This window comes from Oncorhynchus keta, unplaced genomic scaffold (assembly GCF_023373465.1).
Source record: "Oncorhynchus keta strain PuntledgeMale-10-30-2019 unplaced genomic scaffold, Oket_V2 Un_contig_2394_pilon_pilon, whole genome shotgun sequence".
Lineage (NCBI taxonomy): Eukaryota > Metazoa > Chordata > Actinopteri > Salmoniformes > Salmonidae > Oncorhynchus > Oncorhynchus keta.
The window spans coordinates 57,687-201,865 of record NW_026283646.1 but is presented as its reverse complement, the minus strand read 5'-3'; the positions used below and the strand labels follow the sequence as shown (position 1 = coordinate 201,865).

Sequence of the window (144,179 nt, the reverse complement as noted above, 5' to 3'; positions counted from 1 at the left end):
ATATGTATATAATACGTATATAATACGTATATAATATGTATATATTACATATATAATACGAATATAATATGTATATATTACATATATAATACGAATATAATATGTATATAATACGTATATAATATGTATATAATAGGTATATAATACGTATATAACATGTATATAACATGTATATAATATGTATATAATACGTATATAATACGAATATAATATGTATATAATATGTATATATGTATATAATATGTGTATAATATGTATATAATATGTATATAATAAGTATATAATAAGTATATAATACGTATATAATATGTACATAATATGTACATAATATGTATATATAATATGTATATAATAGGTATATAATACGTATATAATATGCATATAATATGTATATAATACGTATATAATACGCATATAATATGTATATAATATGTATATAATATGCATATAATATGTATATAATAGGTATATAATATGTATATAATACGTATATAATATATATATAATATGTATATACTACATATGGAAAGTTTGGTTCTCATCAAAAAGGTTCAGGTCAAAAAGAGATTGATATCAAATGGAACAACCATGTATCTATTTTAATAAGTTATAAGTTTCCTTTTGACATTTCACATGACATTTTTCACGTGCATTAGATTTGTAGATTAACTGAAAATGATGGCTGAACATCTCACCCTAAAAGTACTACAGTATGTAAGAATGAGTGTGCCATGGTAACTACCATGAAAAGACACAGGTATTAAGGGCACTCACTGTCAAGTGGTACCTAGCAGCATATAATTTCCTTCAGAATTGCCCCTTACAAAGGCTCTGCAGCTACGTTACGTAGACCTTCCCTTGCCAGCCATAAAAAGTGACCCATTGCCTGGGCATGAACTCTCTGTCTGTGTCTTTTGGCCTTTGACGAGAGAGTAAGGCTTGTGGATGTTCACCTCATCCATCATTTAAGCAACGTTGGGAGGGGAGAGAGTCAGACCGGGCGGGGGAGGATGGAGAGAGGATGGGGGGGATGCGGGGATGATAGCATGATGAATGAGGAAGTGTTCAGCTTCCTCAGAGCACAGTGCGATCTGTCGACAGGCAGTGTGTCTAAATGATGAGCTGGCCTGACCAAGTCCCTCCCCGACCAGGCCAACTAACATTGTACCTGTAGGCTTAGCTTACACTGAATCCTGCAGGTGGTGGATATCATTATTGTTAGATTTGCACATGTATGTACGGTGCCTTTCAGCAGGTTGGGTGGCTTGAAATACAACAGCAAATGATGAATGCAGTGTAAAATCACTTAGCCAACTGAGAGAGAGGCTGAGATAACGTATATTCTCATGAGTACTGTAAGAATCATGTTGAATGCCTATAGGCTTTAGCTCAGAGGGCTAACAAGGTATTGAACTGCGCTGACAAACCGGTTTAAATTCCCAATCGGTTTAATGCGCTCAATGTCTTTGCCTTTGTTACAGTCCCTTCCCCCTCACCTACCATCTGGTCTGGGGAGACCTGCTCCCTTAGCTTATCAAGTTTTCACTACTGAAGACTCAACGGAGGTCTGTAAGAGATCTGTCTTGTGTACTGTAGACTCATCCATCCATCTGTCTTGTGTACTGTAGACTCAACCAAACTCACTTAAAGTGGCAGCAATAAAGCCTCTCTTGAAAACCCCAAACCTTGACCAGAAAAATGTCAAAAACGATTTCCAGTTCCTCTAACCCTTTTTTGAAAAATCTGTTGCATAGCAACTCACTTTCTTCCTGAAGACAAATAATGTATATGAAATGCTTCAGTCTGGTTTTAGACCCCATCATAGCACTGAGACTGCACTCGTCAAGGTGGTAAATGACATTTAATAGCGTCAGATCAAGGCCTTGTGCTCCTAGACCTTCATGCTGTTTTTGACACCATCGATCACCACATTATTTTGGAGAGACTAGAAACCCTAATTGGTCTACATGGACAAGTTCCTATCTGTTGGAAAGATATCAGTTCGTCTCTGTGGATGGTTTGTCCTCTGACAGATCAATTTCCATTTAGGCGTTCCTCAAGGTTCCGTTTTAGGACCACTATTGCTTTCACTATATATTCTCCCTCTTGGTGATGTCACTCAGAAACATAATATGGATGACAGACAGCTGTACATTTCGATTAAACATGGTAAAGCCCAAAAATGACCTACCATGGAAGCCTGTGTTTCCAAAATAAGGAAGTGGACGGCGGCAATTTTTTTACTTTTAAACTCTGACAAAACAGATATGTGTCACGCCCTGGTCGTAGTATTTTGTGTTTTTCTTCATGTATTTGGTCAGGCCAGGGTGTGACATGGGTTTTTGTATGTGGTGTGTAGATAGTGGGATTGTAGCTTAGTGGGGTGTTCTAGGTTAGTCTATGGCTGTCTGAAGTGGTTCTCAATCAGAGGCAGGTGGTTATCGTTGTCTCTGATTGGGAACCATATTTAGGCAGCCATATTCTTTGGTTGTATTGTGGGTGATTGTCCTGAGTGTCTTGATGTCCTTGTGCTGTGTTAGTTGACACAAGTATAGGCTGTTTTCGGTTTTCGTTTAGTTTATTGTTTTGTAGTGTTTGTGTTTATTCGTGTTTACGTTGTTTGATTAAACATGGATCGCAATATACACGCTGCAGTTTGGTCCGACTCTCCTTCACCATATGAAAACCGTGACAATATGCTAGTTCTATGTCCAAAGAAACAAAGATATTGAATGTTGAATCTGACAATTAATCTTGATGGTTGTACATTTGTTTAAAATAAAACTGTGAAGCACCTCGGCGTTACTCTGGGCCCTGATCTCTCTTTTCACGAACATATCAATAAGACTTCAAGGACAGCTTTTTTTCCATCTTCGTAACATTGCTAAAATCAGAAACATTTTGCTCAAAACCGATGCAGAAAAGCTAATCCATGCTTTTGCCACTTCTAAATTAGACTACTGCAATGCTCTACTCTCTGGCTACCTGGATAATGCACTAAATAACTTCAGTTAGTGCAAAACATGGCTGCTAGAATCCTGACTAGAACCAAAATATTTGATCATATTACTCCAGTGATAGTCTCTCTACACTGGCTTCCTGTTAAGGCTCGGGTTGATTTCAAGGTTTCAAGGCTTGTTCCTACCTATGTCTCCGATTTGGTCCTGTGGTACATACTTACACGTACGCTACGGTCACAAGGCCCAAGCCTCCTGATTGTCCCTAGGATTTCTAAACAAACAGCTGGAGGCAGGGCTTTCTCCTATAGAGCTCCATTTTTATCCACGTGAGAGACGCAGACTCGGTCTCAACCTTTAAGTCATTACTGAATACTCATCTCTTCAGTAGGTCATATGATTGAGTGTAGTCTGGCCCAGGAGTGTGAAGGTGAACGGAAAGGCACTGGAGCTACGAACCGCCCTTGCTGTCTCTGCCTGGCCGGCTGCCCTCTCTCCACTGGGATTCTCTGCCTCTGACCCTATTAAGGGGGTTGAGTCACTGGCTTACTAGTGCTCTTCCATGCCGTCCCTAGGAGGGTTGAGTCACAGATGTGATCTTCCTGTCCGGTTTTGCTCTCCCTCCGGCTTATGCGGTGGGGGAGATCTTTGTGGGCTATATTCAGCCTTGTCTCAGGGTAGTAATTTCGTGGACTGTTGATATCCCTCTAGTGGTGTGGTGGCTGTGCTTTGGCAAAGTGGGCTGGGTTATATCCTGCCTGGTTGGCCCTGTCCGGGGGTATCGTCAGACGGGGCCACAGTGTCCTAAGCCCCACCCCTGTCTCAGCCTCCAGTATCTATGCTGTAATAGTCTATGTGCCAGGGGACTAGGGTCAGTCTGTTATATCTGGTGTCATTCTCCTGTCTTATCTGGTATCCTGTGTGAATTGAAGTATGCTCCCTCTGTACAGTACAGAGCTATGAGGATTGTTCTGTTCCCTGTCAAATCAAATCGTATTTGTCACATGCACCGAATACAACAACTGCAATAGACCTTACTCTGAAATGCTTACTTACAAGCCCTTAACCAACAATGCAGTTGTCACGCCCTGGTCTAAGTTTTTGTGTTTTCTTTATTATTTTGGTCAGGCCAGGGTGTGACATGGGTTATTTATTGTGGTGTGTTTTGTCTTGGGGTTCTTGTAGGTTATGGGATTGTGGTGTAGTATACTTGTCTAGGTAAGTCTATGGTTGCCTAGAGTGGTTCTCAATCAGAGGCAGGTGTTTATCGTTGTCTCTGATTGGGAACCATATTTAGGCAGCCATATTCTTTGAGTGTTTTGGTGGGTGATTGTTCCTGTCTCAGTGTTTGTTTGCACCAGATAAGGCTGTTTAGGTTTTCACGTTTATTGTTTTGTATTGTTCGTGTTTATCTTTTATTAAACATGTATCGAAATAACCACACTGCATTTTGGTCCGCCTCTCCTTCACCGGAAGAAAACCTTAACAGCAGTTCAAGAAATAGAGCTAGAAAAAATATTTACTAAATAAACTGAAGTAAAAAAAAAAATCAAATCAATCAATAGGTAACATTACATTTACATAACAGTAACGAGGCTATATTCAGGGGGTACCGGTACCGAGTCAATGTGCATGGGTACAGGTTAATCGAGGACCATGCTCCAGGACTACCTGGCCTGATGACTCTTTGCTGTGCCCAGTCCACCTGGTCGTGCTGCTGCTCCAGTTTCAACTGTTCTGCCTGCGGATATGGAACCCTGACCTGTTCACCGGATGTGCTACCTTGTCCCAGACCTGCTGTTTTCAACTCTCTCTCTACCGCACCTGTCGTCTCTAACTCTGTATGATCAGCTATGAAAAGCCAACTGACATTTACTCCTGAGGTGCTGACCTGTTGCACCCTCTACAACTATTATTATTTGACCCTGCTGGTCATCTATGAACATTTGAACATCTTGGCCATGTACTGTTATAATCTCCACCCGGCACAGCCAGAAGAGGACTGACTACCCCTCAGAGCCTGGTTCCTCTAGGTTCCTGCATTTCTAGGGAGTTTTTCCTGGCCACCGTGCTTCTACATCTGCATTGCTTGCTGTTTAGGGTTGTAGGCTTGGTTTCTGTATAGCACTTTGTGACATCGGCTGATGTAAAAAGGGCTTTATAAACTTTTTACATTGCACCCCCCTGCTGCTACTCTTTTATTATCTTTGCATAGCCGCTTTAATAACTCTACCTACATGTACATAATTATCTCAATTACCTCAACACCGGTCATCCATCTGTCTTGTGTACTGTAGACTCATCCATATGTCTTGCGTTTTGTAGACTCATCCATCTGTATTGCATTCTGTAGACTCATCCATCTGTCTTGTGTTCTGTAGACTCATCCATATGTCTTGTGTACTGTAGACTCATCCATCTGTCTTGTGTACTGTAGACTCATCCATCTGTCTTGTGTACTGTAGACTCATCCATCTGTCTTGTGTACTGTAGACTCATCCATCTGTCTTGTGTTCTGTAGACTCATCCATCTGTCTTGCGTTTTGTAGACTCATCCATCTGTATTGCATTCTGTAGACTCATCCATATGTCTTGTGTACTGTAGACTCATCCATCTGTCTTGTGTACTGTAGACTCATCCATCTGTCTTGTGTACTGTAGACTCATCCATCTGTCTTGTGTACTGTAGACTCATCCATCTGTTTTGTGTACTGTAGACTAATCCATCTGTCTTGTGTTCTGTAGACTATTCCATCTGTGATTTGTACAGTAAATTCATCCATCTGTGATTTGCACTGTAGACTCATCCATCTGTCTTGTGTTCTGTAGACTCATCCATCTGTCTTGTGTACTGTAGACTAATCCATCTGTCTTGTGTTCTGTAGACTATTCCATCTGTGATTTGTACAGTAAATTCATCCATCTGTGATTTGCACTGTAGACTCATCCATCTGTCTTGTGTTCTGTAGACTCATCCATCTGTCTTGTGTACTGTAGACTCATCCATCTGTCTTGTGTTCTGTAGACTCATCCATCTGTCTTGTGTTCTGTAGACTCATCCATCTGTCTTGTGTTCTGTAGACTCATCCATCTGTCTTGTGTTCTGTAGACTCATCCATCTGTCTTGTGTTCTGTAGACTCATCCATCTGTCTTGTGTTCTGTAGACTCAGCCATCTGTCTTGTGTTCTGTAGACTCATCCATCTGTCTTGTGTTTTGTAGACTCATCCGTCTGTCTTGTGTTCTGTAGACTCATCCAGCCACTCATTCATCCAAGAGAAAATCATTCCTGAACATAGAGTAGGAGCTGCTGTACAGTACAAAGAGATTCACCTGCTGTTAGCTAGTAGTGAGCGCATACTTGGTGTTTCTTTGGCCTACATTAAGGCTGGCTGACTGGCACGCTCGTGAAGCTGTAGGCGAGACACAAGACCCTGCCTAACTAGGGCTGGGAGACATATCAAATTCATTTGCATTTCGGGTTTGGTCCAACAGAATGTGTCATATTGACACCACAACACATGGAGGCATTATTTTACTGTAATAGAGGAGAAGATAACCTTTCTAACCACACCCTTTTCATGTCTCAACGAATCAAATTGTGCGCAGAGAAGACACTACCAAAACAGGAGTATCAATATCAATATCAAAATATTGATTCTGTAAAAGTAATGCTTAGTTTGTGACGTGAGTCATGGGGTTGCCACGTACCGCTAGCAGCATTTCAGCCAAACACTGTTATACTACTAGCTGTCTAGTCTGTGTTTTATAAAGGTGCAATAAGCATAAAACACAATTATATAAGGAATTGGCAACTCGTTCTCATTCTCAGAAATAAGCTAGGCCACTTGACTTCAACCTCTGAACAAAGTGGACAGACTGAAATGCAGTTTAAACAGTTGGAGACAGACAGAAGTGTGTGTCCATAACAATTCAACTGCTCAACCTATTGACTAGCTAATAGATCCAAGTTGACCGAAGTTGAAATCTAAAGATTCCTATAAAAGATTATCTGGTTTCTCACTAGCGTGTGGGCTTGTGCTTGGAGAGATCCTTTATGAGCCCTGTGTTAGTGTTCTATAATGCCTGCTACAACAAGTGAACGTGGTCAGAACGTGACAACGTGCATTATGTGTGGTTCTGCTTGTAACAAAAAGGGTATTTTCATCGCCAGGCTTGAAAGCAAGATCAGTGATTATTGCAACAAAAAAAACTGGTTACACTAATTTGAAAAAAATATTTTATTATTATTAGTTTGTCTTATGATTGTGGAAGGCTTATATTTAGCCTAGGTATAATTTACATTAAATGATTAGTGAGTCTTATGATTGTGGAAGGCTTATATTTAAACTAGGTATAACTTCACAAGCCCTGAATCCATTAGATTATTGCTGATTGTTTGAAATGCTGTGTATTTGACCTTTTAATTGTACAACAAAGCTTATTGAGAGAAAACATTTAAAAAACAACTGATATATATGTGTGTATATATATATATATGTGTGTATATATATATATATATATATATATATATAGTGAATCGCCCATAAGTTAGAAAAAAATGGAGATCAGATTTTTAGGCCATGTCACCCAACCCTATGCCTCATTCTGTGGGCTAGAGTGGAGTGGGTGTTTATGTATGCCAGCTTAGTGCAGGGAAAAGTAGGCCAGCTGCACAGACCAAAATACAACAGTGTGGAGACATCCTGGCACAAGGAAATGGATAATTATACAACGGTAGTTAATTAGTGAACACATAAAGGTTGCAGTCAAACCAGTGCTTCTAGAGAGAGAGACTTACATGTTAGTCATTCAGCAGACACTCTTATCCAGAGAGACTTACATGTTAGTCATTTAGCAGACGCTCTTATCCAGAGAGACTTACATGTTAGTCATTTAGCAGACACTCTTATCCAGAGAGACTTACATGTTAGTCATTCAGCAGACGCTCTTATCCAGAGAGACTTACATGTTAGTCATTCAGCAGATGCTCTTATCCAGAGAGACTTACATGTTCGTCATTCAGCAGACGCTCTTATCCAGAGAGACTTACATGTTAGTCATTCAGCAGACGCTCTTATCCAGAGAGACTTACATGTTAGTCATTTAGCAGACACTCTTATCCAGAGAGACTTACATGTTAGTCATTTAGCAGACGCTCTTATCCAGAGAGACTTACATGTTAGTCATTTAGCAGACACTCTTATCCAGAGAGACTTACATGTTAGTCATTTAGCAGACGCTCTTATCCAGAGAGACTTACATGTTAGTCATTTAGCAGACGCTCTTATCCAGAGAGACTTACATGTTAGTCATTTAGCAGACGCTCTTATCCAGAGAGACTTACATGTTAGTCATTTAGCAGACGCTCTTATCCAGAGAGACTTACATGTTAGTCATTTAGCAGACGCTCTTATCCAGAGAGACTTACATGTTAGTCATTTAAATGTAAATGTTAGTCATTTAGCAGACACTCTTATCCAGAGAGACTTACAGGAACAATTAGGGTTAAGTGCCTTTCTCAACAGCATATCAGAAGATTTGTTCACCTAGTCAGCTCAGGGATTCGAACCAGCGACCTTTCGGTTACTGGCCCAACACTTTTAAATGCTCGGCTACCTGCCACACTGGGGCCCAGCCTTACCCAGAGGTCGGAGCCTGACTGAATATCCCTCATGTACTCATTATATATAAACATCTAAAAGGTCATTTAAATATCTGTCATTACTTAGTCTGTACCTACTTGGTAGTTCAGTGGATTAGTGATTAAGCTTTACCAATTAAAAGTACTTTGCAATCATTGCTTTCAAAAGAATCATAATGTTTTTATGTAAAAAAAAATACAAATATTTTATTTTAATGAGGTGAATTAATATAACATGTACTGGTAGTCTTAATGCACAGGTCTCCCTTCATTCGTCTGTATTCTGAGAGGCATTTACCTCTAAGGCAACCTCCTGATTCAGAGAGGTTGGGATAAATGTGGAAGACACATTTGAACTGATGAGGTATCCCATTTTCCCTTTCCTTGTACTGGAAACAGTCTAAACTCTTGGCAAGTTGTATTTTAATCTACTGGATGAATTTCTTTTGGATTGTAATTACAAGCATTCCTGGAGGTAGGGGCTATCGCCAATCAGGGCACCACTCACCATGACCACCAACATATTAGCACGGGCACCCCCATAAGGAAACACCGACTGTGCAAATAACTATGAATATTCATTTGTAATTATCTGTTATGATCCCACACATAATCCTAGCCATTGGCCATGGACCTGTAGAAACTGCTGGCAAAGCATCTCTGGGTAATAGAACCAACAGCCAATCTTCTTTTTTTTAAACAAAAGGTGGGAATGTTCAGCCACACTGTCACTGGGATTCTGCTACTCTGGCACTTGATCTCTACAGCCTTGAATAACAATGTAGTGACTAAAACCACCAGCAAGGTCAAGGCTTCATTGCATAATAAACACCAAAGTCTCTGAATACGTAACACCACCTCTGCCTTGAGGAAATGGTTACACTTCTGTTGCTACATTGAGTACCCGCATAGCGTGCCAGGGGTAGCTGAGCTTCAGCGCCTCGGTCCGTCCCTGTATCAAGTTCAGGCCTTGTAACAGCTTGTCCAACAGGTGAAGAGAAGGTTAAATGTAATACGATGTTCTCTGCTACACTATGACAGATACTTCTCAGGCTTTCTGCGTGGGAGTAGGAGGAAGCTGCCTTTTGGACCACTTCCAAAGTTAAGGTCAGGAATGGGGGAAGGTACGCTGATCCTGGAGGTTAGAGAGGCGGACCAGTATCAACAAGGTTGCTGATTAAAGCCCCGGGCCGGGTAACATAACAATGGGAATGGAACTGAACTGACAGTTGGAAGGTTGCTGGTTAAAGCTCCGGGCCGGGTAACATAACAATGGGAATGGAACTGAGCTGACAACTGGAAGGCTGCTGGTCTCTGATCTCATCTACTATCTTCTGCCTTTGTGCCCTTGAGCAAGGCACTTAAGACCCCACAACTGCTCCCCAATAGGAGCTCTGCACTGCTGTTGAACCTGTGTTTCTCAACGTGTGTGTGTGTGTGTGTGTGTGTGTGTGTGTGTGTGTGTGTGTGTGTGTGTGTGTGTGTCAGTCTCTAAGTGATCCTTGTTCTGCAGAGGCAGAAAGACAGGGGGACAGAGCGATAAAGGACCTAAGCTTTGCCAGTCAAAGTTGCTAAGACAGGAAACAGGAAGCAAAGTCGGCACCTATCTGTATAATAGAAGTGTCCACCATGACCTTGTCTTGGGGAGGTCAGGCAGTCTAACATAGGGATTTTATAAATAATCATCCATGATACCAGCTTGATATGAGCTGTCATCATTAGTACATCTTTCATAGACTCGTCATCAATACCAGAGAGCTAATGCTGCAGCTGATTGGATCTTAGGTCTCTCATGTACGTTTGTCGAGCTGATGAACATGCTCAGTAGCACAACACTTAGTGGAACGAGGTCCCTGGTGAATCCATTCACTAAGGAGAGGCTGTCATCCCCTCCCATCCATTCATATTTTATTTAGCAAAAAGCGCCTTCGTATGCCAAAGCCATGAGCCGGAGAGGGTGCCAATTGAGGGGGAGTTGATTGAGGCACGTGCTCAGAAACCTAAAGGAACCAGCCAGGGCGAGAGGATTCTTATGAAACATAAAGGAACCAGTCAGATAAACAGGATTATTATGAAACCTAAAGGAACCAGACAGTCCTTCTGTAGCACAGTTGGTAGAGCATGGCGCTTGTAACGCCAGGGTAGTGGGTTCGATTCCCGGGACCACCCATACGTAGAATGTATGCACACATGACTGTAAGTCGCTTTGGATAAAAGCGTCTGCTAAATGGCATATATTATTATTATTATTAAATACAGGATTCTTATGAAACCTAATGGAACCAGACAGGTAGACAGGATTCTTATGAAACCTAATGGAACCAGACAGATAGACAGGATTCTTATGAAACCTAATGGAACCAGACAGGTAGACAGGATTCTTATGAAACCTAATGGAACCAGACAGATAGACAGGATTATTATGAAACCTAAAGGAACCAGACAGATAGACAGGATTATTATGAAACCTAATGGAACCAGACAGATAGACAGGATTATTATGAAACCTAATGGAACCAGACAGATAGACAGGATTATTATGAAACCTAATGGAACCAGACAGATAGACAGGATTATTATGAAACCTAATGGAACCAGACAGATAGACAGGATTATTATGAAACCTAATGGAACCAGACAGATAGACAGGATTATTATGAAACCTAATGGAACCAGACAGATAGACAGGATTATTATGAAACCTAATGGAACCAGACAGATAGACAGGATTATTATGAAACCTAATGGAACCAGACAGATAGACAGGATTATTATGAAACCTAAAGGAACCAGCCAGGAGGAGAGGATTCTTATGAAACATAAAGGAACCAGCCAGATAGACAGGATTCGTATGAAACATAAAGGAACCAGACAAATAGACAGGATTCGTATGAAACATAAAGGAACCAGCCAGATAGACAGGATTCGTATGAAACATAAAGGAACCAGACAGATAGACAGGATTATTATGAAACCTAAAGGAACCAGCCAGGAGGAGAGGATTCTTATGAAACATAAAGGAACCAGCCAGGAGGAGAGGATTCTTATGAAACCTAAAGGAACCAGCCAGGAGGGGAGGATTCTTATGAAACATAAAGGAACCAGACAGATAGACAGGATTCTTATGAAACATAAAGGAACCAGCCAGGAGGAGAGGATTCTTACGAAACATAAAGGAACCAGACAGATAGACAGGATTCGTATGAAACATAAAGGAACCAGCCAGGAGGAGAGGATTCTTATGAAACATAAAGGAACCAGTCAGGAGGAGAGGATTCTTATGAAACATAAAGGAACCAGCCAGGAGGAGAGGATTCTTATGAAACATAAAGGAACCAGCCAGGAGGAGAGGATTCTTATGAAACATAAAGGAACCAGACAGATAGACAGGATTCTTATGAAACATAAAGGAACCAGACAGATAGACAGGATTCTTATGAAACATAAAGGAACCAGCCAGGAGGAGAGGATTCTTATGAAACATAAAGGAACCAGACAGATAGACAGGATTCTTATGAAACATAACGGAACCAGCCAGGAGGAGAGGATTCTTATGAAACATAAAGGAACCAGACAACCAGACAGATAGACAGGATTCGTATGAAACATAAAGGAACCAGCCAGGAGGAGAGGATTCTTATGAAACATAAAGGAACCAGACAGATAGACAGGATTCTTATGAAACATAAAGGAACCAGACAGATAGACAGGATTCTTATGAAACATAAAGGAACCAGCCAGGAGGGGAGGATTCTTATGAAACATAAAGGAACCAGCCAGGAGGAGAGGATTCTTATGAAACATAAAGGAACCAGACAGATAGACAGGATTCTTATGAAACATAAAGGAACCAGCCAGGAGGGGAGGATTCTTATGAAACATAAAGGAACCAGCCAGGAGGGGAGGATTCTTATGAAACATAAAGGAACCAGACAGATAGACAGGATTCTTATGAAACATAAAGGAACCAGCCAGGAGGAGAGGATTCTTATGAAACATAAAGGAACCAGCCAGGAGGGGAGGATTCTTATGAAACATAAAGGAACCAGTCAGGAGGAGAGGATTCTTATGAAACATAAAGGAACCAGCATTTATGAAACATAAAGGAACCAGCAGGAGGAGAGGATTCTTATGAAACATAAAGGAACCAGACAGATAGACAGGATTCTTATGAAACATAAAGGAACCAGCCAGATAGACAGGATTCTTATGAAACATAAAGGAACCAGACAGATAGACAGGATTCTTATGAAACATAAAGGAACCAGCCAGGAGGAGAGGATTCTTATGAAACATAAAGGAACCAGCCAGGAGGAGAGGATTCTTATGAAACATAAAGGAACCAGACAGATAGACAGGATTCTTATGAAACATAAAGGAACCAGCCAGGAGGAGAGGATTCTTATGAAACATAAAGGAACCAGCCAGGAGGAGAGGATTCTTATGATGGTTCAGAAGTGTGTCGTTTTTTTATTAGTTTTCACAAAGCCAAATGAAAGGTAGGCAGGCACTTCAATTATGGCTTCTCTTGTGTTGTGCCAACACACAGCGGCTTCATGGTCGGGTAGCTGAACATTCATTATTTCAAAAAAGAGGTTATCCCAGGCTCTGTGAACGACATCACTCTTTAACCCTGCGACAGGCCCAATCAGGTACCTGTTCCAGAGAGGAACAAACAGGGTGGAGCAGTGGTCGTCCTGTGATACAGGATGAACATAATACTGTGTCTGGAGGCAGCTAATGACCAAAACACAGTACGGTAATAATACCATAAGAGAACATGCTGTCTTTCTATACATGAGAAGGCTTTCTGTAGACTGTATGTAGACTACAGCTAGATACATTATTTTTTACAAAAGCATGTGGACATCCTTTCAAATTAGTGGGTTTGGATATTTCAGCCACACCTGTTGCTGACAGGTGTATAAAACCGAGCACACAGCCATGCAATCTCCAGAGACAAACATTGACAGTAGAATAGCCTTACTGACGAGCTCAGTGACTTTCAACGTGGCACGGTCATAGGATGACCTTTCCAACAAGTCAGTTTATCAAATTTCTGCCGTGCTAGAGCTGCCCCGGTCAACTGTAAGTGCTATTATTGTGAAGTGGAAACATCTAGGAGCAACAACGGCTCAGCCGTGAAGTGGTAGGCTTGAAAACATCAAGGAGCAACAACGGCTTAGCTGCTAAGTGGTAGGCTACACAAGCTCACAGAATGGGACCGCCGAGTGCTGAAGAGCGTAGCACGTAAAACTTGACAGTCCTCTGTTACAACACTCACTACTGAGTTCCAAATTTCAGCCGGCTGGAGTGGAGTAAACCTCGCAGCCATTGAAAATGCATTCTCTGGAGTGATTAATCACGCTTCACCACCTGGCAGTCCGACGGACGAATATGGGTTTGGTGGATGCCAGCAGAACGCTACCTGCCCCAATGCTTAGTGCCTGTAAAGTTTGTAAAGTTTGGGGGAGGAGGAGTAATGTTCTGGGGCTGTTTTTCATTGTTCGAGCTAGACCCCTTAGTTCCAGTGAAGGGATATCTTAACGCTACAGCATACAATGACATTCTAGACAATTCTGTGCTTACAACTTTGTGGAAAGAGTTTGGGGAAGGCCCGATTTCCTGTTTCAGCATGACAATGCCCTGTGCACAAAGCGAGGTCTATATAGAAATGGTTTGTCGAGATTGGTGTGGAAGAACTTGACTGACCTGTACAGAGCCCTGACCTCAACGCCATCGGACACCTTTTGGATGAATTGAAACGCAGACTGCGAGCCAGGCCTAATCGCCCAACATCAGTGCCTGACCTCACTAATGCTCTTGTGGCTGAATTGAAGCAAGTCCCCAACAGCAATGTTCCAACATCCAGTGGAAAGCCTTCCCAGAAGAGTGGAGGTTGTTATAGAAGAAAAGGGGGGACAAACTCCATATTAATGCCCATGATTTTGGAATGAGATGTTTGTCCACATACTTTTGGTCATGTAGTGTTCTCATAACATTGAGTCATTTACTGATAGTATATAATCAGTATGTAGTGTTCTCATAACATTGAGTCATTTACTGATAGTATATAATCAGTATGTAGTGTTCTCATAACATTGAGTCATTTACTGATAGTATATAATCAGTATGAAGTGTTCTCATAACATTGAGTCATTTACTGATAGTATATAATCAGTATGTAGTGTTCTCATAACATTGAGTCATTTACTGATAGTATATAATCAGTATGTAGTGTTCTCATAACATTGAGTCATTTACTGATAGTATATAATCAGTATGTAGTGTTCTCATAACATTGAGTCATTTACTGATAGTATATAATCAGTATGAAGTGTTCTCATAACATTGAGTCATTTACTGATAGTATATAATCAGTATGTAGTGTTCTCATAACATTGAGTCATTTACTGATAGTATATAATCAGTATGTAGTGTTCTCATAACATTGAGTCATTTACTGATAGTATATAATCAGTATGAAGTGTTCTCATAACATTGAGTCATTTACTGATAGTATATAATCAGTATGAAGTGTTCTCATAACATTGAGTCATTTACTGATAGTATATAATCAGTATGTAGTGTTCTCATAACATTGAGTCATTTACTGATAGTATATAATCAGTATGTAGTGTTCTCATAACATTGAGTCATTTACTGATAGTATATAATCAGTATGAAGTGTTCTCATAACATTGAGTCATTTACTGATAGTATATAATCAGTATGTAGTGTTCTCATAACATTGAGTCATTTACTGATAGTATATAATCAGTATGTAGTGTTCTCATAACATTGAGTCATTTACTGATAGTATATAATCAGTATGTAGTGTTCTCATAACATTGAGTCATTTACTGATAGTATATAATCAGTATGAAGTGTTCTCATAACATTGAGTCATTTACTGATAGTATATAATCAGTATGTAGTGTTCTCATAACATTGAGTCATTTACTGATAGTATATAATCAGTATGATAGTGTTCTCATAACATTGAGTCATTTACTGATAGTATATAATCAGTATGAAGTGTTCTCATAACATTGAGTCATTTACTGATAGTATATAATCAGTATGTAGTGTTCTCATAACATTGAGTCATTTACTGATAGTATATAATCAGTATGTAGTGTTCTCATAACATTGAGTCATTTACTGATAGTATATAATCAGTATGTAGTGTTCTCATAACATTGAGTCATTTACTGATAGTATATAATCAGTATGTAGTGTTCTCATAACATTGAGTCATTTACTGATAGTATATAATCAGTATGAAGTGTTCTCATAACATTGAGTCATTTACTGATAGTATATAATCAGTATGTAGTGTTCTCATAACATTGAGTCATTTACTGATAGTATATAATCAGTATGTAGTGTTCTCATAACATTGAGTCATTTACTGATAGTATATAATCAGTATGTAGTGTTCTCATAACATTGAGTCATTTACTGATAGTATATAATCAGTATGAAGTGTTCTCATAACATTGAGTCATTTACTGATAGTATATAATCAGTATGAAGTGTTCTCATAACATTGAGTCATTTACTGATAGTATATAATCAGTATGTAGTGTTCTCATAACATTGAGTCATTTACTTAGTATATAATCAGTAGTCATTTACTGATAGTATATAATCAGTATGTAGTGTTCTCATAACATTGAGTCATTTACTGATAGTATATAATCAGTATGTAGTGTTCTCATAACATTGAGTCATTTACTGATAGTATATAATCAGTATGTAGTGTTCTCTCATAACATTGAGTCATTTACTGATAGTATATAATCAGTATGTAGTGTTCTCATAACATTGAGTCATTTACTGATAGTATATAATCAGTATGTAGTGTTCTCATAACATTGAGTCATTTACTGATAGTATATAATCAGTATGTAGTGTTCTCATAACATTGAGTCATTTACTGATAGTATATAATCAGTAAGTAGTGTTCTCATAACATTGAGTCATTTACTGATAGTATATAATCAGTATGTAGTGTTCTCATAACATTGAGTCATTTACTGATAGTATATAATCAGTATGTAGTGTTCTCATAACATTGAGTCATTTACTGATAGTATATAATCAGTATGTAGTGTTCTCATAACATTGAGTCATTTACTGATAGTATATAATCAGTATGTAGTGTTCTCATAACATTGAGTCATTTACTGATAGTATATAATCAGTATGAAGTGTTCTCATAACATTGAGTCATTTACTGATAGTATATAATCAGTATGTAGTGTTCTCATAACATTGAGTCATTTACTGATAGTATATAATCAGTATGAAGTGTTCTCATAACATTGAGTCATTTACTGATAGTATATAATCAATATGAAGTGCATGGCCTTTTTATCTGGTTCTTTGGGTTCTATTCAACCCATCTCAGATTGCTCAAGTGACGAGAAAACCTGGTTTTAAAAAACCATAAAGCAACACCTGACGAGCTCAACGCCTCTCCCTATTTGACCTTGATATGTTGTTTCATTGTATTCATATGTAGGCTACGTGTGACGTTTAAAATGTATGTAAGTTCTGTCCTTTAGCTGTCTATTCATGTTCTGTATTGTCATGTTTCATGTTCTGTGTGGACCCCAGGAAGAGTATCTGCTGCTATGACAACAGCTAATGGGGATCACAATACAATCCCAGGGTCACGTCTTTCAGACTTACAAACACACCTGATACCTTCCAGACACTTTGACACATGTCTTGAAAGAGTTGTCTGGGAGAATGCTGTAGGAGGTACCTGGATTATAGTATTTATTCAAAGGATATGGAGAGTCACTTCAGGGACACCCAGAGAGTTTGGTTGTCTCCTTGGATGCTGGATTGATACAAACTCAAAAACCACTTCGGTCTCCCAGAAATGTCTGTTTCTCTGATATGTGGTGAGCAAGGATGTCATGGGAACAAGGTTTCAAGACTAGTCAGGTTTCAAGACTAGTCATTCAACTGAGACTGCTCTTCTCTGTATCACGGAGGCGCTGCGCACTGCTAAAGCTAACTCTCTCTCCTCTGCTCTCATCCTTCTAGACCTATCGGCTGCCTTCGATACTGTGAACCATCAGATCCTCCTCTCCACCCTCTCCGAGTTGGGCATCTCCGGCGCGGCCCACGCTTGGATTGCGTCCTACCTGACAGGTCGCTCCTACAGGTGGCGTGGCGAGAATCTGTCTTCTCACCACGCGCTCTCACCACTGGTGTCCCCCAGGGCTCTGTTCTAGGCCCTCTCCTATTCTCGCTATACACCAAGTCACTTGGCTCTGTCATAACCTCACATGGTCTCTCCTATCATTGCTATGCAGACGACACACAATTAATCTTCTCCTTTCCCCTTCTGATGACCAGGTGGTGAATCGCATCTCTGCATGTCTGGCAGACATATCAGTGTGGATGACGGATCACCACCTCAAGCTGAACCTCGGCAAGACGGAGCTGCTCTTCCTCCCGGGAAGGACTGCCCGTTCCATGATCTCGCCATCACGGTTGACAACTCCATTGTGTCCTCCTCCCAGAGCGCTAAGAACCTTGGCGTGATCCTGGACAACACCCTGTCGTTCTCAACTAACATCAAGGCGGTGGCCCGTTCCTGTAGGTTCATGCTCTACAACATCCGCAGAGTACGACCCTGCCTCACACAGGAAGCGGCGCAGGTCCTAATCCAGGCACTTGTCATCTCCCGTCTGGATTACTGCAACTCGCTGTTGGCTGGGCTCCTGCCTGTGCCATTAAACCCCTACAACTCATCCAGAACGCCGCAGCCCGTCTGGTGTTCAACCTTCCCAAGTTCTCTCACGTCACCCCGCTCCTCCGCTCTCTCCACTGGCTTCCAGTTGAAGCTCGCATCCGCTACAAGACCATGGTGCTTGCCTACGGAGCTGTGAGGGGAACGGCACCTCAGTACCTCCAGGCTCTGATCAGGCCCTACACCCAAACAAGGGCACTGCGTTCATCCACCTCTGGCCTGCTCGCCTCCCTACCACTGAGGAAGTACAGTTCCCGCTCAGCCCAGTCAAAACTGTTCGCTGCTCTGGCCCCCCAATGGTGGAACAAACTCCCTCACGACGCCAGGACAGCGGAGTCAATCACCACCTTCCGGAGACACCTGAAACCCCACCTCTTTAAGGAATACCTAGGATAGGATGAGTAATCCTTCTCACCCCCCTAAAAGATTTAGATGCACTATTGTAAAGTGGCTGTTCCACTGGATGTCATAAGGTGAATGCACCAATTTGTAAGTCGCTCTGGATAAGAGCGTCTGCTAAATGACTTAAATGTAAATGTAAATGTAACAAACCACTATGAGACTATAGCAAACCACTACAAGACTATAGCAAACCACTACAAGACTATAGCAAACCACTACAAGACTATAGCAAACCACTACAAGACTATAGCAAACCACTACGAGACTACAGCAAACCACTACGAGACTACAGCAAACCACTACAAGACTATAGCAAACCACTACAAGACTATAGCAAACCACTACAAGACTATAGCAAACCACTACAAGACTACAGCAAACCACTACAAGACTATAGCAAACCACTACAAGACTATAGCAAACCACTACAAGACTATAGCAAACCACTACAAGACTATAGCAAACCACTACAAGACTATAGCAAACCACTACAAGACTATAGCAAACCACTATAGCAAACCACTACAAGACTATAGCAAACCACTACAAGACTACAGCAAACCACTACAAGACTACAGCAAACCACTACAAGACTATAGCAAACCACTACAAGACTATAGCAAACCACTACAAGACCACTACAAGACTATAGCAAACCACTACAAGACTACATACAGAAAACCACTACGAGACTATAGCAAACCACTACAAGACTATAGCAAACCACTACAAGACTATAGCAAACCACTACAAGACTATAGCAAACCACTACAAGACTATAGCAAACCACTACAAGACTATAGCAAACCACTACAAGACTATAGCAGCAAACCACTACAAGACTATAGCAAACCACTACAAGACTATAGCAAACCACTACAAGACTATAGCAAACCACTACAAGACTATAGCAAACCACTACAAGACTATAGCAAACCACTACAAGACTATAGCAAACCACTACAAGACTATAGCAAACCACTACAAGACTATAGCAAACCACTACAAGACTATAGCAAACCACTACAAGACTATAGCAAACCACTACAAGACTATAGCAAACCACTACAAGACTATAGCAAACCACTACAAGACTATAGCAAACCACTACAAGACTATAGCAAACCACTACAAGACTATAGCAAACCACTACAAGACTATAGCAAACCACTACAAGACTATAGCAAACCACTACAAGACTATAGCAAACCACTACAAGACTATAGCAAACCACTACAAGACTATAGCAAACCACTACAAGACTATAGCAAACCACTACAAGACTATAGCAAACCACTATGAGACTACAGCAAACCACTATGAGACTATAGCAAACCACTACAAGACTATAGCAAACCACTACAAGACTATAGCAAACCACTACGAGACTATAGCAAACCACTACAAGACTATAGCAAACCACTACAAGACTATAGCAAACCACTACAAGACTATAGCAAACCACTACAAGACTATAGCAAACCACTACAAGACTATAGCAAACCACTACGAGACTATAGCAAACCACTACAAGACTATAGCAAACCACTACAAGACTATAGCAAACCACTACAAGACTATAGCAAACCACTACGAGACTATAGCAAACCACTACAAGACTATAGCAAACCACTACAAGACTATAGCAAACCACTACAAGACTATAGCAAACCACTACAAGACTATAGCAAACCACTACAAGACTATAGCAAACCACTACAAGACTATAGCAAACCACTACAAGACTATAGCAAACCACTACGAGACTAGCAAACCACTATATAGCAAACCACTACGAGACTATAGCAAACCACTACAAGACTATAGCAAACCACTACGAGACTATAGCAAACCACTACGAGACTATAGCAAACCACTACAAGACTATAGCAAACCACTACGAGACTATAGCAAACCACTACAAGACTATAGCAAACCACTACAAGAAACCACTACGAGACTAGCAAACCACTACGAGACTATAGCAAACCACTACAAGACTATAGCAAACCACTATGAGACTATAGCAAACCACTACAAGACTATAGCAAACCACTACAAGACTATAGCAAACCACTACAAGACTATAGCAAACCACTACGAGACTATAGCAAACCACTACAAGACTATAGCAAACCACTACAAGACTATAGCAAACCACTACAAGACTATAGCAAACCACTACGAGACTATAGCAAACCACTACGAGACTATAGCAAACCACTACGAGACTATAGCAAACCACTACAAGACTATAGCAAACCACTACAAGACTATAGCAAACCACTACAAGACCAAACCACTACAAGACTATAGCAAACCACTACAAGACTATAGCAAACCACTACAAGACTATAGCAAACCACTACAAGACTATAGCAAACCACTACAAGACTATAGCAAACCACTACAAGACTATAGCAAACCACTACAAGACTATAGCAAACCACTACAAGACTATAGCAAACCACTACAAGACTATAGCAAACCACTAAAGACTAAGCAAGAAAAACCACTACAAGACTATAGCAAACCACTACAAGACTATAGCAAACCACCACTACGAGACTATAGCAAACCACTACTATAGCAAACCACTCAGAGCTATAGCAAACCACTACAAGACTATAGCAAACCACTACAAGACTATAGCAAACCACTACAAGACTATAGCAAACCACTACAAGACTATAGCAAACCACTACGAGACTATAGCAAACCACTACAAGACTATAGCAAACCACTACAAGACTATAGCAAACCACTACAAGACTATAGCAAACCACTACATGACTAGAGCTCCACTAGACTATAGCAAACCACTACAAGACTATAGCAAACCACTACAAGACTATAGCAAACCACTACAAGACTATAGCAAACCACTATGCAAGACTATAGCAAACCACTACAAGACTATAGCAAACCACTACAGACTATAGCAAACCACTACAAGACTATAGCAAACCACTACAAGACTATAGCAAACCACTACGAGACTATAGCAAACCACTACAAGACTATAGCAAACCACTACAAGACTATAGCAAACCACTACGAGACTATAGCAAACCACTACAAGACTATAGCAAACCACTACAAGACTATAGCTAAACCACTACAAACCACTATAGCAATGTACAAGACTATAGCAAACCACTACAAGACTATAGCAAACCACTACGAGACTATAGCAAACCACTACAAGACTATAGCAAACCACTACAAGACTATAGCAAACCACTACAAGACTATAGCAAACCACTACAGACTATAGCAAACCACTACAAGACTATAGCAAACCACTACAAGACTATAGCAAACCACTACAAGACTATAGCAAACCACTACAAGACTATAGCAAACCACTACGAGACTATAGCAAACCACTACAAGACTATAGCAAACCACTACAGACTATAGCAAACCACTACAAGACTATAGCAAACCACTACAAGACTATAGCAAACCACTGTCAGACTATAGCAAACCACTATAAGACTATAGCAAACCACTACGAGAAACTATATACTATGCAAACCACTACAGACTATAGACTATAGCAAACCACAATGTCAGACTATAGCAAACCACTATAGACTATAGCAAACCACTACAGAGACTATAGCAAACCACTACAAGACTATAGCAAACCACTACAAGACTATAGCAAACCACTACGAGACTATAGCAAACCACTGTCAGACTATAGCAAACCACTACAAGACTATAGCAAACCACTACGAGACTATAGCAAACCACTGTCAGACTATAGCAAACAATACCACTATGCAAGACTATAGCAAACCACTATATACTATAGCAAACCAGAGCTCACGAGACTATAGCAAACCACTCTATAGCAAACCACTACAAGACTATAGCAAACCACTCAAGACTATAGCAAACTATAGACTATAGCAAACCACTAGACTACAAACCATCTATAGACTATAGCAATGTCAGAGCTCACTACAGACTATAGCATCTATATACTATGCAATGTCAGAGCTCAAACCACTACGAGACTACAGCAAACTATATACTATGCAATGTCAGAGCTATAGAAACCATCTATAAGACTATGCAAACCACAGAGCTCACGAGACTATAACATCTATATACTATGCAATGTCAGAGCTATAGAAACCATCTAATACTATGCAATGTCAGAAACCTCACGAGACTTCTATATACTATGCAATGTCAGAGCAAACATGAGCAAACCATCTATATACTATGCAATGTCAGAGCTCACGAGACGCATCAATACCTATTCAATACAATGTCAGAGCACATAAGTGCTTTTCTATGCAATGTCAGAGCTCACGAGACGCATCTATATACTATGCAATGTCAGAGCTCACGAGACGCATCTATATACTATGCAATGTCAGAGCTCACGAGACGCATCTATATACTATGCAATGTCAGAGCTCACGAGACGCATCTATATACTATGCAATGTCAGAGCTCACGAGACGCATCTATATACTATGCAATGTCAGAGCTCACGAGACGCATCTATATACTATGCAATGTCAGAGCTCCACAACCATTTTGAGAAACGCTGACTCCTTTCAAAGAGTGAAATCCACATCCTGTCATCTCTTTGAATGAAGATCTGCCCAGGCCCTGGAGCCCTCTGGAAACAGACAGTAGTAAACAGAGAGGGTCTGCCCAGGAACTGAGAGACACAGTGGTAATGAACTCCCCATGTTTGAACAAAGACACAGTGGTAATGAACTCCCCGTGTTTGAACTGAGAGACACAGTGGTAATGAACTCCCCATGTTTGAACAGAGACACAATGGTAATGAACTAAACTGAACTGGTAATGAACTCCCCGTGTTTGAACTGAGAGACACAGTGGTAATGAACTCCCCGTGTTTGAACTGAGAGACACAGTGGTAATGAACTCCCCGTGTTTGAACTGAGAGCCACAGTGGTAATGAACTCCCCGTGTTTGAACTGAGAGACACAGCGGTAATGAACTTGCCATGTTTGAACTGAGCTTTCTCTGGAACCTCCTCCAGGGAGTCACAAATTGAAACGGAGCATCTTGTGATGTACCACATTCAGATATATCTAACAAGAGTCACATTGATGGATTTGATATGAGCGCTTTCAGTCATGCCTTTGAATAAAGCTTTCCATAGCCTCACATCAATTGCACAAGGAGAGTATAGCAGGTGCTATAGGCAATCGTAGCAGTACTACTAATACATGACAAAAATGGTTCAAATTGAGTGAGAATAGCTGCTTTTTCAATGACTGACGGACTGGCAGGAGTGTTAGAGGCAGGCCACAGTAATTACAGGTCTGCTGTGCAGTAATGGTCTCCATTTTACCTAGCGTGGTCAAACCACTTTGGTCTCTAGAGGGTCCACCTGACATTGCCCATTGTTACAGACAACTAGCACGACATTTCACCCCGACAAGCTTACAGTGTCTCTGATGCCTTCTGAAACCTTTGAAAAACAACATCTACTATGGTGGTTACAATATTTGTCATATGCAAAATGTAGGAATGTCATTTGGGCCAACGGGATCTTTAATGGCGCTGCCAACCATTGAGGCCACTTTTAGTTTGTTTGTGTCACGACTTCCGCCGAAGTTGGTGCCTCTCCTTGTTCGGGCGGCATTCGGCGGTCGACATCACCGGCTTTCTAGCTGCCACCGATCTACTTTACTTTGTCCATTTGTTTTGTCTTGATGTCCGCGATGTTCGTTTGATCTGTTGTGCCCACACGTCACCCTCCTCTGGTCATCCTGGTATCGGTCGGACAGTGCGCTGTCTTAGTGGGAAGTACTGGTGGCCCACTTTAGCTAAGGACGTGAGGGTTTATGTTTCTCCTGCTCGGTGTGCGCCCAGTGCAAGGCACCTAGACACCTGCCCAGAGGGAAATTACAAACCCTACCCATTCCACAACGGCCGTGGTCACACCTATCGGTGGATTTTGTGACGGATCTTCCTCCGTCACAAGGAAAGGGGGGTACTGTCACAACTTGCACCGAGTTAGTGCCTCTCCTTGTTCGGGCGGCGTTCGGCGGTCTACGTCACGGGCTTTCTAACTGCCACGATCTACTTTTCTTTGTCCATTTGTTTTGTCTTGATTGTACACACCTGGTTTCCACTAGGTTATAATTTATTCCGTTTATTAAACCCTCTGGTTCCCACAAGGTTTTGTGCGTGTTTGTTCTTTGTTGAGTGTTCGGTTGTTTGTGTAGAGCTGGATCGTTATTCCCTTGTATGGAATTAGTTTTTGCCTTATTTCGACTAAAGTACGTTTTTACTCAGTTCTGTGTCCTGCGTCTGACTCCGTCCTACCCGCTGAACACAGACACTTGACAGTTTGACTGTGAGTCCATGACTATGTAGACAAACTATAATAACAGTCTTCCTTACTTGCATACTGAATTTAAAATAAATAATGAATCATGAACATACACTAATCAACTGGAAATTTTATCTGCATTTTAAATGTTTTTTTTTGTTGCATTTAGTCACTGAAATATCCACACCAGTGTAGGATTCACACAATCAACAATCAGTCACTGAAATATCCACACCAGTGCAGGATTCACACAATCAACAATCAGTCACTGAAATATCCACGCCAGTGTAGGATTCACACAATCAGTCACTGAAATATCCACGCCAGTGCAGGATTCACACAATCAACAATCAGTCACTGAAATATCCACGCCAGTGCAGGATTCACACAATCAACAATCAGTCACTGAAATATCCACACCAGTGCAGGATTCACACAATCAACAATTAGTCACTGAAATATCCACGCCAGTGCAGCAGTGCAGGATTCACACAATCAACAATCAGTCACTGAAATATCCACACCAGTGCAGGATTCACACAATCAGTCACTGAAATATCCACGCCAGTGCAGGATTCACACAATCAACAATCAGTCACTGAAATATCCACACCCAGTGTAGGATTCACACAATCAACAATCAGTCACTGAAATAGGATTCACACAATCAACAATTAGTCAGGATTCACACAATCAACAATCAGTCACTGAAATATCCACACCAGTGCAGGATTCACACAATCAACAATCAGTCACTGAAATATCCACGCCAGTGCAGGATTCACACAATCAACAATCAGTCACTGAAATACCCACGCCAGTGTAGGATTCACACAATCAACAATCAGTCACTGAAATACCCACGCCAGTGTAGGATTCACACAATCAACAATCAGTCACTGAAATATCCACGCCAGTGCAGGATTCACACAATCAACAATCAGTCACTGAAATACCCACGCCAGTGCAGGATTCACACAATCAACAATCAGTCACTGAAATATCCACACCAGTGCAGGATTCACACAATCAACAATCAGTCACTGAAATATCCACACCAGTGCAGGATTCACACAATCAACAATCAGTCACTGAAATATCCACACCAGTGCAGGATTCACACAATCAACAATCAGTCACTGAAATATCCACACCAGTGCAGGATTCACACAATCAACAATCAGTCACTGAAATATCCACTGAAATACCAGTGCAGGATTCACACAATCAACAATTAGTCACTGAAATATCCACACCAGTGCAGGATTCACACAATCAACAATCAGTCACTGAAATATCCACGCCAGTGTAGGATTCACACAATCAGTCACTGAAATATCCACGCCAGTGCAGGATTCACACAATCAACAATCAGTCACTGAAATATCCACACCAGTGCAGGATTCACACAATCAACAATCAGTCACTGAAATATCCACACCAGTGCAGGATTCACACAATCAACAATCAGTCACTGAAATATCCACGCCAGTGCAGGATTCACACAATCAACAATCAGTCACTGAAATATCCACGCCAGTGCAGGATTCACACAATCAACAATCAGTCACTGAAATATCCACGCCAGTGCAGGATTCACACAATCAACAATCAGTCACTGAAATATCCACACCAGTGCAGGATTCACACAATCAACAATCAGTCACTGAAATATCCACACCAGTGCAGGATTCACACAATCAACAATCAGTCACTGAAATATCCACACCAGTGTAGGATTCACACAATCAACAATCAGTCACTGAAATATCCACACCAGTGTAGGATTCACACAATCAACAATCAGTCACTGAAATATCCACACCAGTGTAGGATTCACACAATCAACAATCAGTCACTGAAATATCCACACCAGTGTAGGATTCACACAATCAACAATTAGTCACTGAAATATCCACACCAGTGCAGGATTCACACAATCAACAATTAGTCACTGAAATATCCACAACAGTGCAGGATTCACACAATCAGTCACTGAAATACCCACGCCAGTGCAGGATTCACACAATCAGTCACTGAAATACCCACGCCAGTGCAGGATTCACACAATCAACAATTAGTCACTGAAATATCCACACCAGTGTAGGATTCACACAATCAACAATTAGTCACTGAAATATCTACGCCAGTGTAGGATTCACACAATCAACAATTAGTCACTGAAATATCCACACCAGTGCAGGATTCACACAATCAACAATTAGTCACTGAAATACCCACACCAGTGTAGGATTCACACAATCAACAATTTGTCACTGAAATATCTACGCCAGTGCAGGATTCACACAATCAACAATTAGTCACTGAAATATCCACACCAGTGTAGGATTCACACAATCAACAATTAGCCACTGAAATATCCACGCCAGTGCAGGATTCACACAATCAACAATTAGTCACTGAAATACCCACACCAGTGCAGGATTCACACACAATAAACAATTAGTCACTGAAATACCCACGCCAGTGCAGGATTCACACAATCAACAATCAGTCACTGAAATATCTACACCAGTGCAGGATTCACACAATCAACAATTAGTCACTGAAATATCCACACCAGTGCAGGATTCACACAATCAGTCACTGAAATATCCACACCAGTGCAGGATTCACACAATCAACAATTAGTCACTGAAATATACCCAGTGCAGCCCAGTGTATTCACACAATCAACAATCAGTCACTGAAATACCCACGCCAGTGCAGGATCTACCTCCACTCATTCATAATTGAAAACTCTGGGCATCGAAAAGCCTCAACTAAACATTTCACATGTTCACCAATGGCAACAGGCGTTGTAGCTGGAAGTTGCAATGTGCTTTATTTGAGTGAGTGAGACAACTCTGTCACTGAGTAGACGTGCCTGCAAAAAGCAAGTCATGTGGGTAGTATAGAGAACTCAGTGGCACACAATCAACAATCACTGTCATGATTTATTGTATGTTTAACTGGTCTTGTCTGAATGAAGGACTTGTATTTTGAACTGGTCTTGTATTTTGAACTGGTCTTAGATTAAAGATCTTGTATTTTGAACTGGTCTTAGATTGAAGATCTTGTATTTTCACTGAAATATCCTGGTCTTGAAGATATTTTGAACTGGTCTTAGATTGAAGATCTTGTATTTTGAAATATCCACACCAGTGGTCTCAACAATTAGTCAGAAATTGTGTAAGACACAATCTTGTCACTCTCAACAATTAGTCACTGTATCTTAGATTGAAGATCTTGTATTTTGGGATTCTGGTCTTAGATTGAAGATCTTGTATTTTGAAAACTGGTCTTAGATTGAAGATCTTGTATTTTGAACTGGTCTTAGATTGAAGATCAGTTGTATTTTGGGTCTTAGATTGAAGATTGTATTTTGGACTGGTCTTAGTTTTGTTACTTCCTGGGAAGGAGAGGAGGACCAAAATGCAGCGTGGTTATGGTTGAACATCTTTAATAAAGATGATAACGTGAACAGTTTACATATACAAAACAAGAAAACTTAGAAAAACCGAAACAGTCCTAACTGGTGCAAAACACAGAGACAGGAACAATCACCCACAAAATACTCAAAGAATATGGCTGCCTAAATATGGTTCACAATCAGAGACAACGATAAACACCTTCCTCTGATTGAGAACCACTCTAGGCAACCATAGACTTACCTAGAATACTACACTGAACACAACCCCATCAATCTACAAAACCCCTAGACAAGAAAAACACATAATCACCCATGTCACACCCTGGCCTAACCACAATAATAAAGAAAACACAAAATACTAAGGCCAGGGTGTGACAAAGATCTTGTATTTTGAACTGGTCTTAGATTGAAGATCTTGTATTTTGAACTGGTCTAAGATCTGTCAAATGAAGAATAAGTACAACTACACACCACACACCACACGGCTTGATTTAAACAGGTACCACACTACAGTATTTGGTCTATCACACCTCTCTAAACAGTGACTTATGAAGAAATAACATAACTTACTAATACATCAGTCAGCCTGAAGAGTGTGTGTGTGTGTGTGTGTGTGGTCTATCACACTTCTAAACAGTGTGTAACATAACTTACTAATACATCAGTGTGTGTGTGTGTGTGAGAAAGGGAGCCTGTGTGTGTGTGTGTGTGTGTGTGAGAAAGGGAGCCTGTGTGTGTGTGTGTCTGATCGTCGTAAACATGAATTTATATCACCATTTGGCCTGTCAGGATGCTTTTACTGAACCTAAAAATCATAAACACATTTACCTCATAATCAATACTTCCGAAAAATATGACACAGCAATGAGTGCTCCTTCTCCCCTGAGGTCTGGATGACAAACCCTTCCACACGACTTACCCATAATTCACTGGCTGAGCGGCACCACTGAGGCTCTGTGGTTTCCACGCGTCTCACGCTAGATTTATTAAGCACAGCCAATTAACCTTTCCTGCATTTCTAATCAACTGATCTAATGCATAATTAGTAATGAAGCCAGTCATCAAGGGACTGGTAATGGTTTGAGATTGGGAAATCATCATGTGGTATTTTGAAAAATAAAAGGTCATAAAAGTCTTGGCTTGATTTCTTGTTGCTGGACAACATATGTGACATTTGATTAACAAATTGTTAGTTGATGAGGAACTTGTCAATTTATGTAACTGAATATATATATTTTTTAAACCATAGGGAGGGACGGCATTCAGCAAGAGGGGAAAATTGGTTTTGGTCCTTATGTAGAGGCTAATTGGTTTTGGTCCTAATGTAGAGGCTAATTGGTTTTGGTCCTAATGTAGAGGCTAATTGGTTTTGGTCCCAATGTAGAAGCTAATTGGTTTTGGTCCTAATGTAGAGACCAATTGGTTTTGGTCCTAATGTAGAGGCTAATTGGTTTTGGTCCTAATGTAGAGGGTAATTGGTTTTGGTCCTAATGTAGAGGCTAATTGGTTTTGGTCCTAATGTAGAGGCTAATTGGTTTTGGTCCTAATGTAGAGGCTAATTGGTTTTGGTCCTAATGTAGAGGCTAATTGGTTTTGGTCCTAATGTAGAGGCTAATTGGTTTTGGTCCTAATGTAGAGGCTAATTGGTTTTGGTCCTAATGTAGAGGCTAATTGGTTTTGGTCCTAATGTAGAGGCTAATTGGTTTTGGTCCTAATGTAGAGGCTAATTGGTTTTGGTCCTAATGTAGAGGCTAATTGGTTTTGGTCCTAATGTAGAGGCTAATTGGTTTTGGTCCTAATGTAGAGGCTAATTGGTTTTGGTCCTAATGTAGAGGCTAATTGGTTTGGTCTTAATGTAGAGGCTAATTGGTTTTGGTCCTAATGTAGAGGCTAATTGGTTTGGTCTAATGTAGAGGCTAATTGGTTTTGGTCCTAATGTAGAGGCTAATTGGTTTTGGTCCTAATGTAGAGGCTAATTGGTTTTGGTCCTAATGTAGAGGCTAATTGGTTTTGGTCCTACCTAGACTGGAGGTTACAACTCCAACAAATTCACACCGCAGTACTTATGTAGTAACACGTGTTTCTTCTTGTAAAACCGAATCATTGAGGCGTACTTTGAAACTGTCCTGTTTTTAGAACAAGATACGTGTTTTGGCACAGTTATTGTCATACAGCACAGTGAGAAGTGAATTTGTCCTCCAACAGTGTCATCCATCGGGCCAAGCCTTGGCAGTAGACCAGGAAAACGATGCTGCTCCAAGTCTCCAGTTCACTCTCCATGCAATACCACCTGGGTGTTCCTACAGCACTTTGTAGAGGTTAGGGCCTCTGAGTCTTCTACTTCTCCCTCATGAAAAAGCAATGAGGTGGGGTGTTGTAAAAAGAGTCTCACTAGAGGTGCTGCACAGCACACAGAATCTCAGAAGGACTGAATCTGGTTGGATTCAGATTCACTTTCAACCATAAAGGGGAAATCTTTGATTGCTGCATACAATGTTTTGACTTTTAAATTGATGATATTATACCTCATTGATGCCTCATGAGCTTAGTTCAATTGTCGTACCGCATCAGAACCAAGAATATGAGCTTGTTTAACGCCATTGTTTGTGAATAAAGTCATTTTAAACTAACATTGTACTCAAAACATGGCTAAAATGAAGATGTTGGTATCATGGATGGTCGGTCCTTGCATCCATCGCTCTGTCTATGAATTTTGAAAGTGGTTATATTTCTCCAGCCACATCCCTCATCGTTTTGTTATTGTTTCAACTGCAGAGTGCCCCTTTAACGTTTAACATGCTCACACTGTTCACAGGATAATGCAGTCTGACGCGACACCAGAAAACACCAGGCGCATGACATCACAATTGAGTGTCAAGATGAATATTGTTTCTAACTAAATCCCAGACGACAGTCAGAAGGGCCTATCTGAGGAATGAGAAAATAGTGAAAAGACTGAAGAAAACAGTTTACCCTTCTATACAGTAGATACACCATACCCTACTATACAGTAGATATACCATACCCTACTATACAGTAGATATACCATACCCTACTATACAGTAGATACACCATACCCTACTATACAGTAGATATACCATACCCTACTATACAGTAGATATACCATACCCTACTATACAGTAGATATACCATACCCTACTATACAGTAGATATACCATACCCTACTATACAGTAGATACACCATACCCTACTATACAGTAGATATACCATACCCTACTATACAGTAGATATACCATACCCTACTATACAGTAGATACACCATACCCTACTATACAGTAGATATACCATACCCTACTATACAGTAGATACACCATACCCACTATACAGTAGATATACCATACCCTACTATACAGTAGATATACTAAATGACCCTAAATATAAAGTAAATATACCATACCCTACTATACAGTAGATACACCATACCCTACTATACAGTAGATACACCATACCCTACTATACAGTAGATATACCATACCCTACTATACAGTAGATATACAGTAGATATACCATACCCTACTATACAGTAGATATACCATACCCTACTATACAGTAGATATACCATACCCTACTATACAGTAGATATACCATACCCTACTATACAGTAGATACACCATACCCTACTATACAGTAGATATACCATACCCTACTATACAGTAGATATACCATACCCTACTATACAGTAGATATACCATACCCTACTATACAGTAGATATACCATACCCTACTATACAGTAGATATACCATACCCTACTATACAGTAGATATACCATACCCTACTATACAGTAGATACGCCATACCCTACTATACAGTAGATAAATCATACCCTACTATACAGTAGATAAACCATACCCTACTATACAGTAGATACACCATACCCTAGTACACAGTAGATATACCATACCCTACTATACAGTAGATAAACCATACCCTACTATACAGTAGATACACCATACCCTACTATACAGTAGATATACCATACCCTACTATACAGTAGATATACCATACCCTACTATACAGTAGATACACCATACCCTACTATACAGTAGATATACCATACCCTACTATACAGTAGATATACCATACCCTACTATACAGTAGATACACCATACCCTACTATACAGTAGATACACCATACCCTACTATACAGTAGATATACCATACCCTACTATACAGTAGATATACCATACCCTACTATACAGTAGATACACCATACCCTACTATACAGTAGATACACCATAACCTACTATACAGTAGATAAACCATACCCTACTATACAGTAGATATACCATACCCTACTATACAGTAGATATACCATACCCTTCTATACAGTAGACACACCATACCCTTCTATACAGTAGATACAGTTGTGGCCAAATGTTTTGAGAATGACACAAATATTAATTTCCACAAAGTTTGCTGCTTCAGTGTCTTTAGATATTTTTGTCAGATGTTACTATGGAATACTGAAGTGTAATTACAAGCATTTCATAAGTGTCAATTATATGAAGTTGATGCAAAGAGTCAATATTTGCAGTGTTGACCCTTCTTTTTCAAGACCTCTGCAATCCGCACTGGCATGCTGTCAATTAACTTCTGGGCCACATCCTGACTGATAGCAGCCCATTCTTGCATAATCAATGCTTGGAGTTTGTCAGGATTTGTGGGTTTTTGTTTGTCCACCCGCCTCTTGAGGATTGACCACAAGTTCTCAATGGTATTAGGTCTGGGGAGTTTCCTGGCCATGGACCCAAAATATCGATGTTTTGTTCCCCGAGCCACTTAGTTATCACTTTTGCCTTATGGCAAGGTGATCCATCATGCTGGAAGAGGCATTGTTCGTCACCAAACTGTTCCTGGATGGTTGGGAGAAATTTCTCTCGGAGGATGTGATGGTACCATTCCTTATTCATGGCTGTGTTCATAGACAAAATTGTGAGTGAGCTCACTCCCTTGGCTGAGAAGCAGCCCCACACATGAATGGTCTCAGGATGCTTTACTGTTGGCATGACACAGGACTGATGGTAGCGCTCACCTTGTCTTCTCCGGACAAGCTTTTTTCCGGATGCCCCAAACAATCGTAAAGGGGATTTGTCAGATAAAATGACTTTACCCCAGTCCTCAGTAGTCCAATCCCTGTACCTTTTGCAGAAAATCAGTCTGTCCCTGATGTTTTTCCTGGAGAGAAGTGGCTTCTTTGCTGCCCTTCTTGACACCAGGCCATCCTCCAAAAGTCTTCGCATCACTGTGCATGCAGATTCACTCACACCTGCCTGCTGCCATTACTGAGCAAGCTCTGTGCTGGTGGTGCCCCGATCCTGCAGCTGAATCAACTTTAGGAGACGGTCCTGGCGCTTGCTGGACTTTATTGGGCGCCCTGAAGCCTTCTTCACAACAATTGAACTGCTCTCCTTGAAGTTCGTGATGATCCGATAAATGGTTGATTTAGGTGCAATCTTACTGGCAGCAATATCCTTGCCTGTGAAGCCCTTTTTGTGCAAAGCAATGATGAGGGCACGTGTTTCCTTGCAGGTAACCATGGTTGACAGAGGAAGAACAATGATTCCAAGCACCACCCTCCTTTTGAAGCTTCCAGTCTGTTATTCAAACTCAATCAGCAAGAAAGAGTGATCTCCAGCCTTGTCCTCGTCAACACTCACATCTGTGTTAATGAGAGAATCATTGACATGATGTTAGTTTGTCATTTTCTGGCAGCGCTAAAATGCAGTGGAAATGTTTTGGGGGGGATTCGGTTCATTTGCATGGCAAAGAGGGACTTTGCAATTATTATCATCTGATTACTCTTCATAACATTCTGGAGTATATGCAAATTGACATCTTACAAACTGAGGCAGCAGACTTTGTGAAAATTAATATTTGTGTCATTCTCAAAACTTTTGGCCAAGACGGTACACCATACCCTACTATACAGTAGATAAACCATACCATTATATGACAAGACAATGAAAGACTATGACGAGACTATATAAGACTATGACAAGACTATGCCAGACTATGCCAAGACTATGCCAATACTATACCAGACTACACCAAGAATATACCAGACTATGACAAGACTATGCCAGACTATGCCAAGACTATGCCAATACTATACCAGACTACACCAAGAATATACCAGACTATGACAAGAATATACCAGACTATGACAAGACTATGCCAGACTATGACAAGACTATGCCAATACTATACCAGACTACACCAAGAATATACCAGACTATGACAAGAATATACCAGACTATGACAAGAATATACCAGACTATGACAAGACTATGCCAGACTATGACAAGGCTATAAAAGACTATGCCAATACTATACCAGACTACACCAAGAATATACCAGACTATGACAAGACTATACCAGACTATGACAAGACTATGCCAGACTATGACAAGGCTATAAAAGACTATGCCAATACTATACCAGACTACACCAAGAATATACCAGACTATGACAAGACTATGCCAGACTATGACAAGACTATGAAAGACTATTACAAGACTATGCCAGACTAGGACAAGACTATGAAAGACTTTGAGAAGACTATGCCAGACTCTGCCAGACTATGCCAGACTACGAAAGACTATGAAAGACTGTGACAAGACTATGCCAGACTCTGCCAGACTATGAAAGACTATGCCAAGACTATGCAAGACAATGACAAAATTATGCCAGACTCTGCCAGACTATGACAAGACTATGCCAAGACTATGCCAAGACTACGACAAGATTATGCCAAGACTATGCCTGACTATGACAAGACTATGAAAGACTATGCCAAGACTGTGCAAGACAATGACAAGACTATGCCAGACTCTGCCAGACTATGACAAGACTATGAAAGACTATGCCAAGACTGTGCAAGACAATGACAAGACTATGCCAGACTCTGACAAGACAATGACAAGACTATGCCAAGACTATGCTAAGACTATGCAAAGACTACGACAAGATTATGCCAAGACTATGTCGGACTATGAAAGACTATGAAAGACTATGAAAGACTATGACAGACTATGCCAGACTATGCCAGACTATGAAAGACTATGAAAGACTATGAAAGACTATGAAAGACTAAGACTATGACAAGACTATGCCAGACTATGCCAGACTATGCCAAGACTATGAACACCTGATTGCTATGCCAAGACTGAGATGCAAGACAATAAATAAGACTTGATTTATGCAAGACTATGACAGACTATGAAAGACTAAGACAAGACTATGCCAAGACTATGCAAGACTATGCATGCCAAGACTATGACGACTATATCAGACTATGACAGACTATGCCAAGACTTTGATCAGACTATGACAGACTATATGAGACTATGAAAGACTATGCCAAGACTATGACAAGACTGTGAAAGACTAAGACAAGACTATGCCAAGACTTTGACAATACTATGCCAGACTATAACAGACTATGGCAGACTATATCAGACTATGACAGACTATAAGACTATGAAGACTATGACATACTATGCCAGACTATTCCAGACTATGCCAGACTATATCAGACTATATCAGACTATGACAGACTATATCAGACTATGACAGACTATATTAGACTATGGCAGACTATGACATACTATGCCAGACTATTCCAGGTTATGCCAGACTATGAAAGACTATGGCAGACTATGACATACTATGCCAGACTATATCAGACTATGAAAGACAGACTATATCAGACTATGACAGACTATATCAGACTATGACAGACTATGCCAGACTATGACAGACTATATCAGACTATGGCAGACTATGACAGACTATGACAGACTATATCAGACTATGGCAGGCTATATCAGACTATGACAGACTATATCAGACTATGACAGACTATATCAGACTATATCAGACTATGACAGACTATATCAGACTATATCAGACTATATCAGACTATGACAGACTATGGCAGACTATGGCAGACTATATCAGACTATATCAGACTATGACAGACTATGACAGACTATATCAGACTATATCAGACTATATCAGACTATGACAGACTATAACAGACTATATCAGACAATATCAGACGATTACAGACTATATCAGACTATGAAAGACTATGACAGACTATATCAGACTATTACAGACTATATCAGACTATATCAGACTATATCAGACTATATCAGACTATGAAAGACAGACTATATTAGACTATGGCAGACTATGACATACTATGCCAGACTATTCCAGATTATGCCAGACTATATCAGACTATATCAGACTATGACAGACTATGCCAGACTATGACAGACTATATCAGACTATATCAGACTATGGCAGACTATGCCAGACTATGCCAGACTATGAAAGACAGACTATATTAGACTATGGCAGACTATGACATACTATGGCAGACTATGACAGACTATATCAGACTATTACAGATTATGCCAGACTATATCAGACTATATCAGACTATGGCAGACTATGACAGACTATATCAGACTATGACAGACTATATCAGACTATGACAGACTATGGCAGACTATGACAGACTATATCAGACTATGACAGACTATATCAGACTATGACAGACTATATCAGACTATATCAGACTATATCAGACTATGGCAGACTATGCCAGACTATGACAGACTATGACAGACTATATCAGACTATGACAGACTATGACAGACTATGGCAGACTATATCAGACTATGACAGACTATATCAGACTATGACAGACTATATCAGACTATATCAGACTATATCAGACTATGACAGACTATGGCAGACTATATCAGACTATATCAGACTATGACAGACTATATCAGACTATATCAGACTATGACAGACTATATCAGACTATGGCAGACTATAACAGACTATATCAGACTATATCAGACTATGACAGACTATATCAGATATGACAGACTATATTAGGCTATGGCAGACTATAACAGACTATGACAGACTATAACAGACTATGACAGACTATATCAGCCTATGACAGACTATATCAGACTATGACAGACTATATCAGACTATGACAGACTATATCAGACTATGGCAGACTATATCAGACTATATCAGACTATGACAGACTATATCAGACTATGACAGACTATATCAGACTATATCAGACTATGACAGACTATGGCAGACTATAACAGACTATATCAGACAATATCAGACTATATCAGACTATGACAGACTATGACAGACTATGACAGACTATGACAGACTATATCAGACTATTACAGACTATATCAGACTATATCAGACTATATCAGACTATATCAGACTATGAAAGACAGACTATATTAGACTATGGCAGACTATGACATACTATGCCAGACTATTCCAGATTATGCCAGACTATATCAGACTATATCAGACTATGGCAGACTATGACAGACTATGGCAGACTATGACAGACTATGCCAGACTATGACAGACTATATCAGACTATATCAGACTAAGGCAGACTATGCCAGACTATGCCAGACTATGAAAGAAAGACTATATTAGACTATGGCAGACTATGACATACTATGGCAGACTATGACAGACTATATCAGACTATTACAGATTATGCCAGACTATATCAGACTATATCAGACTATGGCAGACTATGACAGACTATATCAGACTATGACAGACTATATCAGACTATGACAGACTATATCAGACTATGGCAGACTATGGCAGACTATGACAGACTATGGCAGACTATAACAGACTATATCAGACTATGACAGACTATGACAGACTATATCAGCCTATGACAGACTATATCAGCCTATGACAGACTATATCAGCCTATGACAGACTATATCAGACTATGACAGACTATATCAGACTATGGCAGACTATATCAGACTATGACAGACTATATCAGACTATATCAGACTATATCAGACTATGACAGACTATGACAGACTATATCAGACTATGGCAGACTATGGCAGACTATGACAGACTATGGCAGACTATAACAGACTATATCAGACTATGACAGACTATATCAGACTATGACAGACTATATCAGCCTATGACAGACTATATCAGACTATGGCAGACTATAACAGACTATATCAGACTATATCAGACTATGACAGACTATGAAAGACTATATCAGACTATATCAGACTATGACAGACTATATCAGATATGACAGACTATATTAGGCTATGGCAGACTATAACAGACTATGACAGACTATAACAGACTATGACAGACTATATCAGCCTATGACAGACTATATCAGACTATGACAGACTATATCAGACTATGACAGACTATATCAGACTATGGCAGACTATATCAGACTATGACAGACTATATCAGACTATGACAGACTATATCAGACTATATCAGACTATGACAGACTATGGCAGACTATAACAGACTATATCAGACAATATCAGACTATATCAGACTATGAAAGACTATGACAGACTATGACAGACTATGACAGACTATATCAGACTATTACAGACTATATCAGACTATATCAGACTATATCAGACTATATTAGACTATGGCAGACTATGACATACTATGCCAGACTATTCCAGATTATGCCAGACTATATCAGACTATATCAGACTATGGCAGACTATGACAGACTATGCCAGACTATGACAGACTATATCAGACTATATCAGACTATGGCAGACTATGCCAGACTATGCCAGACTATGAAAGAAAGACTATATTAGACTATGGCAGACTATGACATACTATGGCAGACTATGACAGACTATATCAGACTATTACAGATTATGCCAGACTATATCAGACTATATCAGACTATGGCAGACTATGACAGACTATGACAGACTATATCAGACTATGACAGACTATATCAGACTATGGCAGACTATGGCAGACTATGACAGACTATGGCAGACTATAACAGACTATGGCAGACTATGACAGACTATATCAGACTATGACAGACTATATCAGCCTATGACAGACTATATCAGCCTATGACAGACTATATCAGCCTATGACAGACTATATCAGCCTATGACAGACTATATCAGACTATGACAGACTATATCAGACTATGGCAGACTATATCAGACTATGACAGACTATATCAGACTATATCAGACTATATCAGACTATGACAGACTATGACAGACTATATCAGACTATGGCAGACTATGACAGACTATGGCAGACTATAACAGACTATAACAGACTATATCAGACTATGACAGACTATGACAGACTATATCAGCCTATGACAGACTATATCAGCCTATGACAGACTATATCAGCCTATGACAGACTATATCAGCCTATGACAGACTATATCAGACTATGACAGACTATATCAGACTATGACAGACTATATCAGACTATGACAGACTATGACAGACTATATCAGCCTATATCAGACTATGACAGACTATATCAGACTATGACAGACTATATCAGACTATATCAGACTATATCAGACTATGGCAGACTATATCAGACTATGCCAGACTATGACAGACTATATCAGACTATGACAGACTATGACAGACTATGACAGACTATGGCAGACTATATCAGACTATGACAGACTATATCAGACTATATCAGACTATATCAGACTATATCAGACTATATCAGACTATGACAGACTATGGCAGACTATATCAGACTATATCAGACTATATCAGACTATGACAGACTATATCAGACTATGACAGACTATATCAGACTATTGCAGACTATAACGACTATATCAGACTATATCAGACTATGACAGACTATATCAGACTATGAAAGACTATATCAGACTATATCAGACTATGACAGACTATATCAGATATGACAGACTATATTAGGCTATGGCAGACTATAACAGACTATGACAGACTATATCAGCCTATGACAGACTATATCAGACTATGACAGACTATATCAGCTTATGGCAGACTATATCAGACTATGACAGACTATGACAGACTATATCAGACTATGACAGACTATATCAGACTATATCAGACTATGGCAGACTATATCAGACTATGCCAGACTATGACAGACTATATCAGAATATGACAGACTATATCAGACTATATCAGACTATGACAGACTATATCAGACTATGGCAGACTATATCAGACTATGACAGACTATATCAGACGATATCAGACTATGACAGACTATGACAGACTATATCAGACTATGACAGACTATATCAGACTATGACAGACTATATCAGACTATGACAGATTGCAGGCTTGTTTTCGAATTGCTGTGCGTTTTGTTGCCAACCTATTTTGCTACCTGACAACTTTACGGGTTTCACTTTTTAATTACCGTTCATATATTTATTTATTTTTTCCTCAACTTTTTCACTCCGGACGCTTTATCTGGACACGATTCGTCAGGACCTCCAACAGCCGAAGCTAAGTAGTAACATTAACATGATGCCTTCTAATTGCAGCCGCTGTGCTCGCCTTACGGCGAGGATAGCTGTACTGCAAGCCCAGCTTCAGACGCAATCGTTAGGCAAGGGTAATTTCAGTGTAGGAAAGGATGAAACAGCGTCTGTGCCACCAGTAAGTACAGATAGTAGTATAAATCCCCTGGCACAGTCCCCGCAGCCGGACAACTTTCTCACGGTTTCTGGAAGGAAATGCTGTAGGAACGCTCAACCGGTGTCGCTCATTCAGCAGACAGAAACTTTCAACCGGTTTTCCCCATTAAGCAGCGGGTCGGAGTCAGAGACCGAGTCTTCTCTGGTCCCTACTCCTCCCGTTACGGGGTCTGAGACGCCGAAGCTTCCCACCATTAGCTCTGACAAATTGAAAACTCTAGTCATTGGCGACTCCATTACCCGCAGTATTAGACTTAAAGCGAATCATCCAGCGATCATACACTGTTTACCCGGGGGCAGGGCTACCGACGTTAAGGCTAATCTGAAGATGGTGCTGGCTAAAGCTAAAACTGGCGAGTGTAGAGAGTATAGAGATATTGTTATCCACGTCGGCACCAACGATGTTAGGATGAAACAGTCAGAGATCACCAAGCGCAACATAGCTTCTGCGTGCATATCAGCTAGAAAGATGTGTCGGCATCGAGTAATTGTCTCTGGCCCCCTCCCAGTTAGGGGAGTGATGAGCTCTACAGCAGAGTCTCACAACTCAATCGCTGGTTGAAAACTGTTTTCTGCCCCTCCCAAAAGATAGAATTTGTAGATAATTGGCCCTCTTTCTGGGACTCACCCACAAACAGGACCAAGCCTGACCTGCTGAGGAGTGACGGACTCCATCCTAGCTGGAGGGGTGCTCTCATCTTATCTGCCAACATAGACAGGGCTCTAACTCCTCTAGCTCCACAATGAAATAGGGTGCAGGCCAGGCAGCAGGCTATTAGCCAGCCTGCCAGCATAGTGGAGTCTGCCACTAGCATAGTCAGTGTAGTCAGCTCAGCTATCACCATTGAGACCGTGTCTGTGCCTCGACCTAGGTTGGGCAAAACTAAACATGGCGGTGTTCGCCTTAGCAATCTCACTAGGATAAAGACCACCTCCATTCCTGTCATTACTGAAAGAGATCATGATACCTCACATCTCAAAATAGGGCTACTTAATGTTAGATCCCTTACTTCAAAGGCAATTATAGTCAATGAACTAATCACTGATCATAATCTTGATGTGATTGGCCTGACTGAAACATGGCTTAAGCCTGATGAATTTACTGTGTTAAATGAGGCCTCACCTCCTGGCTACACTAGTGACCATATCCCCGTGCATCCCGCAAAGGCGGAGGTGTTGCTAACATTTACGATAGCAAATTTCAATTTACAAAAAAAAAATGACGTTTTCGTCTTTTGAGCTTCTAGTCATGAAATCTATGCAGCCTACTCAATCACTTTTTATAGCTACTGTTTACAGGCCTCCTGGGCCATATACAGCGTTTCTCACTGAGTTCCCTGAATTCCTATCAGACCTTGTAGTCATTGCAGATACTATTCTAATCTTTGGTGACTTTAATATTCACATGGAAAAGTCCACAGACCCACTCCAAAAGGCTTTTGGAGCCATCATCGACTCAGTGGGTTTTGTCCAACATGTCTCTGGACCCACTCACTGTCACAGTCATACGCTGGACCTAGTTTTGTCCCATGGAATAAATGTTGTGGATCTTAATGTTTTTCCTCATAATCCTGGACTATCGGACCACCATTTTATTACGTTTGCAATTGCAACAAATAATCTGCTCAGACCCCAACCAAGGAACATCAAAAGTCGTGCTATAAATTCACAGACAACACAAAGATTCCTTGATGCCCTTCCAGACTCCCTCTGCCTACCCAAGGACGCCAGAGGACAAAAATCCGTTAACCACCTAACTGAGGATCTCAATTTAACCTTGCGCAATACCCTAGATGCAGTTGCACCCTAAAAACTAAAAAAATGTCTCATAAGAAACTAGCTCCCTGGTACACAGAAAATACCCGAGCTCTGAAGCAAGCTTCAGAAAATTGGAACGGAAATGGCGCCACACCAAACTGGAAGTCTTTCGACTAGCTTGGAAGGACGGTACCGTGCAGTACCGAAGAGCCCTTACTGCTGCTCGATCGTCCTATTTTTCTAACTTAATTGAGGAAAATAAGAACAATCCGAAATTCCTTTTTGATACTGTGGAAAAGCTAACTAAAAAGCAGCATTCCCAAGAGAGGATGACTTTCACTTTAGCAGTGATAAATTCATGAACTTCTTTGAGGAAAAGATTATGATTATTAGAAAGCAAATTACGGACTCCTCTTTAAACCTGCGTATTCCTCCAAACCTCAGTTGTCCTGAGTCTGCACAACTCTGCCAGGACCTAGGATCAAGAGAGACGCTCAAGTGTTTTAGTACTATATCTCTTGACACAATGATGAAAATAATCATGGCCTCTAAACCTTCAAGCTGTATACTGGACCCTATTCCAACTAAACTACTGAAAGAGCTGCTTCCTGTGCTTGGCCCTCCTATGTTGAACATAATAAACGGCTCTCTATCCACTGGATGTGTACCAAACTCACTAAAAGTGGCAGTAATAAAGCCTCTCTTGAAAAAGCCAAACCTTGACCCAGAAAATATAAAAAACTATCGGCCTATATCGAATCTTCCATTCCTCTCAAAGATTTTAGAGAAGGCTGTTGCGCAGCAACTCACTGCCTTCCTGAAGACAAACAATGTATACGAAAATGCTTCAGTCTGGTTTTAGACCCCATCATAGCACTGAGACGGCACTTGTGAAGGTGGTAAATGACATTTTAATGGCATCGGACCGAGGCTCTGCATCTGTCCTCGTGCTCCTAGACCTTAGTGCTGCTTTTGATACCATCGATCACCACATTCTTTTGGAGAGATTGGAAACCCAAATTGGTCTACACGGACAAGTTCTGGCCTGGTTTAGATCTTATCTGTCGGAAAGATATCAGTTTGTCTCTGTGAATGGTTTGTCCTCTGACAAATCAACTGTACATTTCGGTGTTCCTCAAGGTTCTGTTTTAGGACCACTATTGTTTTCACTATATATTTTACCTCTTGGGGATGTTATTCGAAAACATAATGTAAACTTTCACTGCTATGCGGATGACACACAGCTGTACATTTCAATGAAACATGGTGAAGCCCCAAAATTGCCTCGCTAGAAGCATGTGTTTCAGACATAAGGAAGTGGATGGCTGCAAACTTTCTACTATTAAACTCGGACAAAACAGAGATGCTTGTTCTAGGTCCCAAGAAACAAAGAGATCTTCTGTTGAATCTGACAATTAATCTTAATGGTTGTACAGTCGTCTCAAATAAAACTGTGAAGGACCTCGGCGTTACTCTGGACCCTGATCTCTCTTTTGAAGAACATATCAAGACCATTTCGAGGACAGCTTTTTTCCATCTACGTAACATTGCAAAAATCAGAAACTTTCTGTCCAAAAATGATGCAGAAAAATTAATCCATGCTTTTGTCACTTCTAGGTTAGACTACTGCAATGCTCTATTTTCCGGCTACCCGGATAAAGCACTAAATAAACTTCAGTTAGTGCTAAATACGGCTGCTAGAATCCTGACTAGAACCAAAAAATTTGATCATATTACTCCAGTGCTAGCCTCTCTACACTGGCTTCCTGTCAAAGCAAGGGCTGATTTCAAGGTTTTACTGCTAACCTACAAAGCATTACATGGGCTTGCTCCTACCTACCTCTCTGATTTGGTCCTGCCGTACATACCTACACGTACGCTACGGTCACAAGACGCAGGCCTCCTAATTGTCCCTAGAATTTCTAAGCAAACAGCTGGAGGCAGGGCTTTCTCCTATAGAGCTCCATTTTTATGGAACGGTCTGCCTACCCATGTCAGAGACGCAAACTCGGTCTCAACCTTTAAGTCTTTACTGAAGACTCATCTCTTCAGTGGGTCATATGATTGAGTGTAGTCTGGCCCAGGAGTGGGAAGGTGAACGGAAAGGCTCTGGAGCAACGAACCGCCCTTGCTGTCTCTGCCTGGCCGGTTCCCCTTTCCACTGGGATTCTCTGCCTCTAACCCTGTTACGGGGCTGAGTCACTGGCTTGCTGGGGCTCTCTCGTGCCGTCCCTGGGGGGTGCGTCACCTGGGTGGGTTGATTCACTGTTGTGGTCGGCCTGTCTGGGTTGCCCCCCCCTTGGGTTGTACCGTGGCGGAGATCTTTGTGGGCTATACTCGGCCTTGTCTCAGGATGGTAAGTTGGTGGTTGAAGATATCCCTCTAGTGGTGTGGGGGATGTGCTTTGGCAAAGTGGGTGGGGTTATATCCTTCCTGTTTGGCCCTGTCCGGGGGTGTCCTCGGATGGGGCCACAGTGTCTCCTGACCCCTCCTGTCTCAGCCTCCAGTATTTATGCTGCAGTAGTTTATGTGTCGGGGGGCTAGGGTCAGTTTGTTATATCTGGAGTACTTCTCCTGTCCTATTCGGTGTCCTGTGTGAATCTAAGTGTGCGTTCTCTAATTCTCTCCTTCTCTCTTTCTTTCTCTCTCTCGGAGGACCTGAGCCCTAGGACCATGTCCCAGGACTACCTGACATGAGGACTCCTTGCTGTCCCCAGTCCACCTGGCCATGCTCCTGCTCCAGTTTCAACTGACCTGAGCCCTAGGACCGTGCCCCAGGACTACCTGACATGAAGGCTCCTTGCTGTCCCCAGTCCACCTGACTGTGCTGCTGCTCCAGTTTCAACTGTTCTGCCTTATTATTATTCAACCATGCTGGTCATTTATGAACATTTGAACATCTTGGTCATGTTCTGTTATAATCTCTACCCGGCACAGCCAGAAGAGGACTGGCCACCCCACATAGCCCGGTTCCTCTCTAGGTTTCTTCCTAGGTTTTGGCCTTTCTAGGGAGTTTTTCCTAGCCACCGTGCTTTTACACCTGCATTGTTTGCTGTTTGGGGTTTTAGGCTGGGTTTCTGTACAGCACTTTGAGATATCAGCTGATGTACGAAGGGCTATATAAATAAATTTGATTTGATTTGATTTGATTTGACAGACTATGACAGACTATGACAGACTATGACAGACTATATCAGACTATGACAGACTATGACAGACTATATCAGACTATATCAGACTATATCAGACTATGGCAGACTATATCAGACTATATCAGACTATGACAGACTATATCAGACTATGACAGACTATATCAGACTATGGCAGACTATATCAGACTATGGCAGACTATGACAGACTATGGCAGACTATAACAGACTATATCAGACTATATCAGACTATGACAGACTATATCAGACTATATCAGACTATGACAGACTATATCAGACTATATCAGACTATGACAGACTATATCAGACTATGACAGACTATATCAGACTATATCAGACTATGACAGACTATATCAGACTATATCAGACTATATCAGACTATGGCAGACTATATCAGACTATGACAGACTATATCAGACTATATCAGACTATATCAGACTATGTCAGACTATATCAGACTATATCAGACTATGGCAGACTATATCAGACTATGACAGACTATATCAGACTATGACAGACTATGACAGACTATATCAGACTATATCAGACTATGACAGACTATATCAGACTATATCAGACTATATCAGACTATGACAGACTATGGCAGACTATAACAGACTATATCAGACTATGACAGACTATATCAGACTATGACAGACTATATCAGACTATATCAGACTATGACAGACTATATCAGACTATGACAGACTATGGCAGACTATAACAGACTATATCAGACTATATCAGACTATGACAGACTATATCAGACTATATCAGACTATATCAGACTATGAAAGACAGACTATATTAGACTATGGCAGACTATGACATACTATGCCAGACTATTCCAGATTATGCCAGACTATATCAGACTATATCAGACTATGGCAGACTATGACAGACTATGACAGACTATATCAGACTATATCAGACTATGCCAGACTATGACAGACTATATCAGACTATGGCAGACTATGACAGACTATGCCAGACTCTGACAGACTATGACAGACTATATCAGACTATGACAGACTATATCAGACTATATCAGACTATATCAGACTATGACAGACTATATCAGACTATATCAGACTATGGCAGACTATATCAGACTATGCCAGACTATGACAGACTATATCAGACTATATCAGACTATGACAGACTATATCAGACTATATCAGACTATATCAGACTATGACAGACTATATCAGACTATGGCAGACTATATCAGACTATGACAGACTATATCAGACTATATCAGACTATGACAGACTATGACAGACTATGACAGACTATGACAGACTATATCAGACTATGACAGACTATATCAGACTATATCAGACTATATCAGACTATGACAGACTATGACAGACTATATCAGACTATGGCAGACTATATCAGACTATGACAGACTATGACAGACTATATCAGACTATATCAGACTATGACAGACTATATCAGACTATGACAGACTATATCAGACTATATCAGACTATATCAGACTATGACAGACTATGGCAGACTATATCAGACTATGACAGACTATATCAGACTATATCAGACTATATCAGACTATATCAGACTATATCAGACTATGACAGACTATGGCAGACTATATCAGACTATATCAGACTATATCAGACTATGACAGACTATATCAGACTATGACAGACTATATCAGACTATTGCAGACTATGACAGACTATGGCAGACTATAACAGACTATATCAGACTATATCAGACTATGAAAGACTATATCAGACTATATCAGACTATGACAGACTATATCAGACTATGACAGACTATATCAGACTATGACAGACTATATCAGACTATGGCAGACTATATCAGACTATGACAGACTATATCAGACTATATCAGACTATGAAAGACAGACTATATTAGACTATGGCAGACTATGACATACTATGCCAGACTATTCCAGATTATGCCAGACTATATCAGACTATATCAGACTATGGCAGACTATGACAGACTATGACAGACTATATCAGACTATATCAGACTATGCCAGACTATGACAGACTATATCAGACTATGGCAGACTATGACAGACTATGCCAGACTCTGACAGACTATGACAGACTATATCAGACTATATCAGACTATATCAGACTATATCAGACTATATCAGACTATATCAGAATATGACAGACTATATCAGACTATATCAGACTATGGCAGACTATATCAGACTATGCCAGACTATGACAGACTATATCAGACTATGACAGACTATTACAGACTATATCAGACTATATCAGACTATGGCAGACTATATCAGACTATGGCAGACTATATCAGACTATGACAGACTATATCAGACTATATCAGACTATATCAGACTATGACAGACTATGGCAGACTATATCAGACTATATCAGACTATATCAGACTATATCAGACTATGACAGACTATATCAGACTATGACAGACTATATCAGACTATTGCAGACTATGACAGACTATGGCAGACTATAACAGACTATATCAGACTATGACAGACTATATCAGACTATATCAGACTATGACAGACTATATCAGACTATATCAGACTATGACAGACTATATCAGACTATGACAGACTATATCAGACTATGGCAGACTATATCAGACTATATCAGACTATGACAGACTATATCAGACTATGACAGACTATATCAGACTATATCAGACTATATCAGACTATGACAGACTATATCAGACTATGACAGACTATATCAGACTATGGCAGACTATATCAGACTATGACAGACTATATCAGACTATATCAGACTATGACAGACTATATCAGACTATGACAGACTATATCAGACTATATCAGACTATATCAGACAATATCAGACTATATCAGACTATATCAGACTATGACAGACTATATCAGACTATATCAGACTATATCAGACTATGGCAGACTATATCAGACTATGACAGACTATATCAGACTATGACAGACTATATCAGACTATGGCAGACTATATCAGACTATGACAGACTATATCAGACTATGACAGACTATATCAGACTATGGCAGACTATATCAGACTATGACAGACTATATCAGACTATATCAGACTATGACAGACTATATCAGACTATGGCAGACTATGGCAGACTATGACAGACTATGGCAGACTATAACAGACTATATCAGACTATGACAGACTATGACAGACTATATCAGACTATGACAGACTATATCAGCCTATGACAGACTATATCAGCCTATGACAGACTATATCAGCCTATGACAGACTATATCAGACTATGACAGACTATATCAGCCTATGACAGACTATATCAGACTATGACAGACTATATCAGACTATGACAGACTATATCAGACTATGACAGACTATATCAGACTATGACAGACTATATCTGACTATGACAGACTATATCAGACTATGACAGACGATATCAGACTATATCAGAATATGGCAGACTATGACAGACTATGCCAGACTATGACAGACTATATCAGACTATATCAGACTATGACAGACTATGACAGACTATGGCAGACTATATCAGACTATGACAGACTATATCAGACTATATCAGACTATGACAGACTATATCAGACTATGACAGACTATATCAGACTATATCAGACTATGACAGACTATATCAGACTATGACAGACTATGCCAGACTATGACAGACTATGACAGACTATATCAGACTATATCAGACTATATCAGACTATATCAGACTATATCAGACTATATCAGACTATATCAGAATATGACAGACTATATCAGACTATGGCAGACTATATCAGACTATGACAGACTATATCAGACTATGACAGACTATATCAGACTATGACAGACTATATCAGACTATGACAGACTATATCAGACTATGACAGACTATATCAGACTATATCAGACTATATCAGACTATATCAGACTATATCAGACTATGACAGACTATGGCAGACTATGACAGACTATATCAGACTATAACAGACTATGACAGACTATATCAGACTATGACAGACTATATCAGCCTATGACAGACTATGTCAGCCTATGACAGACTATGTCAGACTATGACAGACTATATCAGACTATGACAGACTATATCAGACTATGGCAGACTATATCAGACTATGACAGACTATATCAGACTATGACAGACTATATCAGACTATATCAGACTATATCAGACTATGACAGACTATATCAGACTATGGCAGACTATGACAGACTATGGCAGACTATAACAGACTATAACAGACTATATCAGACTATGACAGACTATGACAGACTATGACAGACTATATCAGCCTATGACAGACTATATCAGCCTATGACAGACTATATCAGCCTATGACAGACTATATCGACTATGACAGACTATATCAGACTATGACAGACTATATCAGACTATGACAGACTATATCAGCCTATGACAGACTATATCAGACTATATCAGACTATGACAGACTATATCAGACTATGACAGACTATATCAGACTATATCAGACTATGCCAGACTATGACAGACTATATCAGACTGACAGACTATATCAGACTATGACAGACTATGGCAGACTATATCAGACTATGACAGACTATATCAGACTATATCAGACTATGACAGACTATATCAGACTATATCAGACTATATCAGACTATGGCAGACTATGGCAGACTATATCAGACTATATCAGACTATGACAGACTATATCAGACTATGACAGACTATATCAGACTATGGCAGACTATAACAGACTATATCAGACTATGACAGACTATATCAGACTATGAAAGACTATATCAGCCTATGACAGACTATATCAGCCTATGACAGACTATATCAGACTATGGCAGACTATATCAGACTATGACAGACTATATCAGACTATGACAGACTATATCAGACTATATCAGACTATGACAGACTATATCAGACTATGGCAGACTATGGCAGACTATGACAGACTATGGCAGACTATAACAGACTATGACAGACTATGACAGACTATATCAGACTATGACAGACTATATCAGCCTATGACAGACTATATCAGCCTATGACAGACTATATCAGCCTATGACAGACTATATCAGACTATGACAGACTATATCAGCCTATGACAGACTATATCAGACTATGACAGACTATATCAGACTATGACAGACTATATCAGCCTATGACAGACTGACAGACTATATCAGACTATGACAGACTATATCAGACTATATCAGACTATGGCAGACTATATCAGACTATGCCAGACTATGACAGACTATATCAGACTATGACAGACTATATCAGACTATGACAGACTATGGCAGACTATATCAGACTATGACAGACTATATCAGACTATATCAGACTATGACAGACTATATCAGACTATGACAGACTATATCAGACTATATCAGACTATGACAGACTATATCAGACTATGACAGACTATATCAGACTATGGCAGACTATGACAGACTATATCAGACTATGACAGACTATATCAGACTATGACAGACTATATCAGACTATATCAGACTATATCAGACTATATCAGACTATATCAGACTATGACAGACTATATCAGACTATGACAGACTATATCAGACTATGACAGACTATATCAGACTATATCAGACTATATCAGACTATGACAGACTATATCAGACTATGACAGACTATATCAGACTATAACAGACTATATCAGACTATGACAGACTATGGCAGACTATGGCAGACTATGACAGACTATGGCAGACTATGACAGACTATGGCAGACTATAACAGACTATATCAGACTATGACAGACTATATCAGACTATGACAGACTATATCAGCCTATGACAGACTATGTCAGCCTATGACAGACTATGTCAGACTATGACAGACTATATCAGACTATGACAGACTATATCAGACTATGGCAGACTATATCAGACTATGACAGACTATATCAGACTATGACAGACTATATCAGACTATATCAGACTATATCAGACTATGACAGACTATATCAGACTATGGCAGACTATGACAGACTATGGCAGACTATAACAGACTATAACAGACTATGACAGACTATGACAGACTATGACAGACTATATCAGCCTATGACAGACTATATCAGCCTATGACAGACTATATCAGCCTATGACAGACTATATCAGACTATGACAGACTATATCAGACTATATCAGACTATGACAGACTATATCAGCCTATGACAGACTATATCAGACTATATCAGACTATGACAGACTATATCAGACTATGACAGACTATATCAGACTATATCAGACTATGGCAGACTATATCAGACTATGCCAGACTATGACAGACTATATCAGACTATGACAGACTATATCAGACTATGACAGACTATGGCAGACTATATCAGACTATGACAGACTATATCAGACTATATCAGACTATGACAGACTATATCAGACTAAATCAGACTATGGCAGACTATGGCAGACTATATCAGACTATATCAGACTATGACAGACTATATCAGACTATGACAGACTATATCAGACTATGGCAGACTATAACAGACTATATCAGACTATGACAGACTATATCAGACTATGAAAGACTATATCAGACTATATCAGACTATGACAGACTATATCAGATATGACAGACTATATTAGGCTATGGCAGACTATAACAGACTATGACAGACTATATCAGCCTATGACAGACTATATCAGCCTATGACAGACTATATCAGACTATGACAGACTATATCAGACTATGACAGACTATATCAGACTATGACAGACTATATCAGACTATATCAGACTATGACAGACTATATCAGACAATGACAGACTATATCAGACTATATCAGAATATATCAGACTATATCAGACTATGACAGACTATGGCAGACTATAACAGACTATATCAGACTATGACAGACTATATCAGACTATATCAGACTATGAAAGACTATGACAGACTATATCAGACTATGACAGACTATATCAGACTATAACAGACTATATCAGACCATATCAGACTATGACAGACTATATCAGACTATGAAAGACTATATCAGACTATATCAGACTATGACAGACTATATCAGATATGACAGACTATATTAGGCTATGGCAGACTATAACAGACTATGACAGACTATATCAGACTATGACAGACTATATCAGACTATGACAGACTATATCAGACTATGGCAGACTATATCAGACTATGACAGACTATATCAGAATATATCAGACTATGACAGACTATATCAGACTATGGCAGACTATATCAGACTATGACAGACTATATCAGACTATGGCAGACTATGGCAGACTATGACAGACTATGGCAGACTATAACAGACTATATCAGACTATGACAGACTATATCAGACTATGACAGACTATATCAGCCTATGACAGACTATATCAGCCTATGACAGACTATATCAGACTATGACAGACTATATCAGACTATGGCAGACTATATCAGACTATATCAGACTATGACAGACTATATCAGCCTATGACAGACTATATCAGCCTATGACAGACTATATCAGACTATGACAGCCTATGACAGACTATGACAGACTATATCAGACTATGACAGACTATATCAGACTATGACAGACTATATCAGCCTATGACAGACTATATCAGACTATATCAGACTATGACAGACTATATCAGACTATATCAGACTATATCAGACTATATCAGACTATGGCAGACTATATCAGACTATGCCAGACTATGACAGACTATATCAGACTATGACAGACTATATCAGACTATGACAGACTATGGCAGACTATATCAGACTATGACAGACTATATCAGACTATGACAGACTATATCAGACTATATCAGACTATATCAGACTATATCAGACTATATCAGACTATGACAGACTATATCAGACTATGACAGACTATATCAGACTATGGCAGACTATAACAGACTATATCAGACTATGACAGACTATATCAGACTATGAAAGACTATATCAGACTATATCAGACTATGACAGACTATATCAGATATGACAGACTATATTAGGCTATGGCAGACTATAACAGACTATGACAGACTATATCAGCCTATGACAGACTATATCAGCCTATGACAGACTATATCAGACTATGACAGACTATGACAGACTATATCAGCTTATGGCAGACTATGACAGACTATATCATCTTATGGCAGACTATATCAGACTATGACAGACTATATCAGACTATGACAGACTATATCAGACTATATCAGAATATATCAGACTATATCAGACTATGACAGACTATGGCAGACTATAACAGACTATATCAGACTATGACAGACTATATCAGACTATGAAAGACTATGACAGACTATATCAGACTATGACAGACTATATCAGACTATATCAGACTATATCAGACTATGGCAGACTATGACAGACTATGCCCGACTATGACAGACTATATCAGACTATGACAGACTATATCAGACTATATCAGACTATATCAGACTATGGCAGACTATATCAGACTATGCCAGACTATGACAGACTATATCAGAATATGACAGACTATATCAGACTATATCAGACTATGACAGACTATATCAGACTATGGCAGACTATATCAGACTATGACAGACTATATCAGACTAAGACAGACTATATCAGACTATGACAGACTATATCAGACTATGACAGACTATATCAGACTATGACAGACTATGACAGACTATATCAGACTATGGCAGACTATATCAGACTATGACAGACTATATCAGACTATGACAGACTATATCAGACTATATCAGACTATGGCAGACTATATCAGACTATATCAGACTATGACAGACTATATCAGACTATATCAGACTATGGCAGACTATGACAGACTATGACAGACTATGACAGACTATGGCAGACTATAACAGACTATATCAGACTATGACAGACTATATCAGACTATGAAAGACTATATCAGACTATATCAGACTATGACAGACTATATCAGACTATGACAGACTATGACAGACTATATCAGACTATATCAGACTATGACAGACTATATCAGACTATGGCGGACTATATCAGACTATGACAGACTATATCAGACTATGACAGACTATATCAGACTATATCAGACTATATCAGACTATGGCAGACTATGGCAGACTATGACAGACTATGGCAGACTATAACAGACTATGAAAGACTATGACAGACTATATCAGACTATATCAGACTATGACAGACTATATCAGACTATGACAGACTATATCAGCCTATGACAGACTATATCAGACTATATCAGACTATGACAGACTATGACAGACTATATCAGCCTATGACAGACTATATCAGCCTATGACAGACTATATCAGACTATGACAGACTATATCAGACTATGACAGACTATATCAGACTATATCAGACTATGACAGACTATATCTGACTATGACAGACTATATCAGACTATGACAGACTATATCAGACTATGACAGACTATATCTGACTATGACAGACTATATCAGACTATGACAGACGATATCAGACTATATCAGAATATGGCAGACTATGACAGACTATATCAGACTATGACAGACTATATCAGTTTATGACAGACTATATCAGACTATATCAGACTATATCAGACTATGACAGACTATATCAGACTATGACAGACTATATCAGACTATGACAGACTATATCAAACTATGACAGACTATATCAGATATGACAGACTATATTAGGCTATGGCAGACTATATCAGACTATGACAGACTATATCAGCCTATGACAGACTATATCAGACTATGACAGACTATATCAGACTATGACAGACTATTCCAGGTTATGCCAGACTATATCAGAATATGACAGACTATATCAGAATATGACAGACTATGACAGACTATATCAGACTATGGCAGACTATATCAGACTATGACAGACTATATCAGACTATATCAGACTATATCAGACTATGACAGACTATATCAGACTATGACAGACTATATCAGACTATGACAGACTATATCAGACTATATCAGACTATGACAGACTATATCAGACTATGACAGACTATATCAGACTATGACAGACTATATCAGACTATGACAGACTATATCAGACTATATCAGACTATGACAGACTATATCAGACTATATCAGACTATGACAGACTATATCAGACTATATCAGACTATGGCAGACTATGACAGACTATATCAGACTATGACAGACTATATCAGACTATGACAGACTATATCAGACTATGACAGACTATATCAGACTATGACAGACTATATCAGCCTATGACAGACTATATCAGACTATATCAGACTATGACAGACTATAACAGACTATGACAGACTATGACAGACTATATCAGACTATGACAGACTATATCAGCCTATGACAAACTATATCAGCCTATGACAGACTATATCAGACTATATCAGAATATGGCAGACTATGACAGACTATATCAGACTATGACAGACTATATCAGCTTATGACAGACTATATCAGACTATATCAGACTATGACAGACTATAACAGACTATATCAGACTATGACAGACTATATCAGACTATGACAGACTATATCAAACTATGACAGACTATATCAGATATGACAGACTATATTAGGCTATGGCAGACTATAACAGACTATGACAGACTATATCAGCCTATGACAGACTATATCAGACTATGACAGACTATATCAGACTATGACAGACTATTCCAGGTTATGCCAGACTATATCAAACTATGACAGACTATATCAGACTATGACAGACTATATCAGCCTATGACAGACTATATCAGCCTATGACAGACTATATCAGCCTATATCAGAATATGGCAGACTATGACAGACTATATCAGCTTATGACAGACTATATCAGCTTATGACAGACTATATCAGACTATATCAGACTATAACAGACTATGACAGACTATATCAGACTATGACAGACTATATCAGACTATGACAGACTATATCAAACTATGACAGACTATATCAGATATGACAGACTATATTAGGCTATGGCAGACTATAACAGACTATGACAGACTATATCAGCCTATGACAGACTATATCAGACTATGACAGACTATATCAGACTATGACAGACTATTCCAGGTTATGCCAGACTATATCAAACTATGACAGACTATATCAGACTATGACAGACTATATCAGACTATGACAGACTATTCCAGGTTATGCCAGACTATATCAAACTATGACAGACTATATCAGACTATGACAGACTATATCAGACTATGACAGACTATTCCAGGTTATGCCAGACTATATCAAACTATGACAGACTATATCAGCCTATGACAGACTATGACAGACTATATCAGACTATGACAGACTATATCAGACTATGACAGACTATATCAGACTATATCAGACTATGACAGACTATATCAAACTATATCAGACTATATCAGACTATGACAGACTATATCAGACTATGGCAGACTATGACAGACTATATCAGACTATGACAGACTATATCAGACTATGACAGACTATATCAAACTATGACAGACTATATCAGACTATGACAGACTATGACAGACTATTCCAGGTTATGCCAGACTCTGGGGAGTAGTCTCCTCTGGGTAGTAGTCTACTCTGGGGAGTAGTCTCCTCTGGGGAGTAGTCTCTTCTGGGCAGTAGTCTCCTCTGGGCAGTAGTCTCCTCTGGGCAGTAGTCTCCTCTGGGGAGTAGTCTCTTCTGGGCAGTAGTCTACTCTGGGCAGTAGTCTCCTCTGGGGAGTAGTCTCTTCTGGGCAGTAGTCTCCTCTGGGGAGTAGTCTCTTCTGGGCAGTAGTCTCCTCTGGGGAGTAGTCTCTTCTGGGCAGTAGTCTACTCTGGGGAGTAGTCTCCTCTGGGCAGTAGTCTCCTCTGGGGAGTAGTCTCCTCTGGGCAGTAGTCTCCTCTGGGCAGTAGTCTCCTCTGGGCAGTAGTCTCCTCTGGGCAGTAGTCTCCTCTGGGCAGTAGTCTCCTCTGGGCAGTAGTCTCTTCTGGGCAGTAGTCTACTCTGGGCAGTAGTCTCCTCTGGGGAGTAGTTTCCTCTGGGCAGTAGTCTCCTCTGGGGAGTAGTCTCCTCTGGGGAGTAGTCTCCTCTGGGGAGTAGTCTCCTCTGGGCAGTAGTCTCCTCTGGGGAGTAGTCTCTTCTGGGCAGTAGTCTACTCTGGGCAGTGGTCTCCTTTGGGGAGTAGTCTCCTCTGGGCAGTAGTCTCCTCTGGGCAGTAGTCTCCTCTGGGCAGTAGTCTCCTCTGGGGAGTAGTCTCCTCTGGGGAGTAGTCTCCTCTGGGGAGTAGTCTCCTCTGGGGAGTAGTCTCCTCTGGGCAGTAGTCTCCTCTGGGGAGTAGTCTCCTCTGGGCAGTAGTCTCCTCTGGGCAGTAGTCTCCTCTGGGCAGTAGTCTCCTCTGGGCAGTAGTCTCCTCTGGGCAGTAGTCTCCTCTGGGCAGTAGTCTCCTCTGGGCAGTAGTCTACTCTGGGGAGTAGTCTCCTCTGGGCAGTAGTCTCCTCTGGGGAGTAGTCTCCTCTGGGCAGTAGTCTCCTCTGGGGAGTAGTCTCCTCTGGGCAGTAGTCTCCTCTGGGCAGTAGTCTCCTCTGGGCAGTAGTCTCTTCTGGGCAGTAGTCTCCTCTGGGCAGTAGTCTCCTCTGGGGAGTAGTCTCCTCTGGGCAGTAGTCTCCTCTGGGCAGTAGTCTCCTCTGGGCAGTAGTCTACTCTGGGCAGTAGTCTACTCTGGGCAGTAGTCTCCTCTGGGCAGTAGTCTCCTCTGGGCAGTAGTCTCCTCTGGGGAGTAGTCTACTCTGGGCAGTAGTCTCCTCTGGGCAGTAGTCTCCTCTGGGGAGTAGTCTCCTCTGGGGAGTAGTCTCTTCTGGGCAGTAGTCTCCTCTGGGGAGTAGTCTCCTCTGGGCAGTAGTCTCCTCTGGGGAGTAGTCTCTTCTGGGCAGTAGTCTACTCTGGGCAGTAGTCTCCTCTGGGCAGTAGTCTCCTCTGGGGAGTAGTTTCCTCTGGGAGTAGTCTCTTCTGGGCAGTAGTCTCCTCTGGGCAGTAGTCTCCTCTGGGCAGTAGTCTACTCTGGGCAGTAGTCTCCTCTGGGCAGTAGTCTCCTCTGGGCAGTAGTCTCTTCTGGGCAGTAGTCTCTTCTGGGCAGTAGTCTACTCTGGGGAGTAGTCTCCTCTGGGCAGTAGTCTCCTCTGGGGAGTAGTTTCCTCTGGGCAGTAGTCTCCTCTGGGGAGTAGTCTCCTCTGGGGAGTAGTCTCCTCTGGGCAGTAGTCTCCTCTGGGCAGTAGTCTCCTCTGGGGAGTAGTCTCCTCTGGGCAGTAGTCTCCTCTGGGCAGTAGTCTCCTCTGGGGAGTAGTCTCCTCTGGGGAGTAGTCTCCTCTGGGCAGTAGTCTCCTCTGGGCAGTAGTCTCCTCTGGGCAGTAGTCTCCTCTGGGCAGTAGTCTCTTCTGGGCAGTAGTCTACTCTGGGGAGTAGTCTCCTCTGGGCAGTAGTCTCCTCTGGGGAGTAGTCTCCTCTGGGGAGTAGTCTCTTCTGGGCAGTAGTCTACTCTGGGCAGTAGTCTCTTCTGGGCAGTAGTCTCTTCTGGGCAGTAGTCTCCTCTGGGCAGTAGTCTCCTCTGGGGAGTAGTCTACTCTGGGCAGTAGTCTCCTCTGGGCAGTAGTCTCCTCTGGGGAGTAGTCTCCTCTGGGGAGTAGTCTCTTCTGGGCAGTAGTCTCCTCTGGGGAGTAGTCTCCTCTGGGCAGTAGTCTCCTCTGGGGAGTAGTCTCTTCTGGGCAGTAGTCTACTCTGGGCAGTAGTCTCCTCTGGGCAGTAGTCTCCTCTGGGCAGTAGTCTCCTCTGGGCAGTAGTCTCCTCTGGGCAGTAGTCTCCTCTGGGGAGTAGTCTCTTCTGGGCAGTAGTCTACTCTGGGCAGTGGTCTCCTCTGGGGAGTAGTCTACTCTGGGCAGTGGTCTCCTCTGGGGAGTAGTCTCCTCTGTTATTATTATTAGTCTCCTCTGGGGAGTAGTCTCAGGTATCCCAGACCTTGGAGCAACGTAAACTAGGCAACAGCTGGAGCGATGGTACATCGCCGGAAGCAACCAGACGATATGGGCAGAGACAGAAGGACATACTAATACTCTGATGTCTATTTAGTCTGTTCATCATTAGCCAAGGGATAGTCTATGCAGACTGCTCATCATTAGCCAAGGGATAGTCTATGCAGACTGCTCATCATTAGCCAAGGCATAGTCTATGCAGACTGTTCACCTTTAGCCAACGGATAGTCTATGCAGTCTGCTCATAATTAGCCAAGGGATAGTCTATGCAGTCTGCTCATCATTAGCCAAGGGATAGTCTATGCAGACTGCTCACCTTTAGCCAAGGGATAGTCTATGCAGACTGCTCATCATTAGCCAAGGGATAGTCTATGCAGTCTGCTCATCATTAGCCAAGGGATAGTCTATGCAGTCTGCTCATCATTAGCCAAGGGATAGTCTATGCAGTCTGCTCATCATTAGCCAAGGGATAGTCTATGCAGTCTGCTCATCATTAGCCAAGGGATAGTCTATGCAGTCTGCTCATCATTAGCCAAGGGATAGTCTATGCAGACTGCTCACCTTTAGCCAAGGGATAGTCTATGCCAGGTGGCAAACTCAAGGCTCATTCAATCCGGCCTGCGGAACAATGTTGTAAAAATCATAATATACCTATATTTATAGCCTCTTCACTCTGTCCAGCTTGCTAACAGTCATAGAAACGAAAGCTAGACAGTCAGGGAGCATACATTTATATTTTGTGTTTTTGACAGCGAAGAAATATAACATTTTAAATGCGGACCTCTGGGAATAACGATTGCGCTCCTGTGGAGAAAATTTGTTTGACACCCTGGTCTATGCAGACAGCTCATCAAGAGAAGGCTTGATTTACTTTGTTGATATGGCAGTATGCACCCCGCTAGAGGCTATACTGATTACTCTGCATATTCATTTGGTCAGTGCATTTATCCAGCCTTTCTCTTTTATCTATGAGGACGATGGAGGCTGATGACACTGGGGAAAAGCTGGCAGAGAAAGTACTGTAGAAGTATGTATCTTATATCACTTATAACTGCGTCCCTGTGCTCCTAGGTCTGAAGGAAACATGCTTCACAGTGATTGCTAACGGCTTCCCTGTGGTCCTAGGTCTGAAGGAAACATGCTTCACAGTGATTGCTAACGGCTTCCCTGTGGTCCTAGGTCTGAGGAAACATGCTTCACAGCGATTGGTAACGGCTTCCCTGTGCTCCTAGGTCTGAAGGAAACATGCTTCACAGCGATTGCTAACGGCTTCCCTGTGCTCCTAGGTCTGAAGGAAACATGCTTCACAGCGATTGGTAACGGCTTCCCTGTGCTCCTAGGTCTGAAGGAAACATGCTTCACAGCGATTGCTAACGGCTTCCCTGTGCTCCTAGGTCTGAAGGAAACATGCTTCACAGCGATTGCTAACAGCTTCCCTGTGCTCCTAGGTCTGAAGGAAACATGCTTCACAGCGATTGCTAACGGCTTCCCTGTGGTCCTAGGTCTGAAGGAAACATGCTTCACAGCGATTGCTAACGGCTTCCCTGTGCTCCTAGGTCTGAAGGAAACATGCTTCACAGTAATTGCTAACTGCTTCCCTGTGCTCCTAGGTCTGAAGGAAACATGCTTCACAGTAATTGCTAACTGCTTCCCTGTGCTCCTCGGTCTGAAGGAAACATGCTTCACAGTAATTGCTAACTGCTTCCCTGTGCTCCTAGGTCTGAAGGAAACATGCTTCACAGTAATTGCTAACTGCTTCCCTGTGCTCCTAGGTCTGAAGGAAACATGCTTCACAGTAATTGCTAACTGCTTCCCTGTGCTCCTCGGTCTGAAGGAAACATGCTTCACAGTGATTGCTAACGGCTTCCCTGTGCTCCTAGGTCTGAAGGAAACATGCTTCACAGTAATTGCTAACTGCTTCCCTGTGCTCCTAGGTCTGAAGGAAACATGCTTCACAGTAATTGCTAACTGCTTCCCTGTGCTCCTAGGTCTGAAGGAAACATGCTTCACAGTGATTGCTGACTGCTTCCCTGTGCTCCTAGGTCTGAAGGAAACATGCTTCACAGTGATTGCTAACTGCTTCCCTGTGCTCCTAGGTCTGAAGGAAACATGCTTCACAGTGATTGCTAACGGCTTCCCTGTGCTCCTAGGTCTGAAGGAAACATGATTGCCAATGAAAACGTATTTGTTGTCAGCAAAACCATTATCCTAAAATCATGAATTATTAATATTATTCCTGTGCTTGCTAATTTTGCCAAGTGTGATTAATATTTGGTTTGGTTTCGTTCCATCACAGACTTCAAACTGTCTGATGTGTGTTTTATGTGTGCTGCTGATAATTGCACAGTGAGATAATATTTGGTTGGCTGTATAGCTCAGGACCCTAAGCAGGAAGAAAATGCACACGAATGACAAATGAAAGTCAAACCCAATTAGTTAAGTTCAGTTATTTGAACACAACTCTTGCAAAGCACAACACCTGAGGTTACCCCCTCCTGTAGGTGATCCACAAAGCACTGAACTGAGGTTACCCCCTCCTGTAGGTGATCCACAAAGCACTGAACTGAGGTTACCCCCTCCTGTAGGTGATCCACAAAGCACTGAACTGAGGTTACCCCTCCTGTAGGTGATCCACAAAGCACTGAACTGAGGTTACCCCTCCTGTAGGTGATCCACAAAGCACTGAACTGAGGTTACCCCTCCTGTAGGTGACCCACAAAGCACTGAACTGAGGTTACCCCCTCCTGTAGGTGATCCACAAAGCACTGAACTGAGGTTACCCCTCCTGTAGGTGATCCACAAAGCACTGAACTGAGGTTACCCCCTCCTGTAGGTGATCCACAAAGCACTGAACTGAGGTTACCCCCTCCTGTAGGTGATCCACAAAGCACTGAACTGAGGTTACCCCCTCCTGTAGGTGATCCACAAAGCACTGAACTGAGGTTACCCTCCTGTAGGTGACCCACAAAGCACTGAACTGAGGTTACCCCTCCTGTAGGTGATCCACAAAGCACTGAACTGAGGTTACCCCTCCTGTAGGTGATCCACAAAGCACTGAACTGAGGTTACCCCCTCCTGTAGGTGATCCACAAAGCACTGAACTGAGGTTACCCCTCCTGTAGGTGATCCACAAAGCACTGAACTGAGGTTACCCACTCCTGTAGGTGATCCACAAAGCACTGAACTGAGGTTACCCCCTCCTGTAGGTGACCCACAATGTATTCAGCTCCTGTAACACACATGTTCAAAGAGCCCAAGACAGACAAACAATTCAGCCTTTTCCATATTCTAAAAATATAATGTTTCACTCAAACTCCGTTTATGGTCTTTCAAGACGGAGTAGCTCTTGCAGTGGACATGGACATACTGTATAGACATTTAAAAAAAAAATACAATTTCTGAATAAAGGATTGCTAACAAATCCATTTGTGTAATACATTGTCAAAACAAGAATTTCTTCAGGATTTTCAAGCAGTGATGTGCCCATCACAATGTGTATTTCTAACAGCATTAGCTAAGCAACACAGAGGGGATCTTCTGAATCCAGTGGTATATTTTCAGCACAACACAGCAGACAAGACGAGGGAAGTCAGTAGGGCTTATGGAGAAGCATCTTGTAAGAACTCCCCGCTGGTGTGTGATGATGAACAGGGATGAGAGCAGGAGAGTGGCGGCGCCCACAGAGGTGGGATCCACAGGCACCGTCTGTCTGATGTTACTGGAGGCGGCGTGGCACACGCAGGCCAAGGTGGAATTCCATGATGGAAATGAAAGGAAGCAGCGCTGGCAGGAGCGCTGGGACTTCCATTTTGCCACTACACAGGGGAGTGTCCTCAGGAGACGACTGGTTGTGAGGTTGACTGACAGTCAGCCCTATGTGTTGGGCGCGTGTGTAATGTTTCATTTATCACCTGGGAGATCTGGTAGGAGATCAGTTAACGTAGATCAAAACAGTCCTGATCTACACGTTCTGTGGAGCAAACTAAAACTAACTTCTAAAACATATCAGGCTAGTGTTGAAAGTCTAATGCAGAGGAGAAACCAGATTCTCTCCAGTCTAAATAAATAATGATTCCAGGCTGGCAGAAGCATATCCTCAAAAGAATATCAAGGCTGTACTTTATCTCATTGTCAATTTAGACACATTCTACATCCCTACTTACTGTAGAACAAAACCTGGTCTGATATCCAGCACCAGTCAAAAGTGTGGACACACCTACCCATTCAAGTGTTTTTATTTATTTATACTATTTTATATATTGTAGAATGATAGTAGAGACATCAAAACTATGAAATAACACATGGAATCATGTAGTAACCAAAAAAGTGTTAAACAAATCTAAATATATTTTATATTTGAGATTCTTCAAAGTAGTGACCCTTTGCCTTGATGACAGCTTTGCACACTTTTGGCATTCTCTCAACCACCTTCATGAGGTAGTCACCTGGAATGCATTTCAATTAATGCGTTTGAGCCAATCAGTTGTGTTGTGACAAGGTACAGTTGGTATACAGAAGGTAGCCAGCCCTATTTGGAAAAAGACCAAGTCCATATTATGGCAAGAACAGCTCAAATAAACAAAGAGAAACAACAGTCCATCATCGACTTTAAGATATCAAGGTCAGTCAATGAAACATTTCAAGAACTTTGAAAGTTTCTTCAAGTGCACTCTCGCAAAACCATCAATCGCTATGATGAAAGTACCTCTCATGAAGACCGCCACAGCAAAGGAAGATCCAGAGTTACCTCTGCTGAAGAGGATATGTTCATTAGAGTTAACAGCGCCTCAGATTGTAGCCTAAATAAATGCTTCACAGAGTTCAAGTAACAGATACATCTCCACATCAACTGTTCAGAGGAGACTGCGTGAATCAGGACATCATGGTGTTGGGGTGCTTTGCTGGTTACACCGTCAGGGATTTATTAAAATTCAAGGCACACTTAACCAGATTTTAAAATAACTACCTCATCGCTGTACCCCTCACATGCAATTATCTATAAGGTCGCTCAGTGAATTTCAAACACAGATTTAACCACAAAGACCAGGGAGGTTTTCCAATGCCAAGCAAAGAAGATCACCTATTGGTAGATTGGTCAACAACAACAACAAAAACAGACATCCCTTTGAGCTGTTATTTATTACACTTTGGATGGTGTATCAATACACCCAGTTACTACAAAGATACAGGCCTCCTTCCTAATTCAATTACTGGAGAGGAAGGGAAACGCTCAGGGATTTCACAAAGATGCAAGTGTCCTTCCTAACTCAGTTGACGGAGATAAAGGAAAACGCTCAGGGATTTCACAAAGATGCAGGTGTCCTTCCTAACTCAGTTGACGGAGAGAAAGGAAAACGCTCAGGGATTTCACAAAGATGCAGGTGTCCTTCCTAACTCAGTTGACGGAGAAGAAGGAAAACGCTCAGGGATTTCACAAAGATGCAGGTGTCCTTCCTAACTCAGTTGACGGAGAGGAAGGAAAAAACGCTCAGGGATTTCACAAAGATGCAGGTGTCCTTCCTAACTCAGTTGACGGAGAGGAAGGAAAACGCTCAGGGATTTCACAAAGATGCAGGTGTCCTTCCTAACTCAGTTGACGGAGAGGAAGGAAAACGCTCAGGGATTTCACAAAGATGCAGGTGTCCTTCCTAACTCAGTTGACGGAGAGGAAGGAAAACGCTCAGGGATTTCACAAAGATGCCAATGGTGACTTTAAAACAGTTACAGAGTTTAATGGCTGTGGTAGGAGAAAACTGAGGATGGATCAACAACATTGTAGTTACTCCACTATACTACATTTACATTACATTTAAGTCATTTAGCAGACGCTCTTATCCAGAGCGACTTACAAATTGGTGCATACACCTTATGACAACCAGTGGAACAGCCACTTGCATCTAAATCTTGTTGGGGGAGAAGGGGGGTGAGAAGGATTACTTACCCTTACTTACCCTATCCTAGGTATTCCTTGAAGAGGTGGGGTTTCAGGTGTCTCCGGAAGGTGGTGATTGACTCCGCTGTCCTGGCGTCGTGAGGGAGTTTGTTCCACCATTGGGGGCCAGAGCAGCGAACAGTTTTGACTGGGCTGAGCGGGAACTGTACTTCCTCAGTGGTAGGGAGGCGAGCAGGCCAGAGGTGGATGAACGCAGTGCCCTTGTTTGGGTGTAGGGCCTGATCAGAGCCTGGAGGTACTGAGGTGCCGTTCCCCTCACAGCTCCATAGGCGAGCACCATGGTCTTGTAGCGGATGCGAGCTTCAACTGGAAGCCAGTGGAGAGAGCGGAGGAGCGGGGTGACGTGAGAGAACTTGGGAAGGTTGAACACCAGACGGGCTGCGGCGTTCTGGATGAGTTGTAGGGGTTTAATGGCACAGGCAGGGAGCCCAGCCAACAGCGAGTTGCAGTAATCAAGACGGGAGATGACAAGTGCCTGGATTAGGACCTGCGCCGCTTCCTGTGTGAGGCAGGGTCGTACTCTGCGGATGTTGTAGAGCATGAACCTACAGGAACGGGACACCGCCTTGATGTTAGTTGAGAACGTCAGGGTGTTGTCCAGGATCACGCCAAGGTTCTTAGCGCTCTGGGAGGAGGACACAATGGAGTTGTCAACCGTGATGGCGAGATCATGGAACGGGCAGTCCTTCCCCGGGAGGAAGAGGGGCTCCGTCTTGCTGAGGTTCAGCTTGAGGTGGTGATCCGTCATCCACACTGATATGTCTGCCAGACATGCAGAGATGCGATTCGCCACCTGGTCATCAGAAGGGGGAAAGGAGAAGATTAATTGTGTGTCGTCTGCATAGCAATGATAGGAGAGACCATGTGAGGTTATGACAGAGCCAAGTGACTTGGTGTATAGCGAGAATAAGAGAGGGCCTAGAACAGAGCCCTGGGGGACACCAGTGGTGAGAGCGCGTGGTGAGGAGACAGATTCTCGCCACGCCACCTGGTAGGAGCGACCTGTCAGGTAGGACGCAATCAAGCGTGGGCCGCCGGAGATGCCCAACTCGGAGAGGGTGGAGAGGAGGATCTGATGGTTCACAGTATCGAAGGCAGCCGATAGGTCTAGAAGGATGAGAGCAGAGGAGAGAGTTAGCTTTAGCAGTGCGGGAGCGCTCCGTGATACAGAGAAGAGCAGTCTCAGTTGAATGACTAGTCTTGAAACCTGACTGATTTGGATCAAGAAGGTCATTCTGAGAGAGATAGCGGTAGAGCTGGCCAAGGACGGCACGCTCAAGAGTTTTGGAGAGAAAAGAGAGAAGGGATACTGGTCTGTAGTTGTTGACATCGGAGGGATCGAGTGTAGGTTTTTTCAGAAGGGGTGCAACTCTCGCTCTCTTGAAGACGGGAGGGACGTAGCCAGCGGTCAGGGATGAGTTGATGAGCGAGGTGAGGTAGGGGAGAAGGTCTCCGGAAATGGTCTGGAGAAGAGGAGGAGGGGATAGGGTCAAGCGGGCAGGTTGACCCTATCCTAACCTAAATGACAGTGTGAAATGAAGGAAGATATAAAAATATTCCAAAACATGCTTCCTGTTTCCAATAAGTCACTAAAGTAAAGCTGACAAAACAATTGGCAAAGGAATTATGTCCTGAATACAAAGCGTTATGTTTGGAGCAAATCCAACACATCACTGAGTGCCTCTCTTCATATGTTCAATCATAGTGGTGGCTGCATCATGTTATGGGTATGCAAGGACAAGGAGGGTTTTTTTTTATCATAAAAAGAAACTAAATGGAGCTAAACACTGGCAAAATCCTTAAAGTAAACCTGGTTCAGTCTGCTTTCAACAGACACTGGGAGACAAATTCATCTTTCAGCAGGACAATAACCTAAAACACAAGGCCAAATATACACTGGAGTTGCTTTCCAAGACCACATTGAATATTCCTGAGGGGCCGAATTACAGTTATGACTTAAATCAGCTTGAAAATCTATGTCAAGACTTGAAAATGGCTGACTAGCAATGATGAACAACCAACTTGCAAATATTGTACAATCCAGGTGTGCAACGCTCTTAGAGCGCCAAAGGTGTATTGTCTCAGGGGTGTGAATACTCATTTCATTTTCAATTTCAATAGATTTGCTAAAATATCTGAAAACATGTTTTCACTTTGTCATTATGAGGTATTGTGTGTAGAATTCAGGCTGTAACAACAAAATGTGGAATATATGCCACTCCAAATTGAGCTCAGGTGCACCCAATTTCCTTTGATTATCCTTGAGATGTCACTACAACTTGATTGGAGTCCACCTGTGGCCAATTCAATTGTTTGGACATAATTTAGAAAACACTTCTAGAGTGTTGAAAGTTTCCAAGACCATCATTGGTAAATGGAAACAAAATATGGAATAACCCAGAGCGTGGACAGATGGAAGCCACTCCTGAGAAAAGGCACATGACAGCACGCCTGGAGTTTACAAAAAGACACGTGAAAGATTCAGAGCAAAAACTTTAAAAAATGACTCTTTGGCCTGAATGCAAAATGCTGTGCCTGGAGAAAATCAGGCACAGCTCATCAACCCATCCCTACCATGAAGTACGGTGGTGGCAGCATCATGCTATGGGGATGCTGTCCAGCTGCAGGGACAGGGAGTCTGGTAAGGATAGAGGGAACAATGGATGGAACCAAATACAAGCAAATCATTGATGAGAACAAGATTCACATTCAAACAGGATAATGACCCCAAGCATACAGTCAAAGCAGCGCTAGAATGGATTCAGAACAAGAATGTGAAAGTCTGTTAGTGGCCCAGCCAAAGCCCAGACTTGAATCCCATGGAAAATCTGTGGAAAAACTTGAAGATTGCTCTTCAAGGCCAATCCCCATCTAACTTAACAGAGATTGAAAAAATCTGCAAGGAAGAATGGGAGAAAATCCCCAAATCCAGATGTGCAAAGCTGATCCAGACATCCCCAAGACGACTCAAAGCTGATCCAGACATCCCCAAGACGACTCAAAGTTGATCCAGACATCCCCAAGATGACTCAAAGCTGATCCAGACATACCCTAGATGACTCAAAGCAGATCCAGACATCCCCAAGACGACTCAAAGCTGATACAGACATACCCTAGACAACTCAAAGCTGATCCAGACATACCCTAGACGACTCAAAGCTGATCCAGACATACCTTAGACGACTCAAAGCAGATCCAGACATCCCCAAGACGACTCAAAGCTGATCCAGACATACCCTAGACGACTCAAAGCTGATCCAGACATCCCCAAGACGACTCAAAGCTGATCCAGACATACCTTAGACGACTCAAAGCAGATCCAGACATCCCCAAGACGACTCAAAGCTGATACAGACATACCCTAGACGACTCAAAGTTGATCCAGACATCCCCAAGATGACTCAAAGCTGATCCAGACATACCCTAGACGACTCAAAGCTGATCCAGACATACCCTAGACGACTTAAAGCAGATCCAGACATCCCCAAGACGACTCAAAGCTGATCCAGACATACCCTAGACGACTCAAAGCAGATCCAGACATCCCCAGGACGACTCAAAGCAGATCCAGACATCCCCAAGACGACTCAAAGTTGATACAGACAAACACAAGATGACTCAAAGCTGATTCAGACATACCCTAGACAACTCAAAGCTGATCCAGACATACCCTAGACAACTCAAAGCTGATCCAGATATACCCTAGAAACTCAGTTGATACAGACAAACACAAGATGACATCAAAGCTGATCCAGACATACCCTAGACAACTCAAAGCTGATCCAAACATACCCTAGACAACTCAAAGCTGATCCAGACATACCCTGAGACAACCCTAGACAACTCAAAGCTGTAATAGCCACCAAAGGTGCTTCTACAAAGTATTGACTCAGGGGTGTGAATACTTATTGAAAATGAAACACAGATTTAATTTACATAGTTTAAATGTACTAAGATTTCTAAAAACATGTTTTCACTTTGTCGTTATGGAGTATTTTATGTAGATAAATTTAATCCGTTCTGAATTCAGGCTGTAACAATAAAATGCGGAATAAGTCAAGGGGTGTGAATACTCTGATGGCACTACCTATATTGTTTGTAGGCTTGTTGGGCTTTTATGAATGGTTTATTTCTATGTGTTGGGCTGGAGCTGAGATTATTCTTTACAGAGTCAAGTATATTTGTCCAGGTCTCAATTGTTCCCTGATTTGCACCATTTATTCCTGCTGTCACTAATTATAAATGTAGTAACTTCTAATAGTAACTGTGGCCCTTGGCGAATTGGGAGTCAGGTGATTGCCATCTAAGAGTCAGCAGTAATCGTCTCTGATTAGTTGATTCAAGGAGCTATTATCGTTAAGTAACAGATGCAAAGCATTGGAATATTTACATTAATGTACATGAAAATTAATTGAATCACTTTGCCCCAATAGCATTTAACTGCAGGGCTGTCCCACATCATATGGAGGAATGTGTCTACCTGATTTAGGGGACACAGTGAACAGTTGGGGAGTTCTGGCCAATTTCATCGAAAAACGTTTTCTTGGTGTCAAATACAGTCTGTATAAGTGTATACATTTATGGTTCGGATTATGGGATGCCAAGATCATATTTTTACATATTCTGTTCCAGTTAAAGGGTTGTTCAGATTCAATAAGATCTGTGCACCATACTTTAATGGCTAGCTCAGAATAAGAGCTTTCCAAAAGGGAGATCTTTTCTTTGGGAGCCCAGATCATTTATTTATAAATCACATCATTGGATGGTTTGCAAATTGTATTTCCCAAGGGACTCTGGGCCAGCATTGCTGACGTATGTTGTAAATATAGAAAACAAAAAAAATCTGCCTGGTAATGTGTACAGTATGTCTTTCATATCCTGGAATGTTCTCAAACCATTACTGTCCATGATTTCGGCAAGGGGTACGGATTACAAATTTGGACCACTGGGGGTGCAAAAGGACACCTTCCAGATCACATGGCATGCCATTTGATTCTCAGTAACAATGGTTTAAGGGATATATCAGTGGAGACCACCTCTTCCAGGGCAATAGGAGACTCCATATTACATCGTTTAAGGGATATATCAGTGGAGACCACCTCTTCCAGGGCAATAGGAGACACCATATTACATTGTTTAAGGGATATATCAGTGGAGACCACCTCTTCCAGGGCAATAGGAGACACCATATTACATTGTTTAAGGGATATATCAGTGGAGACCACCTCTTCCAGGGCAATAGGAGACTCCATATTACATTGTTTAAGGGATATATCAGTGGAGACCACCTCTTCCAGGGCAATAGGAGACTCCATATTACATTGTTTAAGGGATATATCAGTGGAGACCACCTCTTCCAGGGCAATAGGAGACACCATATTACATTGTTTAAGGGATATATCAGTGGAGACCACCTCTTCCAGGGCAATAGGAGACACCATATTACATTGTTTAAGGGATATATCAGTGGAGACCACCTCTTCCAGGGCAATAGGAGACTCCATATTACATTGTTTAAGGGATATATCAGTAGAGACAACCTCTTCCAGGGCAATAGGAGACACCATATTACATTGTTTAAGGGATATATCAGTGGAGACCACCTCTTCCAGGGCAATAGGAGACTCCATTTTACATTGTTTAAGGGATATATCAGTGGAGACCACCTCTTCCAGGCCAATAGGAGACTCCATATTACATTGTTTAAGGGATATATCAGTGGAGACCACCTCTTACAGGGCAATAGGAGACTCCATTTTACATTGTTTAAGGGATCTATCAGTGGAGACCACCTCTTCCAGGGCAATAGGAGACTCCATATTACATTGTTTAAGGGATATATCAGTGGAGACCACCTCTTCCAGGGCAATAGGAGACTCCATATTACATTGTTTAAGGGATATATCAGTGGAGACCACCTCTTCCAGGGCAATAGGAGACTCCATATTACATTGTTTAAGGGATATATCAGTGGAGACCACCTCTTCCAGGGCAATAGGAGACTCCATATTACATTGTTTAAGGGATTTATCAGTAGAGACAACCTCTTCCAGGGCAATAGGAGACACCATATTACATTGTTTAAGGGATATATCAGTGGAGACCACCTCTTCCAGGGCAATAGGAGACTCCATATTACATTGTTTAAGGGATATATCAGTGGAGACCACCTCTTCCAGGGCAATAGGAGACTCCATATTACATTGTTTAAGGGATTTATCAGTAGAGACAACCTCTTCCAGGGCAATAGGAGACTCCATATTACATTGTTTAAGGGATATATCAGTGGAGACCACCTCTTCCAGGGCAATAGGAGACTCCATATTACATTGTTTAAGGGATATATCAGTGGAGACCACCTCTTCCAGGGCAATAGGAGACTCCATATTACATGGTTTAAGGGATATATCAGTGGAGACCACCTCTTCCAGGGCAATAGGAGACTCCATATTACATTGTTTAAGGGATATATCAGTGGAGACCACCTCTTCCAGGGCAATAGGAGACTCCATATTACATTGTTTAAGGGATATATCAGTAGAGACCACCTCTTCCAGGGCAATAGGAGACCATATTACATTGTTTAAGGGATATATCAGTGGAGACAACCTCTTCCAGGGCAATAGGAGACACCATATTACATTGTTTAAGGGATATATCAGTGGAGACCACCTCTTACAGGGAAATAGGAGACTCAATTTTACATTGTTTAAGGGATATATCAGTGGAGACCACCTCTTCCAGGGCAATAGGAGACTCCATATTACATTGTTTAAGGGATATATATGTGGAGACCACCTCTTCCAGGCCAATAGGAGACACCATATTACATTGTTTAAGGGATATATATGTGGAGACCACCTCTTGCAGGGCAATAGGAGACACCATATTACATTGTTTAAGGGATATATCAGTAGAGACAACCTCTTCCAGGGCAATAGGAGACACCATATTACATTGTTTAAGGGATATATCAGTGGAGACCACCTCTTCCAGGGCAATAGGAGACTCCATATTACATTGTTTAAGGGATATATCAGTAGAGACCACCTCTTCCAGGGCAATAGGAGACACCACATTTCTCACTATACTCAGCCAGGGGCAGAAGAATCATGTCTAAACCAATTTATGATGAGGGGGAAATGCTTGTGCCTGGAAATACCATTTAAAGTTTGATACGGATCGTCCTCGTTCTTCCCCTCTTTGTATGTTTGTTCATTTGTATCCGGGCTCACTTACCTTATATATATATATGGCTCCTGAGTGGCGCAGCAGTCTAAGGCAATGCATCTCAGTGCAAGAGGCATCACTAGAGTCCCTGGTTCGATTCCAGACTGTATCACACCCAGCCATGAGAGTCCCATAGGGCGGCGCACAGCGTGGTCCGGGTTTGGCCGTCATTGTAAATAAGAATTTGTTCTTAATTGACTTGCCTAGTTAAAGTCTCAATTAAAAATACACACTTTCAAACCACATTATGGATTTCATCCCAGTAGCCAGAAGGGGGAAACAATTGGGATTCCATTGGTAGATATGGAGTCTTCCCTCAGGGTTGAGAGGCAGTAGGGCAGATTTGGTTAGATTTATTTAGTTGAGATGGAGCTGAATTTGTCTATGATCTTCAAAGCTCTTGGGAGGAATTAGGATACACTGTCTAGATAAAGATATCTTCAGCGTATAATGATATGCTATGATCCGTAAATTTGAGATATTGGTGTAATGTTTGGATTGTCGAATTGCCTGGGCCAGGGTCTCCCTAGACAAAAACAGCAGAAGTGAGATGGGATCACCTTGCCTGCTACTTCTAGGGTATAAATACTTTCTGAAGGCACTGTCTAAGACAAATATATGATTTTCTCCAACAAAAAACAGGGAGAGGGTATCAACACTTCTAATTCAGGTGAACCTAACATTTAACCTGCTATGCTGAACAGTCAAGCAAAGGTTGGTTACCCTCAGTAATCGCTCTTAATAAAATCCCAAGACTTAAAACATATAGAATGCTAGATCTAGACAAACAAGGACACAGCAGTGATCTGAGATTCAGCACCATGGACCACGGCAGAATCAAAATAATGGAATTGGAGGTTCTGCGCAACATGAACGTGGACAGCGACCATGCAATGGACTGGTAGAACCCATTGGATAAAGGGAGGAAGACAAATCCAGGAAGACAAAGGGCTGAATTGGAAGACTCCCGCACCAACTATCTTCTATGCAACTTCCTGTCTCTCGGAGCAAATATTAACCAATCCCAGCACATTTAAATGTCATAATACAATTGAAAAAAAACGTTGGCACACTTTAACATGAATCCTCATCATTATTGATCAGACATGATTCATGTTTTGCTATATTATGTGAAACGTCTGTTCGCCTGTGAACAATCCACATCTGTTAGGCTGTTTGATTTGCAGTATGCAAGACAATAACCCTCGTTGACTCCCGCTAAATTTGAATTCCATAAGTGCAGACAGGCGTCTCTGTGATATGACACACCAACCCCCTAGATGTCTAATTCTTTCAGATTACATTGAATGCTCAAGAGAGAGAATAGACACTTAACAATCTTGTAATAGTTCAGATGGTAGTGATACAGACTGTCTGGTCAGAGTAAGACCAGTCACCTTTAACAGCTCAAATGTTTCTTTGACACCCATTTTAACATGAGACAGGCTCCTCATGTTGCTCTACAACTGCACATGTCAATACGAGAGGCCAATACAAGTAGCGTTATTGTGGAAAGCATAATCTTTAAAAAGAGATTAAATAAAAACTTAGACCACAAAGAATTTTAAAAAAAGGAGCTACATGTCATTTGTGAGGCCAGCAAATCTCGTCAAATAAAGTCTGTGTCTGTAACACAATGGGTTAGTGTGTGGCTCAGGTCCAGCCAATTTGACAACAACAGCCAGTCTGTCTTTTAAGGACCAATAAGAGGTTTTGGGGGTAAAATATTGTATAACACCATTCTACTATTACTGTAGATTGAGTATATTAAAATACAGACATTTCTAATGATTGTTTGCAGGACATAAAAATGTAGTTTTTGGTACAAAAGCCACTGTGGCAGGAATATTTATTATTTTTTATTTTAAATCTACCAGCCACTCAGATTTTTTTTACCAGCCAAAATATTTTCCACAAAAATTACACGAACAAAACATTTACATTTAAGTCATTTAGCAGACGCTCTTATCCAGAGCGACTTACAAATTGGTGCATTCACCTTATGACATCCAGTAGAACAGTCACTTTACAATAGTGCATCTAAATCTTAAGAGGGGGGTGAGAAGGATTACTTATCCTATCCTAGGTATTCCTTAAAGAGGTGGGGTTTCAGGTGTCTCCGGAAGGTGGTGATTGACTCCGCTGTCCTGGCGTCGTGAGGAGTTTGTTCCACCATTGGGGGCCAGAGCAGCGAACAGTTTTGACTGGGCTGAGAGGGAACTGTACTTCCTCAGTGGTAGGGAGGCGAGCAGGCCAGAGGTGGATGAACGCAGTGCCCTTGTTTGGGCGTAGGGCCTACAATACGTGTATTACTAGTAAGAAGTCAAATTGGTATATTCATTCATTTAATTTTTAACCAAAATATCATAGAGACAAAAATGTTCACCTGCACCTTTAAGGAGGGAGGTTACCGTGGCAGCGCAAATCAGTATTGTTTCTGCCTGTGAGATTGACTAGTAGAAGCGTGGTCTTCTAACCAAGCAGTTGAAACTCAAACATAGAAAAACAACCTAGTTTGTGAACAAAACAATGTAAATATTCAAGAAACACAAGGACAGGGTTTCACTTCAGTAGACTTTCTTCTCAAGTAAATTAGACCAACTTTTATGCCTGTGCACAGCGCTTCTAAAAATGTAATCTTTCACTCAGCTCTTCACGTGCGCACAGTCCCCCAGCCAGGCTGTGTTGCAGAGCGAGGTGGAACAGGCTATATATTACCAGCTATGAAACAAAATCGGCAGAAATATTTTGAAAACAGCAAGTGCAGCATATATGTCAATATAAATGTGATCAAACTTGACTTTCTATATTCACAAATGTGAGTGAAATACTTTCACTGTGAAGTCCTGACCACCCGGCGACATGGCTGGGGAAAAAAATCCACATTTGGCAGGTGTTCATTTTAGGACCTGATTGTTTGCCTCCATTTATTGGGATGGTTGGACATGGTCGTAATGGTTCTCTTCAATGGGTGGTGCTGAAGGATCCATTCCACTCTGCTTCATTTGGACGGCGATGTCAAATAAGTAGTCATAACATTCACACCTGGAACAAGACACGTGGATAACCCACTACCACACAAACCGCTAGAAAGCACCAATGATGCATTTAAAAACAGTGATACATTCAGCCTAAATGACACATTCACAGTAATACTTCTACAAACATTACTTTTAGACTATTTATAGTTATTCACTTCTATAAAACATTGTGTTACTTCATAATCATTCATTAACTCACATGGTCTTGGCTTTCTCCCAGGACTCCCCCCACACGTAGACGCCGTGGCGCCGGACGAGGACCGCACAGGAGTCTGGGTACTGCTCCATGGCCAGCGCCATGCGCTCCTTCAGGTCCTGCTCCTCCGGGGTGTTCTCAATGATGGGGACCACCAGGGTTTCATCATATCTACACACACACACATCAACGTCAGTGTGTGAGCAGAATGCATAGTCAATAGGGCCACTATCTAAAATCAAGTGTCAGTTTCCCCTGAATGAAAATGTGCCAGAATAGACAGGAGTTACAAGGTAACATCTGGATTCTCACATTCATTTTCATAAGCTGCCGGGGCTGGACTGTTTCAGTACAGACATTCACACAGTACAGACATTCACTGTTCACACTGTCCTGGCCACGTGCCCGCCCGTAGTTGGCGCTGGAGGTGTCCTGGCCACGTGCCCGCCCGTAGTTGGTGCTGGAGGTGTCCTAGCCATGTGCCTACCTGTAGTTGGTTCTGGAGGTGTCCTAGCCATGTGCCTACCTGTAGTTGGTTCTGGAGGTGTCCTAGCCATGTGCCTACCTGTAGTTGGTTCTGGAGGTGTCCTAGCCATGTGCCTACCTGTAGTTGGTGCTGGAGGTGTCCTAGCCATGTGCCTACCTGTAGTTGGTTCTGGAGGTGTCCTAGCCATGTGCCTACCTGTAGTTGGTTCTGGAGGTGCCCTAGCCATGTGCCTACCTGTAGTTGGTTCTGGAGGTGTCCTAGCCATGTGCCTACCTGTAGTTGGTTCTGGAGGTGTCCTAGCCATGTGCCTACCTGTAGTTGGTTCTGGAGGTGTCCTAGCCATGTGCCTACCTGTAGTTGGTTCTGGAGGTGTCCTAGCCATGTGCCTACCTGTAGTTGGTTCTGGAGGTGTCCTAGCCATGTGCCTACCTGTAGTTGGTTCTGGAGGTGTTCTAGCCATGTGCCTACCTGTAGTTGGTTCTGAAGGTGTCCTAGCCATGTGCCTACCTGTAGTTGGTGCTGGAGGTGTCCTAGCCATGTGCCCACCTGTAGTTGGTTCTGGAGGTATCCTAGCCATGTGCCTACCTGTAGTTGGTGTTGGAGGTGTCCTAGCCATGTGCCTACCCGTAGTTGGTTCTGGAGGTGTCCTAGCCATGTGCCTACCTGTAGTTGGTTCTGGAGGTGTCCTAGCCATGTGCCTACCTGTAGTTGGCGTTGGAGGTGTCCTAGCCTTGTGCCTACCTGTAGTTGGTGTTGGAGGTGTCCTAGCCATGTGCCTACCTGTAGTTGGTTCTGGAGGTGTCCTAGCCATGTGCCTAACTGTAGTTGGTTCTGGAGGTGTCCTAGCCATGTGCCTACCTGTAGTTGGTGTTGGAGGTGTCCTAGCCATGTGCCTACCTGTAGTTGGTGTTGGAGGTGTCCTAGCCATGTGCCTACCTGTAGTTGGTTCTGGAGGTGTCCTAGCCATGTGCCTACCTGTAGTTGGTGTTGGAGGTGTCCTAGCCATGTGCCTACCTGTAGTTGGTTCTGGAGGTGTCCTAGCCATGTGCCTACCTGTAGTTGGTTCTGGAGGTGTCCTAGCCATGTGCCTACCTGTAGTTGGTGTTGGAGGTGTCCTAGCCATGTGCCTACCTGTAGTTGGTTCTGGAGGTGTCCTAGCCATGTGCCTACCTGTAGTTGGTGCTGGAGGTGTCCTAGCCATGTGCCTACCTGTAGTTGGTTCTGGAGGTGTCCTAGCCATGTGCCTACCTGTAGTTGGTTCTGGAGGTGTCCTAGCCATGTGCCTACCTGTAGTTGGTTCTGGAGGTGTCCTAGCCATGTGCCTACCTGTAGTTGGTTCTGGAGGTGTCCTAGCCATGTGCCTACCTGTAGTTGGTTCTGGAGGTGTCCTAGCCATGTGCCTACCTGTAGTTGGTTCTGGAGGTGTCCTAGCCATGTGCCTACCTGTAGTTGGTTCTGGAGGTGTCCTAGCCATGTGCCTACCTGTAGTTGGTTCTGGAGGTGTTCTAGCCATGTGCCTACCTGTAGTTGGTTCTGGAGGTGTCCTAGCCATGTGCCTACCTGTAGTTGGTTCTGGAGGTGCCCTAGCCATGTGCCTACCTGTAGTTGGTTCTGGAGGTGTTCTAGCCATGTGCCTACCTGTAGTTGGTTCTGGAGGTGCCCTTGCGGATTCCCTTTATCATCTCCTGGTGAGTTATGCGGAACTCCTTGCCAGGATAAAACAGAGTTGCCATGACGGCAGCCTTGGAGTGGGTGTGGATGACGGCCTGCGCCGCTGAGGAACAGGAGGGAGACAGTTAGCATGTTGGCCTATTCCCAGGTCTGTGAATAAAGCTCACCCTCATAGACTATCATTCATTAACAGAGAGCTCACCTCTCAGTGTATCAATCATGGACAGAGAGAAGTCACCTCTCATAGTGTAGCATTCATTAACAGAGAGCTCACCTCTCATAGTGAAGGCATTCATGAACAGAGGGGTGCACTGGCTCTTCTTCAGGTTCTTCCAGGGGGGTGGGGAGCTGATGTCTCTCTCCTCCACATCACAGACAAACATGTCATCTGGCTACAGGGTGCAACACACACATAAAAAACACATCTCTAGAAACTGTCAAACTAAGTAGTCCAAGTTGGCTCTGATGATATGAAGGCATAACACCAGCCCTGCTCACCTGTAGTCTCTATGATGATATGAAGGTAAAACACCAGCCCTGCTCACCTGTAGTCTCTATGATGATATGAAGGTAAAACACCAGCCCTGCTCACCTGTAGTCTCTATGATGATATGAAGGTAAAACACCAGCCCTGCTCACCTGTAGTCTCTATGATATGAAGGTAAAACACCAGCCCTGCTCACCTGTAGTCTCTATGATGATATGAAGGCAAAACACCTGCCCTGCTCACCTGTAGTCTCTATGATGATATGAAGGTAAAACACCAGCCCTGCTCACCTGTAGTCTCTATGATGATATGAAGGTAAAACACCAGCCCTGCTCACCTGTAGTCTCTATGATGATATGAAGGTAAAACACCAGCCCTGCTCACCTGTAGTCTCTATGATGATATGAAGGTAAAACACCAGCCCTGCTCACCTGTAGTCTCTATGATGATATGAAGGCAAAACACCAGCCCTGCTCACCTGTAGTCTCTCCTTCTGCACTCCAGACGGGGCAATGTAGATCTGATCTCTAGGTACAACAAAAATGGGGAGATGAATGGTCATTATCTAGCATGCATGCATATTCTCTCTCTCTCTCTCTACATTTAACTAAAGACCAAGTCACGTATGAGGTTTTGAATTTTAAAAATGATTCAACAATATTAAAGTCAGAGCACTTACCCACGTCTCAAACTTAGCCCTCCTCCTGTCCCAGTAACCCAGCCGAGTTGGTAGAAAAGACGACATAACTCTGGGATGAGAAGCCGTGGATGTTCCTTGTCCTGAAACAAGGTGATGGGGAAACACTACATTACCCAGACACCATAATGGCTCATCATTTACTTTCAGGTGCTTGTGCAAATTATGAATGTTGTGAGATGTGGCCACATCCATTTACCTCTTCTCACTCTTTCTGAGTCTTAAACTGGAGCTGTGTGTTCTCTCTCTTACCCTCTCCCTGTTAAAGTCCCCCCTGTCGTTTCTCTCCAGCTCTCTGGCTTTGGACTTCCCAAAATATCTTCCTCCGACTTCCCTCATCGCTTCTATTGTCCTTAGATTCTTGCTCTACTCACTGTCTAGCCTACAAGTTAAGGTGTGAATCTAGCTCGTTACTTGTTTGCAATTTCAGATTGCAAGACTTGTTTTAAATGTGTTAGCCAGCCTAGCTAGATAACCTACAACTGTTAGCAGTCGTTCTAAAGCACATACCTGAGACTCCGTCGACTCGGAACCATTTTCCTTGTCATCAATGGTGGCATCACAAACAGATGTCATTTTATTTTGGATAGATGCAGAACGAACTGCTTTTTCACCCGGTGGAACCAGAGTCTTCTTGCGCCCACGTCCTGGGAGGTTGACTACAACTCCATGGACAGCATGCTTCCTGATAACATTACGAACTGTGGAAACAGCAATGCCAAGGTCTCGGGAGATGGACTTGTAACCTTGCTTAAGTCCATGTTTGGTTATAATCAAATTCCTTACATGTTCACAGTGGTAACGTTATAATGAAGCAGAATATCCTGTTCTCTTTTCAACACGATTTGAATGGCTGTTTTTACCTTGTAAAAAGACCTGCAACTTACCACAGTACACGAGTGAACACGTGTTTTATTTTAAATGTATATTTGAAGACGTATTGAATGATTTAAAATAGACGTACAAGGGTGCCGATACACTAGAGCGCAACTGTAACAGGCTGGCCAAAAAAGCAAACTAGATAACTTTAACATGCGACGTTATTCCTCCTAAACGAAATCTAAAACAACATATCGTTTAAATACAATATTTCGCCACATGTTTAAATGGAACAATTCCGTTTTATCGCATTTTAAATACCTTTGTGTGTTTGTTTGAAAGCAGAGGTGTCGTCATTAGTGCGACAGGATATAGTAAGGACCTCCAGATCTCTTGCACGTGGCCTTGTATTGTGCCTGAAGACAATTATCGAATAATCGCAGAGGTCTTTGATAATCGGCAAAAATAAGATGAAACAATTCTTAGCAATTCAAAATCAAACGTGTTTTATTATTTGTTCATATTTTTGTTTGAAGATGTATATCCTATATCAGGGTAACTTCAACCTGGAGAGGGTGTTGCACAAGTATGCCTAACAAGCACCAGGTGGTAGCAGAGCCCAAATAAATTAAACCAAATTTATGGTAACGACAGGTACTTTTTTCTTGTCTCGTCATGAAAAGTGGTGCCTCTCTTCCCAACTAGAGTCACCAATTTACATCATGGTGCTTGCAGGCTGCAGTCTAATTACAGTGTAGATGCCTACTAGTACATTATATTATTATATTATATTTGAGTCATTTAGCAGATGCTCTTATACAGAGCGACTTACAGTTAGTGCATTCAAGAGACCCGAGCTGGCAGAACGGAGTGCTTGGGTTAAGGTGTAGGGTTTGAGCATAGCCTGAAGTGGCAGTTCCTTAGTGCTTTTCCATAGATAAGTACCATGGTCTTGTAGTGGATGTGAGCTTCGACTGGAAGCCAGTGGAGTGTGTGGAGGAGCAGAGTGACATGAGGGACCTTTGGATGGTTGAAAACCAGGCGGGCTGCAGTGTTGTATTACTGTATCTATCAGCATTTGAAAGGATAGTGTGGCTGTGACATGAACTCTTCATAACAAACATTTAGTCCTGCAACCTGAAACATGACCATTAGGCCTTTAATATAATGTTGGTTTACAACCTTGTTGTAGGTCTATCCATCCCAGGGGGAGGGATGTTTCCTTGGGACAGCTTTACTTCACCAAAGTCCTTATTAGATACATTGTTTTATAATTGACAGATGACCATGTTCGTTATCAAGAAACATTTTCCACAAGCCTGCCTTTTACTTAGTGTTTTTTGGACTGACAGTGTGTAGGATATCATAGGGAGGTAGCCTACAGATGGCTGGGGTGAAAAGTGGAGGGGTAAGTCCAGGCCAATAGGGATTTCTAGGTTCTCGTCAGACAGGATAAAATGCCTTGTGTTGACAGAAGTGCCGGGGACACGTGACAGGCATTGGATCGTTGCATGCTGAAGGCTTAGGCCTTCACTTAGGGAGTGGATATTTAAAGGCATGGTAACAGGCACGTTCACCTAAGCTGAGTTTACTGACAAGGAACAGATATGACTGATTTAGACACAGTCTTAATGTATACTATGGTGATACTACTGTGATACTACGGTGATAGTATGGTGTTACTACGGGGATAGTATGTTGATACTATGGTGACACTATGGTGATACTACGGTAATACTACGGTGATACTACGGTGATAGTATGGTGATACTACGGTGATACTATGGTGATACTATGGTGATACTATGGTGATACTACGGGGATAGTATGTTGATACTATGGTGATACTATGGCGATAGTATGGTGACACTATGGTGATACTATGGTGATACTAAGGTGATACTATGGTGATACTACGGTGATACTACGGTGATAGTATGGTGTTACTACGGGATAGTATGGTGATACTACGGTGATACTATGTTGTTACTACGGTGATACTACGGTGATACTATGGTGATACTACGGGGATAATACGGTGATAGTATGGTGATACTATGGTGATAGTATGGTGACACTATGGTGATACTACGGTGATACTACGGTGATACTATGGTGATACTATGGTGATATTATGGTGATACTATGGTGATAGTATGGTGACACTATGGTGATACTATGGTGATACTACGGTGATACTATGGTGATATTATGGTGATACTACGGTGATACTATGGTGATAATATGGTGATAGTATGGTGTTACTACGGGGATAGTATAGTGTTACTACGGTGATAGTATGGCGATACTACGGTGATACTACGGTGATAGTATGGTGATACTACGTTGATACTACAGTGATAGTATAGTGTTACCACGGGATAGTATGGTGTTACTACGGGGATAGTATGGTGATACTACAGTGATACTATGTTGTTACTATGGGGATACTACGGTGATAGCATGGTGATACTACGGTGATACTATGGTGATACTATGGTGATAGTTTTGTGACACTATGGTGATACTATGGTGATACTACGGTGATACTATGGTGATACTATGGTGATACTACGGTGACACTACAATAATAGTATGGTGTTACTACGGGATAGTATGTTGATACTACGGTGATACTATGTTGTTACTATGGTGATACTACTGTGATAGTATGGTGATACTACAGTGATAGTATGGTGATACTACGGTGATACTACGGTGATAGTATGGTGATACTACGGTGATACTACGGTGATAGTATGGTGTTACTACGGGGATAGTATGGTGATATTACGGTGATACTATGTTGTTACTATGGGGATACTACGGTGATAGCATAGTGATACTATGGTGATAGATTTGTGACACTATGGTGATACTATGGTGATTCTACGGTGATACTATGGTGATACTATGGTTACACTATGGTGATACTACGGTGACACTACAGTAATAGTATGGTGTTACTACGGGGATAGTATGGTGATACTACAGTGATACTATGTTGTTACTATGGGGATACTACGGTGATAGCATGGTGATACTACGGTGATAGTATGGTGATACTATGGTGATACTATGGTGATACTACGGTGATACTACGGTGATACTATGGTGATACTATGGTGATACTACGGTGATACTATGGTGATAGTATGGTGATACTATGGTGATACTACGGTGATACTATGGTGATACTACAGTGATAGTATGGTGATACTACGGTGATAGTGTGGTGATACTACGGTGATACTATGTTGTTACTATGGTGATACTACGGTGATACTACGGTGATACTATGGTGATACTATGGTGATACTACAGTGATAGTATGGTGATACTACGGTGATACTATGGTGATACTATGGTGATACTACGGTGATACTATGGTGATACTATGGTGATACTACGGTGATACTGCGGTGATACTATGGTGATACTACGGTGATACTATGGTGATACTACGGTGATACTATGGTGATACTTCATGGTCATAGTATGGTGATACTATGGTGATACTACGGTGATACTACGGTGATAGTATGGTGATACTATGGTGATACTATGGTTACACTATGGTGATACTACGGTGACACTACAGTAATAGTATGGTGTTACTACTTTAGTATGGTGATACTACAGTGATACTATGTTGTTACTACGGTGATACTACGGTGATACTATGGTGATAGTATGGTGACACTATGGTGATACTATGGTGATACTACGGTGATACTACGGTGATACTATGGTGATACTATGGTGATACTACGGTGATACTATGGTGATACTTGATACTACGGTGATACTACGGTGATACTATGGTGAAACTACAGTGATAGTATGGTGATACTACGGTGATAGTGTGGTGATACTACGGTGATACTATGTTGTTACTATGGGGATACTACGGTGATAGTATGGTGATACTACGGTGATACTATGGTGATACTATGGTTATACTACAGTGATAGTATGGTGATACTACGGTGATACTATGCTGTTACTATGGTGATACTACGGTGATACTATGGTGATACTATGGTGATATTATGGTGATACTATGGTGATAGTATGGTGACACTATGGTGATACTATGGTGATACTACGGTGATACTATGGTGATATTATGGTGATACTACGGTGATACTATGGTGATAATATGGTGATAGTATGGTGTTACTACGGGATAGTATAGTGTTACTACGGTGATAGTATGGCGATATTGATAGTATGGTGATACCACGTTGATACTACAGTGATAGTATAGTGTTACTACGGGGATAGTATGGTGTTACTACACGGGATAGTATGGTGATACTACAGTGATACTATGTTGTTACTATGGGGATACTACGGTGATAGCATGGTGATACTACGGTGATACTACGGTGATACTATGGTGATACTATGGTGATAGTTTTGTGACACTATGGTGATACTATGGTGATACTTACGGTGATACTATGGTGATACTACGGTGACACTACAGTAATAGTATGGTGTTACTACGGGATAGTATGTTGATACTACGGTGATACTATGTTGTTACTATGGTGATACTACTGTGATAGTATGGTGATACTACAGTGATAGTATGGTGATACTACGGTGATACTACGGTGATAGTATGGTGATACTACGGTGATACTACGGTGATAGTATGGTGTTACTACGGGGATAGTATGGTGATATTACGGTGATACTATGTTGTTACTATGGGGATACTACGGTGATAGCATAGTGATACTATGGTGATAGATTTGTGATACTATGGTGATTCTACGGTGATACTATGGTGATACTATGGTTACACTATGGTGATACTACGGTGACACTACAGTAATAGTATGGTGTTACTACGGGGATAGTATGGTGATACTACAGTGATACTATGTTGTTACTATGGGGATACTACAGTGATAGCATGGTGATACTACGGTGATAGTATGGTGATACTATAGTGATACTACGGTGATACTATGGTGATACTATGGTGATACTACGGTGATACTATGGTGATACTACGGTGATAGTATGGTGATACTATGGTGATACTATGGTGATACTACAGTGATAGTATGGTGATACTACGGTGATAGTGTGGTGATACTATGGTGATACTATGTTGTTACTATGGGGATACTACGGTGATAGTATGGTGATACTACAGTGATAGTATGGTGATACTACGGTGATACTATGCTGTTACTATGGTGATACTACGGTGATACTATGGTGATACTATGGTGATACTACGGTGATACTGCGGTGATACTATGGTGATACTACGGTGATACTATGGTGATACTACGGTGATACTATGGTGATAATATGGTGATAGTATGGCGATACTACGGGGATACTACGGTGATACTACGGTGATAGCATGGTGATACTACGGTGATAGTATGGTGATACTACGGGGATAGTATGGTGATACTACAGTGATACTACGGTGATACTATGGTGATACTATGGTGATAGTATGGTGACACTATGGTGATACTATGGTGATACTACGGTGATACTATGGTGATACTATGGTGATACTATGGTGATACTACGGTGATACTATGGTGATACTACGGTGATACTATGGTGATACTATGGTGATACTATGGTGATACTACGGTGACACTACAGTGATAGTATGGTGATACTACGGTGATAGTGTGGTGATACTACGGTGATACTATGTTGTTACTATGGGGATACTACGGTGATAGTATGGTGATACTACGGTGATACTATGGTGATAGTATGGTGATACTACGGTGATACTATGGTGATAGTATGGTGATACTATGGTGATACTACGGTGATACTATGGTGATACTACAGTGATAGTATGGTGATACTATGGTGATAGTATGGTGACACTATGGTGATACTATGGTGATACTACGGTGATACTATGGTGATATTATGGTGATACTACGGTGATACTATGGTGATAATATGGTGATAGTATGGTGTTACTACGGGGATAGTATAGTGTTACTACGGTGATAGTATGGCGATACTACGGTGATAGTATGGTGATACTACGTTGATACTACAGTGATAGTATAGTGTTACTACGGGGATAGTATGGTGTTACTACGGGGATAGTATGGTGATACTACAGTGATACTATGTTGTTACTATGGGGATACTACGGTGATAGCATGGTGATACTACGGTGATACTACGGTGATACTATGGTGATACTATGGTGATAGTTTTGTGACACTATGGTGATACTATGGTGATACTACGGTGATACTATGGTGATACTATGGTGATACTACGGTGACACTACAGTAATAGTATGGTGTTACTACGGGGATAGTATGTTGATACTACGGTGATACTATGTTGTTACTATGGTGATACTACTGTGATAGTATGGTGATACTACAGTGATAGTATGGTGATACTACGGTGATACTACGGTGATAGTATGGTGATACTACGGTGATACTACGGTGATAGTATGGTGTTACTACGGGGATAGTATGGTGATATTACGGTGATACTATGTTGTTACTATGGGGATACTACGGTGATAGCATAGTGATACTATGGTGATAGATTTGTGATACTATGGTGATACTATGGTTACACTATGGTGATACTACGGTGACACTACAGTAATAGTATGGTGTTACTACGGGGATAGTATGGTGATACTACAGTGATACTATGTTGTTACTATGGGGATACTACGGTGATAGTATGGTGATACTACGGTGATACTATGGTGATACTATGGTGATACTACGGTGATACTACGGTGATACTATGGTGATACTATGGTGATACTACAGTGATAGTATGGTGATACTACGGTGATACTATGGTGATACTATGGTGATACTATGGTGATACTACAGTGATAGTATGGTGATACTACGGTGATAGTGTGGTGATACTATGGTGATACTATGTTGTTACTATGGGGATACTACGGTGATAGTATGGTGATACTACAGTGATAGTATGGTGATACTACGGTGATACTATGCTGTTACTATGGTGATACTACGGTGATACTATGGTGATACTATGGTGATACTACGGTGATACTATGGTGATACTACGGTGATACTATGGTGATACTACGGTGATACTACGGTGATAGTATGGTGTTACTATGGGGATACTATGGTGATACTACGGTGATACTACGGTGATACTATGGTGATACTATGGTGATACTATGGTTACACTATGGTGATACTACGGTGACACTACAGTAATAGTATGGTGTTACTACGGGGATAGTATGGTGATACTACGGTGATACTATGTTGTTACTACGGTGATACTACGGTGATACTATGGTGATAGTTTGGTGACACTATGGTGATACTATGGTGATACTACGGTGATACTACGGTGATACTACGGTGATACTATGGTGATACTACGGTGATACTATGGTGATAGTACGGTGATACTACGGTGATACTACGGTGATACTATGGTGAAACTACAGTGATAGTATGGTGATACTACGGTGATAGTGTGGTGATACTACGGTGATACTATGTTGTTACTATGGGGATACTACGGTGATAGTATGGTGATACTACGGTGATACTATGGTGATACTATGGTTATACTACAGTGATAGTATGGTGATACTACGGTGATACTATGCTGTAACTATGGTGATACTACGGTGATACTATGGTGATACTATCGTGATACTACGGTGATACTATGGTGATACTACGGTGATACTATGGTCATAGTATGGTGATACTATGGTGCTACTACGGTGATAGTATGGTGATACTACGGTGATAGTATGGTGTTACTATGGGGATAGTATGGTGATACTATGGTGATACTATGTTGTTACTATGGGGATACTATGGTGATAGCATGGTGATACTACGGTGATACTACGGTGATACTATGGTGATACTATGGTGATAGTATGGTGAAACTATTGTGATACTATGGTGATACTACGGTGATAGTATGGTGATACTACGGTGATAGTATGGTGATACTATGGTGATAGTATGGTGATACTATTGTGATACTACGGTGATACTACGGTGATAGTATGGTGATACTACGGTGATACTACGGTGATACTACGGTGATAATATGAGGATACTACGGTGATAGTGTGGTGATACTACAGTGATAGTATGGTGAAACTATTGTGATACTACGGTGATAGTATGGTGATACTACGGTGATAGTATGGTGATACTACGGTGATAGTATGGTGATACTATGGTGATACTATGGTGATAGTATGGTGATAGTATGGTGATACTACGGTGATAGTATGGTGACACTATGGTGATACTATGGTGATAGTATGGTGATAGTATGGTGATAGTATGGTGATAGTATGGTGATAGTATGGTGATAGTATGGTGATACTACGGTGATACTACGGTGATAGTATGGTGACACTATGGTGATACTATGGTGATAGTATGGTGATAGTATGGTGATAGTATGGTGATACTACGGTGATAGTATGGTGACACTATGGTGATACTATGGTGATACTATGGTGATACTATGGTGATACTATGGTGATACTACGGTGATATAATATGATGATACTACGGTGATAGTGTGGTGATACTACAGTGATAGTATGGTGAAACTATTGTGATACTACGGTGATACTACGGTGATAGTATGGTGATACTACGGTGATAGTATGGTGATACTACGGTGATAGTATGGTGATAGTATGGTGATAGTATGGTGACACTATGGTGATACTATGGTGATAGTATGGTGATACTATGGTGATACTACGGTGATACTACGGTGATAATATGATGATACTACGGTGATAGTGTGGTGATACTACAGTGATAGTATGGTGTTTCTATGGTGATACTACAGTGATACTACGGTGATACTACGGTGATACTACGGTGATACTACGGTGATACTACGGTGATAGTATGGTGATACTATGGTGATATTATGGTGATACTATGGTGATACTACGGTGATACTATGGTAATACTAGGTGTTAAAATGGCCAGCTCTTATGTAGTAGTTACATCAACCCTAATCTAGTAGTTAGTTGTACTTGTTCTCATTATTGATACCTACAAGATCCCAGTTGTATCAGCCAATCACAGTCCACCATTCCCTGTGCACCTCACTGAACCTCGCTCCTGTCTTCAGAGTGAGATCGCGGTCAGCAACAATGTTTATCTTTAATGTACAATCTGTATAAACTATGAGAATAGAAAAGTTCAGAAATTTTGTGAAACATCACAGCACAGTTGAACAATATATATGGCAAATAGAAATCAACACTGGATGGTGTTAAAGTTAGATGGGAGGGATTGAATGGAGATGAAGGGTGGGACTAATAACAACAAGATAACTGATTTTAAATACACTGTGTCTGTAAAATGTATATAGCTTCAGAACCTCTGTGAAACAGCACAGTTAAAATATATATGGCAAATGGAAATCAAACTGGATGGACATCCGAAAAAGACGGGAGATGACCATGTTTGTTATCAAGATGTTGCTAAGTTCATATTCCCCATATTTATCAGGTGTTTTCCTGTCATGTGTGTCATGTTACTACTAGCCAGCTAAGCCAGAATATGAGCCATTAACGCTAGCTTGTTCGGCTTGGTGATGAAGCTCACATGTACTGTAAGGGAAATATATTCTGTTTATGTTGTCTGTTGATGCGTATAGCTGTGTTTATGTACCTTTACAGTCTTTATGTAGCTTCATGCTACCATGTACTGTGTGTAGCCTTATGATGTATGTATGTATGTAGCCTAAATTTGCCTGTACCTTCGCTTGTGGTGCAGTTGCTATTCCACGTTGGTCGTGGTCTTGTGCACATGTGCAGACCTTTAGTTACATGGCAGTCATGTTGTATATATGCTCACCAGTCACTGGGCCTTTGTCCTGTCAATGTGTTCGACTAGCTGTGTGTATTTGGCTTTGCCCCATACGTTGTCTGGAAGCACCTGCTTATGCTTATTATTTTCTTGTATCTTTCCATTGAGCAACTTTTAGGAGTGTGGCGTGTTGAACCCAATATCTGCAATAAACCTGTTCTGAAGACATCTGATTAGTTCTTGCCAGACAGACCTGTGTGGGTGGCTGAACCTTATCCACTACCACTTGTATCTCTCTATTAGTGCTGCTCTACATGGTCCCGACCCAGCAGCCTTTAGTATTGCTCACTGTGGTGGAAGTGTTTCACTTGTCATCTGGCACGGACACACACAGACGCACAGTGTAGCCACAAGTAACCACATACAGGAAACTTCAGTCAATATGAAGCATGTTTGGAAATTCCCCACAGGATTAACGATCATTTCCACATCCTCCTTCCATGGTACAGACATCTCTTTCACCATCATCCTTCCATGGTACAGACATATCTTTCCCCATCATCCTTCCATGTTACAGACATTTATTTTGCTGAAAAAGCAATAAAAACATGTATTGTAGTCAAACATGGTTTGTTCTACTGGAAAACTAGGTCAATTGTGTCTGTCTGTGTACATATGTAAATGTCAAGCATCCCACCATCCCGTGTCTGTGTGTACTCACAGGCATGCATGTGTGTGTGTGCATGCTTACATGAAGGTATGTCAGTGTGTGTGTGTGTGTGTGTGTGTGTGTGTGTGTGTGTGTGTGTGTGTGTGTGTGTGTGTGTGTGTGTGTGTGTGTGTGTGTGTGTGTGTGTGTGTGTGTGTGTGTGTGTGTGTGTGTGTGTGTCTTCAGTATGCATGCATGTGTAACCGGTGTGAAATGGCTAGCTAGTTAGCGGTGCAATCATTGACGTCACTTGCTCTGAGACATTGAAATAGTTGTTTTCCCATGGCTTTTGTGGAGAGAGATAGGTAACAATGCTTTTGTCAATGTGTTCAGAGAGTGCCTGGTTGAAGCCCAGGTTGGGGGAAGGAGAGAGACGGAAGCAACACATTATACATGGGAGGTGTGTGTGCGTGCAGGAGCAGGCCCGTACCTTTATTTTCTCTCAGGCTGTCTAAAGCTTCAAAGGCCTTAGTACCCAGACCAGGAAGTGATGACAATTCTACTTTAAGCCAGAGGGGTGTGTGGTGGACGAGACGGGACAGGTGTCTACTACCCATCCCACACATGTTTAGTCATCTGAGAAACACACCTCTCTACGTAGGTGCTGCTACTGAGTCATCTTGACTTCCTGTTGGTCCTGACTGGGCCACCAAAGACCCTCTACTGAGTCATCCTGACTTCCTGTTGGTCCTGACTGGGCCACCAAAGACCCTCTACAGTAGGCCTGGGCAATTCCAGTCCTCAGGGGCCTGATTGGTGTCACTTTTCGCCCATCCCTAGAAACACACATGATTTAAACGAATTGCATTTTTAACTGAAGATCAAGATTAGTTGGTTATTGGAGTCAGGTGTGTTAGCTGGGACTGACAGGTGTGTTAGCTGGGACTGACAGGTGTGTTAGCTGGGACTGGGGGAAAAGTGTGACACCATTCAGACCCTGAGGACTGGAGTTGTCCAGGCCTGCTCTACTGAGTTATCCTGACTTCCTGATGGCCACCAAAGATCCTCTACTGAGTTATCCTGACTTCCTGATGGCCACCAAAGATCCTCTACTGAGTTATCCTGACTTCCTGATGGCCACCAAAGATCCTCTACTGAGTTATCCTGACTTCCTGTTGGCCACCAAAGACCTCTACTGAGTTATCCCACTTCCTGATGGCCACCAAAGATCCTCAATGACTTCCTGATGGCCACCAAAGATCATCTACTGAGTTATCCTGACTTCCTGATGGCCATGATTCTACTGATTATCAGACATCACTGTTGGCCACAAAGAAATAGTTATCCTGACTTCTTTGGCCACAAAGATATTTACTGAGTTATATGACTTCCTGATGGCCACCAAAGATGTCTACTGAGTTATCCTGACTTCCTGATGGCCACCAAAGATCCTCTAATTATCCTGACTTATGATGGCCAAAAGATACTGAGTTATCCTGACTTCCTGAAAAAGATCCTCTACTGAGTTATCCTGACTTCCTGATGGCCACAAAGACCCTCTACTGAGGTATCCTGACTTCCTGAGCATAGCCACCAAGAGATCCTTAGCTGAGTTATCCTGACTTCCTGATGGCCACCAAAGATGACATACTGGGGTTATCCTGGTGCTGGTAGGTAAAAAGTTTCATTCATAAACTGGAGTTGTGGTATCCTGTATATCTTAAATTTATGCATAGATTCAGATATAGACCCTCTCTTTCAATATCACTTACCCTTCCATTTGACCAGTTGTCTGGGACAGGGATGTGGATGGCAATGTTGACAAGTTCTCTGTGTTTGAGGCTACTAAGCCCATGAGACTGATCTGTGAGACTCCATGTCATCAGATATGAACTTGTGTTCCTCTGCTACTCTGGCTTTGCAGCTGTTCCAAAGGACTTCTACCATCCTCTCACTTCCTCTCTCAACAACGTCAAGGGGAACCAGACCACTGCTTGTTTTACATTTGTACACACGGGACACGATGATGTCTGCTCTGTTATAATACAAATGCACTATCGTGAGTTCATATGCATGACATATCGCAAAAACACTATGCATAAAACTGACCAAATGTAATCAACAAAATAGAATCATTATTTGTATGGGTTGTGGTGGCTATCGGCTCAACTTACCCCGAGGCAAACATATAGACTATGTTAATCCACACAGCTACAAGGATGCACTTTCCTGCTAGATTTAGGACCTCATATTTGAGCCAGTTTTCTACAGCAGGAAAATAATCTTGCAGCAACAGAAAAAGTGATTATAATTAATGGACATTTTTGCAGCTGTTGATACATTTTTTATAAGCGGAAATCAAGTTTAAAAATTTAAATGACAAACTTCAGAAGCCTTTTTAAAACTCAAATACACTTTGCTTTTGAAATGTCCTTTCATTGCAGGAAAGTTCTCCTGAAACAGAGTGATCAAATGAAGATCTGTAAAACAATCTTAAAACTATCTACTTTGGTTTAGATACGAGCATCATGAAACATATTAATACATTCATTTGACTTGGTGAAAATATATATATTTTAAAATCTAACTTGCTTACCACTTTTTCCATGTGGTTTCATCCTTCACAGACTCCATGCAATGGCAATCTGTTCCTAAATATCTGGTCATGATTAATATGGTTGGATAAAAAAATAAAAAAAGTGGCCTATTGGTAATGTGAGAAAGAGAGATATGGATAGTTAGAGAGAGAGAGTGTGTGTGTGTGTGTGTGTGTGTGTGTGTGTGTGTGTGTGTGTGTGTGTGTGTGTGTGTGTGTGTGTGTGTGTGTGTGTGTGTGTGTGTGTGTGTGTGTGTGTGTGTGTGTATGTGTGTGTGTGTGTGTGGCCATTGAATGAGATAGAGGGAGAAAGCCAGAGGGGGAGAGTTTTTGAAAGAGAGGGTGTGTTCTGTGTTCTAGCCCACCTCTGCCAACCAATCGACTGTCACTAGCTATCGATGATGCACTGATGTGACTCGCATCTCAGTATAAAAAGTTGAGCTACACCCTTCAAACATCCCACAGACACTCCTAGGAAAACAAGCCTTCTTGGGAACAGAACCCCAGAGCACAGCAGTACACCTTCTCTCATCTCACCCTCGATGCCTATCTCTGATCTCAGGATGTGGACTCTACTGCTTGGGGTTATTTTCGGACTTCTGGCACCTGTTCAGTCCGACCCTGTTCCTGGTGAGTAACAATTTATTACTGTCCCAGGAAACAAATTAGTGAAACCCTGCTCTTTGGCTCAGTTGGTAGTGTGTGGTGCTTGCAAAGCCAGGGTTGTGGGTTCAATGCCCAGGGCCATCCAAAAGTAAAAATGCATGAGAAATTGTGTTCACATTAAACAAGATCAGATATTATTGTTGGGGTTGCTTGTCACAGTCTGACAACCATCCCCATTGTAACAACATACCCAGTAAGCTAAATTACGTTGAAAAGACACCTAGAAGCCTTATTTTCCAGACATTGAAAAGATGTCTATGTTTCACAAGTTTGGACAGCATGGTACAGTACAATGGAGTTTAATTCAGCACAGTACAGTACAATGGAGTTTAATTCAGCACAGTACAGTACAGTTCAATGGAGTTTAATTCAGTATAGTACAGTACAATGGAGTTTAATTCAGTACAGTCCAATGGAGTTTAATTCAGTACAGTACAGTACAGTTCAATGGAGTTTAATTCAGTACAGTACAGTACAGTACAGTACAATGGAGTTTAATTCAGCACAGTACAGTACAGTTCAATGGAGTTTAATTCAGTACAGTACAGTTCAATGGCCATTGTTTAATAATCAGTATAGTACAGTACAATGGAGTTTAATTCAGTACAGTACAGTTGGCCATTGGTTGTTTAATTCAGTATTAGTACAGCTGGCTGTATATTTCTCTGAGTCATTGTGTTAGCATAAAACAAAATAATAAAAAAAACATGTTTGGTTGAGCAAATTAAGGCATCCCCAGCTGGCCATTGGTTGTGTATTAATCAGGGTTATTAAGGCATCCCCAGCTGGCCATTGGTTGTGTATTAATCAGGGTTATTAAAATCATCCCCAGCTGGCCATTGGTTGTGTATTAATCAGGGTTATTAAGGCATCCCCAGCTGGCCATTGGTTGTGTATTAATCAGGGTTATTAAAACATCCCCAGCTGGCCATTGGTTGTGTATTAATCAGGGTTATTAAAACATCCCCAGCTGGCCATTGGTTGTGTATTAATCAGGGTTATTAAGGCATCCCCAGCTGGCCATTGGTTGTGTATTAATCAGGGTTATTAAAACATCCCCAGCTGGCCATTGGTTGTGTATTAATCAGGGTTATTAAAACATCCCCAGCTGGCCATTGGTTGTGTATTAATCAGGGTTATTAAACATCCCCAGCTGGCCATTGGTTGTGTATTAATCAGGGTTATTAAAACATCCCCAGCTGGCCATTGGTTGTGTATTAATCAGGGTTATTAAGGCATCCCCAGCTGGCCATTGGTTGTGTATTAATCAGGGTTATTAAAACATCCCCAGCTGGCCATTGGTTGTGTATTAATCAGGGTTATTAAGGCATCCCCAGCTGGCCATTGGTTGTGTATTAATCAGGGTTATTAAAACATCCCCAGCTGGCCATTGGTTGTGTAATCAGGGTAATCATCCCCAGCCCCCCATTAAAACATCATCCCAGCTGGCCATTGGTTGTGTATTAATCAGGGTTATTAAGGCATCCCCAGCTGGCCATTGGTTGTGTATTAATCAGGGTTATTAAGGCATCCCCAGCTGGCCATTGGTTGTGTATTAATCAGGGTTATTAAGGCATCCCCAGCTGGCCATTGGTTGTGTATTAATCAGGGTTATTAAAACATCCCCAGCTGGCCATTGGTTGTGTATTAATCAGGGTTATTAAGGCATCCCCAGCTGGCCATTGGTTGTGTATTAATCAGGGTTATTAAAACATCCCCAGCTGGCCATTGGTTGTGTATTAATCAGGGTTATTAAGGCATCCCCAGCTGGCCATTGGTTGTGTATTAATCAGGGTTATTAAGGCATCCCCAGCTGGCCATTGGTTGTGTATTAATCAGGGTTATTAAAACATCCCCAGCTGGCCATTGGTTGTGTATTAATCAGGGTTATTAAAACATCCCCAGCTGGCCATTGGTTGTGTATTAATCAGGGTTATTAAAACATCCCCAGCTGGCCATTGGTTGTGTATTAATCAGGGTTATTAAGGCATCCCCAGCTGGCCATTGGTTGTGTATTAATCAGGGTTATTAAAACATCCCCAGCTGGCCATTGGTTGTGTATTAATCAGGGTTATTAAGGCATCCCCAGCTGGCCATTGGTTGTGTATTAATCAGGGTTATTAAGGCATCCCAAGCTGGCCATTGGTTGTGTATTAATCAGGGTTATTAAGGCATCCCCAGCTGGCCATTGGTTGTGTATTAATCAGGGTTATTAAGGCATCCCCAGCTGGCCATTGGTTGTGTATTAATCAGGGTTATTAAGGCATCCCCAGCTGGCCATTGATTGTGCAGCCAAGTAAAATGGGTCACTGTCTAAGACCTCCTGTTGTATCTGAACACAGGCTTATGGAATTCAAGTAATCCTATCCTCGTCTGATGAGTCTGCACTTTTCTACTTCACCAGAGAGCCTCATTGTAAAACTTTCAAACCTACCTGTACTCCAGCTCAGTGAAATCTGGGGACCTATTGTTTACATGTTTAGTGCCTAAGTCCCCCCCCCCCCGTCCCTCCCCCTTCCCCCTCCCCACGTAGACAAACACACAGCAGTCTTTGTAGCAATTGCTGAGCTGTTCCAACAGGTGCATTAATGTTTGTATATCCTGAAGAAACTGTGAAACCAAAGTGCTTTGGTGAAACTGTTTCAGGGGGAGAAACCTCATACAGGGTTATTGGACAGGGAGAAACCTCATACAGGTAAAACTGTTATTGGACAGGGAGAAACCTCATACAGGTAAAACTGTTATTGGACAGGGAGGGAGAAACCTCATACAGGTAAAACTGTTATTGGACAGGGAGAAACCTCATACAGGTAAAACTGTTATTGGACAGGGAGAAACCTCATACAGGTAAAACTGTTATTGGACAGGGAGAAACCTCATACAGGTCAAACTGTTATTGGACAGGGAGGGAGAAACCTCATACAGGTAAAACTGTTATTGGACAGGGGGAGAAACCTCATACAGGTAAAACTGTTATTGGACAGGGAGAAACCTCATACAGGTAAAACTGTTATTGGACAGGGAGAAACCTCATACAGGTAAAACTGTTATTGGACAGGGAGAAACCTCATACAGGTAAAACTGTTATTGGACAGGGAGAAACCTCATACAGGTAAAACTGTTATTGGACAGGGAGAAACCTCATACAGGTAAAACTGTTATTGGACAGGGAGAAACCTCATACAGGTAAAACTGTTATTGGACAGGGAGAAACCTCATACAGGTAAAACTGTTATTGGACAGGGAGAAACCTCATACAGGTAAAACTGTTATTGGACAGGGAGAGAAACCCCATACTCATACAGGTCAAACTGTTATTGGACAGGGAGAAACCTCATACAGGTCAAACTGTTATTGGACAGGGAGAAACCTCATACAGGTAAAACTGTTATTGGACAGGGAGGGTAAAACTGAAACCTCATACAGGTAAAACTGTTATTGGACAGGGAGAAACCTCATACAGGTAAAACTGTTATTGGACAGGGAGAAACCTCATACAGGTCAAACTGTTATTGGACAGGGAGAAACCTCATACAGGTCAAACTGTTATTGGACAGGGAGGGAGAAACCTCATACAGGTAAAACTGTTATTGGACAGGAGAAACCTCATACAGGTAAAACTGTTATTGGACAGGGAGAAACCTCATACAGGTAAAACTGTTATTGGACAGGAGGGAGAAACCTCATCATGTATGTGTTGTCAAAAACTTTTAAGAACAATGTCAAAGATAAGAGCAGTTACTTCTCCTTTTGTTTGAAAACAGTATTTAATGACACTCAACATTCCATGAAACAGTTAAGCTGCTTTGGAGGATTCAACAAATACCTAAGGAAAGGGGCCAGAGATACAAAAGCGTCTGCTAAATGGCATATATTATATATTATACGTTTGGGATTTGGGCAACAGTATCCCTGGTCAGCTCCCTAGTACCCCCTCTCGCCACAGTACACTTAGAATTAGTGGTGACTTGAGGAACCCAGGAGATCCTCAAGGATCCCCTGAGTTTCTCAAGGAACCATTGCTAGTCAATGGCTCATATTTGCACCTTTGTTTAGTTGAGGGTTCTTGGTGGAACCTTTAACGTTTCAATGTAGCAACAGGTTCCAGGAGGAACCCCGGAGTGGAGGCGTGGCTTATTAGGGGTGTGGCTTTAAGATATATCTTGTTGGGTCACCGGTTTGAGTAAATGTCCTTCCTGTTCATCTGTTCTGTTGTTCAAGGAAGCTTACTGAGGTGAATGACTTCCTCAGTCAAGAGCCTATGAAAATTGCAGAGTTGGAATAGTTACTACTTTATTAATATATTTAATCAGCAATGTTTATATTATTCATATTATATTAGAATATGCAATATGCATAAATATCGAAGGAACATTGAAATTTGCAGTGTACAAGCTGAACATGGTGAATAGGAATGACATTTACTCTAATGGGTGCCCCCCAAAAATGATCTGAAAGCCACACTTCCAATAATCCACGCCTCCAGTCTCCTCATAGGCTGCCACCTCTACAATATATTATTAAAAAGCTTAAAAATGCAACCCCTCCCATCACAAAAAGGTTCCGGTGGGGTTCCAATAACCTTTTTGAACTGGAAAGGTCCTGCCGGTCCGGCAACCCAAAAGGTTCTTCCAGGCATCTTCACTGCTAAGAGTGTATCCCTGGTTATCTCCCTAGCATGCCCTCTTGCAGGAATAAGATATATGCACACCGTATTCACGTGAAAACCTCTGTTGGGGTGTAACATTTTGGCACCTCTTCAAAGCCTATCCTAAACTCTTTGGAAGTAGCACTGTTGACTAATTATGGCAACAGAACAGGGAAAAGAGACAAGCCAAGACATTGTTTATTTAAAGGCTTGGGTGTATTGGTTTTGCGGTTGAATAAAACCAAATGATTTGATGAAACTACCTCTGTCAAACACAAAGGCAGACGATTAGTCATCCCAGTTAGTAATCATGTTTCCTGTATGGTGAGTCAGAACACGACAGGTTCACACAGGTACTCAGGGAGGAGCCTGAAAGGCCACGATACTCCCAGGCCTTCCTTTGTCATGCAAAGACATCAAAGCTCAGTAATTTTCCTCTACTGTAAAGGTCAGGACATGATGTTAGTAGGTAATCATTGAGCTGAGGTCTTTTCTTCTCTTTGTCACAGTCTCGACAGAACCTCCCGCTCTGGCTGCTGGGGATTTTCTTTGGGAAACTTTCAAGATCTTCAAGAAGCTTGTAGTGGGTCCCCCGGATGCCACCAATGGAACATCCAGCAGTGACGAAACAGTGGACCTAGATCATTTGGTGACCCCTGACCCTGTGACATCTGACCCGGAAGACCAGCTGCCCACCATTGACCCAGAGGAGGGCAGCACAGATGAGACAGAGGGCACCACTGCAGAGGGCAGTATGAAACACCCCACTTCAGGACAAGACGATGAAGGGGAGCTGTTTGACGCCAACCTTAAACCTAGCTTTAACCTCCGCCCCAGTCCAACTCCTCGCCCCAGTCCAACTCCTCGCCCCAGTCAAAGCAACACAGAGGACAATTATGAAAAGTACGACTATGATTCCAGTCCAAGTGATAGACCTGATTCACCAGAGGAAGATGAAATGATCCTGGATACCGAAAGCCCCACAGCAGAGTTTGTCCCCACAGCAGAGTTTGTCCCCACAGCAGAGTTTGTCCCCACTGCAGAGTTTGTCCCCACAGCAGAGTTTGTCCCCACAGCAGAGTTTGTCCCCACAGCAGAGGTTGTCTCCACAGTAGAGTTTGTCCCCACTGCAGAGTTTGTCCCCACAGCAGAGTTTGTCCCCACTGCAGAGTTTGTCCCCACAGCAGAGTTTGTCCCCACAGCAGAGGTTGTCCCCACAGCAGAGTTTGTCCCCACAGCAGAGTTTGTCCCCACAGCAGAGGTTGTCCCCACAGTAGAGTTTGTCCCCACTGCAGAGTTTGTCCCCACAGCAGAGTTTGTCCCCACTGCAGAGTTTGTCCCCACAGCAGAGTTTGTCCCCACAGCAGAGGTTGTCCCCACAGCAGAGTTTGTCCCCACTGCAGAGTTTGTCCCCACAGCAGAGTTTGTCCCCACAGCAGAGTTTGTCCCCACAGCAGAGGTTGTCCCCACAGCAGAGTTTGTCCCCACAGCAGAGGTTGTCCCCACAGCAGAGTTTGTCCCCACAGCAGAGTTTGTCCCCACAGCAGAGTTTGTCCCCACAACAGAGCTAGAGGAGTTGGAGGACGATATATTCAGACCAAACTTTGTCGCCAGCCCTAGTCGTGTACCGGATCCCAGTCCCAGCCATAGTCCCATCTCAGAGTTTGAAGAAGAAGACCTGTTACCTCTTAGCCTTGATCCAAGCTTTAGTACCACCTCCAGACCTAGCCAAAGTTCGGGGAGCAGCCATACACCTAGTTCTAACCGAACCAGTATGACAGGCTTGGAGGAAGGCGGGGCTGCAAAGATGAACACAGAGCTGACCTCAACCACCAGTTCTGCCGCACCTACAACAGTCAGGATGAATTCAGACATCGAAGGGTCAGGGTCGGAATTCCTGCCTCAGAGTAGCACCACAGTAGCAGCCCCTGCTGGTGAGGAGGGCCAAACGTACAACTCCCGAGTCGATAAGCCACTCATTGAAACAAAGACAAGAATTCAAGGCAGCAATAGGCTTGCTCTACCAAGGGAGGAACCGGCAGTGGATACCTCTACAGGTACAGTACTGTTTATCCAGGAGAAGTGTACTAATATTCTGTCCCTTCAAAGTTCTTGTGTTCAGGTCTATATACCTGCTGTAATGAGAACAGAACTTTTTTGTTAGTATTGAACACATCTCTTTGAGTGTAAATTGTAGTTAATCTCTATTTCCACAGTTCTTCGTGATGCAGCTGCTGTAAAACCAACCCCATCCAGACAACATGATTCATATACATCGGGTCAGTTCCTGAATCATACACGCCCAGCTAACACGATATGCCAGTGATACACCAGGGAACGTCCTGCTCCTTTGTGCAGTTTACATTTGAAGACAATGTTATGTGTACGTATTAGAGGTTCCAGTAGAGACACGGGTCACTTCCCCTCACTGTCTGCTTCGTCTTCTTCTCCTCCTCCTCCAGGTTGGTTGATCATCGTTGCCTTTGTCGCGGGCGTGGCGGTGTTGGTCGTAATCTGTGTCGCCATAGGTACCAGAGACAGGTAAAATACACCACTTTCAAACCCATCTAGGGAAATATGTTCATGAGATTGAAACATGTTGTCACTTAGTTACAAACCATGGAATTAAACCATGTCAAATCATCTTGCAGGTGGAATGCACCGGCCCAGGCATCTGAGAAGAAGGTCGCCAACGAGAGCTCAGGAGATGAGAAGGCGGAGCGGGAAATGGAGAGGTTTCTGTCTAAAGAGAGGCCAAGGGAAAACAACCACGCTGGAGAGTACACTGTTATACTTCTGGAGGACCTCCCTGAGAAAGAGCCGCTGGACTGAGACGGGCCAAGGAGATGCAGAACGGGGACAAAATAAGAACAACGGACACCTGAGACATAGAATGGAACAGGTCTCCCCATTCTAGTCAATGGTGGCATAATGGGTGGCATAATGGGTGGCATAATGGGTGGCATAATGGGTGGCATAATGGGTGGCATAATGGGTGGCATAATGGGTGGCATAATGGGTGGATCCCCCCATTCTTGACACACACAGGAAACTGTTGAGTGTGAAAAACCCAGCAGCATTGCAGTTCTTGACACAAACGGGTGCACCTGGCACCTACCCTGTTCAAAGGCACTTAAATATTTTGTCTTGCCCATTCACCCTCTGAATGGCTCACAGACACAATCCATGTCTCAATTGTCTCAAAGCACAATCCAGTCTCCTCCCCTTCTTCTACACTGATTGAAGTGAATTTAACAAGTGACATCAATAATGGATCATGGCTTTCACCTGGATTCACCTGGTCAGTCTATGTTATGGAAAGATTTCTCACAGCAGGGAAAGAATCCTGCAGCAACTGGAAATGTGAATGATTGTGTGGTTTATAATTCATTTTTGTAGGGGTTGATAATGCATTTTTGTACTTACGGCAAATCAAGTCTGACATTTTTAAGCGGAAATTACAAACTTTAGAACTCTTTTTAAACTTTGAATAACTACAAGTTTGCATTTCCTACCTTGCAGGAAATTTGCTGCAACAACCGGGTGATCAAATTAAGACCCTACATCTGTAGCTAGTGATTCCTGATTCTATGACTATGAATGGAGACATTCTAGAATGTATGTGGGACACGTCTGTGGCGTGTGAGTTTGAACTGTCCCTTTGACCTTTGGTAGCCCAGATAAGTCAGATTGATAAACACCTGTTCTGATGGGCTATGGATGAACACGTCGCTATATGTCTGTTGACATTATGTATATTATCAAAGTTACAAACACTGTCAGAACCATTGATAGAAAAAAAGAAAACAAGGTCATACTGAATTTCTAATTCTCACTCACCGACCAGTGTTGTTGTTGTTGTTGTTGTTGTTATTGTTGTTGTTGTTATTGTTGTTGTTATTTTTGTTTTGATATTGCACTATTTTTTTATCAACAAATCTTATTTGTGTACATGTTTTTGATCAACCTGTAAAAGAAAATACAGAATCCATACAGAATATAAATGAATGTCTTCCTAGGTGTTTCATAGTGACACACACTCAGGGACTCACATAAGTGCTACACAGCCACAATAAGTCAAGCATAGCAGAAAGACTGAATACCAACCTACTTAGAGCCCTGCTTTTCACTACATTTCCACTGGGTGTAAAATCCTGCTGACTGTGGCATTACGTATTGTTCAGATGAATGCCGGTATGTGAGTCATAGTAAGTATAATATACTTTATACTTCATATGTATTCGTTTTAAACACTCAGTGTTCTTCTAGTTTTAGACAGTTGTATGATGCTCAGTGCATAGCTACTGCTGCAGTATAATGGATGCATTTTAAACCATTACAACACTTCATTAGTCAGCTACACTAAATGGTTACCAAATGTAGTTTCTCCCTTGTATTTCCACGTCTGTTCATAAAGTGTACTGCAGATCATTTTAAACTATGAACTAACTACAACTACTGAGGTTTAAATACAACTACTACCGTGCTTTGGTACTCTGGGACCATACGTCATGAAAGAAACAATCAGTTTTTCATTTTTAATTTCAACATTTATTGGTTTCCATAATTATATGTACACAAGAAGTAGTAAAACACTTTACCACACTTTTAGTCCATTTGTCTGACAGAGAAAATTATATTTTTACATTTTAGACAAATTAAATTCATACTTTCTTTAGTTCACTCACACACATTCAACATTAGACAGATTCTAGAACCACACATTCACACAGTCAACATCAGACAGATTCTAGAACCACACATTCACACAGTCAACATCAGACAGATTCTAGAACCACACATTCACACAGTCAACATCAGACAGATTCTAGAACCACACATTCACACAGTCAACATCAGACAGATTCTAGAACCACACATTCACACAGTCAACATCAGACAGATTCTAGAACCACACATTCACACAGTCAACATCAGACAGATTCTAGAACCACACATTCACACAGCCAACATCAGACAGATTCTAGAACCACACATTCACACAGTCAACATCAGACACATTCTAGAACCACACATTCACACAGTCAACATCAGACAGATTCAAGAATCCCACATTCACACAGTCAACATCAGACAGATTCTAGAACCACACATTCACACAGTCAACATCAGACAGATTCTAGAACCACACATTCACACAGCCAACATCAGACAGATTCTAGAACCACACATTCACACAGTCAACATCAGACAGATTCTAGAACCACACATTCACACAGTCAACATCAGACAGATTCTAGAACCACACATTCACACAGTCAACATCAGACAGATTCTAGAACCACACATTCACACAGTCAACATCAGACAGATTCTAGAACCACACATTCACACAGCCAACATCAGACAGATTCTAGAACCACACATTCACACAGTCAACATCAGACAGATTCTAGAACCACACAGACAGATTCTAGAACCACACATTCAACATCAGACAGATTCTAGAACCACACATTCACACAGTCAACATCAGACAGATTCTAGAACCACACATTCACACAGTCAACATCAGACAGATTCTAGAACCACACATTCACACAGTCAACATCAGACAGATTCTAGAACCACACATTCACACAGTCAACATCAGACAGATTCTAGAACCACACATTCACACAGTCAACATCAGACAGATTCTAGAACCACACATTCACACAGTCAACATCAGACAGATTCTAGAACCATCACATTCACATTCACACAGTCAACATCAGACAGATTCTAGAACCACACATTCACACAGTCAACATCAGACAGATTCTAGAACCACACATTCACACAGTCAACATCAGACAGATTCTAGAACCACACATTCACACAGTCAACATCAGACAGATTCTAGAACCACACATTCACACAGTCAACATCAGACAGATTCTAGAACCACACATTCACACAGTCAACATCAGACAGATTCTAGAACCACACATTCACACAGTCAACATCCAGATTCACATTCACACAGTCAACATCAGACAGATTCTAGAACCACACATCAACATCACACAGTTCAACAGTCAGACAGATTCTAGAACCACACATTCACACAGTCAACATCAGACAGATTCTAGAACCACACATTCACACAGTCAACATCAGACAGATTCTAGAACCACACATTCACACAGTCAACATCAGACAGATTCTAGAACCACACATTCACACAGTCAACATCAGACAGATTCTAGAACCACACATTCACACAGTCAACATCAGACAGATTCTAGAACCACACATTCACACAGTCAACATCAGACAGATTCTAGAACCACACATTCACACAGTCAACATCAGACAGATTCTCAGAACCACACATTCACACAGTCAACATCAGACAGATTCTAGAACCACACATTCACACAGTCAACATCAGACAGATTCTAGAACCACACATTCACACAACATCAGACAGATTCTAAACCACACATTCAGTCAACAGACAGATTCTAGAACCACACATTCACACAGTCAACATCAGACAGATTCTAGAACCACACATTCACACAGTCAACATCAGACAGATTCTAGAACCACACATTCACACAGTCAACATCAGACAGATTCTAGAACCACACATTCACACAGTCAACATCAGACAGATTCTAGAACCACACATTCACACAGTCAACATCAGACAGATTCTAGAACCACACATTCACACAGTCAACATCAGACAGATTCTAGAACCACACATTCACACAGTCAACATCAGACAGATTCTAGAACCACACATTCACACAGTCAACATCAGACAGATTCTAGAACCACACATTCACACAGTCAACATCAGACAGATTCTAGAACCACACATTCACACAGTCAACATCAGACAGATTCTAGAACCACACATTCACACAGTCAACATCAGACAGATTCTAGAACCACACATTCACACAGTCAACATCAGACAGATTCTAGAACCACACATTCACACAGTCAACATCAGACAGATTCTAGAACCACACATTCACACAGTCAACATCAGACAGATTCTAGAACCACACATTCACACAGTCAACATCAGACAGATTCTAGAACCACACATTCACACAGTCAACATCAGACAGATTCTAGAACCACACATTCACACAGTCAACATCAGACAGATTCTAGAACCACACATTCACACAGTCAACATCAGACAGATTCTAGAACCACACATTCACACAGTCAACATCAGACAGATTCTAGAACCACACATTCACACAGTCAACATCAGACAGATTCTAGAACCACACATTCACACAGTCAACATCAGACAGATTCTAGAACCACACATTCACACAGTCAACATCAGACAGATTCTAGAACCACACATTCACACAGTCAACATCAGACAGATTCTAGAACCACACATTCACACAGTCAACATCAGACAGATTCTAGAACCACACATTCACACAGTCAACATCAGACAGATTCTAGAACCACACATTCACACAGTCAACATCAGACAGATTCTAGAACCACACATTCACACAGTCAACATCAGACAGATTCTAGAACCACACATTCACACAGTCAACATCAGACAGATTCTAGAACCACACATTCACACAGTCAACATCAGACAGATTCTAGAACCACACATTCACACAGTCAACATCAGACAGATTCTAGAACCACACATTCACACAGTCAACATCAGACAGATTACACAACAATGAGGAAGAATGTTCCAACACGTTCTTGGACACATATGTGCATTGAATCAAAATCCAGGATAGAAAATAGACAGCAGAAGAATGGTCTACATGTACATTTCAACAGATATTCATAGAAAAATAAAAAGAGGAAAAAGCCAAACGGAGAAAGAAAACATTTAAAGTGAATTTATGAAGCACTGATGTTTAACAGTGTTCAGCTTTGTCTCTATGTCTGGACAAGACTCAAGAGCATTTTGCATAGGTGCATAGGTTGCCTGAAAAAATGTTGCCTGAACCTGATATTCAGCTAACGTACATACATACAGTAGCTACCAGCACCAAAGCTCTGTTGATGCCTGCCCCTGTCGTCTTGATTCCACTCTGAGAAAGCTACACCTTTAATTGGACTTTTCCCTCTTATCTTGTCAACCTAACAACAAAAGTAACAAGGATACTGTAAAACAAACAATAAAATAACACCACCCAGTCCATAGTGGTGGAAAATACAGCACTTTTTTCTCTTATTTTTCCTCTCTTTCCAGACCATTTTCTGGATCATTCTGTGTCTGCATTAAGAGTATTAACTACATCTGTCTCCCTGAAAAAGACCAAACAATTCCATATGTATATTGGTGTTGGATTCAACATTTTGAACATTGAGACATTAAATAAATGATAGAGAAGAAGCATAGAATCAAAGGAGAAAGTTAAGGGTTCTCTGTGGAATGTGTTTGATGGAGGAGAGGAGAGCAAGTGTTGATATAGGGAAGACAGATGGACATCTGTGGATTAGGTGAAGGAGGGGTTGAGGTCAGCAAATGGGAGGTGAGGTCAGTAATCAGGGTTTCTTATCTGGTTACCTTCTTCCTGTTGGGCATATACTGTAAGGATTGGAGAGAGGGAGTGTCTTAAGTGGGATATAAATATCTGGATGGGACAAATGTTGGGTTGTCTGATTACAGCTGTACAGAACCTTTGGGAAGAATTCAACTTGGTTAAAGCTTCTCTAGTGTCGGTGGGTTATTTACTCTGAAAAATAAGAACCTAACATTGGAAAGTTAATATCTCTGTGAGACTAGTAGACTACTACCCAAAGTAAAAGGACAAACAACGCAGTTCTACATTTGCATATGGTTTTCCTATCGTTATAGAAACCCTGAGCAGAACCCTCTGTGAGATCATATTTGTTTAGGATTCACTACAAAACGTTTCACCTAAATATCTACCTGGATCTAGTATATGTTATATCCACAAAGTGCAAGGAGGCACTTTGAACATGGAGATGTAAGATAATGCTGCTCTTCAACAGGTTCCGTCCAGAGTGTTTCTGAGACCCAGTACTGCTGTAAAGATCAGTTCCCTATTGAGATTCTACCCAGCATCCACTGCAAGGTTATGGTCTTGTTGTTATATAACCTTACTGGTCCAGGTACAGAGGTTTGTACAGTGCAGTGCTGGACACACACACACCGAGCTCCAAATAGTCCTATCTGTAATTGAAAGCTACTTTTTCGGTCTTTGTATTTATCATGTTGATACGACATACATTAGAGGAAGTGTCTGAAACAGAACTTTTATAAAGGGAGGACCGGCCTTCCTTTTTTTCAGAGTCACAAATGAGCATGCTGGAGATGGAGCTGAACTTTTCAAATCCAAATTGAAGGGCAAATTTTCTGTTGATATGGATTATTTGACTGTAATTAACATTGTCGTAATCATCACGCTGACTGACTGAACAGATTGTGGTTGACAAGGCAAGGTTGTCGTTTAGCATAGAAATACAAACACACAAAGCACTGACTTTCAGGGCCGACCAGCTTACAAGCCTATATTCCCTCTACCATCTCTCTACCATCTCCTACTCTCCCTCTACCATCTCTCTACCATCTCTTACTCCCTCTCTCTACCATCTCCTACTCTCCCTCTACCATCTCTCTACCATCTCCTACTCCCTCTCTCTACCATCTCCTACTCTCTCTCTACCATCTCTCTACCATCTCTCTACCATCTCCTACTCTCCCTCTACCATCTCTCTACCATCTCTTACTCCCTCTCTCTACCATCTCCTACTCTCCCTCTACCATCTCTCTACCATCTCTTACTCCCTCTCTCTACCATCTCCTACTCTCCCTCTACCATCTCTCTACCATCTCCTACTCCCTCTCTCTACCATCTCCTACTCCCTCTCTCTACCATCTCTCTACCATCTCTCTACCATCTCTTACTCCCTCTCTCTACCATCTCTTACTCTCTCTCTACCATCTCTCTACCATCTCTTACTCCCTCTCTCTACCATCTCTCTACCATCTCTCTACCATCTCTTACTCTCTCTCTCTCTCTCTCTCTACCATCTCTTACTCTCTCTCTCTCTCTCTCTCTACCATCTCTTACTCTCTCTCTACCATCTCTTACTCTCTCTCTACCATCTCTTACTCTCTCTCTACCATCTCTTACTCTCTCTCTACCATCTCTTACTCTCTCTCTACCATCTCCTTCTCTCTCTCTACCATCTCCTTCTCTCTCTCTACCATCTCTTACTCTCTCTACCATCTCTTACTCTCTCTCTACCATCTCCTTCTCTCTCTCTACCATCTCTTACTCTCTCTTACTCTCTCTCTACCATCTCCTACTCTCTCTCTACCATCTCTTACTCTCTCTCTACCATCTCCTACTCTCTCTCTACCATCTCTTACTCTCTCTCTACCATCTCTTACTCTCTCTCTACCATCTCCTTCTCTCTCTCTACCATCTCTTACTCTCTCTCTCTCTACCATCTCCTTCTCTCTCTCTACCATCTACTCTCTCTCTACCATCTCTTACTCTCTCTCTCTACCATCTCCTTCTCTCTCTACCATCTACTCTCTCTCTACCATCTCTTACTCTCTCTCTCTACCATCTCCTTCTCTCTCTCTACCATCTACTCTCTCTCTACCATCTCTTACCCTCTCTCTCTACCATCTCTTACTCTCTCTTACTCTCTCTCTACCATCTCTTACTCTCTCTTACTCTCTCTCTACCATCTCCTACTCACTCTCTACCATCTCTTACTCTCTCTCTACCAACTCTTACTCTCTCTTACTCTCTCTCTACCATCTCCTACTCACTCTCTACCATCTCTTACTCTCTCTCTACCAACTCTTACCATCTCTTACTCTCTCTCTACCATCTCTTACTCTCTCTTCTCTCTCTCTACCATCTCTTACTCTCTCTCTACCATCTCCTACTCACTCTCTACCATCTCTTACTCTCTCTCTACCATACTCTTACTCTCTCTTACTCTCTCTCTCTCTCTCTCTCTTACTCTCTCTCTACCATCTCTTACTCTCTCTCTACCATCTCTTACTCTCTTTTGTTACTCTCTCTCTACCATCTCTTACTCTCTCTCTACATCTCTTACTCTCTCTCTACCAACTCTTACTCTCTCTTACTCTATCTCTTTTGTTCTCATCTCCTACTCACTCTCTACCATCTCTTACTCTCTCTCTACCATCTCTTACTCTCTCTTACTCTCTCTCTCTCTACCATCTCCTACTCTCTCTCTACCATCTCCTACTCACTCTCTACCATATCTTACTCTCTCTCTACCTGACATCTCTTACTCTCTCTCTGCCTGACATCTCTTACTCTCTCTCTACCATCTCTTACTCTCTCCCTACCATCTATTATTCTGTCTTTTGTTCTCTCTCTCTTTTTCACTCTTTCTTTGACACACACATTCACACACTGGAATGCACGTATACGTTATATACAGACACACAAAAACATATAGAATATATTGATTGTTGGTGTGTTTGTCCTCTTACAGCCAGGGAGGAACATATTCAATTCTCTTCCTGCCTCTGCACATGTCTTGTTAATGCTGTCCATATGCACCTTGCGTCGTTGGCTGTCTATAAATACGCAACAGCCGCATTTGGAGGCATTTAGTGATGTTAAGTCAGAGGTAAGCTCCAGTGCTTAGAGGCTGATCATGTGTGCCGATGCCAGAGTTTAATCCTCTAAGTCAAAGGTATTGTAGCTCCTTCAACACACCCAACACTTGTTTTTATTCTGCCACTAGGGGGAGCCACATGGTCAACATTCTCCTTCCCTTTGCTGCGGGATGTTGTTACGTTAACGGTTTCAGAACCTGTTTGCTGCTATTGGTTGACTGCAACAAGAGGCAGTAGTAAAGTCAAGGGCTTTTTGAGATAGTTCACTGTTTGCCTTGACGTTTTTGCAATTTTTATATTTTTAAGAAAATGTGCATTACCAAGGCTCTTTAAGTTATTTTATTCTTAGTGCTATTAGAAGGCAGCAGGTTTTAGAAAGCGTCAAAGCCACTCTGGAAACCAAAGAAAAGTGAATCGACCACCACTGAATATCTAGCAACCCCTGGAACATCAAGTGTTTCTGGAACATATTGTTATAAGGTTGTGCAGGGTCAGGAATAGGAATAGTAGTGACTGACAGGAGGGTTCTCCATGGAGGGGCTTCTCATCATAACACTCCTCAACTGGTCCTTGTATACAACTGGCAAGGCCACATCCCATAAGCACACATTCTCTGAACTGATTCTGGCGCTAACAAAACCCCTACATGTTTTATACATAAAACAGACAGAAGGATTGCTTTTTCCCCAAAAGGTTGAGCAGCAACAAAAGTGCGGCATTGCGTATATCAGAGAACATGCACTGTCGAGTAAGGTTCAGAATACAACCACCTGAATGGGTCCATTATACTAAACAATGCCTTAAAAATCACCAGCACAGCTTAAGCAATGTCATTTGGAAGTCCTAATCTAATGGTTTAAGATAGGTACAAGTGGATGCGTACCTACGTTGTCTTTGTGGGAGGGGAGCTTCATCCCATAGTCAATGAACTGACCATAGTCAGACCACAGGAAGTAAGACGGATGCACCAAAGCTTGTGATTACAGGGCTAAGTGTGGTTACGTTCTTTATTTTGGTCAGGAAGGGAAGCTTGTGGAAGTCAGGATGAGGTCGGAGCAGGGTGCTGCTTTACTCTCGTTTCCACGGTTCCTCCTCAACAAGCGAGAGAAATCTGCAGTGTTGGGGTGGCCGTTGGGGTGGCCGTTTCCATTGCCCATGGATACCTGCAAGCAATTACCAGGGACATCTAACTGTAAGACCAAGGCACAGTCATATTGAAGCTGTCAAAGGGTTTGAGCAGAGAAACCAAGGGGTAATACTTGCAGGCCATCCTTTTGGTTGAATTTGGTTGGTCGGTTGAATTTTGGTTGAATTGGTTGAATTTACTGGGATTCCCGCAAATTTGGTCCCAATAGAAAGAAAAGAAAAGAAAGAATATTCTCTGAGTACTGAAGCGACAGCAGATACAGAAGATAGATTGAATCCTCTTTGAATACTGAAGCGACAGCAGATACAGAAGATAGATTGAATCCTCTCTGAATACTGAAGCGACAGCAGATACAGAAGATAGATTGAATCCTCTTTGAGTACTGAAGCGACAGCAGACTGAATCCTCTCTGACAGAAGATAGAAGATGAATCCTCTCTGAATACTGAAGCGACAGCAGATACAGAAGATAGATTGAATCCTCTTTGAGTACTGAAGCGACAGCAGATACAGAAGATAGATTGAATCCTCTTTGAATACTGAAGCGACAGCAGATACAGAAGATAGATTGAATCCTCTTTGAATACTGAGACAGCAGATACAGAAGATAGATTGAATCCTCTTTGAATACTGAAGCGACAGCAGATACAGAAGATAGATTGAATCCTCTCTGAATACTGAAGCGACAGCAGATACAGAAGATAGATTGAATCCTCTTTGAATACTGAAGCGACAGCAGATACAGAAGATAGACTTGAATCCTCTCTGAACTGAAGCGACAGCAGATACAGAAGATAGATTGAATCCTCTCTGAATACTGAAGCGACAGCAGATACAGAAGATAGATTGAATCCTCTTTGAATACTGAAGCGACAGCAGATACAGAAGATAGATTGAATCCTCTCTGAATACTGAAGCGACAGCAGATACAGAAGATAGATTGAATCCTCTCTGAATACTGAAGCGACAGTAGATACTGAAGATGGATTGAAATGTGTTTTCTCACTGACAGGAGACTGTAAAACATTGATGAGTCAGTTTTGTTTTCTATCTTGGCCATGTATTTTATGGATTCTCTGCCCAACAGAATTACCGGGACAATAATGTTGAATAAGAAAACAACTAAATTACAGTATAAAACAGGGATTAGTAATCGTCCCATGCAAGCAAAGCAATAGAACAATGATCCATGACAAATGGATCAGTAAAATGCTCTGAAAATAAGAGCATGGACTTTTCATTGAGTTTTTGGTCTAAAACATAGCTAGCTACAGTAGAAAGAAGGATTTTTGACAGGTCCATAATATGTCTGCCACTGTTTAGATAAACATGATGAAATAGCAGTCTTCATGTGTACCACTAGCCAGACAATGTAGATTTAAAAATGCGCCCTAAAAGTGAATCGAATCATGTAAGCAGGGCTGCCACAAATACATGTCCAATGAAGAAAAAGAATCCCACTCATGTCACAGGTTATTACAAGACATAGGAAGAAAAGGAAAGTGAGGAAACATGTTTTCAAAAGAAAAATTATGTCAAAAACACAACATCCGAATGATAGTAAACTGTCGAGCAAAAGTACACAGGTATCACAAAAACTGCTTTTCCATATAGTGAGTGAGTGAGTAAATAAATATAAGAGCATATTTATTTAGTTTCTCCACCTTGAAATATTGTTTTCTCCAAAATAACTGTATAAGGTGACATCAATGTCTGTCGACATACCAAATGACAAGAGAAGGAAAGGCAGTCGTTACGGGGAAGTCTACATGCACGTCTCTATATCCTTAAAGATGAAATGTACCTTGCAATCATCTATCATGACTGTGCTGTGGGCTGCAGCGTAAACACACTGGTTGGTGTTGTTCTCCAAGAAGGATTGGGATTTTGTCAACTCAAATTCATCAACTTTTTGCGCGGCGTCAAACGCATCGAGCTCATCTTTGGACAGGTGGTAAACGATACCGGCCCCGTAGGAGTCCCCAACCACGTTGACGGAGGTTCGGAACCGATCCCTGTATTTTTTTAGGGTGGGGAGGCAGACACAGAGACAGACAAGTGCAGAAGGTAATCTCTCGGGGAACAAAGCTGAGGACAATATTTTGAGGAAGACCAGAGTTTTATCCTGAGGTAACAAGAAGATATTGTGTGTGTGTGGAAACATTCTCTGTATGTGTGAATGCAGGTACAAGTGCAAGATTGAGTACTCACAGCAGCCAGTCAACAGCCACCAACAGACTGATGTCTTGGGTGGGTAACCCAACGGCTGTTAGGATCAGTAGCATGGTCACCAATCCAGCACTGGGGATACTGGCCGCTCCCACACTGGCCAAGGTTGCTGTCAGGCTACAATCAGGATGAGAGATCTCAGTCAATTATACACTGGCCAAGGTTGCTGTCAGGCTACAATCAGGATGAGAGATCTCAGTCAATTACACACTGGCCAAGGTTGCTGTCAGGCTACAGTCAGGATGAGATCTCAGTTAATTACACACTGGCCAGATCTCAGTCAATTACACACTGGCCAAGGTTGCTGTCAGGCTACAATCAGGATGAGAGATCTCAGTCAATTATACACTGGCCAAGGTTGCTGTCAGGCTACAATCAGGATGAGAGATCTCAGTCAATTACACACTGGCCAAGGTTGCTGTCAGGCTACAGTCAGGATGAGAGATCTCAGTCAATTACACACTGGCCAAGGTTGCTGTCAGGCTACAATCAGGATGAGAGATCTCAGTTAATTACACACTGGCCAAGGTTGCTGTCAGGCTACAGTCAGGATGAGAGATCTCAGTCAATTACACACTGGCCAAGGTTGCTGTCAGGCTACAATCAGGATGAGAGATCTCAGTCAATTACACACTGGCCAAGGTTGCTGTCAGGCTACAATCAGGATGAGAGATCTCAGTTAATTACACACTGGCCAAGGTTGCTGTCAGGCTACAATCAGGATGAGAGATCTCAGTTAATTACACACTGGCCAAGGTTGCTGTCAGGCTACAGTCAGGATGAGAGATCTCAGTCAATTACACACTGGCCAAGGTTGCTGTCAGGCTACAATCAGGATGAGAGATCTCAGTTAATTACACACTGGCTACAGTCAGGATGAGAGATCTCAGCTTACACACTGGCCAAGGTTGCTGTCAGGCTACAATCAGGATGAGAGATCTCAGTTAATTACACACTGGCCAAGGTTGCTGTCAGGCTACAATCAGGATGAGAGATCTCAGTTAATTACACACTGGCCAAGGTTGCTGTCAGGCTACAATCAGGATGAGAGATCTCAGTTAATTACACACTGGCCAAGGTTGCTGTCAGGCTACAGTCAGGATGAGAGATCTCAGTTAATTACACACTGGCCAAGGTTGCTGTCAGGCTACAGTCAGGATGAGAGATCTCAGTTAATTACACACTGGCCAAGGTTGCTGTCAGGCTACAATCAGGATGAGAGATCTCAGTTAATTACACACTGGCCAAGGTTGCTGTCAGGCTACAGTCAGGATGAGAGATCTCAGTTAATTACACACTGGCCAAGGTTGCTGTCAGGCTACAATCAGGATGAGAGATCTCAGTTAATTACACACTGGCCAAGGTTGCTGTCAGGCTACAGTCAGGATGAGAGATCTCAGTTAATTACACACTGGCCAAGGTTGCTGTCAGGCTACAGTCAGGATGAGAGATCTCAGTCAATTACACACTGGCCAAGGTTGCTGTCAGGCTACAATCAGGATGAGAGATCTCAGTTAATTACACACTGGCCAAGGTTACATTTTTTTGTCAAGGTCAATACGTCATGTATAGGGCACCTTGTTTTGAACAATCATGTCACATGACCTGAATTTGAACCTTTATTTAAAGGGTTTTCAATAAACGGTCCCTTTTCTTATTATGTCAGATGGGCCAGCAGCATCCTCCAGCACCATTTTCCAGCACCGTCCTCCAGCACCATCTTCCAGCACCATGCTCAGATAATTGCTTTTATTTTTGGTATAAATCTAATGTCTGGAAAAGGCTTAAAATAAAGATGAAATCCTAGGTCATGTGACATGATAGTCCAAAAGTCATGTAGGATTAGAAGTGTCCTACCTGACAGTGACGATCTGGCCGTAGTCGAGGTCGATGTTATTCATCTGGGCGATGAAGATGGCTGCCACGGCCTCGTAAAGCGCAGTGCCGTCCATGTTGATAGTGGCGCCCACGGGGAGCACGAATCTCGTCACTCGCTTATCGATGCCCAAGTTCTCCTCCAGACAGCGGAATGTGACTGGCAGGGTACCAGCACTGAGAGACGGGTACAGAACTCGTACTTAATACATCTTTTTTTAAATTTTACCTTTATTTAACCAGGCAAGTCAGTTAAGAACAAAATCTTATTTTCAATGACGGCCTAGGACCAGTGGGTTAACTGCCTGTTCAGGGGCAGAACGACAGATTTGTACCTTGTCAGCTCGGGGGTTTGAACTTGCAACCTTCCGGTTACTAGTCCAACGCTCTAACCACTAGGCTACGCTGCCGCCCACAAGACTTGGAATGGTATTAAACACTGAATTGACATAATATCTATATTATGCATTGAGCATTATGTTCCCTCAAAGGGGGACTTTTAAAGGGTCCTACTTTAAGCAGTAAGATTAGTCAACAAGAGTCTAACTACATTGTGGTAGCTAAGCTCTACAAATCTGGTGTCATGCATGAAGGTATCAGACGACCCGTGAAATGTGGACACCCCTCTAGGGCATCTCTGTTGCTGTTATCATCTCAGTGTGAGCTTCGGCTGTGGCTCACAACCTACTCTGTCATACAATCTATAAAATAGGTTGGGTAATGCAGAGTCCTTAATATAAATGAACTATTTATCCTAACCTAAGCTGAGGTTTTTAATCTTTGAAAGCAACTTTGCGCTGTGTGCACCACAATAACATTACTCTTGTTTTTAGTTTATCTGTAGAGTGGAGACAAAACAAGCAAGGTCAAGGCATCTTGTTTTGTCTGTCTTATCGTAAACAAGCAGAATGGGTTCTAGAATGGGTTCTAGAATGGGTTCTAGAATGGGTTCTGGGAAAGGCAATAATAAGTATGACAGAGGGAAAAGGGAGGGTGACAGAGAAGAAGCGAATAGGTTAGAGAATAGGTTAGAGAATAGGTTAGAGAATGGGTTAGAGAATAGGTTAGAGAATAGGTTAGAGAATAGGTTAGAGAATGGGTTAGAGAATGGGTTAGAGAATAGGTTAGAGAATAGGTTAGAGAATAGGTTAGAGAATGGGTTAGAGAATGGGTTAGAGAATAGGTTAGAGAATAGGTTAGAGAATAGGTTAGAGAATGGGTTTGAGAATAGGTTAGAGAATGGGTTAGAGAATAGGTTAGAGAATAGGTTAGAGAATAGGTTAGAGAATGGGTTAGAGAATAGGTTAGAGAATAGGTTAGAGAATAGGTTAGAGAATAGGTTAGAGAATGGGTTTGAGAATAGGTTAGAGAATAGGTTAGAGAATAGGTTAGAGAATAGGTTAGAGAATGGGTTTGAGAATAGGTTAGAGAATAGGTTAGAGAATAGGTTAGAGAATAGGTTAGAGAATGGGTTTGAGAATAGGTTAGAGAATAGGTTAGAGAATAGGTTAGAGAATAGGTTAGAGAATAGGTTAGAGAATAGGTTAGAGAATAGGTTAGAGAATAGGTTAGAGAATAGGTTAGAGAATGGGTTTGAGAATAGGTTAGAGAATAGGTTAGAGAATAGGTTAGAGAATAGGTTAGAGAATGGGTTAGAGAATGGGTTTGAGAATAGGTTAGAGAATAGGTTAGAGAATAGGTTTGGGTCTTGTACCTAGATGCTGTCCCAATAGCGGTGACCCAGGCCTGAAAGATTCCCATGAAGAAGACATAGGGGTTTTTCTTCACGATGACTAAGTATATTAACGGTAGAAATATGGCACCGTGGATGACAAGGCCCACGATCACGGTCACCATGTACATTCCCAGTTGCCTGGCAACCATTTCCAGATCATCGATTGAGATGATCTTCCCACAGATGAGACAGGCGATACCGAAAGGGGAATACCTGGGAGAGACCTTGGTGAGATTAGTTTTGCAGTTTGGTAAAACTAATGAAAGGTCAATAGTGGTATGTAATTGGGAATATTGGGGCAAACATGTACATTGGGGGCTAATTTCCTGTAATAAATAACACTTTTCTCCTTTGGCCACAGTGACTAGAGTGGACTTCCTAGAATGCCTGTTATTTTAGAGGAGGGGGGTAGAGGTATATAACTCTAGAGAGGATAAGACTTACCACATAATCATGCCAACAATCCTCATGACGATCTCGTTGAGAACGTTAAAAAACTCCAGCATGAGCTTGGCCTTTTCTCCCATCTTCCCCATGATTATCCCGAAAGCCACAAAGAAACCGATCAAACCTACAGTTTCAAAAGGAGGCAAAAAGTGTCAAATCAATTATCTGGACTGCTAAGACAATCATTCATTCCAGTTAAGAGCATGTTTTCTATAAGTGTACCAACCTAGCACATTCATCCCACTCTTGTACTGAAGAGCCCTTTTGATGGTAAACTGTGGTGGACCCCTGGTCCTGTTGGTAGGTACGGGGACTTTTGTGGTGACTGTCTGGATCTGCTGGAAGCAGGCCTGAACCAGGTTTTCTGGGAAAAGGTTTCGAATTAGATCGAAGAAGGCGTCCAGACTGGAGACGTCGTCGTTCTTCTTGCCAGGCCCGAGGTTGGACTTCAGCTTGGGGTTACCTGGGTGGATGAGCAGCACCAGAATGACACCCAGAGCGGCAGCGATGACTGTGGTGGACATGTAGTACACCATGGCTCGGGTGCCCAGGCGGCCACTGGACTTGGCATCCAACCCTGCCAGTCCTGGAGTGGGAGAGAGGTGAGAGAGGCCCGCAGTTCAACAACCGGTTACGTAAACTACAGAAGATATGCATTCCAGATACTCTAGTGATAAATGCAGTGGCGGCTGCTGAGGGGAGGAAAGCTCATAATAATGTCATGGAACAGAGGAAATGGAATGGCACCAAACGGGTGTTTGATGTGTTTGATACCATTCCACTGATTCCGCTCCAGTCATTACCACCAGCCTGTCCTCCCTGATTAAGGTGCCACCAACCCCCTGTGGATAAATGCTATAATAACACTCTAACGTACAATGCCTCTAGTGCTAGTACAGACAAACGCTAGCGAACGCACTCTACACACAGGTATACTGTAGAACATTGTCATATTGTTGTATTATACATTTTGTATTGTAGATATGTAGTGGTGTAATAATGTTATATTATGGACCCAAGAAAGAGTAGCTGTTGCCTTGGCAGGAACTAATGGGGATCCATAATAAACACCTGGAAGAGTAGCTGCTGCCTTGGCAGGAACTAATGGGGATCTATAATAACCCCCAGGAAGAGTAGCTGCTGCCTTGGCAGGAACTAATGGGGATCCATAATAAACACCTGGAAGAGTAGCTGCTGCCTTGGCAGGAACTAATGGAAGGATCTATAATAAACCACACAGGAAGAGTAGCTGCTGCCTTGGCAGGAACTAATGGGGATCCATAATAAACCCCAGGAAGAGTAGCTGCTGCCTTGGCAGGAACTAATGGGGATCCATAATAAACACCTGGAAGAGTAGCTGCTGCCTTGGCAGGAACTAATGGGGATCCATAATAAACACCTGGAAGAGTAGCTGCTGCCTTGGCAGGAACTAATGGGGATCTATAATAAACCACAGGAAGAGTAGCTGCTGCCTTGGCAGGAACTAATGGGGATCCATAATAAACCCCAGGAAGAGTAGCTGCTGCCTTGGCAGGAACTAATAGGGATCTATTATTATAATAAACCACAGGAAAAGTAGCTGCTGCCTTGGCAGGAACTAATGGGGATCTATAATAAACCCCAGGAAGAATAGCTGTTGTGTCACGAACCTCGCCGAGGATGGTGCCTCTCCCTGTTTGGTCGGTGCTCGGCGGTCGTCGTCGCCGGCCTATTAGCTGCCATCGATTCCCTTTCCGTTTGTTTTTGGTTATTCGGGTAATTGCGTACACCTGTTTTGTATTAGGGTTTGTTTGTAGGTTATTTAAGGCTACCAGGCCTGCTGGGTGTTTGTGCGAGCTTGTTTTTGTTACTCTGTGTTTGATGGTGTGAGTTATTCGTGTATTTATTCTCCGGACTGTTTTGTCCTGTTGTTTGAACTGGCAACTTATATACGCCCAACTTATATACGGCGTGACTGTTTTGTTGCGCTGGGGAATAAATTTGAAAGAAAGACTGAACCCTGCTCTCTGCGCCTGATTCCACCCACCACTCCTAGTTGATCGTAACAGAAGCCCGCACCTTCACAAATGGAATCAGCAGGAGCAGCGACCACCCCTCTCCCCACTATGGAGGAGCGCGTCCATCACCACACAGCAGTCCTCCATCGGATTGGTACCGCGATGGACCAGATGATGGAGAGGATGGAACGAGGGGAGAGGAGTGGTCTACCGACGTCTACCCCAGCTCCCCCACTGCCGACACCACCTACTCCACCTACGTCGTCCTCTGAGTCCGGCGCACTGCGTCTCTCCCCCCGAGGGAGTACGATGGAGCGGCGGCTGGGTGCCAGGAATTTTTGCTCCAGCTGGAGCTCTACCTGGCTACCGTGCGTCCGGCTCCCTCGGGTGAGGAGAGTGTGAGCCTCCTCATCTCCTGTTTAACGGGCAGGGCCCTGGACTGGGCTAACGAGGTCTGGAACAGTCCAGACTCGGCTCGGGACAACTACCTGGAGTTCACCCGCCGTTTCCGAGCTGTGTTCGATCATCCACCAGAGGGTAAAGCGGCGGGTGAGTGACTGTTCTACCTCAGACAGGAGACGAGGAGCGCACAGGACTTTGCGTTGGAGTTTAGGACCCTAGCTGCTGGTGCTGGGTGGAATGACAGGGCCCTGATGGACCATTACCGGTGTAGTCTCCGGGAGGACGTCCGCCGGGAGCTAGCTTGCAGGGACACAACTCTCTCCCTGGATGAACTAATAGACATGTCTATTCGATTGGACAACCTGCTAGCTGCCCGCGGGCGTTCAGAAGGGGTCCTGTTAATTCCACCTTCCAGCTCTCCCACTCCCACTCCGATGGAGTTGGGAGGAGCTGTATCTAGGGGGACCAGAGGAGGGGTCTCCTCCTGCTCCTATTGTGGACGGAGAGGATACACTTCAGACCGGTGCTGGGGGAGTTCCTCTGGGAGTCGAGATGGTCGGCTGAACACTCCTCGGCCACCCCAGGTGAGTAAGCACCAAACTCACCCAGAGCTCCCTGTTGGTCACATGTTTTTGTAAAAAAATTTCCCCTGCGTTTTTCCCTCTCTTCAGCATAAGGCGCTAGTCGATTCAGGCGCAGCTGGGAGTTTTATGGATCGCGGACTCGCCCGTAAATTGGGTATTCCGTTGCAGACCCACCTGTCCCCGTGCACTCCTTAGATAGCCGACCGTTAGGGTCAGGGCTGGTCAGGGAGGCCACGATTCCGCTGGACATGGTAACGCAGGGGAATCATAGGGAGAGGATCAGTTTCTACCTTATTGATTCACCTGGGTTTCCGGTGGTGTTGGGGGTTCCCTGGCTGGCTATTCACAATCCCCTAATTTCCTGGAAACAGGGGGCTCTTCAGGGGTGGTCAGACGAGTGTTCAGGTAGGTGTATAGGAGTTTCCATCGGTGCCACGACGGTGGAGAGTCCAGACCAGGTTTCCACCGTGCGCATTTCCCCAGAATATGCCGATTTGGCTATCGCTTTTAGTAAGAAGAAAGCGACAAAATTACCACCCCATCGACGGTGGGATTGCGTGATAAACCTCCAGGAGAACGCTGCACTTCCCCGGAGTCACGTGTACCCACTGTCACAGGAGGAGACGCTGGCTATGGGGACATATGTCACGGAAGCTCTGAGACAGGGGTACATTCGGCCCTCCATGTCACCTGTCTCCTCGAGTTTATTTTTTGTGAGGAAAAAGGAGGGAGGTCTGCGTCCGTGCATTGATTATCGAGGTCTCAATACGATCACAGTGGGTTTTAGTTATCCGCTACCTCTCATCGCTACGGCGGTGGAATCATTCCACGGAGCGCGTTTCTTCACAAAACTGGACCTCAGGAGCTCGTATAATCTGGTGCGTATTCGGGGAGGAGACGAGTGGAAAACAGTGTTTAGTACCACATCAGGCCACTATGAGTACCTCGTCATGCCGTATGGGTTGAAGAATGCTCCAGCCGTCTTCCAATCCTTTGTAGATGAGATTCTCAGGGACTTGCACGGGCAGGGTGTGGTAGTCTATATTGACGACATTTTGATTTATTCTACCACACGCGCCGCGCATGTTTCCCTGGTGCGCAAGGTTCTTGGGCGACTGCTGGAGCATGACCTATACGTCAAGGCTGAGAAATGTGTGTTCTCCAAACCAGCCGTTTCCTTCCTGGGTTATCGCATTTCCAGCTCGGGGATGATGATGGAGTGTGACCGCGTTAACGCCGTGCGTATTTGGCCGACTCCGACCACGGTAAAGGAGGTGCAGCGGTTTTTAGGGTTTGCCAATAACTACCGGAGGTTTATCCGGGGTTTTGGCCAAGTAGCAGCGCCCATTATCTCACTGCCGGTGCGTCTGCGGTGGTCAGCAGAGGCTGATGGAGCCTTCAACCAGTTGAAGGCACTGTTCACTGGGGCTCCCGTGTTGGCGCATCCGGACCCTTCGTTAGCATTCATAGTGGAGGTGGATGCGTCCAAGGCTGGGGTTGGAGCCGTGCTGTCTCAGCGCTTGGGCACGCCACCTGCGCTTTCTTTTCTAAGAAGCTGGGTCTGGCGGAGCGGAACTATGATGTGGGGGACCGGGAGTTACTAGCTATGGTAAAGCCCTGAAGGTGTGGAGACACTGGCTAGAGGGGCTAAACACCCTTTCCTCATCTGGACTGACCACCGTAATCTGGAGTATATTCGAGCAGCAAGGAGACTAAATCCGCGTCAGGCTAGGTGGGCCATGTTTTTTACACGTTTTAGATTTACGATCTCTTACAGACCAGGTTCCCTCAACATTAAGGCTGACGCGCTGTCCCGTCTCTATGATACCGAGGACCGGTCCATCGAACCCACTCCCATCCTTCCAGCCTCTCGGCTGGTGGCCCCAGTGGTGTGGGAGGTGGACGTGGACATCGAGCGGGCGTTGAGGGTTGAACCTGCGCCTACACAGTGTCCGACTGGTCGAAGTTACGTACCGCTTGGTGTCCGTGATAAATTGATTCGGTGGGCTCACACACTACCGTCTGCGGGTCATCCGGGGATTGATAGGACAGTGCAGGGTCTTAGGGGGAAATATTGGTGGCCCACCTTAGCTAAGGATGTGAGGCTCTATGTCTCTTCCTGTTCGGTATGCGCCCAGAGTAAGGCTCCTAGGCACCTTCCTAGAGGGAAGTTACAGCCCCTCCCGGTTCCACAACGGCCATGGTCCCATCTCTCGGTAGATTTCCTTACTGATCTTCCCCATCCCAGGGAACACTACCGTTCTGGTCGTTGTGGATCGGTTCTCTAAGTCCTGCCGTCTCCTCCCATTGCCTGGTCTCCCTACGGCCCTATAGACTGCAGAGGCTCTATTTACCCACGTCTTCCGGCACTATGGGGTTCCAGAGGATATCGTCTCTGATCGGGGTCCCCAGTTCACGTCCCAGGTTTGGAAGGTGTTTATGGAGCGTCTGGGGATCTCGGTCAGCCTTACCTCTGGTTATCACCCCGAAAGTAATGGGCAGATGGAGAGAGTAAACCAGCAAGTGGGTAGGTTTCTGAGGTCGTATTGTCAGGACCGGCCAGGAGAATGGGCGAGGTACGTCCCGTGGGCAGAGTTGGCCCAGAACTCTCTTCGGCATTCGTCCACGAAGATGTCGCCATTCGAATGCATACTGGGTTACCAGCCGGTCCTGGCTCCGTGGCATCAGAGTCAGACCGAGGCTCCTGTGGTGGAGGAGTGGGTACAGCGCTCTAGAGACACCTGGTGGGCAGTCCAGGATTCTCTCAGGCCAGTGAACGGCAGAAGAGAGACGCTGACCGCCACCGTAGTGAGGCCCCGGTGTTCGCACCGGGGGACAGGGTCTGGCTCTCGACCCGAAACCTGCCCCTCCGCCTGCCCTGCCGGAAGCTGGGGCCGCAGTGTGTGGGGCCATTTAAAGTCCTGAGGAGGATAAACGAGGTGTGTTATAGATTGCAACTTCCCTCTTATTATCGCATTAACCCCTCGTTTCATGTGTCTCTCCTCAGGCCGGTGGTAGCTGGTCCCCTAGAAGACAATGAGGTACCGGAGGTCCCTCCACCCCCTCTGGACATCGAGGGGTCTCCGGCGTACACAGTACGAGCTATTCTGGACTCGAGACGCCGGGTGAGGGGCCTGCAGTACCTCGTGGACTGGGAGGGGTACGGTCCGGAGGAGAGGTGCTGGGTACCGGGGAGGGACATTTTAGATCCTTCCATCTTGAGAGATTTCCACCGCCTCCACCCGAATCGCCCCGCGCCTCGTCCTCCAGGTCGTCCTCGAGGCTGGGGTCGGCGCGCTGCGGGAGCCGCGCGTCAGGGGGGGGTTACTGTCACGAACCTCGCCGAGGATGGGGCCTCTTCCTGTTCGGGCGGTGCTCGGCGGTCGACGTCGCCGGCCTATTAGCTGCCATCGATTCCCTTTCCGTTTGTTTTTGGTTATTGGGTAATTGGGTACACCTGTTTTGTATTAGGGTTTGTTTGTAGGTTATTTAAGGGCACTAGGCCTGCTGGGTATATGTGCGAGCTTGTTTTTGTTACTCTGTGTTTGATGGTGTGAGTTATTTGTGTATTTATTCTCCGGACTATTTTGTCCTGTTGTTTGGACTGGCAACTTATATACGCCCTGTGTGTTGGCGAGACTGTTTTGTTGCGCTGGGGAATACATTTGAAAGAAAGACTGAACCCTGCTCTCTGCGCCTGATTCCACCCACAACTCCTAGTTGATCGTAACATGTTGCCTTGGAACTAATGGGGAGGAACTAATGGGGATCCATAATAAACACCAGATCCATAATAAATAACCCCAGGAAGAGTAGCTGCTGCCTTGGCAGGAACTAATGGGGATCCATAATAAACACCTGGAAGAGTAGCTGCTGCCTTGACAGGAACTAATGGGGATCTATAATAAACCACAGGAAGAGTAGCTGCTGCCTTGGCAGGAACTAATGGGGATCTATAATAAACCCCAGGAAGAATAGCTGTTGCCTTGACAGGAACTAATGGGGATCCATAATAAACACCAGGAAGAGTAGCTGCTGCCTTGGCAGGAACTAATGGGGATCCATAATAAACACCAGGAAGAGTAGCTGCTGCCTTGGCAGGAACTAATGGTGATCTATAATAATCCCCAGTGAAGAGTAGCTGTTGCCTTGGCAGGAACTAATGGGGATCCATAATAAATCCCAGGAAGATTAGCTGTTGCCTTGGCAGGAACTAATGGGGATCTATAATAAACCCCAGGAAGCGTAGCTGCTGCCTTGGCAGGAACTAATGGGGATCCATAATAAACACCTGGAAGAGTAGCTGCTGCCTTGACAGGAACTAATGGGGATCTATAATAAACCACAGGAAGAGTAGCTGCTGCCTTGGCAGGAACTAATGGGGATCTATAATAAACCCCAGGAAGAATAGCTGTTGCCTTGGCAGGAACTAATGGGGATCCATAATAAACACCAGGAAGAGTAGCTGCTGCCTTGGCAGGAACTAATGGTGATCTATAATAATCCCCAGTGAAGAATAGCTGTTGCCTTGGCAGGAACTAATGGGGATCCATAATAAACACCAGGAAGAGTAGCTGCTGCCTTGGCAGGAACTAATGGTGATCTATAATAATCCCCAGTGAAGAGTAGCTGTTGCCTTGGCAGGAACTAATGGGGATCCATAATAAATCCCAGGAAGAGTAGCTGTTGCCTTGGCAGGAACTAATGGGGATCCATAATAGACACCAGGAAGAGTAGCTGCTGCCTTGGCAGGAACTAATGGGGATCTATAATAAACCCCAGGAAGAGTAGCTGCAGCCTTGGCAGGAACTAATGGAGATCCATAATAAACACCAGGAAGAATAGCTGTTGCCTTGGCAGGAACTAATGGGGATCCATAATAAACACCAGGAAGAGTAGCTGCTGCCTTGGCAGGAACTAATGGGGATCTATAATAAACCCCAGTGAAGAGTAGCTGTTGCCTTGGCAGGAACTAATGATCCATAATAAATCCCAGGAAGAGTAGCTGTTGCCTTGGCAGGAACTAATGGGGATCTATAATAAACCCCAGGAAGAGTAGCTGCTGCCTTGGCAGGAACTAATGGGGATCCATAATAGACACCAGGAAGAGTAGCTGCTGCCTTGGCAGGAACTAATGGGGATCTATAATAAACCCCAGGAAGAGTAGCTGCAGCCTTGGCAGGAACTAATGGAGATCCATAATAAACACCAGGAAGAATAGCTGTTGCCTTGGCAGGAACTAATGGGGATCCATAATAAACACCAGGAAGAGTAGCTGCTGCCTTGGCAGGAACTAATGGGGATCCATAATAAACACCAGGAAGAGTAGCTGCTGCCTTGGCAGGAACTAATGGGGATCTATAATAAACCCCAGTGAAGAGTAGCTGTTGCCTTGGCAGGAACTAATGGGGATCCATAATAAATCCCAGGAAGAGTAGCTGTTGCCTTGGCAGGAACTAATGGGGATCTATAATAAACCCCAGGAAGAGTAGCTGCAGCCTTGGCAGGAACTAATGGTGATCTATAATAATCCCCAGTGAAGAGTAGCTGTTGCCTTGGCAGGAACTAATGGGGATCCATAATAGACACCAGGAAGAGTAGCTGCTGCCTTGGCAGGAACTAATGGGGATCCATAATAAACACCAGGAAGAATAGCTGTTGCCTTGGCAGGAACTAATGGGGATCCATAATAAACACCAGGAAGAGTAGCTGTTGCCTTGGCAGGAACTAATGGGGATCCATAATAAACACCAGGAAGAGTAGCTGCTGCCTTGGCAGGAACTAATGGGGATCCATAATAAACACCAGGAAGAGTAGCTGCTGCCTTGGCAGGAACTAATGGGGATCTATAATAAACCCCAGTGAAGAGTAGCTGTTGCCTTGGCAGGAACTAATGGGGATCCATAATAAATCCCAGGAAGAGTAGCTGTTGCCTTGGCAGGAACTAATGGGGATCTATAATAAACCCCAGGAAGAGTAGCTGCAGCCTTGGCAGGAACTAATGGGGATCCATAATAAACACCAGGAAGAGTAGCTGCTGCCTTGGCAGGAACTAATGGGGATCCATAATAAACACCAGGAAGAGTAGCTGCTGCCTTGGCAGGAACTAATGGGGATCTATAATAAACCCCAGTGAAGAGTAGCTGTTGCCTTGGCAGGAACTAATGGGGATCCATAATAAATCCCAGGAAGAGTAGCTGCTGCCTTGGCAGGAACTAATTGGGATCCATGATAAATACATATGATGGCAGGGTTCTGTTCTCCCACCTGTGATGAGACTGGAGATGATCAGAGGCAGGATGAGCATCTTCAGCATCCTCATCAGGATGTCTCCTGGGAACGAGATGACCATGACCACATCAGGGGGGAGCGGCGACATGGGACGCAGTAGTATCCCAGAAACAGAGCCTGTGATCACACCTAGAACACAGAGAGAGAACCCACAGTCATATCAACTGGACCTCTCATTGGTTTTCTGTTGCATGATTTAGAAGCACACACCGGGCTATTTTTATTCATACACATCAGCTAGTGTTTATACCCTGAACACAACAAGCTCTACCTCGGCTCTCACTACACTTTCACCCACAACTTTTAGGCAACCTTATGCACTGTGAGGGATGGGAGGTGACTAAGTGCAGAAAAACTAAATTATATCAAAACTAAATTATATCAAATCCCACACTTTTCATTGTTAAAGATGCAATCTGGGATCTTAAGAATTTACTAATTTGTAACATATTGTACGAATTTGAATTTGTAACATAAAATGTGAGTTGCAAAAAACAAAAATACAAATAAAACTTGCTTTTGGTCATTCAACATACAAAATAGATGACATAGAACACAATTGCGCACAATTTTCTGGAACCCATTTCGGCTCATTAGCATTAGTTTCAAAACACTGACTGAAAGTATACACATCTAAACAACAGGCTAACTTACCAAGACAGTAACAACCAGACACATCTAAACAACAGGCTAACTTACCAAGACAGTAACAACCAGACACATCTAAACAACAGGCTAACTTACCAAGACAGTAACAACCAGACACATCTAAACAACAGGTTAACTTACCAAGACAGTAACAACCAGACACATCTAAACAACAGGCTAACTTACCAAGACAGTAACAACCAGACCCATCTAAACAACAGGCTAACTTACCAAGACAGTAACAACCAGACACATCTAAACAACAGGCTAACTTACCAAGACAGTAACAACCAGACACATCTAAACAACAGGCTAACTTACCAAGACAGTAACAACCAGACACATCTAAACAACAGGCTAACTTACCAAGACAGTAACAACCAGACACATCTAAACAACAGGCTAACTTACCAAGACAGTAACAACCAGACACATCTAAACAACAGGCTAACTTACCAAGACAGTAACAACCAGACACATCTAAACAACAGGCTAACTTACCAAGAAGTAACAACCAGACACATCTAAACAACAGGCTAACTTACCAAGACAGACACATCTAAACAACAGGCTAACTTACAAGACAGTAACACATCTAAACAACAGGCTAACTTACCAAGACAGTAACAACCAGACACATCTAAACAACAGGCTAACTTACCAAGACAGTAACATCACATCTAAACAACAGGCTAACTTACCAAGACAGTAACAACTAGACACATCTAAACAACAGGCTAACTTACCAAGACAGTAACAACCAGACACATCTAAACAACAGGCTAACTTACCAAGACAGTAACAACCAGACACATCTAAACAACAGGCTAACTTACCAAGACAGTAACAACCAGACACATCTAAACAACAGGCTAACTTACCAAGACAGTAACATCTAAACAACAAGCTAACTTAGGCTAACTTACCAAGACAGTAACATCTATACCACAGGCTAACTTACCAAGACAGTAACATCTATACAACAGGCTAACTTACCAAGACAGTACAGGCTAACTTACCAAGACAGTAACATCTATACAACAGGCTAACTTACCAAGACAGGAAACTAACAGGCTAACTTACCAAGACAGTAACAACCAGTCACAAACATCTAAACAACAGGCTAACTTACCAAGACAGTAACATCTATACCACAGGCTAACTTACCAAGACAGTAACATCTAAACAACAGGCTAACTTACCAAGACAGTAACAACCAGACCCATCTAAACAACAGGCTAACTTACCAAGACAGTAACAACCAGACACATCTAAACAACAGGCTAACTTACCAAGACAGTAACAACCAGACACATCTAAACAACAGGCTAACTTACCAAGACAGTAACAACCAGACACATCTAAACAACAGGCTAACTTACCAAGACAGTAACAACCAGACACATCTAAACAACAGGCTAACTTACCAAGACAGTAACAACCAGACACATCTAAACAACAGGCTAACTTACCAAGACAGTAACAGCTATACAACAGAACTTACAAGACTAAACAACAGGCTAACTTACCAAGACAGTAACATCTAGACAACAGGCTAACTAAAGACAGGAACATCTATATGGGCTAACTTACCAAGACAGTAACATCTATACAACAGGCTAACTTACCAAGACAGTAACAACCAGTCACATCTAAACAACAGGCTAACTTACCAAGACAGTAACATCTATACCACAGGCTAACTTACCAAGACAGTAACAACCAGACACATCTAAACAACAGGCTAACTTACCAAGACAGTAACAGCTATACACAAGCTAAGACAGTAACATCTATACAACAGGCTAACTTACCAAGACAGTAACATCTATACAACAGGCTAACTTACCAAGACAGGAACAACCAGTACACATCTATACACAGGCTAACTTACCAAGACAGTAACAACCAGTCACATCTAAACAACAGGCTAACTTACCAAGACAGTAACATCTATACAACAGGCTAACTTACCAAGACAGTAACATCACATAAACAACAGGCTAACTTACCAAGACAGTAACAACCAGACACATCTAAACAACAGGCTAACTTACCAAGACAGTAACAACCAGACACATCTATACAACAGGCTAACTTACCAAGACAGTAACAACCAGACACATCTAAACAACAGGCTAACTTACCAAGACAGTAACAACCAGACCCATCTAAACAACAGGCTAACTTACCAAGGCAGTAACATCTATACAACAGGCTAACTTACCAAAACAGTAACATCTATACAACAGGCTAACTTACCAAGGCAGTAACATCTATATGACAGGCTAACTTACCAAGACAGTAACAACCAGTCACCTCTAAACAACAGGCTAACTTACCAAGACAGTAACATCTATACCACAGGCTAACTTACCAAGACAGTAACATCTATACAACAGGCTAACTTACCAAGACAGTAACAAGCAGACAAATCTATAGGACAGACTAACTTACCAAGGATGGTGAGGAAAAGGACCAAGTTATTCATGATTTTGCTGCATATTCCCCAACACATAGGCTGAGGAGGCTCCACGATGGGCTCCAAATGGCTTTCATGCATTCTGACCTCCACTTGCCTCTGCATTGTGTTGGCACTAGAGAGAGAGAGAGATAGATAGGAGGTTTATTCATTTACTCCTCCTTGACCCATAATGCCTAGCTGTGTCGACAGGTATTACCATATTTGCTCCAGTGTAAAGGTCACTGATGCAGCACACCATAAGAGTTTGATGTGGCTTCTTGTCCATCTGTAATAATGTCTCGGGAACTGATGGCAAACAGAATGATAATGTATTCATACTATCACAAAGATGTATGAGGGAGAGGAGACTGAACGAGTGGGTAGAAAGAGAGGCATGGGAGATGTGAGTATGTAAATCATTCTAATTATATTTTTCCAAATAATTTGTATATTGTCAAAAACAATTATCTGTACTCTTATTTGTTGTATTAATTTGTGAGGGTGACCCCATTTCCCCGACTTTGAATACTACTGACGTAGCCCCTCGTATTAGTGAAAAGGCTCCACTTGAAACAAAGAGTTATTTTTAGAGGATTCACCTATTGGGACAATTCAAGGTGTGACACCTTCTTTTCTACGAGTGCACCTTGGGGCTTGATACCTGATATTTAGGCTTCAAAGTACACCAGTTATTATTATTTTTTTTTAAACTTAACTAGGCAAGTCAGTTAAGAAGAATTTCTTATTTACAATGACGGCCTACCCCGGCCAAACTAGGACGATGCAGGGCCAATTGGGCACCGCCCTGTGGGACTCCACCTCTTATTGGTGAAAGGGTTCACAGCCGGATATGATGCAGCCTGGATTCAAACCAGGGACTGTAGTGACGCCTCTTCCACTGAGACGCAGTGCCTTAGACTGTTGCGCCCCTCAGGAGCCCACCATGACTTGTGTGTTAGTACAGTATGTGTGTGTGTCCAGTGTCTGTCGACAGCAACTGACTTAAACTTAACCTCTGTTATCTCTGCCCTCTGATCTGGGTCAGTCTGAGGATGCAGTGATTTTCCAGTGAATGGAGCTTCTTCGTAATCTTATTCCTCTGAGATGGAAGTCTTCATTTTCAGGTCATGCCCCCATCTCACACTCCTCACACTCCTCCCTCCATCTCTCTACCTAATCGCCTCATCACGTCACCACAGCAACAAGTCTCCCAGCTTTGTTGTGGTCTGGCTTATTAAAAGCTCTTCAACTTAAAAGTCCCCGACCGTCCCTACTCCTAGCATCATTTAAATCACATCTCTTGGGGTGTATAACCTTGTGTGCTGTTGCGTAACTTTGTCCCCTCCACCATTCTGGAACATCCGTGTGTTGTCACCGTGTCCCGTATTGTTTCATATTTACACTAACACACACTGTCAATACCGTCCATTTCCTGAGATGGAGCTTTCTGCTGGGTCCCCCTGCTACACTCTTACACTGTCCTAAAAATGAACAGCCCTGTACTCACTGGCAAAATATCTCTCGGATTGAGAGGGAAATGGAGGTTTGGCGAAATTCCCTGTTTCTAAAACCATATTGAGTGAATCTGTAACTGGAGTAACTGCTTGTATTGCATACTGTTTACATCCACAGAACCAAAGACGTGACGGCGAGGCAGTTAATAGGTTGTGACTGGCAAATCAATCAGAGGCTGTCTGACACACAGTGCCCGGACATAAGCCTGTTAAGGCCGACAAAATTAGCCTGTCAAGCACACCAGTGGTTTAGTTACATAACCTCTCAGGGGTGACCCAGGAACTGTCAAGGTGTGCCAAGCTGCGATTAGACCGTCTTGAGCAAGGGATTACTGTTTGATTCACAGATTCAGAAATACAGACTCACAATACATACAAATGAAATCACATATTTAAAAATCACAATTATTCACACAGCTCTTTGGCAAGAAATGGCCCCCTCACCAAGAGTCATCCATACTGCCTATCTGCTCTATGGTGCATCAGAACGAACCAAAAGCTTTTCAAAGCCTAAACAATATATCAATACAGTCAACTGAAGCCTCTGACTGTAGCAATTGTGAAGCACTTGAATCAGGATCCAGGACACATACGATTTGCTAATGTCATTATGTGTCTCATTAGATAGGGTACATCTCATTGAGCTGGATGGTTCTCAAGGCCACCTGGCTGCATTGGTGCAGATGAGGTCAAAGGGGAGAGTGTCTCAGCTCTCTCACCAGAAAGGGATGACCTCTGATTACCAAAGGTCAAATGACAATACATGAAGAATGATCAGACAAGTCACAGACGCCAGAGCATTTTCCCTTTTAGTGTCAGGGGACAACAACAATAGTGATGCATAATACTGTGGGGAAATTCTACTCAACAATACTGTAATAATACTGTGATGAGGAAATGCATAATACTGTGATGAGGAAATTCTACTCAACAATACTGTAGCATAATACTGTGATGAGGAAATTCTACTCAACAATACTGTAGCATAATACTGTGATGAGGAAATTCTACTCAACAATACTGTAGCATAATACTGTGATGAGGAAATTCTACTCAACAATACTGTAGCATAATACTGTGATGAGGAAATTCTACTCAACAATACTGTAGCATAATACTGTGATGAGGAAATTCTACTCAACAATACTGTTGCATAATACTGTGAGATGCAAACTTTCAATCATACCTTCAAAAATCCATGACAGCAACTGCCTCTATAATAAATACAGCACGGAAAAAATAGAATGTAGACGGTTTGAAGAGAAACATTCTGGAGCGCTTCAAGAAAATGTTTCAAACCTTTCATATTCAATTAAAACCTTTACATTTAGCTTACCTGTAGTTGTTGTCTGTAATGTGGAATGGAAGGTGACGTACTAAAGAGTCACTACTCAGTCAGCCATGGGCTGCAAGGATAGAGTCAAAGAAAGGAAGGGAAATTCACGGTCTATCCATCTTGGAGATTCAGTGAAGATCCACAAACGTATGAAGGTCCCCCTTTGCCCCTTAAATAAGGGAATGTAGAAATCTGGAGGCTATGCAGGAGTAGATCTCAAGAAGAAAGCCAGCAGCACCTTCTCAGCATCCAATCGAAATACAATGAATAATCAGCAATGCCCATGGAAGACTAAGAATGGTATCCGCAGTCACTGAAGTCGACTCATCCAAGCATGTGTGTAGACCTGAAGTGACCAACCTGCAGGCTGGACTGTGGGCTCCACGTTCAGCTTAATTGTAAGCAGCGAGTGAAATCCTTGGTGCCCTCCTCTTTCTCCTTCTCTACCTGTCTAATCCGTCCTTAAAGCATGCGCTGTAATGCTTTTCCCTCGGATGTGAGGCGGGATAAAGACGCACGAGATTCTCAAACAATCAAAGCAGGCCTGCAAGCCAAGTGCTCAAGAAAAGCAACACTTGGCCGTTGCATTGAAGAGACATGTGCGTTGTATAGCCAACCCAGATGTAAACAAAGAGGAGAGGGAAGTTGGAGTAGTAATGAATCAGACAAGATGGGCTCTTTCAACTCACACTTTTAGAAAAAAAGGATTAAGAACAATTTATTTTGTCCCAAAGCAACTCCTGGGTTGTCTTGGCTGTGTGCTTAGGGTCGTTGTCCTATTGGAAGTTGAACCTTTGCCCTACTCTGAGGTCCTGAGCAGGTTTTTATCAAGGATCTCTCTATACTTTTCTCCGTTCATTTTTCATTTGATCCTGACTAGTCTCCCAGTCCCTGCCACTGAAAAACATCCCCACAGCATGCTGCCACCATCATGGTTCACCATAGGGATGGTGTCAGGTTTCCTCCAGACATGAAGCTTGGCAATCTGGCCAAAGTGTTGAATTTTGGTTTCATCAGACCAGAAAATCTTGGTATGAGAGTCCTTTAGGTGCCTTTTGGCAAACTCCTAGCGGGCTGTCATGTGCCTTTTACAGAGGAAAAGCTTCCGTCTTCCGGCCTTCCATAAAGGCCTTATTGGTAGAGTGCAGCAGAGACGGTTATCCCATCGGGTTCTTGGTCACCTCCCTGACCAAAGCCCTCCTCCTCCGATTGCTCAGCTTGGCTGGGCGTCCAGCTCTAGGAAGAGTCTTGGTGGTTCCAAACTTCTTCCATTTAAGAATGATGGAGGCTACTGTGTTCTTGGGAACCTTCAATGCTGCAGAAATGTTTTGGTACCCTTCCCCAGGTCTGTGCCTCGACACAATCCTGTCTCTGAGCTCTACGGATAATTCCTTCAACCTCATGGCTTGTTTTTTGCTCTGACATGCACTGTCAACTGTAGGACCTTATATAGACAGGTGTCTATATATGTCCAATCAATAGAATTTACCAAAGGTGGTCCCCAATCAAGTGGCAGAAACATCTCAAGGATGATCAATGGAAACAGGATAAACCTGAGCTCAATTTCGAGTCTTATAGCAAAGGGTCTAATACTTATGTAAATAAGGTATTTCTGTTTTTTCTTTTTAATACATTTGCAACATTTTCAAAAAACCTGTTTATGCTTTGTCATAATGAGGTATTGTGTAGTTTTTTTTTCTAAATGAATGCATTTTAGAATAAGTCTGTGATGTAACAACAGGTAGAAAAACATTGGTTATCTTGCTCTAGGACACCCACAGGCCTCACAAGACTTGTCTGAAGGTCCCCCGGTACCAGTTGAAAAATGAATGGAGGTATATACATACGGAGAATGTTTAGTGCCAAAAATAATGCGTTAAGTACCCATAAAAAAATATGTATATGTTTCCTGATCTTTCTTATATCTCTCAGATAGAGGACAGACACTTTAGAACAAACTTCCTTTAGATTGTTTGGGACTATCTGTTTTTCCGTGTAGTGAATCTGTTATTCAATGTGTTTGTATGGGCTAATTGTTTTTTGTTTTTTATGCTTCAAAGCGTCTTAAAATTCATTATCAAATAGCAAAATGATCCTTGGTATGACCTTCATAAACAATTTAATGTAGATTAGTTGAACCCCCTCCCTCCCCCGCTTAGACAGGGCTCTTATGAGTTAAGCATCCTAAATATGTATTATTTTTGGTAGTCCACTTAAAATGATTGCTGTAGATTGTGAGCTATTCTTTTTCGTATTATTTCATTTTTCCCCACTTTAATTTGATATACTGAGATTTTAGAGTATTCTGAAAATATTTATTTTAGCTAAGGGGGCATTGAGTGTTCAATATTGGTCAGGTATATAAGTAGATAATCTACAAATAAGTTTAGTTTATATTCATGTTTACCAACACTGATTGATACCTGTTACATTTGGTTCCTGTCTAATTCTTTCTACAAGTGGTTCAATTGCCTGTGCTAACAGGAGGGTGAGATGGGACATCCCTGTTTTGTGCCCCTTTCTAAAACAATCAGATAATGTATTATCTGTGTATACTTTTGCTTTAGGACATTTTATACAATGGTTTTATTACATGTATTATTTCAGCTCAAAAGTTGAGGGCTTCCAAAGTTTTCAATAGAAAAAGCCATTCAAAATGGTTAAAAGCGTTTCGGCATCAACAGCCATTATTGATGAATCTAAGTGTCTATTTTTAATAAGCCCTGTTTGATGGACATGTATCACGTCTGATAATACTTTTGCCATTCTATTGCTTATAAGTTTTGTTGTAATTTTATTGTCACAATTTATTACATGTATGGGTCTGTAATCAGCAGGGGACTCTCCAGATTTTCCTGGTTTTAATATAGCTGAAATAACTGTTTGATACATGGAACTAGGAAGTTCTGAATTGAGTGACAAGTGTGTTGTCATTTGTGTAAATAGTGCATTTGTCCCAAAATGTAGAATAGAATTCCATTGGAAAGCCATCCATTCCTGGTGCCTTTCTCCTTTTGAATGTTTTAACAGTATCTAATATTTATTATTGGGTAATCTCTGTTTTTAGTGATTTTTTGTTTTTGTTTTGGTAATTGCTTCAGAGTTGATGAGTCTAAGAAGGATTGGCGATCCGTCCAATTGTTGTTTGATTCTGATTTATAAAAATGTTCATAGAAGCTTTTAAAATGATCATTAATCGCATTGTTTATTTCTAATTACCACTTTTGTATCTGTATATTTTAAAAGTATAACTGATTTAGCATATTAAAATCCTACAGCTGTACTTTAGTGCATATTATTACAAATCGTCTCTAGAATTCAGCTACGTATGACTACTTCCTGTGTGTGTTACATTTTCCTTGGTGGTGGTCTGGTTTGTTGCAATAAGTGATCTCTGATCTTCATTGGTATGGAGTTAACCATCTCTGAGCTGTGTTTCCACTGGGCACAGACGTCACTTCGACGTCTAGTTTTGATTTACATTTGATAGAATTGTCACATTACGTGAATTCAACGTGAATTCCCCCAAAACATTTTACCATGTCATTTGGATTTTGCTTAATTAAAAGTTGTGTTGAAAAAAAAGGCTAACATTCCAACATCCCTTTACATTGATGAATCAAATCTGATCAGTTTTCCACATTGATTCAACATCATCACCTCAATTGTTATTGTTGGAATGACGTTGATTCAACCAGTTTGTGTTCAGTAGGTTAGTCCACATGAAGGGAGCGAGAAGATGGCAACGCGTCTGTTTCTAGCTCATGCATCCCAACGCGGGACTCCACCCCCTTTAGGTACACATTCCTCACGCTACTCCATCTGACCACACGAACCATGATGAGAGGACATGGTGTCTATAAATAACTCATCTGTCCTGAGCTCTCCTAATCTACCACACATACACACACAGGGACATACACACATGCGCAAATGTACACACTCATGACACAACAGATATACCATGATATGAGTTAACTTACCACTTCCTAAGAATATATCTATCTAGTCTTCTCTTTTCTTAAAACTCACTAAGAATAGATAATCTTACAATCCAATAATTAAATAATGTCAATACCATGCTAGTAGAAATACAATTCCCAGCATGCATCTGTTTCTCTAATATAATGTTCATTGATCATTACATACACACGGTGTCCTGGACACCTTATGGTGGTGAATTGGCTCAAATTGAAACCACAGTCTTTGCAACTCCTTTTCCTGAATGTTAATCTGTGCCGGGTTCCTGCATCCAGGTGTTATGGTAATTCCCTGCATTTTATTTTCCCTACCATTGATATTTTAGCAGAGTTGAAAATAACATAGCAATTAGTTGGACATATCAGTTCAGCAAACTTTACACAACAAGTGTCTATGCTGTTCCATCGTAATAAATTAATTGTACTAATTTCAATGTAATCTTGGAGCCCTGAACCAAATCTCATGTGCGCTAGCTAGCTAGTTAACTTTATTTGTTACTTCTAGGGGCGCAAGTGGATAAACAGCAGATTCAGCCTCTCTTCACTACAAACCACCCATCTGTCTAGAGAGACTAGACATTCATCCACACAATTATGATGAATCAAAATAACAAACAATAATTATAATCACATAAATCTTCCCATATCTCTGCTTCAGCAAGGTGTGCTGGCATCATGTAAACATGTATGTTTATGTCTGTCGCTACTGGGGCTCCTTCCCAACTGGACTCATTTACAACTCATGTGAGACTTCCTGAATAATTTGGACACCAGCTGAATAAGGCAAATGGCCTCTACTGAATTATTGTTTCATCATCTTTGAACATCTGGTTAATTGAAACCGACTACCTTAAACATGGCAGAATGTACTGACAATCAGGAATTCCCTACCATATCAAACATGTTATAACAAAGGGGAAGCCGTTTTCCTGTATCATTGCTAATTTATGCTCAAAGATGAGTGTGCATTTCTGAGCAATCACAGCCATACCATGGGAAACCACGGGAAACAAGCACAAGCATTTTGCCAAACCCACAATAACATGTGCTAAATACGTGTATGTGACCAATACATTTTGAGTTGGAAACTGTACGTTAGCATCACCACTAGCATATGCTACTGCTGGTTGGCATTGGAGCTAGTCTGAGCAAGCTGCGAAGCTAAGGTTTAAAAAGGCTTCTGAAGTTTGCAATTTCCACTTAGAAATGTCAGTCTTGATTTACCCAGACAAAATATGCCTCAACGCCTACATAAATGCCCATTCATTATAATCATCAATAAAATAAATGTCCTGTTGCTGCAGGATTATTTTCCTGCTGTAATACACTGGCTCAAGTTAAGATCCTGCATCTGTACTAACTAGCCTCTGTTACAGGGAAACTATAGTAGCTACTAGCCTAATAGATTGCTCCACTGGTTAGCTACTTCGGTGTGAGGCTTAGTGTGAAGTGTAGTTGGTAATCAGTATTTGAACTAGTTTGCAAAATGTTGTTTTTTGTTTCAAGAATAAAACTACTTCAAGAGCAAAACCTTGTCTCACAGTAATTCCAAAATTAATTGATGAATCATCTTAATTGTATCCATGTTCTTCTGCACTAATGTCTCCTTTACTGTGGGAGCCAGACTAAAGTGTTCCCTAAACCAGAGCCCCTTCCTCCCAACCTGCTCAACCCACCACCCACTTCACTGCTTCAATGTCAATGCACCAATAAAACACATATCCATCAATAGTTCTGTAACGGCAATAACAAAGAAATGAGTTGCAATGTTCACAATTGTATGTTATTATTGTTATTACTACTATTAGCTACTATTATCAAGTCACAGCTTTAGTAGTAGTAGTAGTAGTAGTAGTAGTAGTAGTATTAGTATTAGTAGTAGTAGTAGTGGTGGTAGTGGTAGTAGTAGTAGTAGTAGTAGTAGTGGTAGTAGTGGTAGAAGTAGTATTAGAAGTAGTAGTGGTGGTAGTGGTAGTAGTAGTAATAGTAGTGGTGGTGGTAGTGGTAGTAGTAGTAGGAGTAGTAGTGGTGGTAGTAGTAATAGTAGTAGTGGTAGTAGTAGTAGAAGTAGTATTCGTAGTAGATAGTAGTAGAAGTAGTAGTAGTAGAGTAGTAGTAGTAGTGGTGGTGGTAGTAGTAGTAGAAGTAGTATTAGTAGTAGAAGTAGTAAGTAGTAGTAGTAGTAGTAGTAGTAGTAGTGGTGGTGGTGGTAGTAGTAGTAGAGTAGTATTAGTAGTAGAGTAGAAGTAGTAATAGTAGTAGTAGTAGTAGTAGTGTGGTGGTGGTAGTAGTAGTAGAAGTAGTAGTAGAAGTAGAAGTAGTAGAAGTAGTATTAGTATTAGTAGTAGAAGTAGTAGTAGTAGTAGTAGTGGTGGTGGTGGTAGTAGTAGTAGAGTAGCTTTATTATTATTAGTAGTAGTAGTGGTGGTAGTAGAAGTAGTGGTAGTAGTAGTAGAAGTAGCCTTATTATTAGTAGTAGTATTAGTAGTAGTGGTAGTAGTGGTAGAAGTAGTAGTAGTCCAATTTGTAAGTCGCTCTGGATAAGAGCGTCTGCTAAATGACTTAAATGTAAATGTAATGGTGTTGGTAGTAGTAGTAGTGGTAGTATTTGTGGTAGTGGTAGTATTAGTAGTAGTGGTGGTGGTAGTTGTAATGGTAATGGTAGTTTTGGCAGTGGTACTAGTGGTATTGGGAGTGGTAGTAGTAGTTGGGTGGTAGTTGTAGTATTAGTAGTAGTGGTAGTAGTAGTGGTAGTAGTACTGGTAGTGGTGGTGGTAGTGGTAGTATTAGTAGTAGTGGTAGTAGTGGTAGTGGTAGTAGTAGTGGTGGTGGTGGTGGTGGAAGTATTTGTACCGGTGGTGGTAGTTGCAGTAGTAGTGGTAAAAATAAAAGCTATGCATGAAGCCTCTTTAGTCATAAGACTCCCACCTACATTTACATTTACATTTAAGTCATTTAGCAGACGCTCTTATCCAGAGCGACAGCTATTTACTACACCTCATGAGCTGTCCGAATCACTTAAGAGTTACCAGGAAGTGTCTTGATCATAGAAAAATGCAGCAAGTCAGTGGTTCCTGCCGCACATGCAACTGCTCTGGAGTTGTTAAAATAATGTTTTGATATTTCTATATGATCAACCCATAAATGATCTGGACCTACATGAAACAGCATCTATAAATAATCTAGACCTACATGTAACAGTATCTATAAATAATCTAGACCTACATGAAACAGTATCTATAAATAATCTAGACCTACATGTAACATGATCTATAAATAATCTAGACCTACATGTAACAGTATCTATAACTAATCTAGAACTACATGTAACATGATCTATAAATAATCTAGACCTACATGTAACATGATCTATAAATAATCTAGACCTACATGTAACAGTATCTATAAATAATCTAGACCTACATGTAACAGTATCTATAAATAATCTAGACCTACATGTAACACTATCTATAAATAATCTAGACCTACATGTAACACTATCTATAAATAATCTAGAACTACATGTAACACTATCTATAAATAATCTAGACCTACATGTAACATGATCTATTTTAACATAATCCTAAAACCTACTCTGAGTTGGGAGTTTTATAGTCTTAAAAAGGGTTTAACAGGATTCCAAGGACCTTTTGTGAGATGCTTTGTAGATACTGTTCCAGGTATTGAAACTTTCACTCAGACATTGGCCATGAATTCTCTGAAATTGAAAATCCTCTCAAATCTGTGTTCAATGATGCAAGTGAGTAGTTTCATTCAAGTGCAGCATCAGGTCTTTCCCGACAGTTTCTACTCTTACTATTCTGTCAGTACAGGAAAGCCTTGCACCTCCCTCTATCCTGCTCAGACAAACACATAGACAAACCCTTCAGGTGTTAGTATGCAGGTGTGTATGTGTGATAGAATGGGGGTTGTACTCCAAGCTAAGAAGCAATGGATTACCAGGCTTCCATCCCCATCACATTTACAGTGTCATGACAACCTGGATCCTCCAAGTGAAAGTCTAGATTCGATCACCTGACATCCCATTATTCTTTGTTAAAGATATACTTAGTTGTCGTTATAACGAGAGCGTTACTTAACCGCGAGGCCACTAAACTGGTATGGTGTCTTCTTGAGTATCACAATTCAATCACAATGACTCTTTTTGTTCATTAGTGTAACTGCCTTCTCCACTTGAACAGGATGTTGTACAGTTACGATGCGAGTCATTGATTTAGAGAACAGTAAAAGAAGCTTCAGGATGCCATTCCAACCACTTCTCAAATACATTCCATTTTATGGCCAACCATCATTTGGGTTACGCATTGATATCCACACTCACCGTGGTAGTGACTGTTGCTATGGTAGCATGCATGGGAAGAATCTCAATTGCTATTCCTTGACTCCTCGCGTCCTCTCTCTTCGCCTCCTTCTCAAAACGCCTCTGACCTTCTCCTCCAACGGTTCTTGAGAAGGAGGCGAGGAAATAGGACGCGAGGAGTCAAGGAAATCCAACTGAGAATCTCCCATTGTGTAATTCTATTGGCTCTAAGGGTGTCGTCTTGTTCTGAGGAGCTGGGGGAAAGCTGAGGTGTCTGTCTGTCTGACAAACAGAGGATAAGGACGACAAATCCTCTAAGTGATTCTCAATGACTGACAGCACATGTTTGACTGTCTACAGTGAGGCTCACACACGCCAACACAGACACGCAGGTACACACAACACACAATCACCTTCACAGTCATTTTAATGTACACTGTACAAACAGCATAATATAGTACAGTACAGTACAGTACAGTACAGTATAGTGCGTAGACCACTGTACTGTACATAGGGAGTGACATATGGACAGACACAACAGAACAGTACAGTACAGTACAGTACAGTACAGTACAGTACAGTACAGTATAGTGCGTAGACCACTGTACTGTACATAGGGAGTGACATACGGACAGACACAACAGTACAGTACAGTACAGTACAGTATAGTGCGTAGACCACTGTACTGTACATAGGGAGTGACATACGGACAGACACAACAGAACAGTACAGTACAGTACAGTACAGTATAGTGCGTAGACCACTGTACTGTACATAGGGAGTGACATACGGACAGACACAACAGAACAGTACAGTACAGTACAGTACAGTACAGTACAGTACAGTACAGTACAGTACAGTATAGTGCGTAGACCACTGTACTGTACACAGGGAGTGACATACGGACAGACACAACAGAACAGTACAGTACAGTACAGTACAGTACTGTACAGTGACAGACCACAGTACAGTACAGTACAGTACAGTACAGTATAGGACAGACCACTGTACTGTACATAGGGAGTGACATACGGACAGACACAACAGAACAGTACAGTACAGTACAGTACAGTACAGTATAGTGCGTAGACCACTGTACTGTACATAGGGAGTGACATACGGACAGACACAACAGAACAGTACAGTACAGTACAGTACAGTACAGTACAGTACAGTACAGTATAGTGCGTAGACCACTGTACTGTACATAGGGAGTGACATACGGACAGACACAACAGAACAGTACAGTACAGTACAGTACAGTATAGTGCGTAGACCACTGTACTGTACATAGGGAGTGACATACGGACAGACACAACAGAACAGTACAGTACAGTACAGTACATACATACAACTATACATACACACATACGTTCAACAAAAAATTATTTATTATTCTATTATTTAAATTATCCAAAATGTACAAACAACTTGTATTTATTAACCCCGGATGAAACATGGCTATGATATGGTTATGATATGATTATGATATGATTATGATATGGTTATGATATGATTATGATATGGTTATGATATGGTTATGATATGGTTATGATATGATTATGATATGGTTATGATATGGTTATGATATGGTTATGATATGGTTATGATATGGTTATGATATGGTTATGATATGATTATGATATGGTTATGATATGATTATGATATGATTATGATATGATTATGATATGGTTATGATATGATTATGATATGATATGATTATGATATGATATGATTATGATATGATTATGATATGATATGATTATGATATGGTTATAATATGATTATGATATGATTCTGATATGGTTATGATATGATTATGATATGGTTATGATATGATTATGATATGATTATGATATGTTATGATTATGATATGATTATGATATGATATGATTATGATATTATTATGATATGGTTATGATATGATATGATTATGATTATGATATGGTTATGATATGATTATGATATGGTTATGATATGATATGATGATTGATGATATGGTTATGATATGGTTATGATATGGTTATGATATGGTTATGATATGATTATGATATGATTATGATATGATATGATTATGATATGATTATGATATGATTATGATATGATTATGATATGGTTATGATATGGTTATGATATGATTATGATATGATTATGATATGGATTATGATATGGTTATGATATGATTATGATATGATTATGATATGATTATGATATGATATGATTATGATATGATTATGATATGATTATGATATGGTTATGATATGGTTATGATATGGTTATGATATGATTATGATATGATTATGATATGTTATGATTATGATATGATTATGATATGATATGATTATGATATTATTATGATATGGTTATGATATGATATGATTATGATTATGATATGGTTATGATATGATTATGATATGGTTATGATATGATTATGATATGATTATGATACGGTTATGATATGATATG

General features: G+C 42.0%; 3 protein-coding genes and 4 long non-coding RNA genes across 58 annotated transcripts; 3 read left to right on the top strand and 4 right to left on the bottom strand.

Moving 5' to 3' along the window:
* Window positions 1-71,187: 71,187 nt before the first annotated feature.
* LOC127921903 (uncharacterized) lies at window positions 71,188-71,716 on the bottom strand. Its single transcript, XR_008109960.1, has 3 exons — window positions 71,651-71,716; window positions 71,462-71,587; window positions 71,188-71,335 (listed from the first exon to the last, which is right to left on the bottom strand). It is a non-coding gene; the product is annotated as an uncharacterized LOC127921903 (long non-coding RNA).
* A 4,520-nt stretch (window positions 71,717-76,236) lies between these two features.
* Window positions 76,237-81,208, bottom strand: LOC118370921 (methylthioribulose-1-phosphate dehydratase). The gene is made up of 8 exons (XM_052505468.1): window positions 81,060-81,208; window positions 80,430-80,620; window positions 79,902-80,002; window positions 79,701-79,749; window positions 79,010-79,127; window positions 78,703-78,838; window positions 76,581-76,748; window positions 76,237-76,385 (listed from the first exon to the last, which is right to left on the bottom strand). Exons 2-8 carry the CDS (start codon window positions 80,493-80,495, stop codon window positions 76,268-76,270), a joined length of 756 nt encoding a protein of 251 aa, XP_052361428.1. The 5' UTR covers window positions 80,496-80,620; window positions 81,060-81,208; the 3' UTR covers window positions 76,237-76,267.
* On the top strand, window positions 77,427-78,318 carry LOC127921901 (uncharacterized). The gene is made up of 3 exons (XR_008109958.1): window positions 77,427-77,511; window positions 77,824-77,862; window positions 78,253-78,318. It is a non-coding gene; the product is annotated as an uncharacterized LOC127921901 (long non-coding RNA).
* LOC127921902 (uncharacterized) lies at window positions 77,499-78,658 on the bottom strand. The gene is made up of 3 exons (XR_008109959.1): window positions 78,586-78,658; window positions 78,079-78,156; window positions 77,499-77,532 (listed from the first exon to the last, which is right to left on the bottom strand). It is a non-coding gene; the product is annotated as an uncharacterized LOC127921902 (long non-coding RNA).
* Window positions 81,209-94,274: 13,066 nt separating the features above from the next.
* On the top strand, window positions 94,275-103,747 carry LOC118370917 (cell surface glycoprotein 1-like). 50 transcript variants are annotated; one of them, XM_052505520.1, is made up of 8 exons: window positions 94,275-94,458; window positions 99,652-100,241; window positions 100,386-100,403; window positions 100,476-100,511; window positions 100,566-101,199; window positions 101,359-101,421; window positions 101,605-101,683; window positions 101,794-103,747. In XM_052505520.1, exons 1-8 carry the CDS (start codon window positions 94,371-94,373, stop codon window positions 101,972-101,974), a joined length of 1,689 nt encoding a protein of 562 aa, XP_052361480.1. In that variant the 5' UTR covers window positions 94,275-94,370; the 3' UTR covers window positions 101,975-103,747. The 50 variants fall into 50 exon arrangements, with proteins under 50 accessions (XP_052361480.1, XP_052361479.1, XP_052361464.1 ...); XM_052505519.1 differs by lacking the exon at window positions 100,386-100,403 and adding an exon at window positions 100,332-100,349; XM_052505504.1 differs by adding an exon at window positions 100,296-100,349 and having other exon boundaries at window positions 100,476-101,199.
* On the top strand, window positions 97,170-98,150 carry LOC127921908 (uncharacterized). 2 transcript variants are annotated; one of them, XR_008109965.1, is made up of 4 exons: window positions 97,172-97,378; window positions 97,459-97,754; window positions 97,921-97,994; window positions 98,109-98,150. It is a non-coding gene; the product is annotated as an uncharacterized LOC127921908 (long non-coding RNA). The 2 variants fall into 2 exon arrangements; XR_008109964.1 differs by lacking the exon at window positions 98,109-98,150 and having other exon boundaries at window positions 97,170-97,378; window positions 97,921-98,073.
* Window positions 103,748-111,994: 8,247 nt separating the features above from the next.
* Window positions 111,995-133,571, bottom strand: LOC127921906 (excitatory amino acid transporter 2-like). 2 transcript variants are annotated; one of them, XM_052505473.1, is made up of 10 exons: window positions 133,413-133,571; window positions 130,556-130,695; window positions 127,427-127,579; window positions 118,403-118,762; window positions 118,174-118,300; window positions 117,709-117,942; window positions 115,977-116,171; window positions 114,102-114,236; window positions 113,695-113,905; window positions 111,995-112,069 (listed from the first exon to the last, which is right to left on the bottom strand). In XM_052505473.1, exons 2-10 carry the CDS (start codon window positions 130,683-130,685, stop codon window positions 112,067-112,069), a joined length of 1,548 nt encoding a protein of 515 aa, XP_052361433.1. In that variant the 5' UTR covers window positions 130,686-130,695; window positions 133,413-133,571; the 3' UTR covers window positions 111,995-112,066. The 2 variants fall into 2 exon arrangements, with proteins under 2 accessions (XP_052361433.1, XP_052361432.1); XM_052505472.1 differs by lacking the exon at window positions 111,995-112,069 and having other exon boundaries at window positions 112,780-113,905.
* Window positions 133,572-144,179: the final 10,608 nt, after the last annotated feature.

Bases quoted from the DNA above. Each gene is read 5' to 3' on its own strand.
- LOC118370921 (XM_052505468.1), bottom strand. From the start codon at position 80,495: ATGACATCTGTTTGTGATGCCACCATTGATGACAAGGAAAATGGTTCC. The intron at 79,128-79,700 runs GTGAGCAGGGCT...TGCACCCTGTAG, and splicing joins TGCAGAAGGAGAGACTACAG to CCAGATGACATGTTTGTCTG. The intron at 76,386-76,580 runs GTGAGTTAATGA...GTCTTGTTCCAG, and splicing joins TGGGAGAAAGCCAAGACCAT to GTGTGAATGTTATGACTACT.
- LOC118370917 (XM_052505474.1), top strand. From the start codon at position 94,371: ATGCCTATCTCTGATCTCAGGATGTGGACTCTACTGCTTGGGGTTATT. The intron at 94,459-99,651 runs GTGAGTAACAAT...TCTTTGTCACAG, and splicing joins TCAGTCCGACCCTGTTCCTG to TCTCGACAGAACCTCCCGCT. The intron at 101,684-101,793 runs GTAAAATACACC...ATCATCTTGCAG, and splicing joins GCCATAGGTACCAGAGACAG to GTGGAATGCACCGGCCCAGG.
- LOC127921906 (XM_052505472.1), bottom strand. From the start codon at position 130,685: ATGCAGAGGCAAGTGGAGGTCAGAATGCATGAAAGCCATTTGGAGCCC. The intron at 118,301-118,402 runs GTTGGTACACTT...TTGAAACTGTAG, and splicing joins GAGTGGGATGAATGTGCTAG to GTTTGATCGGTTTCTTTGTG. The intron at 116,172-117,708 runs GTACAAGACCCA...CCCGTCTCTCAG, and splicing joins GCTATTGGGACAGCATCTAG to TGCTGGTACCCTGCCAGTCA.